The sequence below is a fragment of the Chaetodon auriga genome, chromosome 21, assembly GCF_051107435.1.
Source record: "Chaetodon auriga isolate fChaAug3 chromosome 21, fChaAug3.hap1, whole genome shotgun sequence".
NCBI lineage: Eukaryota > Metazoa > Chordata > Actinopteri > Chaetodontiformes > Chaetodontidae > Chaetodon > Chaetodon auriga.
Window position 1 is genome coordinate 2,550,687 of NC_135094.1, and position 144,179 is coordinate 2,694,865.

Below are 144,179 nucleotides of genomic sequence, written 5' to 3' on the forward strand. Positions count from 1 at the left end.
TTTGCTGCTGTATTTCCTTGTATCGCTGCAGTATTATGTGAGCTCTCCAGGATGTATCATGGATTGTTGGCATAAGCTTTGGAGACTGTCATCTGTGTAAGCCTGGCAGCAGACGAGGCTTCTCTCCTCGCGCTGGAAAAGAAAAAAGTTATGGTTCCTATTTGTCGGAGGCAGTGTTGGGTGACAGTGTGAAACGGAGTGAGTAAAAGCAATATCAATTTTTCAGAGAACACTCCCAAAGTATGTCAGACAGCTGAAAAGTTAAATATTTGAAAGGATTAGAGGACAAAGTTCTGCGTTGCAAGTTTCACATAGATGGAGGTGTAGAGCGCGTTGTAAGAGGAGACGGCGGCTGAAATGCTGCAGTCTTTACCCACGGTGTGCTCTCAAAGCTGGGGTGAACAACACGAGCGCTCCCCGGCTGACTCCTGCAGGAGGACGAGTCCACGACTGAGCGCTGGGGAGATCAGGAGGAGAAACAGCTGCACACGATCAAAACAGCCATCAGGAATGAGCCGTTCAGTCTGAATCGGCTACCTGGCCTGGCCGCCGCTGCTCGCTGCTGTCAGCGTGAGCACCTGAACGAGGGTCTGCCATCAGGGGGTCTGTGCTGGAGCGTGTCATTGCCAACGCTAACCCAGCTGGCACAAAACGCTCCAATAACATTCCTAGAACTTTCTAGGAGCGTAACAATAATGTTGGTTTTGCAACAGAAAAAAAGAAAGAAAAAATGATGTTTCCAGAGGCAGATTTTGCTAGCTGGGAACCGTATCCAGCTACGTCATGTTTCATTCACATAAAGCAAAGCTAACAGCAAAGCTAAAGCAATGCTAACTCCAAAAGAGAAATAGAAGATCTGAACATATTATGAATTGGCAAATCACAGTTTACACCTGTTCAATCTAGTCGTCTCAGAGGATCCAAAGAAAAACAAAATATTTAGAGCTCAGTTGCTCCGATGTGATTCAGTTTCTCTGTCGGACTCAAAAACAAATCCAAAATCGAAGAGTATTTTGGAGAAAAGCTTGTTTCAGCAGTGTCCTCCCCTGTCAGGCATCACTGAGAGAACATCGACTAAATGGAAGCTTTAAATATTTAATTCTCCTTCTTTTGGGGCCAAAACTTCAAATGTAAATTATAGATTTGGTGCCTGTGTTACAGTGTTTTCATCTATGTTAGGAAGGACAGAAGCAGCCGACGGTGGTTTGACACCAGGACGATCAAACGAACTGAAAAATGACAGCCGCGGAAAATGACCTCCACTTAGCATCAAATCATCCAAACAGCCGAGGAGCAAAATCAATTCTGTTGCTCCAGCGATGGTTGGTTTGAAGCGCAGGTGTGGGTAATGACAGGTTAATTAGTGTGCGTGTGCGCGACCCTCGTTCCCGGTTTTCAGGGTACGAAGGTCCTCATTTGCATTTTGACAGCGTCCGCCGTGTGGTGGAACGTTCCCAATCAATCCCCGCTCATGAAATTCAGACGCTGATCTGATTCTGGAGGCTTGATGGAGAGCGCTCCGTGGGACACTTCAGATTTCTGAACCCTGCGACTGGAAAAGTGGCTCGACGGCGCGACGTGAAGACAACATGCAGCCTTTAAAGCAGTCTGTGAGGAATTAGACCTCAAGGTCACTGCAGCCTGTTGATTTCAACTCCCACCCATCCACCACAGATTAATGATATGGTAATTTAAATGTTCAGGGCAGAATTAATGAGCGAGTTTCTTTCCAAATTGACTTAAAAAAACGACCCCCACTTATACAAAATGAGTGCTGGCATGAAAGTAAAAACACTTTGGGTTGCTTTTTAAAGTAATGAGTCATCTCAAGACCTTTGCTTGAATCACTTCCTAATGATCTTAATGTGAGGAAAAGCGTTTTGACCTGGATATGAAACCAATCACTTGATTATTCATTAACAGCTACTTGACACTCGATCCCTGACAACATGAGGAAGCTCTCAAGAGCAATGTGGCCAAAAGTATGTGGACGCACACACACAACACCCCTATGTGCTTGTTGAACCTGTGATTCTAAAGCCACGATGAGACGTTCAAGGAGCTCAGGAGGCACAGGTGTGCCGGCATTTTTACTCGGTAAGCCAACAGGTAAATATTGCTTGAGGTGATTTGCTGTGACTCTGGTGCTTGTTCTGGTGTTTTTCTGGTGGTTATCTACTGATGGCGAACATCCTGCCGATTGGTGCGCCAACACCACTGCACCTTCGACTTATAACTTCTTTTATAGAGCTGAAGTTAGTGACCATGATTGTAATAAACCTGCCTGTTTTTGCACTTTGCCCCACACTGATTGTTGGCTTTGTTATTGAAGCTCACCTGTATTCATATCAAAGCTTAGTCAGGTGTCACACATATACTGTGTGTGTGTGTTTTATCATTACCCGTGTTTACATGCAGGGAGTTGCCCGGCTCTCTCATGTTACAGCCTGGCCTCAGGCTGGACAAAGAGGGGAGATTACAGATTATGAATAGGTTTATTTTGCTTCATTAAAACAGGAGATAAGATACAATACTACAATAGACAGAAAGGGTGGAAGTCAGGGCAGACTGGCAGTCACACCAGGTGAACCAGGAAGTCAGTCCTCCGAGTTCTGCTCACAGTAGCCGTGTTTCCGTCAAGGTGTTTTTATGCACATTCTGAAATATCGCATTTGAAAAGCTTGATGGAAATGGAAAATTCAAGGAAACTTCAATTTCTCAATTTCCTTAATTTCAAAATTTTCTTCTTCTACTCTTTTTATTATGGCCATAGTTTAGAAAACCTTGAAATTTGCTTGAGAATAGATGAAACTCTGCTAAAGAGTCATTAAAGTTAACTCTGTGATGTGTTTTCCCATCCATGGATCAAAGAGGAGTAACTTCCACATGCTACAATCTGCACATTTATCTGCATTTGTCACTCAAGATGCCACTCAAGGGTTTTGTAGTCCCACCACCTGTGTGGAATACAAAGATGGTGAACAGCCGTGTATGACGAATGGGATAACACATTCAAAACAAGTCCTCCGTGTTCCCAGTGTTCTCCCCGGCCAATCAGCTCCCTTCCCGCCTCATTCACCTCATCGGCCTCGCCTGAATCTCTCCACCCATCTCTGCACCTGCAGCTCATCCCCTCATTAGCTTAGTTCCAGTTTTGAGTCCAGTCTTTGTTGAGTCGTCTGCTCAGTCTGGCTGTTCCTTTGTCTCACTCTTTATTTGCAGTTAAGAGTTCTGGGTCCACCCGCTCTGTTATCTGTGACTTTAACTTTGGGAAACTGAAAACATACATAAAAAATGGTCAAAATCAAAGCAACACAGGCCGAGATCCTAACTTTTAGTGCCTTCTTTCAAACCCCACGTCAGACCTGAGCTGAGATGATCCTGATCAGGGTTATTTTCTCCAACTTGACAAATCCAAATTTACAACTTTAGAAGCACAGACCGATTTTCTGTATCACGATCAGAACAACGAGCTTCTGCTGAAGGTGAAAACCAACAGAGAAAGGAGAAAAATGTCTCCATGCCAGAGAAATATTCTAACCAGCCAGGTTACTCTTAAGTATTTATGATGTTTTGATGCACTGAACTGAAACTGGGTTACTCAGTGACGGCTATAAAACCAAATCTCTGTGCAGTTAGTTTATATCTGCATGAATAGATAAAAGTGCTCTCATGCATTTGAGACACTCATGCGTCAGAGCACCCTGATATCCATCTGGTTTACTTGGTTTTCCCGCTCAGGAAAGGACAATCATCACGTCGCTCCTGCTTCCGAATTTCCTCTTCATGCACGTCCGTCATGTAAAACACGCGGCCTGAATCGAGGCATGACGGCGTCCAATCGGCTGCAGACCTTTAGCTCAGACATGCTCTCACTGTGGCCTTTGCTGTGAGCCGGGCAGATGGCCAATCGGGTCCTGAGCCTCTTCCAGTTTTATCCCAGAGACAGCTTACTCTCGACATCTGGCGTGAAAACAAGCGCGGGAGGTTGAGATGTCTGCGCACAATAGAATTCACAAGCATGCATGAAAGTTCGAAAGGTAACCAAGAGCTCATCGGGGGAGTGTAAAAGAAGAAAAACAGGGCCTGTAATTTGAATGGATGCGCCGACTCCCATGTGTTTGTCTCATTTTCTTCACAGAGGATGCCCACGAGGTAACGATGGGGTATAAACAACAGATGGTCCGCTTTATCAACGGCGAGCACTCGGCTCCTCCGCTCAGCCCTCGTGCTGTTCTTTGAACTTCATATTGTTTGCTTTAAGTGGAGCCCAAACCGGCTTCCTTCCTCCCCGAGCTCCAGGACCTGAAGTGTGTAGATGCAGTCATTTCCCTTCCCCTCCCTCCCGCTTCGCTCGTGGAAATCCCTCTCTGACGCCGACAATACCCCGATTCCCTCGTGCAATTACACTTCAAGGACTTAATCACACCGGTTGACACTCGCCGCCTTTTTTTGCCCCAGGATTCTCCTGGTTTTTACCTCTCCGATTGACTCGGCGGCTCTGACTTAATTACTGATTTAATAGACACGGTTTTCGTTTTCCCTCCTCGTCTGTCTTTCTGTGCTCATCAGTGTCTTCTTATCTTGCAGAAGGGGTGTCGAGGATCAGAGGGATGCCCGTTAAGAGAAGGCTTAATTAGGAGTTTAGACAGCCGAGAGCGTTGCTTGTGTAAGAAGTGGCCCTTTTGTTGGAGAGCTCTGTCAATCTTTGCAGGGATTGTCGGTGTGATGGGGATGGAGATGGCGGAGGGAAAGGACAAGATGGGTGTCAGTGTGTGTTTTCTCTTCAGGCTTCTGTTTAACCCGTCACTTTAGCTTTTCCGCTGATGGGCCTTCTTATGTAACATTTAACACCCCCTTTTCACCACAAGATGTTCTCTGTTTAAAAGTACAGCCATGCAGAAAATTATTCAGCAACTTTAATAATTGATTAGTCCTTTGGAAGTTCTTTATCAAATAAAAATGCAAAACATTTTGTAGGTTCTGGTTTCTCTGAGGATTTGCAGCTTCCCTCCTTGGCGTATCATCAGAGACTAAATCCTTGAAGATCTTTAAACGCAGCACAGACAAAACAAGCGATTGAAACACGATACCTTGGGCTCTGAGGACAGTCGGCACATTTTTAGACGAACAAACACTTGACCTTCATGGCAAAGTTCAGCCTCCTCAGGTGAAAACTGTGGCCGCCAAAGAGGGGAAAACTTTTTGTGGACTGACTGATTTGCTAATTAGCACCGAACACAAAGCACAATGAAGCTGATGGGATTGTCAGTTTTGCGGAACCAAAGTATTCAGCAAAGTAAAAGTTTGACCTGCTGCATTACATGAAAAGTCAGAGGATCACCAAAGTCAGTAGGATTGATCCTCTAGAGTCTCTGAATATTCGTACAAAAATAATGACAATCCATCCAACAGTTGTTGAGATATTTGAGTCTGGACCAAAGTGATGGACTGACTGACTGACTGATGGACCTTCAGACAGCATCTCTATCCGCAGAGCTACACCGCTAGCTCGGCTTAAAACAAGCCAAATCGTGTGTTAATGTGTGAACAAACCACACACTCGCACACACTCTCCCTTCCTGGAGTCTGTCCACGAGGCTGTTTTGATCTGCAAACCCCAGAAGAGCTGAGTGGCTTGTTTCAGTCTGACCTTTGTGGTTTTGGAGAGCAAACCATCAACTGGCGTCAGTCTTTGTGGCAGAGCGCTCATCCTTCATGGCTTCAATACTTCGTCTCCGCAGATGACAGCGAGGGTAGTAAACAAACTGTAAGCAGTTCGTAGAGAGCAGACTCATGCACTCCAGCACCAAGCCCTCATTATTCCCACCCTGACACTTTTCTTCATGAAGCGGTTTGGAGAATTCATCCAGTGATGTTTATTTATAGATTGCGTTTGACAATCCCGTCAAAAGAGACAAAACAGATTAAAAGTAGGATGATAGAAAGTGGATACAGAAGAAAACCGAAGCCTAGAAAATTGAAACTTGCTCAAGATGCATAATCCATCACAGCTGTTATATCAATATGTTATTCAACCCTCAGCAAGGACCATTTTATAGAACGCCAAAACTGAGCTGCCAGAAGCTGTTCTACTCCTGAGCTCTGCTGTTGGAATATGAAACTCAGCGGATAAACAATAAATAAACACAGACGTTGAAGGATATCGTGAATTTAGTCTTTTGCTACATTTAAAAGGTTACTGTTTGACATTTGACTCCGAAATGTCAGATGTCAGAGCGTCCTTGAACACACCAGCAAAGAGTCTGCGATGCAGTTCTTGCTCGCAGCTTCGAGACGTTGATGTACGTGACAACAAAAGTAAAGGCGACATAATTTTCCCCGACTGATTTTCATAGCACGCTGAGGAGAGGGGCAACATGTGGCTCCCTCGAAGGGATCCGAAAACCTCTCAGTCCTCATGAAAAACTGCTTCATTTCCCAGTGTTTGTCAGGTTATGTGACCCTATGAGCTCACTGTAGTTTTCACGTCTGGATTAAGAGTAGAGGAGAAGTATCTAGACATTCATGGTGCCCAGAGGATGAACCTCAATGCTAATATTAGCATGCTAACATCCTAAACTGGTGAACATGGTAAACATTGCACCTGTTAGCACCTCCAACCCATGTTCACACTGTTATTGTGTGCATTGTTAGCATTTAGCTTAAAGCGCTGCTGTTCCTAATTACAACCTCGCAGAGCTGCCGCCGTGGTTGGAGATGCTCGGTCTTGTCGCTCGCACCACACAAGTGTCGGTAATTTGGAAAAAGGTCAGCAGTAAATGTAAAATACATGAGTTGCAGTTGATCGGCTATAAATTGCACAGCCACCAGCAGAGTCCTTTAAAAACCAGCACTTGAAGGGGTCGTTCAGATCTGTTGAAGTGGGGCTGCGTGAGGTGCTTATGCATTGTCAGTGTATCATCTACAGTAGATGGCGATCGGCACGCCCCCGGTTTGGAGGAGCGCGCACCACAGGCTCAGCAGCAAAATGTAATTTAGCCCTATCACTAAACATTTTCACCTCCTTCAGCCTCCTCTGACACACCGTTTTTTGGCTGAATCTTGATCTTGACTATGCGGCTGCCTCAGTTGTCCAGGCTGGAGGGCCCTCTTATTTCTTCCTGCCTGCTGTCTCTCCTCCATCAAATGGCAGGTATCCTCCCCTGACACAAGACATCCCAGCCAGTTTTTCATTCCTGGCAGTCCACTCATAATGGCAAACTCTTCTCCCATTGCTCCTGTAATCGCTCAAATCGCCGCTCCTCCACACTGACCTGAATGGCCTTCAGATGAGTCCCATTGTCCTCTTAAGTCTCTTCAACCAGACGTCCCGCTGGACGCCTGATTCCAGCCATTTTCCGACCCTCTTCTGAGCGTGTGTTGATTGTCTGATGATGGAGAGACACAGACATCTGGCAAATGTGGCTCTTGACAAGCACTATAGCTTTTGTCCTCATGCATCTCATCCATTCATCTTGGTTTTCCTGCATTATTTATAGCCTCAAAAAGGTGCCACATCAGATTTGTTCCTCCCTTCTCCCGAATTCAGCAAAAGCTTGCAAACCCAGGGAAGACAACATTGATCCTCACTGGTCCCAGGAGGGCGTTTAAATGTATTTTTCTCCCGGCAAAACACTTCGTCCTCAATTAGATTGTTTCTTAATTAGATTTGTGGCACAGATTATTTGCTGTCAGTGGCGACAGGGCTGTAAAACGAGCCGATAGCACGTGGCAGGATCAATGCCGCTGGGAGACGACCTTTGCTGTAGGTGGTAGAAATGTACATTTGCATATTTTTGCATCAGGAATGTGGTTCTGGATTTAGTTTGCTCTCTCCTCCACCCACACGCTCTCACCAGCCTCGTGTGTTTTGATAGTTCAAAGAGGCATAAACTGAAATTAATTCTGCCTGTGCCAGCGGAGGAGCAAAGCGCTTGCTCTCTCCATTTCACTGACGTTTTTGCCATTTGGCGGTATATTTCCTGGACTGTCCCATCGCCAGTTTAATTTATTTACCCACTTATTGATTCAGATAGTTCCCAGCGATGCATGGCCCTGTGCAAATTATTGGACTATACTGGAGTATTGACTGTGGAAACCTTTATTGTGCCATCATCACACAGGCCTGCAAGCCAATTCCTGCAAGCTGTGCATTTTTTATGCTCACAATCATAAAGGCAGACAAGCAAAATTATGCACACACACACACACACACACACACACACAGCAAACACACACACACACCGAGGCGAACACCTGCACTTGCTCAGAGCGTGAAGGCGGCTTTTCTTTCCCGCCCTGCTCCAGCTTGTCTAATCCATCAGTTGCGGGGAAAGCGCTAGGCCAGCCGTTTTCACTAAATCCTCCACAGTCAAAGTCATCCGCCGACCTGCCCGCCCCCTCCTCACACCCCTGCCAGGAAACACCACACACACATTGTTTTGACTTGTTCCTCACCTTAAAGGGTCAGTTTGTCCAAATCTCTAAAAATCTCACGTCCTCCCAGCGATGTCTAACCATGCAGGCAGCACGGTGGATATGTTTTATCTGCTGGTTTCTGATTCGTCTTAGATTTCCGCTGCTAACCTGTTGAACAGCTGATACATACAGACAAACATCAGCTTTCACTGCCGCAGGAAACTGTTCAAGCCAGCAGTTCATCACCTATCTTTGGACGGCAGGAGGAAGTTTGAGAGCAGAATATCTCTTTGCACTTCAAACCAAAACCCTGTTTATGGGCTGATTGTATGTAAGTAAGTTTAATTCACTGAGATTTCCCAAAGCAAAGTCATTAAGTGCATCACAATTATAAAAACAAAGATGGAAAGCACAATTAAATATTTATATTAAAGTAAATACAAACAGATAGGTGAGATGGCGCTACAGATGACATCATGGCAGCTGCTGAACACACGTGTCAACAGATACACCTCCATGAAGACGGAGACCACCCCGTCCACTGATGAAGGCTGTGTGATTGAGTAAAATAATAGTTAAAATGTGTTTTTTAAAGCTCTCGATAAAGTTAGGTTTGCTTTAAAATGCTGTGAGTTAAGTGTGCAAAGTCCCTGCTCCTGTTTCTCTTTCCACTGGAATGCAGGAAACGTGCATTTACGAGTTTCCTCCTTTTAAAAGACACATGAGAACATGAGCACGGTTTCAAGTCCACCAAACGAGGCTGTAATTATCCTTTGATCTGATGGCTGAACACCAGAGAACACAGATACGGCTACCAGCCGGCACGCATGCCTTTCAAGATAAGAAGCAGAGAGAAAATCACATAAAAACATGAACTAGAGCTCATCACACAACATGCAGGAAGAGATCTTTTGTACTTTGTGTTTGTTGCCTTTGTCACCCATCATCTAATTTACCAAAGACTCTACTGCTCCAGGTGTCTTTTGCTGTTGAAGAATACTGCCCTCTGCCTGTTTTAGGCTGAAAACCAATCTGGCAAATTTCCTGAATGATCTCAAAAAAAAGAAAAAAAAAGAAAGACACGCTGGTGAAGGGATCCGATTCATCCTGAAAAGCAGTTTTTATCAGACGATTTGCTGCACAGACAAGCTTGAATCTCATGTTGTTGTATTTAAATTAATGCCTCTGACTGCAGCAAATGCAAAGACATAAAATAGTGTCCAGGTCCTAACATCTGTCACGCCAATGTGTGCAATAGACCCGCCGATCCACCAGAGGGCAGCGCGTCATGTTTCGCCTCGTCGAGTTGAGACCTTCACGTATGAACGTGGAGCTAAACAGCTAAAATCTGTAACTTTGATATGAGTTTTATTACTTCAACTAAGCCAGTAGAGTACAGTAGTTTTGGTGCTCTCTTGTTTTTCATCACTTCAACTCATTCGAAATCTCTGTGACGACTTTATAAATGTGAAGAGTAAAAGACGGAGCTACAGGTGCCAGTTAATCATAAAAATCAATCCAGAACAAAAACTCTTCAGCATGAAAAGAAGACACATCCTGTGTTTTCACCGTGTTTCCCTTCAGGCGACGACACCGTTTTACTGCTCATCTTAAAAATGTGTCTCTTCAGTCCCAGAGATGATGTTTCAGTCTGATTCTCACATTAGTTTGGGTTTATTTTTAGTGTTTTTACATGTGAGCAGTGACTGCATTTGACCCTGTTTGAGGCTCCATTTCTACCTGTTCTGATGCCATCGATCTGTTTACGCCTCTCCACCTTAATGAATGCACCGGGGAGGCTGGAGAGGCGGCGTGACGGATTAAAGGAGGTCATACTCAACTCAAAACAAATGTGTCTAATCCTGGGAATATGCATCATGCCGCTCTGTGTACGCTGTGACCTGACAAGATGCTTTCTCACGATGCACCGACGTCTGTCCGCCCAAATCCACTCGCATCCTGGCATCAGCCTGACACATACCGGATAGAGACATGCATGGGGCTGGACTTTCAAGGTTATTCAACCATATAAACTGCTCCCGCGCCCTTGAGCGAGATCCCTGATGGCCGCAGACTTGCATAGAAGGAAATAAGCTCAGTTTGTGTAACTATAACTCCTCCTGTTCACGAAATAGAGGTCACAAATTCTTTAATGCTCCTTTAAATTGGAAATATCACAACACAACCACATCCAGTCCTTGCAGAGGAGTGTATACCGGCTCTTTTGTCCTCCCATTTGTCACTGGAGCCGGGTCAGGGAGGCCAGGACCCAGCATGGCTGCTCTCTCCCTGCTGCTGTAGGTTGGCGGGATGTGGAGTCAGAGGTGAAGAGAGATGCTTCGCTTCACTTCTCTCACTGGGAGAAGGCAGTCTCAGACGGTCAGCGTGAGGTTATGAGTCTTTCTGCAGGACTGTAGTTAGAGTGAGAGGGCGAGATGGAGGGCGCAGAGAGTGTGTGAGCAAACTGAAAGGATGCCAACAGGAGCCACGAAGAATGATGGCAAAGATTTATTCTTCTGTAAAGATATAAAATGTGCGTATGCAGAACAGGTTGTGATGGTTAAAAGAGGCTTCAAACATGCACAGCCTCCCAGAGGTGCGTCAAATCGTCCTAAAAGGGTTGTTAGATGAGAAGATTTATGTTATGATTAGGATGTAACTGGTGCAAAGACAGAGGAAACATCTCTTTTACGTGTTGTAATCTGTTAGCTAGCATGCTAGCCAGTCCAGTACAGCTTACTGCTACATATTCAGAGATGTAAATACCTGGAGCAAATACCTGGAGGTACTGAGCTTCCTGCTGCTTTCAACACGTAGAAAATATTGACCTTAACCAAGATCATTTTCCAGGCAAGTTTACATTGTGCTTTTCATCCATAAAGGCACTTCAAGTGCTTTGAATAAGGTATGAAACACATTAAGGCTCAAAAACATCACATCCCTCGAGTTGTCTCATTTCTTTTTCTGATTTTCTGGACTTGTGTTTCATTGTGAAGATGAACAAACTCTCAGGCAGCGTTCAGCAGATTCAGCTGCAGGCAGGTGGAATCAGACCGAGCAGCTGCTCTTCACTCACATGGCTGGATCTCTGTGAAGTGTGTCGATGCTGGCAGCTCCTGCGATGCATCGAGCGTCTCTCAGAAGTAATCCTGGCCTGATTATGACAGCCCTCGCTCGACATCCACGTCGACGTAGCCTGAGGCGTGCCCTTCGCTGCTCGCCCTTCAAAGCCCCGCCGCCTCCTCCACCTGAGGATGTGGATGTCAGAGCTTGTCGGGACTGACCTCTGATGCTCTGCGTCAAGGGGAAATAACCTCTCAACTTCCTGCCCTTAAGGCCTGTTGGAAACATCCTCTGGGAAAGTTTGTAAAATCTTCTTTCCGATATTCAGATTGGCTGTCACAGTCGGTTAATAATGTCATTAAGTGGCCACCTAATGAAATACATTAACAGATAAAGCGAAATGAGTCTGCAGACGTGTGAGACAGATGCTCGGCTTCCTGACGAGACTCAAATATCGATTTGTACAAATGCCAAACACACGTGGGAATCTTGGAAAAGTGTCACACAGTTGTTTTCTGTCTCAGGATCCTGCTGAGCGCTAATTGGACAGACAGCAGTAAAGAAATGTCAAGTGTAAGGACTGATCATTATGTGAATGTTGAACATGTGAAGAGTTTCTGACTGTCACCCCCCACCAGGAAGCACCACGTGACAGAAATTTCTTCCAGTTTCTCCCCTTTGTCTCTTGGTTCTGGGCCACATTTTGACATATTTTGTGGTGTAAATGACAAATCTGGGACACAAAGTTACGATGTTAGTGTCGTGAAACAGGCTGCAAAATCCTGAAAATGTGTCCGATAACACAACATAGAACATAAAGACATTCGCCATCCCAAACTGACACCATGAACATTTCCAGCACCATGTGTTTCTACATTGATCAACACTGACCTCATCATTCACTGCCAATTCATTTTAACACCAGTGAAGGAAACCTGCTGCTCCATCCACTTCGCCGCTCTGCATACATGTGAGTCCCCCCCCGTCACGAAATGCCCACGTTGTGCTTTTACTGCAGCCTGCGTCTGCACAGCTGGAGTTAGACGTGTGCGTGACCGGATGCACAGAAGCTGCATGTCTTCTGTCTGTCTTCAGCCATGTGTCAGGTGGCTTCAGCCTCCGGGGATGGACAATCATGTGCCATGGCGTGCTGAGAGTCTGCAGCGCGCCAACACACCTACAAGTGGAAATCGCCTTCGGTGACATCACCTGCTGAGGTGACAGGCTGAGAACAAGCTTGAAGGTTAAAATGAGCTTTTTACCTTTATTTATATTAGTGCTAATTGTTGCGACACAGGCTTTAAAGCAGACTTTAAAACACTTAAGAAGATTTCCCAGGAGACAAAAACATAAATCTGCTGCATAAACTTTGTTTATTTTTTGCATTTTCATGGGGAAATATAAATGTTTTCCCTTCAGGAGAATAAAAGTAGCACAGCAATATATAACCTTTGACAAGGACTCATCCACGAGCCAAAAAGGTCGCTTTGAAGAACACGCTATGTTTTATTCAACCCAGACCATTAATAAATGTTGGCTCTGGACTAATAATGGTGAATTATGCAACCTGACTCCATGCAAATTTGACTCCATGACAATTTTGTCGAGCTATTGTAAATTTGAATGTTTTAATTATAGAATTTGGTTGAAGGAGCAAATGAATCGGCTAAAACTTAATTAATCCCATATTTGGTGAATAAAGGGTAAGTTGTTGGAGGATATGATTAGAAGTAAATTCACGTGTTTGTCTATTTACAGTGTTTTCACAAGCCGTTAATCATTACCTCGTTTTAATAAGGCAAAGGTTGAAAAACACAAAATGGTTTAAGGCTGAAACCTGTAGAGGAAAACAGAAATTTTTCTGAGATGTCAAAGACTCTCCGACAGACGGGTTTGTTTAACCCCCACAGATGAAATGTTTCCTTCAGGAAGGAGTCACATCCACAGCCACTCCATCGCTGTGGTCTGACAAAATAAAGCTGGCTGGTAAACAAACAGTCCTGCTGGGATTTACTGGATTGGCAGCTCAATAAGAACACTATCACAAGGACAACAACCGGCGCTGCAGCGTATCCCAATCCAGCTCTGATTTGACAAACACTTCATATCAACCGGCTCTCAGCTCCTCCGTCGCCTTCCTTCCAGTCCTCTTGCTGTTTTTCTATTTGTAGAAAAGTGACATTCGCCATAAGGGTCCTGGATACCTAATACGCTGTGTGCCAAGTCCAATTTGTCAGATCCACTTTGTGTTATCATGCTTCACTCTTTCTTTTTTTTTGTCAAAGTGGAAAGAAGCGTCGGGGTTCCTCTCTCGGGATGCAGGAAACAACCGAACAAATTGGTCACTGCGAAGAGGATGAGAGAGGAAGAAGCAGGAATGGAAGGCCAGCGGGGGGGTGTTTTTTTTTTTTTTTTACCCTCCTTTTTCTAATCTATTGCCTTTGGAACTGTAGTTAACACCTCCTGGATCACTTCCCGCCTCAGTCGGCCCCCCACCTGCTTCATTTTAGTTCACGTGGGTAGGCTCCACGACGAAGGTGTCTGTCAATGCCATTAATAATAAAATGTGCAAAGCAGGCAGGAGTGAGACAAATCGTACAGGATCAGAAGACACTCTGAAGTGTAGAATAAAAATGTCTTCGCCGCCTTGAATAATTTTAGCTTGCTATAAGACAGAAAGCAGAACATGTTCTTGTGTTCCTGTCATGTCGCTGTCATCTTTACCTGGAGAGTACTTGCCATCCTTGGAGCGTCTCCTATATATTTCTTGTGTTTGAGGATGCTTCAGCACCGTCTCTCTCTCCTCTTTCACTCTGGAAGTAGGAGGCATGAGTGACGCTTTGATGCTGCTTTTAATTTTTGGCTCCAGCTTTTCTTACGTGACTCCAGGAAATAGCTGCTACCGAAATGGTACCAATTGAAAGAGATCCATAAGACGGTATTTCATTAAATGAAGTGTCAGATTTGCTACCCATCACTCGTTATTGTAACAATCTCAAGTATCAAAGCAGGTCTGGTGGGTCCTTTTAGGAAATGATGTGCTTTTACTTTTTGTTTGGAAGGAAAAAAAGAAGATGTAATTGCGAGCATTAGCAGCGCTGCTGTCAGGTGCCAAGAAACACATAATTGTCTCTTCATCCATTATCTGTAACTGCTTATCCTTTGGAGGGTCTGGAGCCGATCCCAGCCGACATCGGGCGAGAGGCAGGGTGCACCCTGGAGAGGCTGCCAGTACATCACAGGGACAAGCACACTTCCACCAATTAAGCTAACGTGCATGGCTATGGACTGTGGGAGGAAGTGGAACACCTGCAGAAGACGAATGCAGGAAGAAGATGCAAACTCCACGCAGAGGGGCCCCAGCCAGACACCGGGCTTGAACTGAGACAGATCTTGTTGCTGTGATCCAGATTCTGTGCCGAAGGTTTGTGCCTCAGCTCACCAGGTTTCCTGCAACAGGCTTCAAATACAGGATGCCTCCAAGCATGGAAGCAGATGTGTTACAGGTATAGCATTTTTGTCCCATTTACCAAACTAAACTTGAGGATAAACGCACAAAAGTTGTTGAGTTTTCCCTGAAAGACAAAATTAATGTACGATGAATAATCAGGTTCCATATTAGCTCGAGGGACAGAGGCAGAGGCAGGGGGTCATGGGACAAAACAACAACTCGTTGACGTTTTGATGGAGAGACGAAGAATCAAGCGTTTTAGACGCATTAGACTCTCAGCTGTTGTTAATCCATCTGCAGCAATATTAGAGGCTGAGATGATGCAGTATCCCGTCTCCATTTCAAAGCAAATGTCATTTATTTAAACTTGTGTATAAAAGTGAACTTAAGTAATGCACTGAACATATTATTTTAACCCAAACCACGATCTTTTCCTCAACCTAAAGAGAAATTTTTGGTGCTGTTACTGTAAACCCCTGAGAGACTCGCAGCAGAGACCTTGACGGCAAAAGCTCGTGTTCTGCTGCAGCTTAATGAGATAAAGCAGAAATAACCCATCGCTGAGAGGACGACGACGAGGGGAAGACGAAGACGGAGGAGAGAAGGAAGCAAGTGAGGGAGAGAGGAAACGAAAGGCGTGGAGGAGGAGGGACTGGGAGTTGAACTGGATGATGGAGGTGGAGAGACGGGGGGAGATAAGAGGAGGATCAGAGTGAGGAAGCCTGGCAGCGATTTGGGTCTGTATATATGTTTCGCTCTCTGACTCCACATGTCAAATGGGTTGGACCTGCTCCGCTCTCCCAGGGCCTCCAGTTTGCCTTTCTTTCCGCCCCTCGATTTCCAGCGGAGCAGAGTGTGTTTTTCCACTTCGCATTAGGGGATGATTCACTGGGTCTGCCGCGGTTTACCCTCAGCAGGATTAGAGCTGGAAGGCTTCTTATTATCTTCTGCCGTTTGAGCTCCTTCGTCTGTTAGAAAGAGCAGTGGAGCTTAAGACAAATTACCCCCTCAGTGCCTTTCGCATGGCGCTGCTCCGGCCTGGAAACGGCCCTGGGGGGAGGCTGGCAAGGGGGCAAATGGGAGGGAGGAGGAGAAAGAGGTTGCGATGGAGCCTCTGTGCGAGTGTGACGGGTTGGAGGGGTTGTTTAATTTAGGCAGCGGGAGGGGGCGAAGTGTAGGGAAGGGCACCGAGGAGGAACCAGGCTGGAGGACATGAGCTCTATATGCTGACAAATGCTCTTGACAAGAGTTTTATGGTGAGGAGTGATGGGAATAAGGTCACAGCGAGCGCAGATCCTCCTCGTCTGTGAGGAGGAGTAGACCGAAGGAGCGCTTGAAGAGTTCGGTAAACATTCACAGAATAATAAACAGAAACTGAGACGAGAAGTTTCATTCGAGAATCCTTTAGTGGATCGACAGCGATTTGGAACTGTTTTCTCTGTAAGATAAGATAAGATAAGATAAGATAAGATAAGATAAGATAAAACTTTACTGATCCCACACTGGGGTTATTAAGATGTTTCTGATTGCAATAATAGTAAGAATGAAAAGAACAAATAGACAATAAAAATGGATGCAAACTAAAAATTAACTATATACATAACTTGTGCTTTATGAACCTTTGAAGCTTTTAGAGTTTATGTTCAGAAGAAATAAGACACTGGGCTCAGAGTAAACTGTTATGAGCTTTTGTAAATGTTTAAACTTCTTTCACACTGGACCAAAAACCCACCAGCATCCACCAACATCATCAGGAAACACCAGCAGGAAAGAGTACAACCTGCGTTCGTTCCTGGATCAAGTAGCTCTGCAGTGGTCACAGAGATACTGATGGAAGCAGGATATCCGGGTGGAAACACTCATTTTTGACGATGCTTTGGCTCGATGGTGATGTTCCTGATGTTGTTCCTGATCAACCAAAGAAGTGTAAGTCCAGGGAAAGATGCGACACACTCAGCACTACCTCATAAGTCAAATCTTCAGTGTCCTGCCTGTTGCATTCAGGGACCACTTGGTGTCTATTGTTTTATGTTACTTTCTTTCACAGCAGCTTAAAGTAATTGCTGTCTAAAGAATTTTGTTGTTGCTGTTTCGGATTTGTGAATTGCCTCCTGGGCCGGATCAAACGGTCCCGCGGGCCACGCGGGGCCCAGCAGCCAGACGTTCCCCACCCCTGCTGCAGCGCAACGAAGCTGTCGACTGACGGTCGGAGGTTAGAAAGTGTTTCTCTAAAGCACTGATGAGGAAACTGTGACATGATGCAAGATGGAGAAACATAAAGATCCGAAAAGCCTTCGTGGACTGTTGAACGTTAAAACAAAGGAAGACAAATTAGAGAAAAATCCCTGCTGTGTAATTGAAGTGTTCTGCTCAGCATGTAGAGGATAAGAATGCATTTATGTGAAAATCTAAATCCTGGGAATTTTATAGGCTCATCTTCTGTGCAATTTCACTGCTGAATGCCACCCAGCAGGTAAGAAAGAGTTCTTCCTTCGTTACTTGTTTTGACGATGGAAATGGAAATTCATAGCAGTGGAAACTGTCGTACTCATCACTTTGATGCTCTTTGCGTTTGCCGTCCACTTCTTGACTTCCTTTTCTTTTGACTCTCCCGTCCTTCATTGGAATCACTTTGATTGACGTAAGCGTTTAAGGAGGGACTCTTGTTTGTAATTGATTGATTCCCATTGGCAACGCTCCCTTCGCCCATGTAACTGTTACAGAGGAAGCAATCAGACGGAACGATGCGTTTGCGAGGCGCCGCCGAGGCTCCAGGCTCAGGTACAGCAGGCGGCGCGAGGGATGAGCTTTTAATCAGCGCTAAGCATTATCGCTGCAAAACAAAATAAGTCAAGCAAATTAATACTTTGAGGGAAACTGTAATGAAAAGTGAATCAGCTGCAATAACACTTTCGAGGACAATTCAGCATATGATTACAAATTTAAAGAGCTACTTAATCTTTTGAAGGACTTATATTTTTGTCATGCTTGGGGGGGTTTCATAATGCTTCACAGGCCAAAAAAAGCTGTTTATTATTCCAAGATGTTCATGAAGTTTAATTTCTTTTCTTGCATCAGTTTTCTCAGCTTGAGGTGGTTTAAGGACAGAAGAGGAGCGGCGGTATTTTTTTCCTTTTTATTACCAAGAATACAAAAAGTATCTACATTCACATACCACTTACTGTAGCATGAGTGACCACATAGATTTCAAGTAAACTTCCCCAAATTATCAAAATGTACCTTCACTTCTCTCCCAGTTTGTAAAATCCTTTTCAATCTTTTGGTGTTTGTGTTTTGCAGATTTTTCTTTTTTTTTCATCCAAAATGTCTTTTTTGTCCTTTTTACATTTGGCACTTAATGCAGATTATCGATGTCTCTGAAAGTCCACAGGATTGGAGGATTAAGTCACATTTGTGTGGCGGCAGAAAAGCAACACAGCGTCTCTAAGGGGACAGATCGAGCCTCGTTGTGGTCGGACTCCGGTCGGCACAGCGGTGGATCCCAAACTGAAAGGCGGCTCGGTCGTGTGCTCGTCCAGGAACGGGGACGATGTGCAGGACTTCCACTGTGCTGCACATCTTCAAAAATGGCTTCCCTCAAATCCTCATGAATATATAACTGCTTCATGTTTGGGGGGAAAACAGAGTTACAATTCAAACAGCTCAGAAATGGTACAAAAACAATAACACAACAAAACATATCAACCTGGAAAACCCACATGGGATTACACACCGCCATCTCCTGCTCATGTCACGTGACACGTCGAGATGCGTGGAACACTTTTCATCACATACACTGAAAACAAGGGCGACTACATATCATGTATGTTACAACATATTCGTGATCTTTTAAAGATTTCCTCACACAGCGGCAGTTTAAGTACGGTGTTGGTTTGACGTACCCAAATAAGTTAGCAAAAAATATAAATACAGCACATGAAACAAACAAAGAAATAAATTAAGACCTGCCACGGACGAACAGAAACGAACACATCTCCCATCGCAGCAGTGACTTCTCACTTGCGTTTTCGTGGCTGCGGTCGTATGAAAGCACAAACTCAGAGCAGTGGATCAGCATTTCAGAGTTGGTCCCCCGTGTTGCTGTGGGTAAGGTAGCGCCTCTTGCTCGTTTTCATCTCTGGCATAAATCGCTCAGTGCTTTGAACCAAAGGGGCTCTGCCTGTGGCTGGGTCAGGCGGGGGAGTTAACATGTGCTTTGAAGCCGTTCCTTTGCGGGCCCTGCGAGGCTGCCAATCCGCCCCGTCTCTGAAGCCCGTCTCTGGGGGAGATTTAAAACCAGCTCACACTGCTACTGCGGGCGTCTCAGGCCTTCACGGCTGTGGAGAATCGAGGCTTCGGCGGGGATTCAAGTGCTAACGGTCATGGACGTGAACGTGAGCACATCCCGGCTTTCCCGTGTCTTCTTTGCACCCTTTTTTTGTCTTTTTGTGTCACTTGTCGGATGTTTTTGTCTCTCTTTTTGTTTTTGTTGGTGGAATTGATCTCAGATTAAAAAGGCAAAGGTTCTGGTGTTCTACCACATCGGGGGACTGTTTGTCTCCAGCACGCCGTACATCTCTGCGAGTTTTTTAAAGCGAGGCCCCCAGTCGTTGAGATAGTCGTACTCGTGGTCCGTATTGGACGTCCCCGACTGGAGCGAGCTGAGCGACTCAGCAACTGAACCTTCCCCCTCGTAGGCGTAGGTCTGAAGGGAGTCGTAAGGTGGGGCGCACGGGTCCATGTCAGCCTCCAGGAGCTTCGCCAGCACGTATCCGTGAACGTTACTGTCCCCGCCGCCGCCCATGACACACGCCTGGGGGACGTAACGTGATAAGCTCTCGATCTCCGGCAGCATGTCCTGTCTCATCTTGCCCAGGTGGTGGTGCGCCTCACGCGGGTTCCACATGGCGGCGATGTCGAAGGCCTCGGTGTCCTCCTCGCCGCCGCCTTCGTCGTCGTAGCGCACGATGTTCTCGTGCACGTTCTCCTCCTCGTCACACAGGTAGGGCTTCTTGCGGTGGGTGCGCAGGGACAGCATGAGCAGAATCATCACTGGGCAAAGGAAGAGATACCAAACAGTCAGTTTATGGACGTCAGTCGGTGATTTTTGACCAAAACCAGCAATAAGAAATCAATTACAGATTCAAGATTCTAGTTTTTCCAGACTTAAGAAAACAAACTGTTCCATGAAAAAGTTAAAGACTTTTGGTTCAGATTTTGCATCAAATCACATCCCTGAAAAAGCACAATGGCCAAGCTTTAAGGCGTTTTCCCCATCAGAGAGCCTTGTTGGTTCAAATGACGTTTAATCCCTTCTCTCACTTGGGGCAAATGCCTCGTTACATGCCAAAAGCGAAGGCACATGAATTCAGAAAAGAGAATTTGTAGCTAGAACACACACCGTCCTGGACAGACTGCTTTTCAAAGCTTTGTAGCAGAATGTAAAAGTCCTGACCGAGGGCGAGCCTCAGGGCAGCAGCAGCAGCCCTTGATTAAAATCACTGCAGCACTTTATTTACACCGTGACCTTTCGGCTAGTGCGTGTGTTCCCCTCTGGTGTAAAATAATCAACCTTGAAGCAGAATATAAACATAAAACGTGGCGCTTGGGCCGAATTAATGAATATGAATGTTATCAAGATATTATTTAAAACACGTTATGAGCTCAGAAGTAGGCTTACCTTCTGCTCTGCACATTGCACTTGTTTACCACATTAGAACAGGATGGAAAAGGAGTGTGTAGCACTAGAGGGAGTATCGCATGGTGGTTTGTCTTGAAGCAAAAATCTGTTTTAAACTCCTGTGCTGAAGCTCTCACTGAAGAGCAGAAATTCTCAGTCTGACAAAGGAAATACTGCAGGAGCATAAGAGGCAGGCAGCTAAGGCATCTCCCAGCGTGATATCATTGGAGCAGGATTAAATATGGGTTTCTTTTTGCATCCAAAAAAGTCTAGCATTCATTAGCACCAGCTGCCCTGTAGCATCACACTTTCTTTTCCCCTGGAGGCTGATATGGACCCACTTTATCTCTCCCTGCAGACCTGTAAATGTGAGCAGCAGGGCTCAGCTGGTTGACTCACTCTGCTCCGCCGAGAGGCAGCAATAAATTTTGTTAAAACATCTTTGCTCGCTTCCAGTGTGAGCTCGTTGTTTTGAATAGACCTAAATTTGATTTCGAAGGGGGGATTTTGCTCCAAAATGCCATTTATCTGTTTTAACTGAGGGATTATTCACTGACCTTTGTTAAATATACCAACTATGCAATTAAACACAGTAATTAAGTGATAATTATGTATGCTTTTGACTGTTTAATTAGCTGATAACATCAATTAGAGAAAACTTTTTGAAATGTGTCACTTTTTCCAAATTTTATTATTGTATTAGATATTACTATTATTCATAAATAATAACTGAGTTACCCATTGATTAGCATGATGACATAATTGTTTTTGCATTTAATACCTTGCATTTGCAATGTTGCACAAGTGACTGAAAATTAATCTCAAGTTATGGTTACCTCTGTCAAAAGTAATTGAACTACTTCACCAAAAGCGTAACAAATGGATTAAACAGTGTGCTAAAGCACTATAGTGAGCTGCGGTCATTAGCATTTCCAGCTAACTAGCTTATACCTACAGTATTTATGTTAGCATCTCTGTCTTTGTTGGGTTTGGGGAATCTTACAATCCAGCAATCGCAGCCAGAATTAGTGTTACACATCCATTAGTCCACATCCTAAAGACTTTTATATTGTAGTGGTAGAAGTGAAAGCATACTATTTAAAAATACTAACCAGTGTTTAAGCTAAGCAGACAATCAGGCTACTGTTAGTAGAAAATAACAGCCTGGTCTTACATGTTTCACACTTTTAATAAAGGACTAGATAGCTCTACACTGAAATACAAGAACGATAATGTTTCTTTCTGTCTGTGTTTTCTCCACGAATCATCAACCGATGAGGACTTCCTGCCTGTTAGCTTTAACCTTAGCACACTATCAGGTATGTAGCCGTAAACTACATCTTCAGGGAGTCTTGTCAAAGGGGTTTTGAAATGAGTCAACTTGAACATTGATCACTAGAGACAGCTGAAAACATTAAAACATCAGCCACAGACAGTGTTTTTAACCGTGGAGCTAACGTTAGCTCATGAAAGTAAATGTTAGTTATCTAGTTAAAGATGAGAAAGCTGTGAGCGACAGCTAATCCAAGAGGGGTTTAACTAGTTTATTCAACTTAAGAAGTTGGGAAGTTTTCTCAACCCATAAAGGAGCGCTTCATCTTTATCCGAAAAGCTCAAATATGAAAAGACCAAAGTTGGAAGTACATTGTTTTAACTGGACATAAAAAGTACAAAGAATTGTAATCTGAAAAGTAACTAGTTACTAAAGCTGTTTGACAGGTGTAGTGGAGTAAAAAGTACATTACCTCTGAGATTTAGTGGAGAATTAAGAGGCATAAAATGGAAATACTGGAGTACAAGTACCACACATTTATGTTTAAGTGCAGTATTTGCTTACATTCCACCACTCGTTTCAAAATGAGAGAGAATGTCGTGCTGTAAATCTGCCGTCACTGTAAACTGAATATGTGCTGCAAGAGAAAGGATGACAGTAACAGAGCTCAAGTCTAAATCAAGGCCATGACATGAATTTTTGGCTGACATTGTTTCAGATTAAATATCATTACAGGACAACAGGCCTCTGGCTCCTCTCTGCACACCCTCACAGCAGCAGGTCATAACTCACCCAGCAGGACAAAGATGCAGGCCAGGATGGCGATGAGCGCTCCTCTGCTGAGGCTGGCGGGCAGACTGTAGGCCTCGGCGTTGCACGACATGACGTTGCCCTCCTGGTCGCAGCTGCACACCCGGATGGTCAGCGTGCTGGTGCTGGTCTGGACTGGCTGCTCGCCGTCAGACACGAAGATGGGCAAGTAGAAGACGGTCTGGTCCTGCTGTGACCAGCCTCCGCGACGAGTCAGGATCCACGCCGTGTTGTCTGGAAAGAGACAAAAAGGTCAGGGAACGGATGAGATGCTTGGAGTCTCTCGGGCTCGGATCACTTATTCTGCAAGGGCTGACTTTTACAGATAACAGTTGTTCAGGGCATGTAATTATTACTGATCATTACTGTCAGCATGTGAGACTGTGTCTGGACTGTATTGTGCTATGCAGGGTTGTGCAAGCGTGTGAATAACACTGAAATAAATGTAGGGAGGTCCAGGGTCCATGTCCCCCAGTGCAACATTTCTGACTCATTCTCTTATATTTCCTTTCATATTAGTCTAAATGCTGTTTCAAAGCCAACAAGAGAAATACAGAATCCTTCATAATATTTTAATTTATGCGAGATCAGCTTACAAAACCCACAACGTGTAATTACGGACAAGAATACGAGAGGTCTGACCTTTTTTGATGACTGATATACAGAAATTAAACGACTGTTCCCACACTGGGAATTGAACCTGGGCCACCTGGGTGAAAACAAGGAATCCTAACCACTAGACCATATGGGACAAGTCCACTTGGATCACTGCACTTCGCATTGTGACCCATCAGTTAAGATAAGGAGTTAATTTGCTTTGGCCATTTTCTTCCATAAAGAAAATCTTTTAACGACAACTCTGCTGGTCTTTGCAGTGCAGCCGGACAGGACACGTTTACACCACCTTGGTTGTCTCTCAGGGTGAAGTTGGGGTTATTGGCGGCCTCTGGAGCCAAGCTGTAGTAGAAGCGTTGTCCACCCAAAGGCTCATCTGGATCAATGGCCGTCACCGTCTGGATCAGCTGGATAACATCAGCAGACACAGAATTAGATGTGAATGGTCACAGTATGATTTGGCATAAATGCAGTTCACAAACACAGAAGTATTTGCAGAATATATGACTTTGTGTTTCAGGGTGGATTATTACAGTTCTTCCTGATTCATTCATGCATGAGCAGCATTTGTACATATACATGCATTTTTAAGAAGGTAATATATTTGGTATCTCCAAAGCATGTCAAACAAATGTAGCGGAGTAAAATGTTGATATTTTCCTCTGGAGTTTGGCGGAGTAGAATTCTAAAGCAGCATAAAATGCACCTCAAACTTTGTATTTAAGTACAGTACTTGAGTACAAGTACTTCTGCCACTTGTGATTCTTCATCCCTGATGTTTGATGCTGTCATGTCACATGTTTGGTGTCTCTGTACCTGCCCTGCTTTGGCGTTTTCACACACATAAGCCTCCAAGTAGTGCGTCAGCGAGGGAGGATTATCGTTCACATCCAGGATCTTCACAGCCACCGACACACTGGTGATCTGCGTGGGGTTATCTGCAGGGATGCACACATGCAGTAGATGCACAAACTGGTCAGAAGCTGTAAGAAGCATTGATGGACTCAGATAAATGACTCTTTGAGAATCCTGCTGAGCTCAGTTTCTGCCTTTCTTAATCTTGTCCCCATTTACAGCGAGCCTGCGGCGCATTAGAGCTCCTCATGCTTAGATTACAATTCTATTATTCTCCATTACCAGCCAGCAATTTGCATATCTTAACCAGCTGTGTAATAGGCAATAGAAACACAATTAGTGGGTAGTAAGTAATTTCTCAGGATTCATCACATGATCGATCAATCAGCAGTGACTTTGCCTCTGGAGGTCGGAGCTCCATGTGGACTGGTGTTACTCTGCATGTGTGTGTTTGAGGGTCAGCAGAAAGTGCTTCAACATAAAGCTCAAGAGAACACGCTGTAACTTTGCTGACGTTTCACATAAGTGAAGGGAAATCAGTGGCGTGAAAATATAGTCGAGTTGAAGTACAATAGGAGGCAGCTCAATTAAAATGTGAATATTGATTGAATGGCTTGAAAACAAATGAGGGTTTTGTTCCAAGTGAAAAGGAGGAGAGATGAGAGTTTTACAGAAGACATCTGGAAAGGTGTAGATAATAAAATTAATGATGGCTGAATTCCATTTAGCTGCTTCGGTTTCAGGGTCCTGTTCAAGCTGGCTCACTGACATGGTTTAGTGGGACATATTAATGGGACAGAGCCACCGTAATGTTATTAGTAACACCTGTGATTTCCCTGCTGTTACAAGTCAAAATGTCTGCTGTGAAAAAGGCTCGTTGGCCTGTTTTAAATGCAATGAGAGTTATGAGAATATTGTCATAAAATTTGATCTTAATCCTCATAATACCTCATAAGTAGGACTGTATAATTTCTCATAAATTGAAATAATTCTCACAATATTATGAAATACGTTAAAATGTCAAACTTTATGTGACACTAAAACGACATTTTCAGACTTAATACTGTGATTTTTGTTAAAAACTACAGCTTGTTTTCAGAATCTCAGACTTGACGTTTTCCTCCCACGGCGGCGCTGACTCACAGCACAGTCACAGTATCACTTGGCATAAACGCAGTTCAAAGTAGTTTATAGTGGATTTGAAAAGTAAAAGTAAAACAAAGTTTGTTCTGCAAATCAATCAGTTTTATTCTGTTCCAGCTGATTTCCTCCTCTTCCTCTGTTTCCGTCTGTCCTCTCTCCATCGTCTCCTCCCTCTGCCCTCTCTCACTCTCACCGTCTCATCTTTAATTAGCCACCATGAGAAAAAGTTATTTAATTAGTCATTAATTCAATTACCATATCTTTTTATGTGTGTCTACCAAACAAAGAGACAAACAGACAAACAAAGCAAAGTCAGGGGATGAAGGTGACTTTCGGTGCCACCAGCTGTGCGCACATCTGCGGGGCATCTCCTGCTCTACATTACGCAACTCTGCAGGAGTTGTTTTCTAAAATCACTGCTCCTGTATTTTTGCAAAAATATATAAAACCATGTGTTTTCTAGGCTGTTTTTCTCCATGACTCTCCTTCTTATCAAGTCACTTTTGTCTCTAACTTTAGTCTGTTGAGGCAAGCTGAAATAATGTTTGCAATTTGAGGGCAGCTATATCTATATCTTGGGTATCTATAATCATATTTAGGCTATATATCTTCATATTGAGCCCATTTACTGTATTTATCATTTCAAACCTTGTGTAAATTCCCGAATTTGCACCGAATTCCTTGTTTTGGCTGTGAAGTTATTCACTGAAACGGCATATGGTCGTTTTCTGAATTTGATTGGCTAAAAGAAGCGTCAATCATCCGCATCTTCTGATGCAACTGGCTCAGTCTTCACACGAAAGAAGGGAACAAGACAAGACACGTCCAACGTGGACTCTCATTGGCTCTCCCTCTGTAAAGTTTTGGCGCTCTTATTGGAAGATATTAATTGGTCAAGTCAGGTGTCAATCAAAGGACCTGACCTATTGCAGCGGCCAGCATAGAGTTGTAACAGAGAAAATGCGGAAGTTTATGGCGTCAGCCGCCTTATTTGAAATGATAAACAGCCTTCAATGGATTATTACTGCGTTTGCACTAAATATTTGACTGGATTTCATCGTCTGGACCTTTGCCAACGTGACAAGACCGGAGTATTACCGATTATTGGATTACTGTGAGACTTATTGGTGAGTTGCCTCAATTTTCTAATTGTTTGTTTGTTTGTTGTGGGCGTTGGTTGCACCTGCTGCTGAAATTGTGTCTGTAAATCAGTGGATTTACGAGCGTCTGAGCTTTCGAACGATGTTCGGCATGAATAGAAACTTAAACGCAGCGTTTGTGTTATCAGACGAGCGCACCATCTAACAGTCTACGGACCGTCTACGGGTTCATAAGTCCAGCCCAGTGGGATTTAACAACTGAAAGCTAACTGCGGAAGCTAGTTTGCTAGCTTGCTAGTTGCTAAATTGACATTAATGTAATTTGAACCGCGCATAAGCAGGTCTCCACCAGTTTGTTGGTGCAGACTGTTTCCTTCAATATGCTCAGAAACACTGTTTTATCCTTTTAAAAATGGAAAATTAGCTCATGTATCATTTCAGTTAACTGTATGTTCTTACACAACAAGTAGGAAGAAATTAGCTTTACTTTAAAGCATTTTTCTTTCTCAAAATAAGATAAAAAAAAAAAAAAACCTGCCAGTGTGGAAATGTGTGTCTAAAATCAAGCTTATTTTTCTTGCTGCTGTTGGAGCTTCGTGTCATCTTATCCCTTATTTCAATACAGATACAGACTCTCATTTCTCACTATGATAAATGGAAACAGACAGAAATAGTTTCATTGCAGTGGCAGGAAAAATGTTTTTTGAGACTCAATCATCAGACTTGATAAGGTGGAGATTTAGCATGAGAAAGCCTGTGTGTGTGTGTGTGTGTGTGTGTGTGTGTGTGTGTGTGAGTGAGACACATACTCATCTCCATGGCGAGGACAGTGATGTTGTGCCAGCTGATCTCCTCTCGGTCCAGTGAACGCACCGTCATCAGCGACCCGGAAGTGATTTCGATGTAGAAGTACTTCTCGGGGTCACTGGACCTCTCGATGGAATACCTGGTGACGTGAAATGAGACGTGCTGAATAACAGGGCACCTCTGTGTGTTTTTTGGGGAGCTTGTAATCCTCTCGGGGGTCGGTGGGCGAATTGCACATATACGGTTCGGCGTGTGCGGCGTGTGTGTATCTGTGATGAAGTGTCAGGCTGCAGCTTCTGAAGGCACAATAAGAAGAAGAGGCTCCAGATAAGGCTTAATCAGAGTATCTGCCTCCTCTGCCAAACTGACGTCGAGGATACACAGACCTGCAGCGTGCCGCCTCGGCTCATCTCCTGCCACCGCCGGCTGCTTTCCAAAACACTCTTCTGAGAGTGACATGCAGCAGCCAGACACACACACACAGAGATGAGGAGGAGAAGCAGGAGGATGTAGAGCACATCCTCTTCCAGGCTGTGGAGCAGAAACCTGCTTATTTAACTGTGAGGTGTCCTGTGTTCACACATGGCCTGAATGCAGCTTCTCTCCTCTCACCTGGAAGAGGTGACTGTGTTTGCATGCCTGTCTGCATCAGAGCAAATCACCTCCAAGAGAAGGAAAGGATGCACTGATTAGAGAATAATCAAATCTGGATTGTGTTTCAAGTATAAATGCCAATCACGATCTGGATCCTGCTTCTAAAACATGAATATTCGTCTTTTTTGCATTTCATTTGCATGTATTTGTAAATTTGGCGTTTCTTCAGTGTTGTTTGGACAAAGTTAGTGAACCAGAGACACCGCTTTTGTATTCTGGGCCTCAGTGTAATTTGTCCTTCTTCTTGTTTGCCTAAAATTTATACAGATTAAAATTTAGTGTATTAGTGAAAAAATTAAACTTCCCAGCAAAACTAATGGTAATAATGATCATAATAATGATGAAAAAAACTGAAGATGTAAACTGCAGTGGGCATATTAACAGCAGATGAAAGGCAGTAAGTGTAGACCTTTAATGTGTTTATAGCATCCATGGAGTTCAGTCTCTGTCCTGCTCGGTGTCCCTTGATAGGATCCGTTCATTCATTTGTTCTTGTCAAACTTTGGAAAGTGTTAAAATCCTGTAGCTTCAGTCATTAACAAAAGTTATGAGGACCCAGCGAGTTAAAGTCGAGTTTGAGTCCAGGATAAGAGACGAGCAGAATGTTTTTCTCAGGGAGTCTTGCATTTTAAGTGTTTTTTGTTGTTTTTGTTGTTACAGTCAGTATTTCACTGACTTCCTGTGTCTGTCCTGAGAACAAATGCGAGAGGTTCTCATTAGGCAGATCACTCGTTCTCATCACATATTTTGGTCTGGCACCTATAATTTTATGATTTATAATTTTTATGCGCAAATAGCTAATTCAGTGTTTTGTGCTAAAGGTGTCATGAAATGCTAAAACTCACCATGCAAAACGACAGCGACAGTGTTTTAGAGTCAGAGGACGGATCCTTCTGGCAAGATTTTACTTAAAGGGAACGACTGTAACAAACTGAGCTGCCTTTAAATGACTAATTGAGATGTCAAAATAACCATTAATCATTTCAAAAAAGATTGGCATTGGCAAACTGATGTATTACTCTATCACTTTAGCGGTTATGTAGTGTGTGTGCGGTGCGTGTGTGTGTTCACGTCTGTAGGGCTGTTTGCAGTGTGTGTTTCAGACTGTGTGCCGACAGGGAACAGTCGTGACTGGCACATCCATGCCTGGCAAGGATCTCCCTGAAGGATCTCTATTAATATCACTCCTCCACAGTCATGAGGAGGGGCTGCTGCTGTGTGTGTGTGTGTGTGTGTGTGTGTGTGTGTGTGTGTGTGTGTGTGTGTGTGTGTGTGTGTGTGTGTGTGTGTAAGAGAACGTGTCAAATAGCAGGTGAAAAAGCGTGTGTGTGTGTGCGGTCCACGTGCTTGTGTGGGCTCAGATCTATCTGCCGGTCACGCCGCTGTCGGTAAAGGACAGAAAGATGTGAAATGGAAATGAGACAGACAGATAGACTGAAGGTCACCTGCTGCTTGTTATCTGTCATCTGATGTTGTTGCTGCTGCAGAATCGGCCTCAGCTCTTCACCGTCACCCTCAGCTGATTCCTCAGCTATCTGCAGCTCGCGCCATAACTCTCCTCGTGCTCCAAACCGGCTTTTTGAAAATCTCTGGCTGATTCACCGCCAGAATCCGGCGCCAGCTCCGGGGATTCAGATTGGAGCTTTAGCTGCATCAGTGGCTGACTAATCTGATTCGCACTCTCTTCAGGAATGAGAGAGCTGTCGGTTAATTGTCATCATCAGAGCTCCTCAAGCATCAAAGAGTTCAGAGCAGCCATTCCCGACATGGAGGTCGGGACTATCAAAGAGCTAGATCACAGTATGGCATTTCAGTTTAGACTGATAAACCAGCTGCACGGGTGTGTCTGAATTTGGCTAAACTAAAACTAAATGCTTGACAGTTTTTATGGCTTTAATCTTTTTGCTTTTGTCTCGCTGTGTATTTGATTCGATATCAAACCTACAGGTGAAAAGAGACTCAGACTGCAGGCAAATATGATTCGCCAAACTCGCTTTGACATCATTGTTGTTTCGTTTTGAATCTGTAAAGATCCGATCACATTTCAAACCCGAGTGTGGCTTCGATCTGAGTTGAAAATTAAATTTCATGTGGGTTTTTTTTGCTGTCCAGACTTTGTAAACTTCATTTCTGAATCCACGGCCATGCTAGCAGCTTTGTGTCGCTGCACTTTGAGCTACATGCTAACACCAGCGTGCTAACGTACTCACAACATACTGATGTTCAGTTGAGTAAAGTAGCTAAGTGCATTTACTGTAGTACTACATGTTTCCTGTTGTACTGTACTGAAGTACACCTTTGTGGTACTTGTAGTTTCTTTGAGTATCTCCCCCCTCGTGTTTCTTCTTGTCATTAAGTGAAAGATCAGAGTCCGTCTTCCACCACTGCTTATGTTTAGCAGCTATAATGTGGCAAAAAAATGGCTGAATTAATACATTTTATTTACTTTCTACCATTTTATTGAAAGGTGCCCCGTGAGGTTTTCTTCTAAACAACCAAATTGGAATTTTCTGAGGTCTAACAAACGTGCAACGCGATTTTAAATGAGTGTTTTAAATCTGGCTTTGTTTACATCCGTGTTTGCTTCTTGCATCCTCTCCTTCTTCGCCATAGCAGCACACTGCAGCACTTCATGGCGTGTTACTGCAACCTGGTGAGCAGTGGACCAGCGTGACATGATTGGCTGAAATGTGAAGCTGTATGCATAAACAAATAAGGGTCCACACCGAAAACGAGGAACCTTTTAAGCGTCTGACTTCTGAGTGTTTTGCCTTCAAAATTCCCATGATGCAATGCTTTTTGATGGGCAAATTACAGTTATCTGACTGCCTGTCTGGGAAGGGAAAATGGAAAAATGTCTGCTCATACTGACGGTCGTTTGTGTAGGGGATGGTGAGTGAGGAAGAAATTTCAGATGCAGTGCATGAGAGAAACTGCTGAGTGTCCATCCAGTTTAGCAGCAAACACACACACACACACACACACACACACACACACACACACACACATATATATATATATATATATATATATATATATATATAAGCAGCCACCGAGTCATCTCCATCCATTTCCTGTGCACTACTTTTAGCCCTAATCGAGGTTGTAAAACGGACAGCTGGGACGGGGTGCAGCCTGTGCCATGTGAAACACTCATTTTCTGCCGCAGTCATTGATTCCTTCAGATGATTAATAGCCTAATTAAAGGCTTTATGTCTAATTAGTTTATGAGAGGTGCAGTCTGGACAGTAAGCCCCCCACACAACATCTGTTCTGTTAGAGCACCAAACATACTCTCCAGTAATTGAGAGTCCTCAGCTTCTCATGCCTGTGTGCTGACTAATTGCTGGATGTTGAAACGTGTCAGGCTTGTTATTAACATTATTATGTTTGTCCTCCTCATCCTCGTCTCTCTCAGTATCAGCTGTCCCACGTTGGAGCTCTAAAGCACACACTGAGAAGTGGAGCCTGCGGTCGAAGCCTGCTGTGAGGAGTCATGTTGTGCAGCTGCCCCCTGCTGGCGATCAGGTAACATTACATCTACAGTGCTTGAGATTGATCCCACAGTCTGCCAACTCTGGGAATAAATTCAGCTAAATTAAAGGTTCTAATGATCATTAATTGGCCTCTCCCAGCGTGCACTGGGAGAAATTTAGGACTCACTCTCATGCACCCACCTGACTTTTGTGTTTTCACATGTGAATTACGTGATCGCTGCTCATTTTATTTGTATATTGATGAGACATATTCTGCAGTTAGCTGTTGTTATAATGAAATTCAATGACTGCAGCTAAACCGCCACCAATTTGTTTTTCTGTCCCTGGTCAGGGGTTGTCAGATTCATATGAATCTTTTAATGAGGTCTATATTTACTTTGTCACCTTGTTTTTAATTTTCTGACAACTTAAAAGCGCAGAAGCTCATGAATGCAACACTGCCAGGCAGCCAACTCGTATATGTGACATTTCAGAGCCTCTCAGCTGCACCTGAATCCGCTATAATTAGTTTGTTTCCACTGCATTTCAACAAGATAACATATATTGACTGTGAAGATTTAACCTAGATGAAGTAGGTGTCCATTATGCCGAGTTTACTCTTGTAATACTGAACACAACATTATAATTTACGATACTTTGCTGATTTCATTTCCCCTCGAGGATTATCTGAATAATGCTTTAAGACCTTGGACTGTCCACACAGCTGACTTTTGAGGTTAGTTTCTTTAATAGAATGCAGTAGAAATGTTTCTAGTGAAGCCAAATGTGAAATATTATTCTGATTTACCATCGGTTGCTTCTACGGGAAGCCACAGGACAGCAGGTTGAAGCTTGAAAAACCACACGATTCCACGACCGTGTTGTTTTGTTGTTTTCCTCACCTCACAGTGTTGTTGGCAGCATCAGGATCCCTCGCCGAGACCATCTTCACCACCGTCCCGATCTCGGCGTCCTCCGGCAGCTCGATGTAGTACGCCGGCAGGTCAAACAGCGGGGGCTCGTCCACGTCCTCCACGCTCACGTGCACGATGGTGACGTCCTTGAAGGGGCCGCGGTGGCGTAAGGCAGGATCCAGGTGGGTGTTGGCACCTTCCACTTTCAGAGTGTAACTGGGCTTTTTCTCAAAGTCCAGTGGCTGTGTGGTGAACACACATACAGGCGTTACAAAGATGAAACCTTTCATGGTTTCTGAACTTATGCTCTTTGCTGTCAGAACTCTCTATTAATAGAAGTTTCAGTCATAATTCCTTCAAGAAACATTTGAATTTGTGCCAGTTTGACGTCAAAGAATGAATCTCCTGCTGAGCTCAATATACAGTAGAAGTCGATATCTCGTCTTTCTGGGTGGATGAGGGCAAAAATACCCTTTCAGAAATCACCAGTGGAGCTAACGTGCCCGGACCAAGCGATGAAAGATGCAGAAAGGTGAAGGGAAATATGTTTCTCCAAAAAAAGTGAAACTTAAAAGTATTGATTTTAGTGCTGAATTTACCAAAAAACACGAAGAATCAAGCCTGGGTTGTCAACAGTTATGTAATGCTCGTCCCTCTCAAGTCAAAATTAAACTGGCAGATTTTTGAAGGGGGTTTTGTGAACTTTCTTCCTGTATGACTGGAGCCTTTCAGGGTTTCGTATCAGGGCTCTAAACCAAAAAAAAAAAACGTACAAACTCAAACTGTTTCTCCTTCTTTCATGAGTCACACGTCACGTTAGATAAACATGCACCTCCAGCCTCAAAATAAGATTAATTCATGATTGAATAGTACAGAATCTGTAAATAAGGTCAGCTAAAATAAGACGTGCTGTCTGATTAATGTCGATTCGGGTAGGAGGAACGATGAATAGTTAAAATGATCTTTTTCTTGTAGCTTGTAACAAAGATAAAAATAGGTTTAGCCTCTCTGTCGCTTGGTGTACCTTTTTCACCATGATGATGCCGAAAAGGTTGGTGGGGTCGGTGGTGATGTCAAACGTGTCCCTGCCGTCTCCATCGATGATGCTGTACTTCATCTCAGCGTTGACCCCGATGTCCCTGTCCTTCGCCCAGATCCGACCCACCACCGAGCCCACAGGAGCCGACTCTGGGACGCTCATCTGATACAGCCCTGAGGAAACAATAAGAGTGATCATCCTGTCATACCTTCCCCATCTGTTTTACCTCCCCGTACCCTCTAGAGGGAGCCAAACCTCTTCCATCACCTCTTTGGCCGTCCTCTCAAAATCACATCTCAGACAGCTTAAAATAAATGGCTCCATAAACGCCTCACAATTGGGTTATATACTGTCTCACGGGCCGACTTCAATTTCATCTACCGTTTAACCTCAAAGAAGAGGTGACAGCTGCCCAATTTGTGGCGCTCCCTGCAGTCCAAAGTGAAATGCCTGCACATTGTGCTTGACAGAGGGGAATCCCTGAAGCTCTTCACAACCAATCAAAGTTCTATCGAAGTGATGGCGCTAATTGGCGGGGGGCTAGTGATAAAAGTGCAAGTGGGCGGCGGCCGGTGTTTTTCTTTGTCTAGGAGTGAAACTACCCGTCAGCCGGGAGGAGATGACCGCGGACAGTTAGACAACCCCTGACCTCGGGAAGGCGGTAATGAGAGGAGCAGAAATGGGGATAATCAAAGAGACAGCATGGGGCGACTGGTGGCTGAGGGAGTGAACGAGGGAGGAGGGGGAGGAGGAGGAGGAGGAGGCCAGGGGGTAAATGGCCGGGGAGTGGTGTCCAGAAGTGGACAGAGGGAGAAGGGCAGAGGGGCTAACAGCTTGCATGCTCCAGAGAAATGAGGTGGATGGACGCGGAGCCACCCGTTCAAAACAGCAGAGCTCTCGCGGTGTCACTTTGAATTGTTCACACGCGGCGTACAGATGCTGCAGCCCCGTGTTTCATCGCATGCACGCCACCACTACTGTCCCACACGCAGGCACCGGCAGCCACAACACACAACCACAAGTCAAGCATCAACCCCGAAACAAGACAGCGAGCTGTTTTTGAAATTCAGCTGAACTTCAGGGTCGTTTTAGGGCTTTGTGATGATGTTTGTGGTGGTTTCAGCAGCAGATGTCTGCGTGTAGGTTTGGAGATTTAACAATGCAGTGAGCTCACGGTTCAGCACAACATACAGTGCAGCTTTCACTGTTCTCTCATTATAATTCCAAGGGAAGATGTTTTTCTGCAAAGTTGAAATGAAAACAAGCTGTGACTGTACAAAATGTCTGACTTTTTCTTGTAGGTTTTGCTGTAAAATGCAAATAAAAAATCTCTTACATAAAGATAAAGCAGCTACTTTACAAGCAGAACTGCATCTGCATAATGATAAACTGAACAATCAAACCCTACAGGTGGCTTTTTTAAGACTTTAAACTTATCTAAATCATGAATTAATTGCATCCACTGGCTTTTAATTTATGCAAACTGGAACTGAAACAATTAGGAAATTCATCTGCAACTGTTAAGATGATCCTTGAAGTCAAAACTTCAGTGGTTTCAGCTTCTCTAACAGGAGGATTTGCTGCTTTTGTGTTTTTTAACTTTGCCAACTGAACATCTTTGGATTTTTGACTATTTGTTGGACAAAACAAGATGTTTCAAGACGTTAGCTTGGACACTAATTGACTGAAAATAATCCTTAGTTGCAGCACTCATGCAAATGACTGATCATGTTTAGTTCATATTGAGATCCATTTTCAGCTCCATGATGCGTTTACTCGTACGTTTGTATTGCAGTACATCATGTCACACTGTAGTCTTGCACCCCTGACTGCACTGTTTCTCTACTGTTCAGCAAAACTGTCCAAAACTTTTAAAATGTTGCTTCTTCTTGGGCTGTAAGAGCATCAGGAAGGATTAGAGGAAGGAGATGTGGGTTCAGGTAGAGCAGAGAGGAAAGTGAATCAGGAAATAAACCGTAGTAAGACGGAGCGCAGCGAGGAGGAAGCGTTATCCGCCCTTACTCTGGTCAAACATGGGCGGGTTGTCATTGATGTCAGTGAGCGTGATGTTGACCGTGGTGGTGCCGGCGAGCCCCCCCAGCTGGCCGCCCATGTCCTTGGCCTGGATGACCACCGTGTAGTTTTCTCTGGTCTCCCGGTCCATGTCTGCCAGAGACACACGGACGACGCCTGAGGAGGGAAGGCAAGAGGGAAGAGAGGGACACGAGGTGAATGAAAGGTCAGCAGCAGAGAACTGGTGACACAGATTAGGGTCATGTGTCCAAGCGATGGTGTCCTGGAATGTCAACACTCCCAGTGGACCGGACAAGAGGCTGCATGAGCGATTTCTAATTTAACCTGTCATTCATTTGAAGCTTCTGGATTAAACACAACTTCATTACTGGATTGCAACAGAGAAAACGTCTCGTCCAGCCTGCTTAGTGCACAGATTCTCAGACAAAAGGAGACTTAATGTTGTGTTTTACTCTACTCAGCTGCATCAGCTAATATTATGTTTGGCATCTCTGACCTCGTAATCTAAGACTTCAAAGGACATGTACATTTTCTGCCCGACATACAATCACATTAGGAGTTATCCTGCTCAAAGATGCGTCAACTTGTAGGCAAGAGGAGCTGGGAATCAAACCACCAACCTCTAAAATTAATGTTCAAATGTTTTTCAGAGGTCTTGGAGATTACCAAAGCAGCAGGATGTATTTATGTTTAATTCACTTTTCACTTTTCTGTCAGAAACACAAGATAGAGAACATGTCGCTGTGACGGCAGTGCAGCAGGATGAAGGGAAAAAACAGGACTCGATGTGCCAAGAAATGAACACAAACTTTGACTGACAATAAACTGAAGGACAGTAGCTTCTTGAAGACTCGATATGTTGGTTTTCATCGTTGGACAATAGAGCGACTCAGGCTCATGTTAACCATTGCAGCGCACATACATGCGTCAACCTGGTGAAGATGGTTCAAGGATCTCTGCTTTCAGTTCACTCTCTGTTGTCTGGATGCAATTTGTATGCTTTTATCAACAGTGCATTATTGTAGTACTAGAAACATTTATACTTTGTTTGGCCAGATGCAGCAGAATCCAACCAAGGTCAAGCGTTTTGTGCTGAAGAGTAAGAAAAGCAGTGTATGTAACAGTGCCGAGGGTTTGAGCTGTGTATGTTAAAGCTTTACGTCGTGTTCCACCAATGAAAGCCTTGGCGCTGAGCTTGTAGCGGAGTCAGGGAGGCTGATTGACAGCATGTAAAGCTGCTCATGTTGCAGTGATGGATGAACCTACAGCAGCAACAGCAGTCTCAGTGGCTGCTGATGGGCAGCACAGGCTGAGAGGTTTGGCAACAGATTTCTGTGCTGACAAACAAGGAAATGAGGCAGCTGTGGTAAACAATGCCCAGTGACTCTCTGCTTTTTGGAGACTGATGGATTTTTGGAAGTGCTAGCTTGAGTTATGGAAGCTGTTACCATGTGCTGCAGTCACACATTAAAGCTCAAAGAGTTGTTAGCTCCTTATCTTCTCGCTTAATTTAAAATATATTACACTATGTGGTCTGTATGACCAAAGGTATGTGGACACCTGAAAAAAGTATGGTATCATCTCCACATTAGACCCATATGTGACTGTTAAACATCTCACTGGAAAACAATAACAGCCTCCACTCTGCATCAGTCTTTCCACCACATGTTGGAATCAGTTTGCAGGGATTTGCTCCCATTGAGCCCCAGTGAGGCCCAGCACTGATGTTGGGTGGTAAGGCCCAGCTCGCCGCAGCGTCAACATTTCCTTTCGTTGAGGCGAAAGAGGTGAAACCCAAACCAGGAGAGACAGACTCAGTACCAAAAGAGTGTCCACATACTTTTTGTGATATCAACATGTTGTACTGTGAGTTGATTTTAAAAGTCTTCTCAGCAATTTGTCAAAGACTTTAAGTTATTTTGTGTTTCCCCTGAATGAATATTCTAGTTAAATTGTTGACTTGAGAATAAAGTTAGCGTCAAGACTGAATGCAGAGGGAAACGGCTAGCTAGTGAGAAAATAACATTAATTTTTGTACTCGGATTAAACAAGATGTGCCCTCTTAGTGATCACAAGAGCTGTTTGTAGACATACCTTTAACAAGCTAGCTGTTCCCACCTGCTTCCAGCCTTTGTGCTAAGCTAAGATAACTGCCTTGCAGTTCCAGCTCAGGAGGCTGCAGAGGCATGACAGTGAAGTATCAGTCTTGTCATCTAAGTCTCAGCAAAAAAAGCAAATAAGCTTAATGACGTGTATCACATTAGCATTTTTTGTGTTTAAGTATTTTTTTGAACCTTTCTCTTGCGAGTCTTGCACCGCTCGAACACTTCACCGCGAGAGGTCAGCTGCCTCTTTTATCCCGGCCTCATTTTCAACAGAGAAGTCACACTTGGAGCTTAGCACATCTTTTTGTTGAGTGCAAGGAGTTTGAGACGCTGCAAGTTGTAACAAAAGAGCGCCGTGTTTCAGACAAGTGTTCGGTAGTCTCATAGCAACAACAGGAGCCCTGCTGAGCTTCCCACATTCAGAGCTGGTTGGTATACACAAGGGCTTAAAGTGTGGACTGCTAAAATCAGACTGGTGCAATTACAGCGCGGTGCAGTGTTAGAAACAAGGTGGGCAATTAACAGTAGCTGTCAGCCAAGTGTTAGTAAATCCTGACTGTCAGTGGTAGTTTGTCGACTTTATCAGGTCATCTGACATCATTCATACTTATAAAACATTCACGTGGAGCTCATGAAATAGTGAAAGTGGCTGGTGAAGTTTGAAATCTGTCAGACTCAGTGTGTAACGGATTAAAAATGCTGTTTCCCTGGTTACAGATTGTGTTTTAGAGGGAGTTTTGCTGCATGTGTGAAGTCGCACCAGACTTGGCGTCCACTGAAAAGTAAGGCTGGCCCTCCAGGATGCTGTAGACCACACGAGCGCTGTTGCCATAGGTGGGGTCGTCAGCATCTGTGGCGGTCAGCTGGATCACAGATGTTCCTGCATAAACATAGAGGTAGAGATGAGGGTGAGTGGACAAAGTGAGACGAAGAGGAAGAGGTGGATGAGGAGGAGAAAGAAAGATCGGTTACACCCATGTGATCGTATGAATCAAAGATGTAGTTCTGGGTGGAGTTTTTCCATCTTTGGTTGGAGCAGCTCCAGGAATGAATGAATGCTTATTTTCTTCAAAGTAACCACAAAGTAGGTTTATGAATACTGAATGAAGCAGATGGTGACGAGTCTGTAAGAACAAACGACAGCGATGACTCTGCACGGCCATTATGTATTTAGCTTTTGTTCATTGTGGCTGCGAGTCTGCAGCCGCTCGCTTAAAAACAAACACCTCAAACATGCACAGGCAACAGTTTCATTTCTGTCTCCATCCATCTGTCTGCACACATCTCCCCGCGCTCACCTATTGAGGACATTTCGGGTACAGACGCCTGGTAGGGTCCATCTAGAAACCTTGGCTCGTTGTCGTTGATGTCCTGGATCTTTACGATGAACTCGGACTCCGGCTCCAGAGGCCTGTCCGTCAGGCGGTTACGGGCCTGAGCACGGAGGACGTACTGGGCCTTCACCTCCCGGTCCAGCCTCTGGATGGCGTGGATGTCCCCCGTGCTGTCGTCGATGGTGAAAGTGGTGCCCGCGCCCTCACCTGTCAGGATGTACTTGATGGAGCCATCGCCTTTATCCATGTCTGAGTGGAGCTGTGGAGTTTCACATAGATGTTTACAAGTCAGTCAAGAAAGGTTTTATTCCTCCAAAGAAAAGTTCCACGTTCTTAAATGACTTTGGAGACATCTCAGGGGGTTTGGAGGTAACATGGGACGACTAAAAGTGTTCAAATCTGTGCTTAAACTGCAAGTCTCAAAAATCATGACAACACATCCCAGAGAAAACTACATCAACAAAGTGTAACAGCGGTCACAAGTTTAACCAACGTAACAGACATATGGTGCAGTGACATGTTTTTGAGGACATTTAATGAGGCCACATCCACCATTTTTAGAACAATGCAGCAGCACGATGGTCCTAAACACGCAGACGAGACGACTAAAGGACTTTTTGGGGCCAAACAGTGGAAAGTTCTTGATCTGAGTCCAACTGAAAATGTGTCGGAGGATGGTTCAGGCCTGGTGGAGCATACTGCCAAGTGTCTGCTGATTTCTGGATGCGGTTAAGAGACATGAATTCACAAATTAATGATTTAAGTTGCATGTCAACAAAAAAACAAAAAGATCTTTGGTTGCAGCATCTTCAATAATGTGAACGTATTTCTCTGTATTATTATAAAATAAATGTCTTTGAACCTGTGCTAAATGAACTGTAGATGTCCATGGGGGGCGTGTGGTTGTATGCGTACCTTAATACTGTAGCTGTAAGTAGACATCTAATCACAGCTCAGAGCCCGATTGTTGCCACGGGCCCTGCAGTGCAATCAGAAGCCTTTTGTGGCCTGTAAGTGCAAATGCCAGCCTGTTGATGTGCAATCACTCCTTACTTTGTACTTAGAGGGTCTCTGCGAGTGTGATGGAAGCACTCATCATACGCAGAGTGGAATTAAATGCCCCCATTGATGTCTGTCTTGTGTATAATCAACACACAGTGAGCACATAGTGCTGGCAGAAATCACCCCACTCACTCTAAACATAGACTCCTTTCAAGATAGTCGCTTTGGCCTTTGGTCACTAAGTGAAATGACCACGCTGAGGCTGTCGAACTGCTAAAAGTTTGCAACTACAGCGCTCATTGTTGTTATTCTGGTGATAGTTCAGCAGCAATCTTCACAATACCTATCATTCCCCGAGCGGCAGACAATGCAGCTTTTCCTATCTCTTCGGACAGCGTGCCCACCTGCATTCGCTCCTGCAAAGCGCAGCTCGGCCCAGAATATATTTTTTAATCAACACCCCATTGTGGGCTTCAGCCCCGTGTCTCGTGGTGATATATCTCAGCCCGATGCCTTCCCTCTGCTTTATCCACCTTCTCCTGCTCTGATCCTTCCTTTCCACCCAAGCCCATGAAAAGAGGGAGTTTGACACTCAGGCTATCAATTACCCGCTCGGTTTCAGCCCCGGCCCAAAGCCCAAACCTCCGACATCCCCACCACTCTGAATACTAAGCTGAGGGAAAAAGAAAAACCCTCTTGGGGCAGGCTACAGTACATGTTTCTCCTGCTTTGTCATATCCTGCAATGCCTTTCTCTCTCGAGGGGCTCTCTGGGTAGTAGCCTGGCCTGTCAGAATCACTTATTTCATTCAGCTCGGAAAAATTAGGGTGGGCGGCTTGAAAGGAATCAGAGAGGAAACGCTAAATGGGGCAGAGGAGGAGGTAAGATGGAAGTGAATATGCCACAGAACTGTAAGGAATATTTCATACCACATAAGTAGATACAGTACTTTTTTCTAAAGCACTGGTAGCACTCTCTTAGGACTTGTTACTTCTCTGTCTGGTCCAACCATGTGACTTTTTGGAATTCAGTATTTTCCTCGGTTTTCCGGAGCAGCGGAGTGGAAATTAAGTGCTCATTAGGCAGGTTTGCATCATTTCCAAAGGGAAATTTCAGATGATGAGCGGTTTCTACTGCAGTGTTGTAAAAGTCGGCAGCGGCAAATTCAGTCGGAAGTTTGAAATCAGTCTTTTAAGATCGGGCTTTTTAACGTCACCACACATGAGTGCCGAGAGATCTGACATCCAAGTCTGACAGGAATCAGCTTCGACTGTCTCCGAGGTGTCAGATGGACCCATTCGTACTGCTTTAGGGAGTCATTGCTTATTCGAGGGAGGCAGTAAGCACTCAGGTAAGAACTTTGTTAGACATCTAATAAAATGTTGTTTTTTTGGTATGTAAATTAGTATATATGCATAAAAGGATGGGGGTATTAATGAAGTACACCTTTTTGTTTCACTCATGCTGAAATGTGGCCGAGACAATATTTTACCCGAGTTTCATTCAACTCAAAGTTCATCTAAAGCTCATAAAGCAGACCAATTGAGTGTAACAGCAATAGCACTTGAAAATAATTAATAATTTACAAAACAGTCATTATTGAAATTTAATGCTACTAGCGTGTGACAGTTAAAGCTGAAGACAGATCACATCTTAGCTCTCAGTTATAGTTTAATCGACCGATGCAACAAGCTGCTGCTCTGCTCTGAATGTCCAAATACGTTGATCAAGGCGATTAAAATACTGATTGTCTTACTGAAGGATTCTGGCAATTCATCGTCAGTTAGCTGTCAGTTAGCTGTCAGCTAAAGCGTACAGGAAAATGACAAACGCGATTGCTTATGTACAGTACAAACTCTACATTGCAAAGACATGAACTCTTTAAATGTCATTACAAACCAGAGCGGCGTTTCTTTCCATAATAAAACTGTCTGTGTACAGACTCTGAATTCTGATGTTTTGCAGAGAACAGTTTAATTTGTAGTTAAGCTAATTCATAAAGAGAAGCCTGCTAATAGATTTTATCATACCAGTATTTTTATGGAGGACAACTGGCCACAATGATGTCAAACTGATGGGATATTTCATTTTTCAAATGGGTCATTTTTGCAGTGGCTGCCTCAAAGGCTGTAGGCCTACGCATGACTCAAAAAGCTTCACCAAAGAAGAGCTTTTTGATGATGTAATAGCAATTTTCATTGCAGTTTGCAAGATTGTTGTGTCTCTGTGCTGATGATGACTGGCCTTACAACTATTGATCAGATGTTCAATTCACTTCAGCGACTGAGCGATCAAAGTGCTCCTTTGTGAGCATCCCTGGCCTGCTCTTTTCAGAGCATGTCTGTTGTGTTGCAGACGTGCTGTCCACTTCTGTGGAGGGGGGCCGACGGAGTGAAGCCTCCGTTCGAGTCAATTAACTCGATCACTGCTTCCTGGCTCTGATTCAAAGTGGACAGAAGAGAGGCTGCCTTAATGTGGACGCGGTGCATCCAGGGATTAAATTGGCGCTTTATTTATTTATTTTCAGGTGTTGAAGTTTGCTTCTGCCCACCAATGATCTCCTCTTTTGCATGCATGCATGCACTCCGCTCTGGCCAAGCAGCAGATGACCTGTGGGCTGCTGAGCTCCTCCATAGATCGGTTCGTTTGGAGGGTTTGAATGTTAGGGTTGACACCTACACTGATGCACCTTACACACAAGTTGCTTCTGTGTAGGTGTTGCAAACACTGAGGCACCTTACACATCAGGTACACCTTGTGGAAAGGTCATACAGGAAAGCTGCCCTACCAGGCCAGAAATCTGTGGACTTTGCATTTCTTCGGGTTATAGCTGTATGTGTGTACTCACACCATGTACCCAACACTGACCTTTCCAATATAAAGTGGTTCCAGTCCAGTGTACTCCTCCAGGACAAAGAACTGGTTCCACACCCAGCCTCTCTTCACCCTCTGGAGTAGTGCTGAGCTGCCTGCGTTCTCCTCCTCTGCAGGCTTACCCAGAAGGCTGTGGGGCAGAAGGGTCAACATGCCAAGGGCCACAGGAAGCAAAGTGCAGGCAACTGCTGGAAGATTCAGCCGGTCTCCCATTGTTAAGCACAGAGGAGTATCTGAAAGGACTCTTCCTCTCTCTTCACGTGTGCCGTTGTTTCCTGGTTCCCTTTTTCTGGCTGCTGGAAGAGAAAAAAGGAAGACAAATACATCTGAGATTCTTGTCCTTTTAGACAACATCATCCCTTTGTTGTGCCCCTGTCTGTGTTGCGCTGTGGGAGACCTGCAGATGACACATATTCACATATTCTTTTCTCCTGCTTCCAGTTTAGCTGTCTACTGCTGAGCTTTTGTTGAGTTGTTATGAGCTGCGTCACAGCTGAATGAGCTTACGTGGAGGAGGAGAGGAGGTAACATAACAGGAGAGGAAGACGGGGACAACAGGTTTAAAACAAAACATTCGTGCCATCCTGCCACTATTATACCACAAAAGACCAGAAGAGTGCGGACGTCAAGGGTATACGTAACCGTAACGTTCCTGATGAGACGATTAGCTTAGCTTCAAGATGTTTACTGTCACTACTCAGAAGGTAGTTTGTCGTGTTTGTGTGATTAAACAAACCAGGTACATTGCATTAATGGGTTTCGAGGTGTTGGTGTCAGGCTAGCTGTTTCCCCTGCGTTCAGCTTTTGTGCTAAGCTAGGCTAATTGCCTACTGCCTGTAGCTGGAGAAAAAAAAAAGAAATGACTGCGCACTGTGTCCACCAGCCTCAGCGTCTTTCCCTCCACCTTGGGACAATCAGGCATTTCACATTAGCACAAAAAAAGAAGGAGAATATGAAGCACATCCACTCTTTCCCCTCCTTCCCTCCTCTTCCTGTCACAAGGAGAGGTGAGCTCCTTCACACCTCCTGTACAAGGCCCGGGGGTGTGATGTTCTCAGACTGTAGCGTTTCTGTTAACACCCCTGTTCAGATTTACTCACACCATGTTCTACGTGTCTGTCAGCGCTGCACACCGCTCATTACAAGTGCGCTGTTTTCTTTTTTTTTTTTCCATATCTCAGGTTGTGAAGGTCCCGACGGTATTGCATAGATGTTAGATTTCATGCCTCTAAATACTATCTCCCTCTGCATTGCTCTTTTTGATACCAACATCATAGCAATCTTTAAGACCAGCAAGGTCAATTCCGTGAATTTCTTGCAGGAGATGCTTTTTAAGGTTACCTATCGATTTTAGCTAATCAATACTTTTTCACATGCAGCGCATGGCACCTACGCTGCCCGTTTCCATCTGCATCTTATTTTAATGTATTAGGAGGACAGCAGCATCTGCCCGCTTTTCCCGCATTAACGAGCTCGAGGGAAAATAGGCGGATTTACGGTCAAAAGGCAAAGAAAAAGCAGAGTGAGGGGGGAGAAAGGGAAAGAAAGGCGACGAGGCTGTTAGCAGGGGGAGATGGAAAGTTTGGGGCTGAAAAAAGCAGCGGAAGAAAGAGAGACTGTTTGACTCATGGGCTGACTCCATTATGTTTTGTAAGAGAGAGTGCATTGTGCTGTGGTGGACTCTCTGAATCGCCAAACTCAGTTAATCATTGTTGAAGAAGCACAAAAGGCAGGGAAGGGTGGGGGGCGTGGCTGCATTGTCAGCAGGAGGCTGGTCTGTGTGTGTGTGTGTGTGTGTGTGTGTGTGTGTGTGTGTGTGTGTGTGTGTGTGTGTGTGTTTCTGGGCATCCTCTGCACAGACAACCTCCTGCGAGAGCTGCTTGGCAGGATTGCTGACACTTGACCTCGCTGCTCCCCTCTTTTCGCTCCATTCAAGCCGCCTGGTTGCCATTATGAAGTAAAATTAGCTCCCTGTTCATCGCCCACAGACCCTCGGCCTCCCCTCTCAGCTCCTCCCCTGAAAGGTCACAGCTTGCACCCGAGCATTTTGCTCCATTTTGTCGTCCCTAATGAGGTGACATGCTTCTCAATTGTGCTGGCAAAACATTTCACACATCTTTCTTCTGCTAATCTTATGGCATTTCACTTGTTTAAAGAAAAGGCAGCTGGCGTTTGCCACACAAGCTGTGACCGGCGGATGGAAGGGATGGAAAGATGAAGGGATGAGGAGTGAGGTGGAGGGTGGAGGAGCAATCATATGAAAAAGCTTTGCCAGAATTAAGGCGACGAGGTATTTTCCCACCAGGCTAAAACATTCTGCCCTGAGTGAAAATCTGCCTTTTGTATTCAGAAGAAAACACCACAATTTGGAGTTGTTAGTGTGTAAGAGAAAACAGGTAAAGAAGCATCCGATTTTCAGCCTGTTTTGAAAAGAAACCCCTGGAAGAAAAGGTGTTTGTTGAGAAGGAGGAAGGAATTGAGTGACAGTGGGAGAGACGGTGATTGTCAGGGGGAGCAGCTGGTGTGACAAAATGATGGGCCATATTGTTGTATCATCTTACTCCAAGTCCACCTGCTGCTCCATTAACTGCAATCTGACAACTGACTATATCAAACTGCACGAGCGAGCGAGGTGAATGTTTCCTTCCAGTGGAGGAAAACAAACAGGAAACACCTGCTACTGTACGACTGACCGACCACCGCTGGGCTGAGGCAGCACAGAACCGCAATAACGCCGCCTGCTCAGATTAATGAGTCGCTAATGCCCAAATTAACAAGAAAAACATGTTCTATACCTGTTTGGTAACTAAAATTCTCTTGGACGAACCTCAATACTTATTGGGTTCAGGCTGAAGTGAGTTAAAAGTTAAACGATGGGCTAGAAGTTGACAAATGCTTTGTCAGATTCTTCAGACAGCAATCATTTTGTGCATTCAATTGCTAATTTTAGACTGATTGTGTTCACAGAAAATTAAACCCTGATGCATTTGAGAAGTTTGGCTTATTTATTTATGAAGTATTGATTTCGTACTGGCAGTGAAACGAGGCATTCAAGGTAAAAAATCGTTTTGTAAAAGTTTGAGGACACTGAGCTGAAAATAACAAAATAAAATATTGCAAAAAATGTCACATAAACCGGTATCTCGAAACGATCAATTAATAATTCAACTGTTTTTGATTTTTTTCAACCAGGAAAGTCAAACATTCCCCAGTTTCAGCTTCTCAAATATTAGGATTTCTGGCTTTTCTTTGCTTTACGGGATAGTAAAATTTTCATTTTTTATAGACCAAATGATTGACTGATCAGTCATCGCATCGTGGAAAACCTCAACCAGACCTTTTTTCCACCAGCCTCCCATTCACCAATGAGGTTACCAAGTGACAACACTGTGTGTGGTACATTGGTATGGGTTGGCCCTGTTTAAGTGCTATGTGGAGCATTATTAAGTATTAATTTCACAGTAGCCATGTCTGCGCTCCTCTCACCTCAGCTCTAAAAAGAGGCCTCCCAGACTGTGGAAAAGGTCCTTAAAAACTGGGTGGACCCATGAAAAGGGGTCCCACCCACCCCGGCAGGGCAAAACGTCACGGCCAATTTGTTAACCACAATTGATTTTGCACGGTGTAAAGTGACGCCACCGCGAAGGCTGTGCATATCTCCGACCCAGGCGGGGAGTCGATGCACTTTTCTCACATGCGGAAGCTCCGGCATGAGAAAGTGTCTTTCAATAAGCCGAGTACAATGAGCCGAGCGGGGGCTGATGCAAAATGTAGAAGGGTTTTCTTAAATACAGCTGCTGAATCTAATTTCACTTCCCGGGCCGAGTGCGGAGCGTGACAAGCCCCAGTTCCTCAACGAAGCGTAGTTTTTTAATTTCTGAATGCTAATATTTATTTACTTATTTACGCGTAATTAAATTCAGACTCTGGCGCTGCGCGAATTTTTAACAAGCAGGCCGTCCCTGCAGTATGGCCTCTGGTATGTTTTGCTCGTGTGTGCAAAGACGGAATAAAATGACCAGGTCTTGTGGTTTCAGAAGCAAAGGGTCTGTGCCGTCACCGCCTGCAGCACAGACCCGGTTTCCTCAGCCGGCTCACACGGAGAGATGGCAGCCTTCAAAGGCAGAGCCAGGCTAAGGGAGGTGTGTATTCTGGCCAAACTCTCTCAAGATCACACAGCTGTTTGTGTGTGGGTATGAATATGAGTTCTCTGTGGATGCACAGCATGCTTATGTGTGTGCGCGCTACCCTCTATTCGTCCTCATTCCTCTAACCCTGTCCCCCCTCAGGACAGAGACGCTGGCATGAGGCAGGCTTTGAACCTGCCTCTGCCGTGCTCTCTAATTGCAGGGAGCTCCCCGGGCCTCGGTCTGTGCAGCTGTGTGCGCCGCCACCGCTGTGCCGTGACGAGCGTCCCCCTCCCTGCGGCTCGTTTACTGTAAGGTGTTTTTAATTACTCGTCTCTCTCTATCTGCCTTTGTGTGCTGGGTGAGCCTCAGAAGTTAGTTCAGCCCTCTAATAACATGGACCAAAAACAAAGAACCTCTCTTCTGTTTCCGACTACATCTGTGTTTTTGAATCATTCAAACTCTGCACTTATTTTTAGTTGTCTCTCCGATTCCTTAATCCTTCCTCTCGTTTTGGACTCCCTCTCCTCCCCTTCCCTCCCCGATGCATATTTAGTTCATTCATCGCTCGGTGGAGGCCATAAAAGGAGCCTTGTCATTTATGGAGAAATTAAATCACACAAACTGGCATTCATCCCAGGCACTGGTGCATGGAAGTGATGTCACCGTGCATGAGCGTCATCCGGAGAAGTTTGCAATCAGTGTCACTCCGCCGCAAATTAAACGGCAGCGTCTTGGGGACGGATCCTTTCAAATTAATACCGGACTCGTAATCTCTTTTGAATTTTGGGGTTTTTGGGTGAACGAGGTCCATCCTCCACGTGGTGACAGCTGGAGAATCCTCTCGTTTATTAAGACCATCTCCTGTCCTGGAATGTCATGTGGAAAGACATCTCAACCACCATCGCAGAAACCTGAAAGGTGTTGCTAACATGGAAGCCTGTGCACAATGCTCATCTCAGAGGATCCTTCACAGCCTCTTGCTGACACTGATAATAGCAAGAAAAGTCTCTCTGCCCCGACGAGAGCACACATGCCAATCTAGTGTCTTATTTGTCAGCCTGAGCTTACAAGACGGCGATAGCTTAATGGGTTTTACGGGAAAAAATGAATCTGTCCTCATCTTGAGAAACTAGAACCTTGGCTCAGGCTGAGGAATGAGGTCTGAATGCCAAACAGAGGTCCGTAAAAAGCAGATAGGCATTCCTCTCCTTCAGCATGACTTGTTTGAAGTAGCGACAGTGCAGACGTGCTGAGAATTGGAGCCACGCTTTGAGCCCGAGCTCGTGTTCACAAAAGTTTTTTTAATGTGCCACCAAACCCCCGCCCCCCCCACCGGCTGAGGCAGGGCTCCGAGTAATCACCGTGACCTACTTTTGACAGCCAGACATGCGATATATTTGTTTCTGTAAACATTGCTTATCAATTAACGGATAAAAAGTAAGAAGTATTGATTCGGTGCAGTCATGAAATAGTGCTTCCACCTCGTGTCTTATTCATCTCGGCACTCTCCATCTCCACTCAGTGCTGGAACGCTCAGTTACAGCTGACAAATCCCCAGTCACCCTTAAATCATCCTCCACATTCCCTGTTTACAGCTTGAAAGTATTATTGGCGTTTCTCATTGGCACTGTTGTGTTTCAAAACATGACCGGTGAAAGTCAAGGATCATTTTTTTTTTTTAGCAAAAAAATTCCATGCCTTACCTTTTTCCTTTTCAACTTTATTCCTCTTTCTCAGTCCTTCTTCTTTGAAAAATGCTCGTTTTTCTTCTTCTCTTACCGCTTTGTTCTTCTTCTCCCTGCACGCTCGCTAAATTTCCCTTGTAAAAGTTGTGAAACTACTGCCTGCAGTGCATCAGTTTCCCTAAAGTCACCTTGAGTCCACGCTCCCTCTCACTGTCCTCTTTGTAAAGTTTCCCCTCTCTCCATCGATATATAAATATATATATGTTCTCTTGCTGCCTCTACTCTGTCAGCCCTGCCGTCTGCCTCTCATAGCTGTCTGCACACTCTCATCCCCGGTGTTGACTATCTGGGCACCCAATCAGACTAAAGGACCAATTGTCCCCCTCTTTACAATCAGTGGGACGGCCTCCTCCGGCTCCAGTGTGATCCAGCTATCTACAACCTCGGGCATGGGAAGGAGCGGTAGACGGGGAAGAGGTGGAGAAAGCATAAGAAGAGGAGGGCAGAGAAAGAGTCGAAGGGGGGTAGATTGACACCAGGATAGGGGTGAAATTACAGCGAGGGGGGGGATGGAAATCAAAGAGGTGGCAAGCAAGGGATGCAGGAATGAGAAGAGAGAGGCATGAGGGGGTAGCCTAGATAGCGAGCAGTGGAGGGAAATGCTCCTGCATGCACCACAAAAGCAACTCATTTCATTTCAGGGTATTTGCAAGTGAATAAAATGACCAACATGGTGGGGAAGAACTCGGGAGTGTGTGACGGCTGGGAGTGTGTGTGTGTGTGTGTGTGTGTGTGTGTGTGTGTGTGTGTGTGTGTGTGTGGAGATTGCCGGGAGTGCAGGGTCCTTGGATCGCCGACCAGCCAAGTAGAAAAACGCAAAGGATGAAAAAATCACCTCCCCTCGCACTCCGGCGAACCTGCCCTAATGCATTTTAATGAGCCAGTGTTGTACACGGCTGGATCTGTAGAGGGATTTATGGGCATAAAAGATGAAGCTTTAAACTGCATTATATTCCTCTGCTTGCCCAGTCAGAGTCAAAGCAATTAGTTTTCCAAATTGGCAAAAAGATCCTGAAAAATTAGGTGCACGCCAATACGCACAAAAAGCGCAGCGGAAGATTAGTCATGGTCACGGAGATCTGATCCCTGTTTAGCACTGAGCGAGAAAATAGCAGTGTTTCATTTAAGCAATCACGGAATTAATGCAGCAAAAAGAGGTTTTCAGAGTTGAGTCTGTTGCATATATCTCCTCAGGAGGAGAAGGACTGGGAGAGTGAAATCATATTGGAGATGTACTCAACCATGTTTAAACAGAAATGAGAATATATTACACAGAAACAAGAAGTGTTCCAGGCTGCTGCTTGGCTTCTTATTTGGTGTTTTTTCATTACATAGCCTGAACTGTTTTCATATTATATTTATAGTCAAAATAAAGTGACGGCTCCACACATAAGACAGCAAAGTTCTGAGTTTCTCCACTATTCGTAGCCCAATGGGGCAACTTTGCTCTTTTTTTTTCCACTCGACAGCCCTTTGACTCTCCTTAATCTTCCTGACAGAGTAATTTGGTGTGTTGTACAGCTCTAAAAATACAGATGAAGGCTGTTGTCACCCTCCGAGCCAGATGGTCAAAAGGTTGTACTTCTCCATCGGTTCAATATGTTTTTTCTTTCTCCCACTCTGTCCCTTTCAATATGTCTTCTTTCTCATTTGGCAGGTCATTCTTCTTCACCGTTGGCCTCCCTCCCTTCCCCACTGCCCTCCCCATCGTCTTTGTCTCTTTGAAGACCTGACTGGTTAGCGCCCCAGTCAATCTGTCAGCGAATGCTTGACTGGACCCCCAGAAAAAGGCAGGGGGCTCCCTCTTTGTCAGGGCAGGCCATGGAGAGGGTGGCATTCAGGCCCATTGAACAACACCTTCCATCACTGTGGCAGAGCAGAGGGTCATAATTGGCAGAACAAATTGAAGCTATAGGGCTTATGGAAGGGCCTCTGTCTGCTTTCAAAGTCTGTTATGGTGGTGGACGTCTGGAAAACAAGTCCCTTCGGGTCCCTTCACAAAGGCCCAGATCCGCCGTAGAAATAGATTGGATACAGTCATGTTCTGCATGTTGCCGGACTTTGGTTTTGTGATAGTCTGCAGGATGTTACAGGGACACGGTGCTTTCACGCATCGGATGGAGAACGCCTTCTCTTAAGGTTCGGCTTATAAAAGCCGTGACTTGTTCTGTCACCTCAGAGCACCGTTCACCAAGACTTACAACAGATTGTTCAGGTCTTTCATCAGGAAAGCAGATTTCATGCTTGTTAGAGTTACATATCCTCTCTGGACAAGTATCCTCTCAATTACCATTTGTTAACACTTCATTAATCAGCCTAACATTATCATCTTGTTAGTGATTGTTTCCCTTAAGAATCTGTCTGCTCTGATACGAAGTATACAGACAATCACGATTCTGTTTATATGAAAAACTATCTATCATACTAAAATACTGTCTGGTATCCTGATATAGGAAAGTAATAAATAATGCATAATCAAGTTTTCCACAAAGCTCAAAACACCAACGCTTATTGTTTTCGTTGTAAACCCACACACTGGGGTCTGTGTCTTGTATAAAACATTTTTAGTGATAATTATTTCTTTGGCTTTTTTCATTTAGTTCAGAAAATGACAGAAAAGTGAAAAATGCCTGTAGAAACTACCCAGAGAACTACGTGACATCTTCAGTTGTCTTGTTTTGTTCGACCAACAGTCCAAAATCCCAAATCCTCACAGCTGACCGCTCAATAAAACCCCCTCTGAACAGTAACTGACCAATACTTTTTATACGTTCCTACAGTTTTCTTTGTGGGATCAAACATTTAGTATTAGCACTGACAGTGACTGAGTTGATCATACTGGTCTTCATTTGGCTGAATTAGTCTCTATTTCTACTCTTCATTGACAGATTCTGTCTTTCTGTCATGTTACACCCTTCCTCTCCCCGTCCCTTTCCTCCACGGTATCTTTTTATTTAATTATCCCTTGCAGGCCAAACCTTTCCTGATGGTTTCAAGAGCACATCACCTCCTACTGAAACCATGCTCCCAGAGCTATGACCACCACTGCTTTTCAGATGGCTTCTTTCTGCCTGAACCTGCACAATTTGATAACAGCACCAATTTTAGCTGCGACCACCAACAAAGTCTTAGATTTGGTCAGTTGTGTCACCAACTACGTGGGCATGGGTGACATTTTAGAGATCTGTATGTCATGAAATACACTCTCCTGACCCTCTCTCCTAAATAACTTAAATAAGCTCTTAACAGTGCTGTATATCCAATAGCAAATTAAACATGATGACAACAGTTAGGTGCATTGGATCGATGAAAAACACAGCTCAGGAAGATAATACCCTACTTGCCGTCTGCCCTTCTTTACCCTCACTTGCAAACAGCCGTCAGACGGAATAACCTAAACAGAATTCAGCCAGTCTCATTCAGTGTATCACTTCGCCACCACAACCACCACTAGGGGAAAGCATGAAAGAGGGTTAGGTTTCAGAAGAACACGATGACAGAGCGCCAGAAAGGGGGAGCAAAGCCTCCATGTCATCTAAGATAAGAGGAGTAGCTCTCTTCCCCTCTGCCTGAGATTAAAAATGGCATGGAGCAGAACAAGCCCGAGTACAAAGAGCTGTTCTGTGTCTTTGGGGTGCGCAGTCAAGCCTTTTCATGTCTGATTCTGGCTACAGGTCGAAACAAAGGGAAATTAGATGGGGAAGTCGCTGTGTCTTTGTTGAGGCACACGTGAAGGGAGGATTTGTATACACAAGCCCAGTTAACAAGTGAAGCAGTAACCTTTACAGTAATTGGTGGAAAATACAAAAGTAAGACGTTTGGCCTTAATTGTGAGACATCAGAATCGGCACAGGGTCGAAAGAGTGAACCGTGACATTAACTGTCCGCCGGGCATCATCTGGCTTCTTGCTTTGCGTGCTCTTGTCTGAGACGAGCTGCGTCGTTCAAGATCCCGTTTTCCTGGTGACCTTTTCACCGCTTCCCCCTCTCGCGTCGGAGCTACGCCACCTCGGCTGGGTATTGACTTTCACTCCGCCGTGTTAAACTTTGCCATCCGCGTGCAGCTTGTTGCAGAGCCTCCGCTGTGACAAGCGGCGGCATTCTGTTTGGGATAAAAGGCTCCCCGGGCTGTTTGATGCGGTATTCCAGTGTGGATAGGCAGGGACTTGGCCTTGATGAGCTGACAGGAGCTGAGGAGACGTGGGGCCTCGGAGCAGCAGGACCACAAAACCTCAGGAACTGTGTGCCTTGCTCTGATATTTACCCCTCCCTGTTCTGTCATAGCTCATAACCCCTACTCTTTGCTCTGTCCCTGTGACCCTGTCTGCTGAATCTTAAATGAAAGACTAGAGTAGCTTTTGAAGTATAAATTAAGAGGGACCACATGTGTTGTGACTGACGCAAGCAACAAACACAAAGAACATGACACGCGTGAATTATGGATGTGTTCATATGTATTCTGTCTGCAGTCTTATTCCAGCTTAATTATTTACACGTGGCAAACGAAAACGAATGCAGAAGGAAAAAATGAAAGGAAAACATGTTTCTCCAAATGAAAAATAACATCCCACTCCAGAGCATTTTAACTCAAGCGGTGGCAGCATTTGGGATGTTTTTTTGGAAGCATAAAAGAGTTTTTTTTTTCCAGAGCTTAATTAACCTAAACCAAACTAATGGGTACAATACCTCAGGTTCAAAAGGGCTCATGTCCCGGTAGCGAGTGCACGCGTCTCATACCAGCAGGTTTGGCTGAGTCTAAGTCTCTACCCCCCCTTCTCAGAGTCAATAGAATAACAATTAGGGGGAGTGTGCGCGCTCCATTACATGTTTGGTATGCGGGGGGTGTATGCACAGGCAGCCACGTCTAACCAGACACAAACACACACAGGATAAATGTCTCCTTTGTTGGTTTCTGTGTGTTTGTAGTTCCACACTGATTCAGTGATCAGAGGAAGAAATAGTTCAGCGGGGGTTTAAACAACACCGTCCGCCACTCTCCTTCCACCTCGAAACAAACCTGGCTTATCACAGCGGAAGAAAACTGCGCTTCCTGTCAAAGCTACGCGCCTGAAAAGTTTCCGTTTTCTTTTCCAGCCACATAAACATGATAAATCTAAAGAGAGGAAAAGAGCAGGAGTTACAGCGGGAGGAGAGGAGGATGTGTGTTTGTTCATCTCCTGGAAAAGTCCAACTTGTGCAACAATGCAGATGAAGCTGTTGGCCAATCTTGGCTAACTACTGGTGCATGAAAAAATCAATTAGGAAAGTTATGAAGTCCTCCCTCCACCTGGAGTCTGACTGACTGTAACAGCATGCTCGCTCGAACTGTGGAGGAAAGTACTTTTTTCTCTGTCACCTGGCAACTAAAAGCTTCAAAGGACCCGTTCATCTCAGAAGGTCTTAGATCCACAAAACCTTTGCTTTGCCACTGGCTTTATTCTTATAATCACGCTATCTGGGGGTCAAAGAAACTTGGACTGTAGACGGTGAACCCTTTTACCAAAGAACATGACTTTCTCCTCTGTGCTCTTACAGCGATTATGTTGAAGACTCCCATGTTGGTGACTTCACAAGATGCCGCTGGCTAAAAGCTGCATGTGTGTGTGTGTGTGTGTGTGTGTGTGTCTGTAAGCAGCAGCCAGCAGTCCGTGCACCCTGGTGTGAGCGTACGCCGGGATAAAGACTAGAGCATTAGCACTAAACATCCTGTATGAACACAAGATGATGGAGGAGGGATAATAAGGTAGTCTATTATTAAAAAATAAAAAAAAAGCAACGCTGCAATGCATTATGGAGGTGAACACTAGAATACAACATTACCTAGAACAGATCTGAAACTGCATTAAATTCCAGAGCGTTCACTTTTGGTCTTTGGTTTTAAAATTGTCCTTGCAGAAAATTGTCATTTTACATCTGCACTCTTATGCAGACATTTTTCTGCTTCAGTTTGCCTCAATGCAGACAAAGATCTACGAGGAAAAAGCTGCTTTATTCTTTCATTGGAGAGATTATTTGCATTTTGTTCTTAAACAAGACTAAGAGTCTACAGCTGTGCTTTGGCTTGGCATGCTAACATACAACGACAGTGCTAACATTCTGAAGTTTAGCGCATATGTTTGCTTTGCTCGCCATCTCAGTTGAGAATGTTAGCAGGTATTTCACGTCATGAATACATGTACCAACCTGAGAAGGAATTTTAAAAGGTTTTGCATGCAGCCTTGGTTTGTTTTCATCCCCACTTTGTTCAGCATATCACAATAGTATTGAACCATGAACTTTTTATCCTGTGTCTCATCGAATCATGAGCTGATTTAGTTACTCTGCCAGTGGAGAGACATGTCAAAAGAAAAAGGGATGTAGAGAGACAGCGTAAAAAAGCAGGAGAGCTGGATGAAACAATGCTTTAAGTAGCTGCTTGATTCAGAGTAAAATCTGGCACCTGTTTTTCTAACCGATTTGATAATGTTCCCATTAACGCTACGCTGGGGCTGCAACCCGGGGGTCGCTGACAGGCTGATCTGAAATCATCTCTCTCTGACTGCAATAATGACTCCACTGCTGTGCTCAGCCCCACGGTGAAGCAGCATTCTGGGCTGCTGAATCCGGAGGCGTCTGAGAAACGTTGCCATCAGTTATTTCTAAGAGAGAGTCATTTGTGTGCTGGATAGACAGCCGCAGAAAGAAAGGGAGAATTTTAATACCTCATTTATGGAGCTGACAAAAACTATCCCAAGAATATGGAAACATTTGGTATTGACGAAAGCAGAAGAAAGCAGGCCAGGGCTTATAAAGTAGGAATTAATTGCTATTGCTGCTGCCGCTGCCATGAATGACTTTTTTAAAATGTGACACTTTTGGGACTGATCTGGGCATTATCTGTGGGAAAATTAAGTCAAAATTCCTTCCCGATGCACAAAATTGGATAATGTGACACCTCCACATTCACCAAATTGACATGTGCAGATTTAGTGCAAAAGCTGTAGCCAAAAAGTCAAAGTGACATGAAGTATTAGGAGCAGAATATCAGTGAATGTCAGACTATTTTAAAGTTTGTAGCTGGAGTAGAGACCCAGTGTAGCAAACAATCCCTTATTCCTACCATAGTGTTGGAAAATGTGATGACAGAAGAAACAAATGGAGCAGCTGTGGTGCACTGATGGAAGAAACATGACAGATACCAGATTGAAGTTTCATGCAATGGTGTATTTTTCCTAAAAAAGCAACTTAAGGGCAACTAAAAAACTTGTTTTCGCCGACTTCTCACCCTTCTGCATTGATGTAGACGTGCACTCCAGGGCCTGGTCAGCACACTTTGACATCACCGTTAAAGTCCTCTTACAGTTTATCAAAATTTCCGTCTTATTTTCCTCATTTTGCATTATGAAAACATTTTGTCCACCTGACAAAATCATGTGATCTGGAATCAAGGTGCCATCTTTGGGACCCACCGTAATGTTGAGCACCATTCACGTCCATTATTTTTATTGTTGTGGTTTAATAGGCTGTTCATTCCTAATCTGATATATGATCATTTTTGCGATAGCAGCTGTAATATTTTAGTTGCTTAATTTATGGTGACAATGATAAAACTCACACAGGCATTTGAGGCATCTTAGGGTCTTCTGGGTGAGCATCCTGCAGTAGACCTGTCAGGCCGTATGTCCCCTCGTTACGCTGATGTGTTTCTCTTTCTGTATTTCCACAACAGAACTAAATGAATTATTTTAAATTTATGCACACCTGGAAGTCCCTTTGTGTCCAGGTGTGAAACGCATCGCTATGAAATCCTAATCACGTCCTAACAAACACGTTCAAACGATCAGATAGATTATCTGAACCACTTTGCCTGGAGGTAAAACATAAAGTGAGATCACAGGCATGTCAGTAATCCATGACTTCACAGGAAAACTGCTGCACGCAGAAGGTTAAAGTTCAACCAAGTCGTTTGTAAATAGTGTAACTTCACCATTCGCCTCTTGTTTTGTCCAAATAATTCTGACTAACCTGGATGTTTGTCTCAAATCATCTAACTCCTCGTGTTTTTTGCCCTGTTGGACCTCTTTTTAGAAATGCCCCCTTTGTGGCATTAATGTCAGTAGATAACTGATAGGAGAAATCCCAAATGTTCATATTCCCCATGTTGACACCTTAGAAAGGTAAGAGAAGATGGAAAGACGGCAAAAAATGCAAGTTATCTACAAAAAATGTGACCTTAACATGTTCTGAAACGCTGAAATTCTTTGGCTCTGCCCACTGAGGTTTAGCTTAATCAATGTGATTATTTCCACGTCCAGAGCAGCTCTGTCTCAGAGAAATGTTTGTAGCAAAACCTCAAATCTGCTCACAGGTTCAATTCCCTCTACAGCCAGCATACGTCCATCAACAGCCACGTGCACTGTCAAAGTGTCCTTGAGCGAGACCCCAAATCCCAACCTGCTCAGTCATGCATTATGAATCGCTCCGAGGTTTGAAGGATTTCATTATCTCCATCGGCGATATTATGAAGCTTTAAACAAAAGAACCACACCGAAGCCGTAGTGCGGTTTTCCCTCTCGGAGGGGCGAAGGAGTTTTTAGCTGAGTGGATATGAGGACAGCTGAATCTTAGCTTGTGGCCTTGTGTACGGAGCACGCCAGACTAAGCTTTGTACCATAATGCAAGGCGACACGCCGGCGGAGATGAGAGGAGAAACAATTGACAGAGCTTTTGTTACATCTTTAATTACATGCCTTGTGTTTGTCTTGTTCAAATGTGGGGCCTTGGGGAGAGGCAGCTCACTAAGTCTGATCTCCTCTTGTTTCTGTGAAATGAATGGCCTGACCTCCCATCTTCCTGGGATTTATCCTCCTCGAACAAAATGCATGGATACGGAGAGAGTGCTGAATACGAGAGTGAGTGTAGCCAGTGTGTACACCTGCTTTCGTGTGTTTTGCAAGAAACAAACTGCCATCCTTCACATGCAGAGAGTGAGGATATCTTCGAAGGCAGAGTCCACGAGGCGTGAAGTGTACCTGGGAAGCAAGGAGGGAAACAGCGCTCTGTTCGCTGCCTGCTGCTTAAACATACCCACCCACCTCCCCCTCTCTCTGCAGTGAGCACAGATATGCCTGGCAGGTACAGGTATGGGCTCTGCACTGCTGCCGCCAGTGAGATCAACGGCTGTGTCAAAGGAGATGATCCACAGCTAATATGCAGCTGTCTGACCCTATTACCTTTAGTGGCAGGGCCAGGCTGCTGCATCCCAGGAGAGCTCCTCCAGTTCTTCAGAAGAAATTTAGTCAGGCTTTAAAGTGCTCTGCATCTCTGCAGACACATGCTACACTCTGCATGTTTTTGTGCAATACATGTGGGCTTGACAGCGAGAAATTCAGGGTATGAATTTGATCTGTGAGTTGAGTCGGGTTACGTTAATAAGATGATGTGTCAGGCCCCCCGGCTTCGATGAGGAGAGTAAGCTCTTTCAGCCGTCGAATGTTCTGACTGCTATGTTCATTAGCTTGCAAGCGATGAGAGCAAAATGCCCCTACCACTTAGCATGGAGAGCAGGATGGGTGAATGGTGGAGGAGGTGCAGGTGGACTACAACGAGAGGTAACATAATTTAGAAAAATCTGCTGCCCACACATATTCTTTACAGGGTTGGTTCACCAAATTTACCAAAATAAACTTTTCTGATGCTGGCCAAATTTGTTTGTGGTTACAGAATTTAAAAATGATCTTTTAACAAACAGCATCTCTTTCCAGAAACCATTCCTGGATTAATGTTAGGCAGACAAGAATCTGCTGCTGCTAAGTCCATCAAAACCACCACAATAAGAGCAATGAATACGTCAGTGCGTTACTTTAAAATACTGTGCATTGGTATGCTGTGCTTCACATTAAGGTTAGATACCTTTCTCAAAAGGAAAATGTTGGAGATTATCACAAGCAAGTATGATACTTATGGAAGTATCACAAGCATGTTTTTTTACAAACTGTACTCGTCACACTTCAGCAGGCTTTGCTTCTTCTGTGGTTTTGGGAGTTTCCCCTGGAAACGTATGCATTTACTCTGCTCTCTGCCTTTTTGCTGTTTTTGGTTGGAAATATGATGCTAGCGCTACAAATGCATCACTTGGGGGCAGCATCGCAGGCTGTAAAAGCAACACTGAAGTTATCATTGCGGGCCATAAAACCAAACAACGAAATGATGCTAAAACACTTGTAGATCTGCAGAGTCTGCAATAAAAATGAGGGTTTGTAACTACTAGTGACTCATTTCACATTGCACAGTCATTTCATCTGTTAATATAAGCAACTTCAAATGTGTTTACTACCAAGCTAACTTTAAATAAAATTAGTGCCCTGCTGCTGTTGCCTACATTTCCCGGTTGCTAATTCAGTCTTGCCAGAAACAAACAAGCTGTCAGCAGTTGAACTGGGTATCTCTGCAGCAGAACGTAGTTCCTGATCATTTTTCAGCGCCGTGAGCAACATATGAAACTCCATTCAACTTTGCTGTAGTGCTATGGTGACATAAATCTCAGAGCTGAGTATCTAAAAACCTTGGCAAACAAAAACAAATAAATCTACTTTATCTGTATGACTGGGTACCGCTAGAAGTAAGTGAGAAAATAATTATTTTGTTATGACAGCATCCGTCAGCAGCCTAACTGGGGGCCGATTGCTGCGTTTGTTAGCCTCACTAGCTCACAGGGGATTAAAACAAAATGTCCAAACAATGCGTCAAGATGCCGGTAGGATACAAACAGAGGTGATATCACGAAACATTCGCTTGTGTAGTCTTGGAGGTATGTTTGTCTGTTGCCACAGTGATCCCTTTCTTTCTTTATTTCTTTTTCTGTGGGTCTTTGTCTCCCCTATTCATCTCCCGTCTGCTGGATCTCGTTACGTTGCCTTTTTACGGAGCCACATTGACAATGGGCTCCCCACAAAGAGGCATTGTCAGAAGTCCTGCCCTTGGTCCTTGTCAAAGTCTCATCTAGCCTGATGGAACACGAGGTGTCTGTGTTGAGATCTTGTTACAGGAGTTATGATCTATTCATAACAGCCTGCACTCTGATGTACTTCTTACGTAGATTTTCTGCTGGTGGTGACAGATAAGTGGGTTTCTGCCTTTGAGCAGAGGTAACAAGATATTGAGCCCCAAGTCAGAGAGATACTTTAATGAAACCACGCAACAGAAGTGTGAAGTATTAGGATGCATCTTTTAAGACAGACGAAGGTTGTCATGGATAACTACTAATGTACTGACTCTACCCAAGACATTCCTGGGTAGTCCTTGGTTGAACTCTGATGTTGTCTGTTACTTACAGTACACAAGGTCTACGTCAAACCCACTTTAACTTTGGTTTGACAGACATCTACAGTTATCTGTGCCAACCCAGTGACTGTTCACGCTTCATGTGTGTAACCGTAACCTGAGGCGTATCTTTAGCCTTCAGCTCCACTTCCTTGCACATATGTGCGTAACAACATGACTGTATGTAAGAGCCGTGAGCGCTGTCAGAAGGCTTCTGAGTGCAGCGGATGCGTCTTGGACCAAATTTTACCATACGTGCATGTTACTCGCCAAGATGTGCCCCGATGACGATACGGTACTCATAGATTTTAAATATCAGTATATCATCATACGGCAAATATATGCAAACTCACATAAAACACAGACTGTTTTGGCCTAAAACACTTATCTCAGGCATACCCAAAGTAACCTGAGAGCTGTTCTTGAACCATTCGGAGAACATGCATGGTTTTGGTCTCTTTTGAAAGGTAAGACTCTGAACTTTTATCCCCAGCATTCACATCACTGTGTGTGCTGCTGGCATTCAGTCATAAAAGGTTGAACACACTGAAGTAGAAGGTTTTTCTTCCTGCCTGAATTTTTTTTATTTTTTTTTTTCAAACACACACTTACAGATGAATAAATCTGGACTTTATTAGCTGGAACACTATGGAACCGCAGCATGAAGCCTTACCCTTGTCCAGGTTCAATAAAAACTGGTAACAATACCACAGAAAATGAATATTGTACATGTGATTTTTCACGGTATGTCAAGGTGTTCTCCAAAGAAAAGCTCAGCTGTTACATTTGTCTGGATAGATCTCTATTCAGACATCCCTTGCTTTAGCTGTAAATTACCCACTGAAGCAGCATATCCTCATGTTTGGAATTTCATTGTCTATACGAACCACTAATCATTTGCACAGTTGGTTATACATACTCAATAGGTTTCTTTGACGAATTCAGTCTTATCTTCTCACTTATGCTCAGCCATTGTTCTATTACCTCTTTGATTTGTTGCAACTGTGCACTTTTCTAATGCCGAACTGGGCTGTTTAGCAGAGAGTGAAATCTCTGTGTTTATATCCTAAATAACCTCACCTCTTAAAGGTGCAGTGTGTTGGATTTAGGGGGCTCCATTGGTAGATATGTAATATAATAGTCACAGTTTTGTTTTCATTTGCATATAATCACCTGAAAATAAGAATAGTTGTGTTCTCAGCTATGTGTAGAACAATTCCAGGTGTGTGCAAGTCTTTAAACAAGATTATTGGTGGATTGTATTGATGATATTCCTGCTTCATAGCAAGTCTTTTTTGACTCACTCATTATTCTGCTCATTCTGTAATGAGAAAGATGTTGACAAGGTTTTAGAGAGCATTAATAGGTATGATGGGAAACGGCAATCTGAGCTCGTAATATCCCATAGAGTTATTTATGAAGAATATGTTGATTTTCAGATTAAAACTGTCTCAGAAATCAACTTCACACACCAGTTAATTATTGGATAGATGTGGAGGAGCGAGCGTTGTGCCCAGAGGTTTGCCGGTTCGAGTCCAGCTGACAGCTACTCAGTCAGAAGAACGATTGAGCTCCCCATGAGAGAGGCACTTCATCCCCAGCCTGTTGCTGCTCAGTCAGCAGGAGGAGACTGTGTTTGCAGTGGCCAGCTCGCGGGTATGAATGTAACTCAGTAAACTGAAAAAAGGGCAACAACGCTCTGATAACCAAAAGTAGTCCAGGAGAAAAAAAAGACTGAAGGACTCGAGGTGAGTTTGATGACATGGAAGATGCTCTCTGCTCTGAGAATGAACAAGACATTGAACATTGACTTCGTTGCGATGAGTGTATCCACAGTGTCCAACACACAATCAAAGACATATTGGACAAACGAAAACAAGTGACAACAATAACAGCAGGTTTTGAATTTTAGCTAAAGGTGATTGGATATTTTGTAATTTGCTGGCTTTAGTATAATCTAATGTGGGCTCTGAGAGTAATAAGCAATTACCGTGTGTTTATCCCCACAACTCAGAGAGAACTAATCTGCACTCAACAGCCAGGGCCAAAAATAATGAAATTAATTACGAGCATTAAGGCAATGCAACTGCCAGAGAAAGGTAGAAATGTAATTATCCACATTGAGACAGAAACCTCCCTGTGTTTCCCTTCGCTCTCCCTCTCATTGTGTGTCTAACTATTATGCTCCCTTTTCTTTCTCGCTCCCTCTTTGTTGATGGGCGACATCACCCACTGCTGCACAAAAACAGGAACAAGAACTGTATTTTGGCTTTGGAAAACATCCATCTTGTAATTTTAATTGTTTCTAAAACACTTTTCTAGGTGATTTTTTTTGTCCATTTATTACAGTTTAGAAATTCTCGTAACAGGCAAAACAGCTTTCGAAACAAATAAAACTATCATTATATTCATTATGATACCGCCCCACTGGCAGATATTTTTGACCCGGTTTTGGAAAAACAAGATTATAAGACTCAATTCAAACTAAATGACTTGTTTATAATGGGATTATAATGTGCTGTCCTGCATGCGGGCTATGCTACATTGCACTGTGATGTGACTATCTGTCATCAGGTGGAGAGTAAAGCCATTGGAAATTAGTCTACATATTATTTTAGTGGCACAAACTAAAGACCGTAAACTTTTCAGGTCAAAAACAGTATCAAGTGAGTTTAGAATGACATGAGTTTGCTGCTATTAAGTTTTAATCATTTGTGACATAAAATCAATTTATGCAATTACATTTTTGCTTTCTTTACATGTTTTCCTTTTCTTCTAATTGCTCAGTAATGTTTTTTTTGCTAATAAGTTCTTACAGCAACGCAGTATACAACAGCGCGCCCTGCTATTGAACCAACAGGGTGAGTCATCAGCTTTAAAGAGCAGCAAACCATAAGTACAAGTTAACTGCATTAAAGGTTTAATGTATCTTCATGGTTAAGATAATATTTCAGAAGCTGGAGACATTGAACTGCATGTAGTTATAATTGCTTAAAGCTGCCTTTGTGGTTCTCAGCCATTGGAGGTAAGAACCAGCTGGTAGTCTCACATCCCTGACAAGTCTTGTTTTGGCTAACGTGCTAGCAAAACATTGTCTAATTAAAAATTCAGCAAGCCCAGAGCACCATTATCATACCTTTAGAGTCACGTGATGAATAGAAGTCCAGTATTCAGTGTCCTCTTTGCTCTGGTTTGGTCTCCATCAGTTTCTAAGAAAAATACGAGAAATACGTGGTTTGTTAGCTGCTAGATGTTCCGCCTTTCTTCAGCCGCTTATGCTAACAATACACAACAATTAAGGTTTCCTAAAACCCCAAAACTTGCTAAAAGAGGCCAAAAGCTACGCAGAACTACAGAGTCGGTGATTATTCTCAGTTTGTCAGCTGCGAGCGACCTCTACCACATGATGTGTAGTCATTTGATTCTTGGTTCCTATAAAGTGTACTATTAATTACATTGAAATTGATTAGCGGATAGGTAAAAATAAAAAAAGATCTCCTGAAGCCCTGTGAAAACGTCAGACCTTTAAAAACCCACTGCCAGTATTTAATTGTGAGTCAGACTAATGAAAGCTGTGTGATCTCACTCCTTTAAGGGAAAATAGCTTAAAATGATGCCTATTCTAAAAGCCACTGGCTCGTATTGATTTGCTGCAGCCGTTTGTCTTGTTAACAGAAGGCTGTTGTTTTCCTCCGTGAGTCTGTTTACCACGTCATCGGTAGAGGCGACTATCCACAGTGGTCAGGTTAACACCGGGGAGGACAAACCTTCTCCTGTGTTAGCGACCGGTCCCTGGAGCGTAGGGCTTGGTTGTCATGGGAGACAGGATGTTGCAGCCTTGTATTACAGTGGGCAGCAATTGTGCTGAAACATGACTCTGCCTTCAACAGCTATTGTTCTCATTCCTCACACCTTGCTCTAGTGGGAAACGAGTGCCTCGGGGGAAGTGGGTTCTGCTTTCACCGGTGCACCAGTTCTCAGGGATGTGCACCGCCTGTATGGCCTGAAATGAACATCTCAGGTTCGCTCATGCACTTTACCTGCTCGCTCATTATGGCTCCAAAAGGTGTACGCGCTCACTAACAAAGCACACACTTCTCTGATCTCTCCACATCTACCTTCAGGCCGTCGAGATCTTCACAGACAACTAATTTTCCCGGCGTATATTTCACACCAGTCTGACAAGAAATCTGATGCTAGCTCAACCCCCTCCCTCGCAGCGTGTTTCTCCAGCTCACACTCTGTTTTTCCTTGCGAGGGGATTTGGAGCGTGGCGCGGTGGAGTAATCGCAGCCTACTTGACCCTGACGGACGAAGGCTGGGCTGGCTGGGGTGTTAATGCTCTCTCAGGCAGCGTGGGGGCACTGAGCATCGTGGGCTTACTTTGCATCGCGCCCACCAAACACACAAGTCCAGACGTATATACGCTCGCTCTACTCGACAGTCTTTTATCTCTCACTCGGCCGTCATTGATCATTTTCCAGGTCTTGGTTAGTGAGTGAAGGGTGAAGTGCAAAGAGGGTCTTAACATGTCGTGTTTGAATACAGAAGTCTGTTTTTGTCCACGTGCACAGGTAATGATGGGTGAGTGTGTGTTTAATAGCACGGGCTGCATTAGCTTGTGAAAGTGCACAGAATCCGACTCAAGCTCGTTATTGAGCTCTGGACAAACAGAAAGAGGTGGCTCCTCTGAAAGAAACTGAATGCAGTTTCTCATTAACTTGCTTGTGTGAATGCATCCCTTCATGAACAAAAAAAAAAAAAAAGGCTCACTGCTGGTTTTGTTTTTTTTGCCTGTCTCTCAGAGGACAGGGAGAAGGAGGGAGAGAGAGGGAGAGCCAGAGTGAGTGGGTGATTGAATTAATTATGTTTTATCACCTTTTAGCTGATTGAAGTCTACCTTACTCCCTTTAGACAGCTTGTGTTTGTGTCTTCGCCGGCGCCAAATGGATCGGGCCTGTCACCCGGTGCAGGCGCTGCCATCTCTGTTGTCAGAGACTTGGACTTTCAGATCCGAGCGCTGAGGCTGTGTTGTCAGTTGGTGTCTCGGCTGCTTTTGTGTTGTTGTTTTTTTGTCTTCCATTCTTTCTTTCTCAGTAATTCATCTCCATCAAAAAATGAGTCTTGGGCCCTGCTGTTCATTACTCACACAATGATTTGTGGCAACGCTTTCAGCTTTTCTAAAGCTCCGTATGTCCATCAAGAAAGGTGTGCTGCACCTGGTGTTGTTTACAGAATTACACTTAATCATAAGAGAAAAAAAAACAAAAAAACAGCACAGCTTTCGACTAGGGCTCCAACCGCTTCTTATTTTCATCATTGATGAACCTATGAATGTTTTTTTTGATTAATCGATAAATTGTTAAAATGTCAGGAAAAAAGCCTGAAAGTTCTCAGAAATGTTTGATTTTGGCCAACCAGCAGTACCAAACCCAAATATTCTCAATTAACAATGATATGAAACAGAGAAAAGCGGCAAATCATCACAATTGAGGAGCCAGAACAAGCAAATAGTTTTTCTTTATAAACGAGAATCAGCATAAATAGATAGATAAATGCTGTGGAGTTTGCACTTGTCATTTATTGTGAAATTTCCCTCTTAATCGTAGAAAAAATGCCAGATTTCTGCCTTTTAAATAGCAAAGTCATATTAGTCACAAACAAAAGAAGATAAGGATACTCAAGGTAACAAGCAAAATGTTAAAGTTAATAATCTAAAATAAACCTTGAAATAATACTCCAGAGGGAATAGCTCATAATCATATTGCTTTCGCCCCACTTCAATGCGTTGTTCCATATTCAACGTGACAAACATCCATCAGTCCCTCTCTGCGGCACTGTGATGAACACATGTCGAGACGTGGAGACTTCTGCCCGTCAATACGATCGATCGGCTGATGGATCGCGCCCAGGGATGAATTACACACCGCTTGCAATCGCCGACAATTAGCTAAACAGGCAGGGGTCTGATCAATGAGCAGCTAAGCAGAGAGACGGCGTGGACGCTCTGTCCAGAGACGCGAAAGAAAACTTGGCTGCGTAGATTGGAAGACAGAAGAGGGAAAAACGTGAGTCGGAAAGGAGATACAGAGAAGTATCGGCTGCGGCGGAGGGTGATGGGGGAGCAGGAAGCCGCCCTCGTAGCTGACATATCCTTAACTCAGGATGACGCATCCCAGGCCCCCAACAACAGAATTCCTCTGTGCGCTACTCGGCTGCTGTGCATGCAACATTCTACTAATGTTGTTTACAAAAAGCTGCTGGGAGCTGGTTTCTGCGTTCTGCAGAATTCAAGCCGAGGATATTTCTGCTTTTGCATAGAGCTGGTGTGATTTGCCTGTTTCTTGGGTTGCAGTGCACTTAAGCAAATATCAGCTTTCAGTAATTACCTACACACCTACTGTAAGGGCATGGCTTTGAACTACGTACTAATACTGAGCAGGTTATGAGTGTGTGGTGTATTTTTGAGCAGAATACTGTAAAATGTCAGGTTACAGAGTAAATCAGCTCACTAACACTTTCACCTCCGCAAAATTATGTCTATATACCACTAATTTGCCACAGTAGAAGTGTTGGAAAGAAATGTAATGCCTCCTGGATCATGATTTTTTTTTTTTATCTGCATAATGAGAAAAATCCCACCATCAGTCACACCGGATTCATCTCCGGAAGGAGCCTCTTCACAGACAGTATGAGCAGGGGGAACATTGAGACCTCAAGCACTTACGAGTTGTTGCGTTCTGCAGTGTGTCACCTGAAAACTCAATGCAAAGCGAGTGCGAGCTTCAATCTGAGTGTTGTGGCGAGTGGCTCTATGGCGTGAAACAAGAGAAGGCTGTTGTTTGGCATCACTTTGGCCCCAAACAACCATATCTGACCAGTCTGACTTGGCACCGCTCTATTCCTTAACCCTTGTTTTTCTTTGTTGTCTAAACCTAAACCTACTTTCCTCTGTATGGCCACCGTCCATTGCGAACCAACCAGAACACAGCAGTTCGTCGAGTGGAAAAGAAAAGGTTGCCAGTGAACATCATCCGCTCAGTATTCACATAATCTTTAGGAAACAGGGTTGTTCCACATTGCAGTGCACCGAGGAGGCAGAGGAGCTTGTCTCAGCTCCACAAATTCAAAACATGGTGCTGAAACAGCTGCAGGAAAATCTCAGAAATATTAAATATTTGAAATCCATTTTACTTTCTCGTTTTCAGGTTTGCAGAAACAAGACTGATTTAGCATTTATGTAAAAGTCGTGCACTCAGCTTTAATATTCATGACTAAAGAAGCAACGATCAACAAGCAAAACTCACATAATTTTTGGTTAAACACTCACAACTGTGCTAATCATAATCACGAGGCATCAAATTTGATTGACAAGCAAACGACCCCACCACTGTCATCACAGTTTGATTTGAATGTTGCTAAATTCTGATTGGTGCTAAAGCAATATGACATCACTTATTCTCAGCCTCGCTGCTTCAGACCCGTGAGAAAAGCACAAAGTCCACTGCGAAATGATCAAAACTGTTGACAGAAAACAGACTTCATGGCCGGCCGATAAAATACGTTTTCAGGCTTTGATGAATACAACTGTTGATATTCGCCCTGTTTGTGCTCAACTTTCCACCCAGAACTTTCCACACAGATCACATGATCTGGTAACTGCCGTGTAAAAGTCATCCTCCCCCTGAGGATGTTCCTCACTCAGATTATTTGGTGCTGCCCATCGAGTGGCATCAGCGTGGCACTCATAATCACACTAAAGCGAACCCTCCCAGGTATTATTATGACAATGACATTTGCCAATAGAAGGGCAGGCAATCACAATAGATGTTTCCATTGCAGTAAAAGTGATTTATAGCAGCTCTCATAGAAATGATAATCCAGAGGGGGCATGTTAGCGAAGGAGGATAATGGTACCTCTGTGCACAGCTCTCCTCCATCCAGCGTGGAGGGTGGTGCAACACAGCCTTGACTGCCTCACAAACTCTGCTCCCTCGGATGACTGAGCCTCCTGGCCTTCACAAAGTCTATTCTGCCTCAGATAAACGCTGCTATAAATAAAAGAGTACAAAGCCAGTCACCTCTCTGTTTAAAGAGACGTGCCACCTTCCCACACACGGGATCGTTTGTTTGATCTAATCTCCCTAGTTTGGTCTGGGGCCGCCGGTCTGCTGTTGGGCCGGCCTGCCTGACTGATTGTTGGAGCCCGCCGCTGCTGTGTTTGCAGGGACACAGAGCCCAGGCTGTGGGTGGTATTTGCCATTTGAGGATTTTCAGAGCTGTAGACCAGATGGCCGTCAACCTCGTGTTGATCTTGGAGCACGATCTTGCCAAAACTGCTTCCCCCACGGTGGAATAAGAAGAATCGAGATGTTAAACATGCTCCCTGCCCCGAGCTGCTGGCTTCACTAAACCACAGAGGGATTATGTTTGTATCTGGCCGGGCAGCAGGAGTCAGTGTAGGCTGTAATAGAGCCCAAAGGGAATGAGGACTGGCACAGAGAAGAACAAAATGACACAACCAGAGGCCCAAGGGTGCCATCTACTTTCTTCTTTCCGTTTCTACTAGTTCTCTCACATTCTCACACAGCAGTAAATCCTGCCGTGTCAAATAATCTGAACCTGGAAGGTCATGAGTTCCAAACTAATTTGAGAGTTACGGTTCGACATGTGTCCACCAGCAGATGGTTTCGAACTGAATGCCAAGCAGCTCCCCATCAAAGTGTCTGGATAAGCCAAACCATGGATGACACAAGGACATCAGAGCTGTACACATATTTTGTACATTTGCTTTCTTGCTGAGTTAGAAGATCGATACCACTCTCACATCTGCCCTTTAAATATTAAGCTGCAGCCAGAAAGCTGCTTAGCATAAGGCTGAAAACAGCTCCCACAAAACCACAACCACAACTGTTTTTACACTTTTTTGTTTGGTTTAAACAAACAGGAAGCTTTAGAGAAACTGTTCCGTCCCCCTTGGACAGGGACACACTGTTTCCCTCTATTTCCTATGTTCCCTGTGTTTTTATGCTGAGCTAAGCTAACTGCCGCCTGGAAGTAGCTTCATATTTACTGTCTAGATTCCACGGTCCTATTGATCTTGTCATCTGCTCCTTAAAATGTCAGTGTAGAAAACCAAAGAACATCATTTTGTGCAAGTATCTACAGGTAAAGAAATACTTTTTGTGTAAATAAATTACATAATCTTGGAAGGTCAGCAAGGCAAGCTAGTTTATCCTCCAGCCTTCGGGCTAAATTATCTTTAAATTCCACCCAGTGTGGGTCTTTACCATCCTCCCTGAGGCTTGGCCTTGGAAAACTGACACCACATGCACAGCTTCACCAGCATCGCCAATTAGCTTCAATGGAAAGAAGCTACAGCCTGTTCGAAAGGTCACCGTTACTCCTGTCACATGATAATTTGCATAATGATGCCATATCATAATTATTTACATAAGATTAAAAAAAAAAAAAACGTAACTTTATCTAAATTATGCTAAACATGACGAAGGTGAAATTACTTAGTCCAGTCAAGTGATTTAAAAACAAAAACAGAGATGGAGTCCAGTGGACAAAAAGAGGGATCAGCGATTGGCTGCCGCATTTCTTTCACGCTGCTGATTGGTCGACTGAGTTCAGGTCTGCCCAGAATGTTGCTGGATTAACTGCTAGACTATTTTTTGAAGTCTATGAATCCGTTGTTAGATTCATCGAAACTGAAAGTAACTGATTCTCATGGAGAATGAATGTCAGCTAGAGACTAGCGCCCCCTTATGGCCATCAGAGCCGTTTGCTGATAGATGAACAGCTGTTTATGTACAGTAGATGGTATGTGATCGATTATAATTCCAGAACTAAAACCAGAATCATAAATTTTAACTGGACTTGATCCGATAGAGGATTATGAAGAAAAACGTGAAGTGCTGCCACCTAGTGTTAGAGGCGCAGAGTTTAGTGGCCAATGTAATGTTCAGAGCTCCATCAGGAACAGGTCTGTGCAGCACCGCATCAACAAAGAGTCAGGAGAGGCATCTTCACATGCGAGAAAACGTTTCACACAATCACTTGCAAAAAAATACCCCCCAAAAATATGTAAAGCTGTCAAACTAGCCAAACACCTGAACACAAGTGAACCTGAAGTACGGAAACAGTGCAGCTGTAGTGTTATCGGCCTCTTCACATCCTCCACTGCGGTCCAGCCATGATTACATCTCCCCTCCTCCCCCAGCCCTCCGTCCACATCCCTCTCCACTCACCCATATAATAACTGCATTCTGCATGTTGAAAGGAACAGACACGATCTCCCATCCAGAAACTTGCCTCTGTGTTTCACTGAGCTCTGAATTAGACATGAGCACGCTGCTTCTCTCTCCGGTCGCGATCCTTCACCCGAACCCCAGAGCCTGTCTCCCAGCCGGCGTCGAGTACTTCTCATCCCTCATTACGTGTAATTCCACATGCCGTGTGCTGCCGGCGACGGGGCCCATATGCAGCTGTGGCTCTAGGATGCACTCTAATGTTGACCTGCACCCCTTCTCGTCAGGTGTTTCAGATCCCTGAGAGGCCTGTTGTGCCCCTCTGATGCTGGTTCTAATCTACCTGGTAATTTGAGGCTTAGTCTGGTGCAGAGGAGCTGAATCTTCCATCTCCTGCCTCCTGTCGTGTCTCATGTTAGCCTCTGTAAGTTGAGAGGGGAGGCTGGTGGGAAGGTGGGGCGAGAGAATATTGGGTCTCAATCCCTTCTCAGCACGTCTGAAATGGAGTAAAGCTGAAGGGGGAGCAGGTGGATCAAAGAAAGCTCAGGACCAGAATGCCGCCATAAGTTCTCCGATCCTTCTCCGCGTTGTTTTACAACCAGCAGACGTGACTTGTCTGTGATTTAAGATGGACATTGCTCGATTGATGATGCCACCTGTGTCATGCTGCTCAGAAAATAATGATGACAAGGTCCCATCCCACTTCACCGACCTGCTTCACCCGAGGCCACAGAGCCCCCTCCGTTCAATAATAATATTAAAAGAATAATACAAATACTTGTATTTATATAATTGAAATAAAATAAATCTTATTCAGTGGTACTGCATTTTGAATATTTAACTAAATTATTATAGAATAAGCAAAATACAAATGAATAAAACAAAACTAGATAGAAACAACATAAACATTTCTGCTTTTTGACTGCTGTATACTCTCCGTATGGACGACCTCCCCCTGGAAAACCTCCCTCAGCCTTCAGTGTTTGAGTGGATCCTTCCATCCTTGGTCCATCCTTGTATTCCCTCATCCCTCACAGTCGATCTGCAGACTTTCCACCCCAGACTTTGTCTCACCACTGCTGGTGTGAGGCCCAGGATTTGAGTGAAATTAGCATAATTTAGAGTGAGTGTTCCCCAGTCTGCAGCCTTACCCACAGACTTCCCCGATATTTTGCTTCCCTGTGCACTCGAGCTAACCCGCCCTCTCGCCCCGACACGCTCCGAACCAACATTTGCATGCACACACACAAAGCACGTTTCCAAGGCTTGTTTTTCTTGTTGTGCTCCGCAGAGGAAAGAGATGAAGAGGAGGCAGAGCAGATGTCAGGATTGATAGCGAGCTTATCTAAACATCATTGATTTTCACACGTTCTTACCGCGGCCAGAACGGCCTGGTTTCCTCCTCCGATGCCAAAGCGCTTTACAGGATGGCCAGGAAACATGTCAGAGTGGGTAAAACTGATCAGAAGACACAAAAAGCTGTCCACCCACACCATTCCCGCTCCCTTCAACACGTTTTTGAAGGCCGCTAACAAGAGATGGGTACCTTTAACACGGACGTGGGACTCATTCCTGTATTTGTACATGTGAAAAAGAAAAAGTAAAGATGTGGACGCAGAGCAGAGGAAAAATAATTGGCCACACTGTCCGTCTAAGCCCTGCATCGACTACGCTCCTGCTTCTGTTAGTGTTTGACCTATCTGCCCATTTAAGAAGCTCTATCTAGGTGCATGTACACCTACTGAAGCATGAAAGCCCTCTGAGGCAGCGTGTTGGACAGACGGAATAGAGAGAGGTGCGAAGGGGGCATACGAGTCGGACAACAGGAGGAGACCTGGACAAAAAAAATAGCCATCTCAACAAACAGTTCAATGGAGCAGCGAGTGAAATATTCAGCTGGTAGGATGAGATAATATCATTGTTTTCTTGTTTGAGGAGAATCAAATGATGCTGTCTTGACACCGCAGTGAAGATAATGTCACCTGTTTCAACAAAACAACTGTCACTGCCTTTTAAACCACCGACAGATTGTTTTACTCATTTTAAAGTAATTCGGTCGTTGCTGACGGATTTCACCAAATCACCCTCAAACTGAGCAACAGGTACTCTTCCAGGTGCTGAGATTTGTGACTCCCCGCCAGACGACTCGTATTCTCAGGTGTTCGGCAGTGGAAGCAGGCGCAACGTGCTGCAACAGATGTCACAAAGATTTTATTTGTCAGCCAAAAAACTAATAAGGCTGATGCTTGCTCTCAGTCGTCTGCAGCATCACAGGTAATTAATCTAAATCTGTTGCATCTCTGCTCTAATTATAGATTAACTCTGTTAATCTGTGGAGTTGTTGAAATTTCTTTAGTCACTGATTGAGGGGAAAAAAGTTATGAGGCTCATCGTCTCCTGTTTTTATAGGAATTTACCCAAATGTTTCAATGAAATATTGGTTGAAACCATAAGTTGTGTTTCTTGCAGCAAGAACACACTGACCACCATAAATCAGAGTAATCAAATCCTGTTTCTACAAAGACATCTTAGAAAAGCTTCCTTTGATAGAAGGTGAAGAGAAAAAGGGGGACCTTTTTAAAGCCAGACGAGAACGTGAATGATTCCAAATAAACCCAGATTATGTTTGAAGACAACGTTGGACCGTACCTACAGTATGATTTAGGTTAGGGGAAGTTAAGATCGTGGCTTGAATGCGGTGTGGTTTTGGTTTGGTGACTGAATCTTGTGCTGTCCTGGATGTTCCCTGACTTTCACTCTGGCTGGTTTTGTGTTGACGTCAGCAAACAAAGGCAATATAAAGCTTTTTGAGTCAGAAAAGATGTTCTGATCTGCATTTGTGTCCAGTTACACAACATCACAGGTTGAGGTCAGGCAAAGATCATACCTATGATTAATAATGAAAAGACATTAATTGAACGCCTTCTCTGTGCTGCGTCCACCTCTGTGACCTCCACACCTTTGCTTTCTGCCTCTACATGCAGTGAAGTGCAGAAACTACCTCTTGTGGTAGCACTGAATGTAAATGTTGAGGTGCGGAGTCAGAAATATACCTACAGAACAAAACAACAGCATTAGTCATTCTTTCAAATGCTGAACATTTAAAAGGGTGCTGGAATTTTTCAAACAGGCTTTAGTAAAGGTGAAAACAGTGTGACTAATGCTGCAGCTAATCATTATTTTCATTATTGATTAATCTGCTGATTATTTTTGCAATTAATTGGTTAACGGTTTATCACAGTTTCCCAAAGCACAAAGTGATGACTTCACATTGCCTCTTTTCTCTAACCAACAGTCCAAAACCCAAAGACTTTTCATTGACTGACATAAATGACACAGAACTTTTTTTTCAGAAAAAGGTCCAAACTGAGCGTTAATGTTACTGATGTTACCTGTAGGGAGGAGGTTACTGTGAACGGAAGCTTCAAAGCCTCCAGCAGTCGATGGTGTTTTCTTTCAACCATGACAAACTTCTTAAACTTATTTATTTGTTTGTTTTAACCCAAACCACGATCTTGTCCTGATTTGGATGGTGGACTAGGATATGACGCTGACAGAAAAGTTTTTGACTAGTTCTTATCAGATTGGTTTTACTTAAATAAAACCCAAACATAATGAGGCCTCAGATCATTTAAAGCCCCCTGAAGAAGGTTCTCCATGCTCAGATGGGTGTTTTTATGAAGCGAGGAGTTTTCTGGACTAACGGCCCCGAGCACTAAGCCATCATCTGATTTGGCTTTGTTTGGACGGAAGTCTAATGGACTCCCCGTGTGTCAGGCTCCTCGCTGCAAACCCAATAACTCCCCTTCTGGAGGTCTGGCTACAGCTCTGCCTCCTCACCCGTCAGGATATTTATCATTCCTCTGCTCCGAGGACGAATGCAGCAGCCGTTAAGACGAGTGCTCATAGCGAAATGTCAAGGATTGTCGCTGCCGCCTGTTGTGTTTACTTCCTCCTCCCTTCCTTCTGTTTCAGACTGTTCGGCCGTGTTGCCTCCAGGCGAGTTGGCTTCTCACATGCCCCCCGTGACACGTCCCATCTTTAAAGTGCAGCTTTGACGGCACATTTGTTCAACATGACAATAAGGATTGCCCACCCCCGGGCATGCTAAAAGATGCCTGTACGCACATCCTGCTGTGCAGGCGCAGCAGTGTTTGTACACATTTGTTTGTGTTTGTGCCTGCGTATATGATTTTATGACTGTATAGCTTAAGGTTTCTCTTTGCTGAGCTGTTGTTTATCCTGCTCATTCAAGGGTTTTCTTCAGAAGGAAGAGCATGTTACCTTATTTGATTTCCTCCAAGATCTTGAATGGGATGAGAAAAACCTTTTATAGCTTATTCTCTGAGGTGCAGTAGGTAAACTCAGTGCTCACCTGCCAACGCGAGAGCCAGGGCCCTATTCTTTAAAGAAATCTTACGTTCCTGATACAGGCCTTGCAGCACTGGGTTGACATGCTTCCCAGTATTTCCTGCTTATTATGGACTTGAAGCAAGATTCACCAACATTTGTCCTTCCTAAATGCACCCTGGGCTCCATCCATTAGTGGTTATCACCCCAATCACACCAGGAAAAGGGAGGCAATCTTCTGAGCAGCACGGAGGGTAGGGGGGTTGGGAGGGTACGTTAAGGAAGAGTGCAGGGGTTGGCTTGGGGGGATGAGTTCCCCCCTCGCAGGGTTAAGAAAGGCAAGACATGCTCCACAGAGAAAATCACTTGGCCTCATTGTGCAGACTAAATCAGAAACCACCGCTGCCTCATCCATCTCTCTCAGCTGGCACTATATGTGGTGATACTCCAGAGCGCGATTGTGCATGCCTTCGTGTCTGTTTTTAGTGCGATTACTTTTCTTCCAGTTCTCCACAGCTTGTTTAATTCCTGCGGTTTACGCTGGTGGTCAGAGGAAAATTAACAAGTAACTCCAAATTGACAGTCAGCATCTTGTTGTTTCAATTTGACAATATTTGCTGGTGGATAGAACTCTTATTAACGCCGGAGTCGGGGACAGTGGAATTACTTCTCATTCCCACCAATCACGTCGTTCTCAATAATTCTGTTTGCAGCCTCACTCCGGCACTGTTTCTGCTCTGGCAGATCAATGATGTCTCTTTTGAAATATGCTCCTGGCAGGAAAGTGAATATTTAGCTTGTTGGTCAGTTTTATCTTTTTAATGCAAGCTTGTTTAAATTGAACTTTTTATTACCAAAACTAAAAAATGAGTCACATTGTGACTAAGCTGGCAACAGAGCTGAGGTTACATGTAACATACACAACATCATGCATCTAACTAACCAAGCTGCTGATACAGGTCTGCATTGACACCCCTTACTGTTCATGATCTTGTGATTTGACAACCGAAACCCAAATTCTTAAACTTCTGTCCACCACTTTGGTCCATACTGAGCCATCTCAACAACTTTTAGATGGATTTGAACAGACATTTTATACCGATGGTACACATGGTGCCAACAGGATGAATCCTAAAGATTTTCCTGATCCCCTGACAGCTCTCCCTGGGTAACACTTTAAGAATGCTTCAAGTTGCTGATGAGGTTCTGCATCATAACCTTTTAGCTGTGCTGACATTTGAAGTATTTTGATTTTCATTGTTGACACCTTCACATTCTGTAGATGGACACACCGGTCGCTGCGTGTGTGACACCTGCTGCCTTTTCAGTGTTCTCCAACCTTTCAGCCACCTTGCCACCAGCAGTTAATTTCCCTTAATCTGCAGGCAGGTCAGGGCAGAGCAGGGCAACAAAGTTCCAGGATACAGATATGGCTGATTGCTCGACGGACCCTCATTTCCTTTTAGTGGTGGTGGAGAGGAGTCAATTATAAACTTAAATAGCCAAACTTTAAAAAGTTACCACCACTTACGTTGATTGCATGAGCTTTCCTTTGTTTTTAGAAGAGTTTCCTGGGGTATTATAATTGGCTCTGTAATATGCGGAGCCTTTTATCCTGCTCATAAAAGCCAGTCACATTAATCAAGTTGTATTGGTGTTGGTGAGCTATATGAGATGATTGGTACAATAAGTGGTGCGTGTCTTTCAGAGATGCAAGACTCAGAACGTGTCATCCGAACCAAGTTCCCAACCATTAAATGTTATGACACTGTGCCTCCATTAAAAACCTGGATATTACTCATTCCTCGCCTTGGAGGAAGGAAAAAAAGACATGTGCCAAACTGTTCTGTGAAGTTCATTCCTCGGTGTCAGTCTCACATCTCTGGTAATTGTTAAGCAGGTCATACATGGAGGAAGGAGAAAAAATAGCTTCCTCCAAAACATGGCAGATTTAATTTGTTAGCGTGGATGAAAATTGGCCAGTGAAGAAAACAAACGACGGTTACATTGGCCGATGGTACCAATTCGTCAGGGGAAGATTGAGGAGCCAGTCTAGAGATAGCTCACGTCTCCATAAATCATGTTGACAATTGACTTGAACTGCAAGAGGAGGAGGTCTCTCATAAAGCGAGCCTGAACAGACACTGATATAGGACGTGTCTCTCCCTCTGCCCAGAAATAGAACGACAGCTTGATGCATTGAGGATGGCCCCGTGATGGCTGACTGAATCACTGCCTGCTCGCTCATTCAAAGTGGTAATCTGTGAGTTGTTTTTATTTCACTTTGCCGCCATCTACGGTGGTACGTTGCCATCGCTTTTGTGTTTCTGCAGCGCTCTCTCCAACAATCACTTATCAAACTCTTACTAACTATCTTTACGATTACATCCAGGGATGAGTTACAGTATACCAACGGTCCTGCTGCTTGATAGATGCAGAGATGGTAGAAAGACGAGGCAACAATCAATGCTTCCTGATCGAGGTCAGCCCCACCGTCTGCCTCAAACTGGATGGACTTTTGAGAATCTTATTTAATGGGTTGAAATTCAGTCTCTGTCCTCTCTGCATCAAGATCAATTTGTGCAAACACACTCAAACACAACACATCTTCATCGCTGGCACTTAAGTCCCGATGTGAGCCTTTACAGCCTAAAATCAGATTTTTTTAAAGAGCTAACATAGTCTGGAGGACTGCACTGGAGTTTGACTATGTCACTTTGGACAAAAGCAGTAATTTGATAAAATGATCCAATTTGTCTGAATTCAGCAACAAAGACATTGGACAGACTGTGTGCAGTCACAGTGCGGTACATACTGGAAGTAAATGCATGTGTGCTAATCCTTAATCCATAACCCAACATTGTCTTCTGTTAGTATTGTTGTCACTTTGATAAAGGAAGCATTATGTGTATGTACCAAGGATTAGTACAACAGTTAACATGACAGCCGAGCAGAGGGGTTAACACTTCAGCACTGGGTGAAAAAACCTCAAATTTCAATGAGACTGATGTAATGATGCAGCGGCGGTGCCAACAAGGGTAGGATCAGATTACTTTTAGTACTGAATACTAACTACATGGCAATTTTTCTAATCAGGAATCAAGAGCAGTCATTTCAAATATTACCACAAATTTGAGTTCCACAAATATTCTTTTTACCCTTTCAGCTCAATCTCAAAACATTTATCCTATCAAAAATGTAATCAAGTAATGGTTGACCGTGTAACTGTAATCTAATTCAATGTTTTCAGATGTAATCTGGCTTGATTATAGTTATTTTATGTAATCTGAGTACAGAATCCCACAGACATGTAATCTGTTACCCAACCCTGGGACCAACACAGGCTTTAGGTGCTAGTTGAGCCTGGTTGTAACAGCCAATCAAATACATGCAAACCCACATTTCAGGTTGGTAACTTCGTAACACAAATGTTGTAATCGTGAAGACGTAGGATAAAATGGTTGTTGCCATGATAACTTGAGTTTTAAAGTCCTTCCTCGTGTATTATAAACCACTGTTCAGTGTTTTGGTCTTTAAGAAGCCTTCAGACTCGTGGAGGTATTATTCAAACCGACCTTCCTTGATATTATTTCATCTTCTAACCAGCACCAGCACCAACCCCAGCATTTTTCAAAACGCAGCCTTGTTTGTTATAAGGACGGGCCGACCTTTAAACTGGACTTCAGACTCAAATAAAGGAGCTCAAAGTGAAACCAGTCTAAAGTTTTGCTCTAAGGCTTCGCCTGCAAAGTAATGAAGATCCACTCAGCACACCCCGAAGCCCTGGAAATGCTTAATATGCCTGCTGAGCTTTGCCAGATGACAATAAGTAAAGCTAAATCTGTTGTTCTGGCTATCAGCAGCGTCTTCCTCCTCTATCAGGGCCGATCTCTTCCTCATCTCGCTGCCTCTTGTCTTGTATGCAGCCTCTGTGCTCTCCTTGTTGTAATGCAGCAACAGGAGCAAACTACACAAATAAGATTTAAATGGGTATAATATATCAGAATTATTTATATTACCGTATATGTAATGTGAGTCTCGGCCTGTTGATGAGATCAGTAAATGTGGTGTGATGACTGGAATTAGAACCTGAGTATCCAGCGTTACTCTATTACAGGATACAGTAATGTAATTACAGTAGAGAACTTGCTTTCTCATGCATTACTTGCTTCATAATTGACTATGGATGTGCTGAAAATGCCGTATCACTGCTGCTGCTCACTCTGTTTTCCTCTAAAGGTGTATTACGACGGTGACACCCAGTCGAGTGTGTTATTTTCTCGCTCACTCTCTGTCAGTGGCTCGGAGCGCTGTGTTTATGCGGGTTTCACCAGATGTTGATTCAACCATTGAACAGATGACAGACTTAGCCAGCAGCTGAGGAGACAAATCCACAGTCCAACACGCAGCAGTCTTCCACCTTGCCTTTTCTCTGCCTGCTTTGTTTACATACATCTGTCTTTCTCTTCCTTACTCACACCATATCAATGTCCTGCCATTTTTTTCTGCTTGGCACCACGTCTGCAAGCACACACTCTCTTCCTTTTGTGTCTGAACACTAACCGTGATTTTCTTCCAAGACAACACGGAGCTGTAAAGTTCAAAATTATGATTTCAAAACCGTCGTACACAAAAGAGTACAGTGAATGCTGTTAAGCGTTGCACTTTCTGCAGCTGTGTAATCGCAGGAGCAGGGAATAAACTGAGCTGTAGTCTTTTCCTCAAGAGAAGTCGTTTACTTCAGTCGCTCTAATAAACATTCAGCCATAAAAACAAACCCGCCAACGCCAAATGTGTAAAGCTGTCGGTGTTGAAATGACAGATTAGAGTGTCCACCAAGCAAATAAAACATGACTGAAGGTTTGAACGGCTTTTGCAAATCAGGGTTCTCTCCTGATTATGTGCGCTTCAAATTCCCATTACAAAACAAACAAACCAAAGAAGAGGGAAATTATTGTTATTATTTTTGCAGGTTTTGGTTGTTTTGCTCACCAGAGGACGAACGGGAGGGAATTCGTGTTCTGGTGAAGTGAGTTTCAGAATCTTAAACCGCTAACCCGCCCAGTCAGGTCCTCGCCTGCAGCCGTTTCACCGACTATATCTAAACTTTGAAACAATGCGTTGTCAAATACAGACAAAGTCCATCCTAACACACACGCACATCTCTTGTTTGCTGGTGTGTTTCTTTTATTCATGCATGTGTCTGTCTCGATGATGGTTCACAACCGTAGAAGCGTCTAGCAAGACAACATTTTCAGCCTTCTGAAGCATCATACAGAGAAAAATCCATTGTACGACAGACCAATTTCTCTAACAACAGCGGGTTCAGCAGACCATAATGCCACACAGCTACAGGACATGGCCGCACTACATGACTCCCATTTTTCTTGGCTGCTGCTCACATGTAACCCACAGCTGCATACAGCATGTTGTCTGGCACTTTTCAAAAACAGATTCTGGGAAATGTCAGAAATGACAAACTGAAGTTGACATACACAAAGCCAAGAAGAGAGGAAGCGAGTTTCCCTCGAAAAACCTCAACGTCACACCTCGAACTTCTCAAATCCATATCTGACAGAGAAAATGTGTAATTTCCCTTTAAGTGGTCATCGGATGCAAGTCAAAATGATTGACATTCCCATCACATGTTCAGTGTGTGAAACAAGTTAATTTCGCTCTTGTTCACTTTGCTCATTCGCCTTGAAATAAATCAAGAGAGGGAACTGAGGCGCATTCATTATGAATGCATTCCTATTCTTGCATGTGCTCTGTGCAGCCTCGCGTCTCCTTGTTCTTAATTCGTGTCTGGCTCTTCAAATATTTAAAGGTAGGACTTAAGAATTGAAGTGACTGCAAACATGGATCCCAGGGCCCACTTGACAAGGCTGGGTAGGTTGTTGTACAAGACAGGCACTTACTCAAACATATGGCCACAAGAGCTCTCCACCGAAGTTAAGAAAGGAAGGCAAACTATTGTGCTCTGTCCCTGACTGACTCTGTTACCCAGCGATCATATATTCATGCGTTCGTTGGGAGCCCTACTGTTGAATATGAAATTTGAATCAGTAAACACTGATTTGGTAACTTGTGAGTAAAAAGAAAAAAAAAAAAAGTCCAGAGGTCACTCACCAAACAAATAGCTCGGTTTCTTGTTATCATGTAAAAAGTTTCAAATTTTAACAAGATATTTTGCTTATTGTTTCTCATTTAACACAAAAAACTTTGTCTTGTTACAGGCAAACACACAAAAAAGCTCAGGTTAACCTGCTCAGCAGCAAACAGCAGGCAGACACAGGTGGAGGCCAGCTGGTGGAGCACTGAGCAGCTAAAGAGTCAGATGTTTGCCTCAGGAAGTGGTGGAGACCGAACCAGAGCTAACATGAGCTAAAAAGAAGATGAATATGGGCACTTAAATTCATCAGGTGGGCAGAAAGATGATGCTAAATGACTAATAATTATCCCTCTGGATGGGTATATAATAGGGAACTGCTTGCTAACACATCTGCCATATCAGCTATTCACGCTTCCTCCAAGTGGCCAAAAAAAGCTTAATAGTGCGTAAAACGCCATGACGAGATAAAAGGCTGAAGGTTCATCGTGGGGCCGCAAACAACAGTCCAAGTGAATGCAAATGTTGCTCCGTGTCTGGTCCAGTGTGAATGCGTGACTGTTAGCTAGCATGTGAATGAATTCAGTCCAGTTTTAAAATGAGCGTCTAGACATCCTTCATCCTGTGAACGATCAAACCATGCTGAGAGGTTCTGCTTCACTTTTGCCATGGGTTTGATTTCATGGCCTCCACGCGAGACACTTAAATGTCCTCGGGAGACGTGCGAAACGCTGAATACGGTACGAAGAGCAGCTGATCCTCCCATCTAATCGGGAATTCCTGTAGACAGCCGATACTGACCGCCTGCTGTGGTTATTTCCTCACGTCTCTCCTCCTCCTTTACATCTTTCATTCTGTCTCATCTACTGCTGTACTCTCCTCGGCTGAAAGAGAGGACACAGGTAATGTGATTTCAAAGGGAAGGGAGGGTGCTGAAGTGTGTTTTCAGGGGGGTTATGACTGCAGTTGAGGGGTAGATCTCTTTTGAACTGAGGCAGAGTGAGATCAAACGGCTCATGTGTGTTTGTGTGTTGGGGAGTGGGGGGGGGGTGGGGGGGGGGGTGGCAGGTGCCCCGCCCCACCACTCCCACCCATCACTGCAACAAGGCATCAGTGATGTCGGTATCATCAAACAGCGCACATGAACACAAGGGACTTTGGCTTAGCGGAAGCAAATACAGTAAATAGGTTCTGACTGGAGCTCTTTCACCGGGGCTCAGCATCATGCATCATTCAGCTGCAACAAAATAAAAGTCATTTCATCTTGAATCCTGTTTCAAATTTTATTTTTCTCAAATTCAAGTGGAAAATCCAGCTTGGGCAGCAGAAATATGAGTATTTGAAGAAAATTAGGATTGAATTCGTCGTGCATTAATGGGTTAAGCTTAGTATTTATCTTCCTGATAACAAATCTGGTGTAGTTTATGTTGTTAATCACCTCTAAGAACATGCAGATGAACACAGACTTCAGTGATAGTCTAACAAGGACCTAATTACATTTCAATTACACTTGAAAAGGCTACAGTATGCACAGGGCTAACTAATCAGCAAGATATTATATTCATCATCTGGTTTACCTTTTTAAAGCACTAAAACATTGTCATTTGTCCCATTTCTTATTCAAATATGAATGAAATGAGTTTAATTAACTCAAAACACTGTGAATGAGCCTATCGTGTGCCTGACTGTGGTTTCATTTAACTTTTACCCTCGTGTGTTGGCACTAAAAAGAAAAAAAAAAACCCTTCAGAAAACCACACTGATCATCAGACCATCAGTCACGCTAAGTTTTAAACGTTCATCGATGCAAACTGCTTTCAGTAAGAATCACAACGTCCAGTGCTGCATAATTAAATGACCAAAGAAAGGACAGCCAGACATCTTTGTCTTCTCCTTAAGCCTGCATGAACTGCTTTTTGTGGCCAGTAGGGGGCAGTGCAGCAAGCCGTAAACACAACAATGCACAAACAGTTGCACATTTATTTGAGAGCAGCTATAAAGCTCTTAGGATTGCAGAGTCTGATGATAATAGCCTGTGGGTTCATCACATCACGCATAGTCATTTTATTCATTATTAATAAAGAAATATTGATTATAGCCGCTGTAAAAGATCAAAGGCCATTAATCATATGGATGAATTCAGAAATATTTTCCCTGAAGGAGGTTGTGATCAGGTGCTATTTGCAACACATCTTCATATCCAATAACAACGACTGAATAGGTTAATTGCCAGTGACTCCCTAACAACATACATGACCATGCTCAAACTGTGACCATTGGAGAGAAACCGGACCTTCATCATCACGTGGTTAACGCTATGACACGGCTGCACTTTGCTTATGTTTGGGCACTAAAAATCCTTGGTCGGGTTAAGGAAGAGATCACAGTTTGAGTCAAAGTAAGTATGTTACTGTTACGTATGTGACGTAACTTAAGTACGCTTGGAACTTTACACTAAAAACCATAAATATAGGTGGTAATAACCTGCTTCTACGGCCGTCTTCTTGTGAGGATGGGCTGATTATTTGATAGTGGTGCAGTAGAGTTTGGCAGGAGTGCATGAGTCAAAACTATTTTATTTCTAGTACTGAAATACAAAAAGTGTAGCCAAAGATTTATTTTTTCCACCTCAAACAACTAACGATTCTTGCCTGTCTCAGCAAACAGCAGGGAGGAAACAGATGTGAGACTTTTCTTATCTGACTTTGTCTTCTTTGTCTACATGACTCTCGCTCTATCGATCGGATGCTTCAGGATATGGAAGAAAAATGATGTTTGAGGGAAGCTCAGATAAAAGCTTTCCAGCCAATCAGAGAGCAAACTGTATCTTACAATGCAATATGTCTTCAAAACTTGAGTCACATCTCCTCCAAGACAGGGGGGGGAAAAAAAAAGGAGGAAACTTCACTAAACTTCTATCAGATGACTGTCATGGCGTGACGCTCTCACTTCCCTCACAGCTGCAGAGGATGCGGGTGATAACTGCAGTATGGGGCCCCTGTGAAATGTGTACGGTATGCAGGTATATGTGTGTTTGTGTGTATAAGCAGAGCCGGCGCTCGGCACTTGATCTCGTGCTTCTCTTTCATCCCAGCATCAGTGGCAGGCTGCCACAGGCCCGTTTCATTTAACACACTACACCTGTTGGGCTGAATGTGATACCTGAAGATAATGGATTGCAGTTCAAGGAGGGGAACGCGGACAGGAAACTTTTTCCAGAGGTCATATTTCACGAGCAATCTGTGCTGACGCGAAAACACCCCCACCTTCATCCCCACACAAAGAGAGACACACACACACGAACGCATGTGCTGAAACACGGAGCTCTGTTAGCAGGTTTCACATCAAGCCTGAATGTGAAAAGTGAGAAGAAACCGGCTGCTGTTAATGAACAATGCAGAAAATACATATTACACCTTTTTTTTTTTTTTTTTTTTTCAAATGGAAAGTCCGGCAGCGAGCCAACGAAGAACTGATTGCTTTTTTGTTAAGAGCGCCACAAAGAGGCCATTTTTTTTTTTTTTGCAAACTACATTTTCACACATCACTGATGATTGCCTGCAGCAAAATTCTTTTTATCCTGAATTCCTTGGATCAATAGAAGCACAGGCCATGGCCATTTCCACATTTACCACCAAAACCTTTTTACCACTTCTGCCACTCTTTACCAAATTTGATGCTTTTAACGTCTTTAAATTCCTCCTATGTACAGTAAAATATTTAGAGCTGCCACAGCTTTTGATTAAACCAACTTCTGTGTGAGCCACCCTGTGAAATATTCATGGAAAATCTCTTACAAGTGACTACATTGTGCTCATAAGGGAGTCGTTGTGTGTCGGTTTTGGTAGGTTTCCCACAGGTCTGTTTCGGATCAGGTTCAAAACTTTGGACCCATGAAGACCTCTAGTGTGGGCTTGACAGTGATTTCTCGTAATTCAGTTTTTCTTTGCAACAACTCAAGTATTTGACTGGAATACCTTCGATAAACACACAACATAGAGGAGTACATGCTACAGAGGCAGATGCTGTCCTGAATAACATTATTTAACATTACAGATTATGTTACTGCCAGGCTTGGTCCAGAGAGAGGAGAGAGTAGCCTGATGCTGTGTGCTGCACAGTTCAGAAACCTAATGGATCTCTGGGTCAGATTTATGGCAGCTCATCCCCTCCATTGCTATCGGAGAAAAAAAAGTTGACTGGAGCTCACGGACTCCAAAGACTATAACTCATTCCCCACTGTGCTCCTTTTTACTCAGCCAGGGTACATTGGTGAGTATTGGGCTCCTTTTTTTGGACCAATAAAACGTAATCACTGTCTGCCAGGACCAAGGTCAAAGTCTATTCCTTAGGCAGCGTGATGATTATTTTGGCCTTCGCTGAAGGTCGATTAGCTGTTTATTTTTCACCTATCCCTGCGAGATGGATTGTTAAAAATTAAATAGGGGATGTTTGGTTTACAGCTCGTAGCTTGCGCTTATATTTGAGGTGTTTTTCCTGATGCTCTAATCCAGAGTGATAACTGAGTAGGTAGCATGTTTGAACAGGTTGGCGTGAGCACATTTGCTGCTGGTGACATTTCAGCGGGGGGACGTCCTCCTCAGCTGCTCGGTCTTCTCTATTGGCAGAGGCAAGACAGTTTGACATCATCCTGTTTACTTTCTGTCCTCCAATCCCATCGCAGTGCACTGGAAAGACACAGTCTCTGAGGTCCAGCACTGGTCTGTGCTGTGATTTTGCAGTTCTGGTCACCTCGAAAACCTGGAAATAACTAACCATACCCCCATGAAATGAAAGTCAACCAGCTGAGCCTTTTCGTAAAGAATGGGTCACCATCTCACAGCCCAATATGCAGTCCACTTTCTACTTCTGCTGTTCATCTTGGCCAGTTGAGATTTGATCGCATTCATGCTTACCCATATGCAAACTAGGCCACCTCCTAATGATCAGCTAAAAATGCCAAAAATGCTAACCAAAGGCAGTTAAACACATTGTGGAAGTGGGCAGTCCATGTGCGTTCCACCCCGAACAAGCTAATGTTCGTAGACTAGAACCTTCTGTTTGTCTGAGTCAAGTTGGGGAGATCAGTAGGGCTCTTGTATGTGGATCCCTGATGCAGAAAAGACGGATGGACTTGAGGAATTTTAGGAAAATTAAAATAGATTTCATTTTATATTAGGCTACAATATTCAAGACAGTCATTAGCTAATGCAAGCTTGCTAGCTTACTTGTACCTGATTGCAAAACCTTTCTTTGTTCAGGCTTTTGACTGCTGCAGCCGCTGGTGTTTGTCAGTTATTTGTGCTGTCATGTACGTAGTGTGAACCTGTATCTGTGTGTCGTGTCAAGAAGCACAGCTGCAGTGACACCATTGTTTTTCACTGGACGATGACGTGTCCGGTGATTACGCGTCTAAAGACTCACAGCAAACCAGATGGCATCAAACCGCTTGTGATTTGTCATCTCGATCATTACAACGAGCTGAATGTGTACAAACAGATGATGACGATCATCGTTTGTGAACTTTGGATATGCCTCCCAAATGCTCAAGTGAATAAACACAGGCTGTCTTTTTCGTAGGAAATCACCAATTGTTCAGTGAAAATAAAGCTCTGAAGAGCGACACCGTGCAACAGTTAAGGCAGGTTTGGGATGCGCTCAGGCTGCTGAGGGAGACGGCTCATCTTCTGGATCAGCTTCATTTAGAAATTGATTTTTACATGTGGCCTTGAACGTTTGAAATTTCCCTCCCAAAACCTTGTCAGAGCAGGGGGAAAAGGACTGGGGAGAATCAATTCAAATTAATTTCAGAGATGAGGTGTTTCTGTCTATTACTTAAAGCAACTCTCATTTCCAATAGATCCATTGCCTGAGAGTCAGTCCTGGAAAAAAAGTGAAATGAAAACATGATTGCTTTCTTCTACCCAAGAGGGGCTGGAATAATTCACTGTCTGAGCTTAGAGGGAGTTGCAGGAGCCTCTTAATGAAATGAAAACCTGCATCTTCTGGTCTACGATCAAGCACAGGCATTGAGGAATTTGTTCCGACCAACACACAAATAATAGCCCATGCACATGCATGAATTACACACAGATGAATATTATTGTACTGTATACACTGAGGAGAGAGGGGATGTATTGCCTGTGTTTAAAAACGCAGAATGCCGGGGGAATGAACTTATTACTTGCTGTAGGTGTTCTTTAAGGTTGCGGAGTTGCGTTAGCTGTGCTGGTACTGACAGATTAAATTACAGTTGTATTTTTAGCTGCCTCAGTCCATTTGTCTACCATGTTCCTCTGCTTAAACGTGTCGTGCTGAACAGATGCCTTCAGAAAAGTGCTTGTTGTGACTCTTTCTGTTAAGAGATGCCAAGTGCAGACATCTTTTGTTAATATTTCTAATCCTTGCCGCAGTCTTTTCACGTCAACTTTGGACGTGACTTTAACATTTAGAAAAGATGGCGGGTTGGTTGTCAAAGTAAGCGTGCTTCCATCCGTCTATTTTTGAGCTCAATTTCCAATTTTGCATGAAGAAATCCTGAGTGGAAACACCTGACATTTGAGTTGAAATATTACTGAAAAGTTTTTGCGCTTGACTGAGATGGAAAGGTGAGCGAGTGCAAGAAAGAGCGATGGCAAAAGACTTGAAGTGACTTATGAGACACAAACTTGACATCTGTGGGGAGCAATGACAAGACTGATGTCCCTCACATTAATAAATGAAACAAACAGAAAGGCCATTTTCATCATGTTTTCCACATTCTCTTTCATTGTTTGAGGTTTGACTGGCGCTCGCTTAATTATGTCAATGACCCACCTTCTAATATTTGCCCAAACGGTGATAGAAACTGAACATTCGCATTTTCCTTTTCCAATTTTCTGGGAATTCTGTTGAAAATTGTGCAAAAATTGAGTGGAAACTTGACTAGTGAGCAGAAAAGCAGACGTAATCCTTGGTGCAGATCAAACAGGCTGCAGAAGATGAAATATTGCGTCTCAAGGTAGCACACAGAAAGATTAATGTTCCTGGCATGTGTTCAGCACCAGTTGTTTCACTTAGTTTAGAGATATACAGAAGAGTTGTAGGAAAAGTTTGTCTAATGCTGCAGATCCCAGCTGCTGGTCGGAACCTGGTCCAAATTTTGCTGCCTCGGAGGTAGAGCCGTAAACATAGAAAGCAGCCGAAGTAGGAATGTGGAAAACCTGAATTGCAGAGCAGTTAGATCTCACCTCTGTAGCAGCTGGCCAGTCGCTGCAGAAAACAGGTGTGGATGTTGGATTTGTGGCTTTTGAAAAGACCACTTTCAGACTACCCCACCAGCTTTTCTGAGAACGCATGTGCTGGAATTATCGTATGCACCCTCCACTATTTCCCATGAAGTAGAAGAAAACCAGCAAGAATTTTATGAGTAAAACAAAATACGCAGCTTTCATTGGTTTAGTTATACAACTAGATATAATTCTACTATAAAGCATCTACACACTTTCCATTGTGGACAAACTGTTTAACAAAGTGATGGGTGAGATTCTGCAGCATGAAACAAGCATGACATTCAGTAAATTGAACATAAGTATGCATTGTAGTCTTTTTTCTTCTGTGGAAATGACAGCAAGAGCCCCAAGGTCAGTCAATCCATCAACAGCGCAGACAGAGAAGCTGCAGCTGCAACAAAAGGATTCGTTCTGCTATAAAACACTATGAGGCTGTTTTGTGTACAAAAACATACATCTCATTTTTACACCCAGTGTCTGTTTCCCGACAGCTTTGCTTCTACCCTTAAACCCTGAGAGTGTTTTTCAGTCTTCAATCACCATGAAGACTACGATATTGCTCCTGGTGTCAAGTAACACTGGTTAAACAGGCTGCATAATCCCTGAATGAGCCAAAAAAAAAAAAGTGTTTGAAAGCAGCGAAAGCTAATTGGAGGTAATATGACACCAGCCTCGGCTCGTGAGTAACATGGCAGGTGTACAAGCACTACCACCCTCCAGCCGGCGCTGTCACCCTGCCAGCCCTGGCTGATTGACATGACGTTGTTTCCCAGACCACTACAATGGCGGCAGGGTCCTTGTTATTCCACGTGCTCTCAAAAGCTCCTTCTGGTAGCCCATAAAGCACCATCAGGCTCCAGGCCCTGCAGTCATTCAATTAAGAATTTACTGGGCTATTGATTTCACCACAAGCGAAGTGTCTCCCATCTTGGAAACAATGAGGAGCCTTTTACCAGCCTTTTACCTAAAGGGACGACTTGTGAAAGGACTAATGCATGATATATACAGACAGCACGTACAAATCCATGTGAACACAGCTTTTTCAGTCATTCCCTTCTCTAATGGTGCCTTTCTATTCACTGTGACCTCTTATGTTCTATACGTTAAAATGTAAGCCTGCAATGGATGTTGGAAGTCATTTTGTTCATGTTTCAAAAGAAAATATATTCTCTTTTTTAACAAAACAAAGAGATTCAAACCTCCTAAGTTTTTATTTTGTACTTTTTGCCATTTGCCACAGTGTCTTTTCTCATGCTACCACTTGGGGGCACCAAAGTTATACGTCAGCGTTTAATGATTTGGCGTTACGTTTTTTTGTCATTAGTTGCTACATTAATGATTATTTGTGATCACAGAACGCATTCAGGCTCCATTTTCTCCATATTTGTCACATGATAAAGTAAAATTTAGCCATGCTAAGCAACATTGGTTAGTTAGTGTTAGATTTAGCTAAGTAGCCTGAGTGGACAAAACAAAGATGTTAGCAAACGGCTGCTTAATCACACAGAAACAGACCAACATTGTAATTCATCTGGAGTCGTTTTCTGCCTACGTGGAGAATCCAGTGTCTCCATCTAGCTCTGATTTCATCTCCACTAGGTGTCGAGGGAAATATCTCGATCTCTAGCGAATTAATGCTCCACAGCGTTCACCAGCTAGTCGGCTGTTTAGCGCTGAGCAGGCAGCTTACTGTCGGTTTGTCAGAGCTTCTCAAACACAAACTGCTGGAAAAGAAGTTAATGGTCAAAACAGCAAAACTGCAGGCCTTAAAAAAACAAACAAGCTGAAAGATGCGAAAGCTGCAGGCTGTGGTGGTAATTCTTGGTGGGTTTGTCACTATGAGTGCCCTCTTTCAGTACAAGCGGTCATGTGATCCAGTGGTATTCTCAGAGTATTTACTATCACTTTATTGCATCTTTCTGGAGGTAGTTTTCAAAAAGAAATCTTTTTCTTCTCCATTTACAGCATTTCAGCGTGACATTAAAACTGCAAAAAGTCAACCGGATTTCATGACCCGAATCCCCACAAGGCCAGCGAAGTTGCCATCTATTAAATCTCCCGAGACCCCCAGCTGCGTACAGAGCGACCCCATGCGGCACCCCGAAACCAAGGTTTCGAAACTTTGAGTTCGCGGCCAGCCTCCAAAAGTAGCTCCCTTTGATAAGAGCATCGAGAGCGTATGTGTTCATCATTCGCTGCAGAGCGTCACAAAATACAACTGTTGATGCAGCACGAGTTGAGCTGATTACGGGGCCAACGGGGACCGTAATGAAAGCGAGAGGGGAGGAGCGGACGGGGAGCGTGAGTGGAGAAGGAGTTGAGGGAGAAAAGAGATAGAGAGCGTCAGAGAGTAAGTGCGGCCAGGGGAGAGTACATGTTGATGCTTAATGAATTCGGTCACAGCGCCGCACAATGAAATCTTTATCCATGGGGGATGAGGCAGGGGGCTTGGCAGAGCCCCGGCGTATCTCAGCAAGGGTGAAAAATAGAAATCCCACTGTCCCCTGTTGGCTCTCCCTCATGTCAGCTGCCTTGGTTACTGAGTTGGCTGCCAGCGAGCCCCCGCCACTCCAGTCCTCCATCCCTCCTCCTCCTCCTCCTCTTCCTCTTTTACTCTCAGTCTTTCTCAGTCCAACTCTCCTTCAGTGGCTCGTTCTAACTCCCCGTTTCTCCTCCCGCTCGCTCACGTTTTCCTCTTTATTCCCTGCTCTGTTGCAGATTCCCTTTTTTGCCACAAACTCTGTTCTCCCTCCTTTCAGCGCTCTGTTCTACTTTACATTGTTGTTTCATTTTCATGTGGCTCGGTTAAATAAAACAAGAGAAAACTGCTGTCAATAAATGATATTCAGGGTTTCTTAGAGATAAATACAACATGCAAAGAGGCCGCATTTAACGACTTACCTTGTAACAGGTTGTTCTGATCGTTGTGTGCGACAAATCTTTGCATGATGGGGATTTTACATTAATCCAGATGCATGTAGTCACATTCAGGAGGAGATGCAGTTTTATCAGATGCATATGAGCACAAACACATGAAATAAATCCAAGTCCTACCTTTAAAAGCTCTCAGCAGCAGATTTTCAGTGAAACTTCTCCTCCTTTGCAGCCGCTGCCATTCACTGCAGTTTTTCCTCACTTTTTTAGCCTCTCCTTGACGTTCTGCTCCTCTGTCTTTCCAGTGGAGGCTGCTCACCGGGGCTTTTTGCAGAGAAGTCCAGCTGACCCCCGTGCAGAAGACAGAGAGATGAGGGGGGAAAAAAAGAACAGAGAGCACCTCCTGATCAACTCGGCTCCTTCCTCGCCGCTCCTCCCGGCGCTCAGGGTGAGAGAAGTGTGAGACAAAGTAATCTTCAGGTGAAAAGACAGACTTCCTCCCTCCCTCCTGCTCTCCCTCCTGCTCTCCCTCCTGCTCTCTCTCTCTCTCTCTCTCTCTCTCTCTCTCTCTCTCTCTCTCTCTCTCTCTCCCTCCCTCCCTGTGTTGCCTGTGCTCGCTCTACCTGCTCAGAGCGTCGTGGACGAGCTCACGCAGTAGCTGCCTCTCCGTCTCTCCCTCTTGTGTCTGAGCGCTGTGCTGTTGCTCCATCCATACCCCTCGTTTCCCTGCCTCTCCCTCCATCCCTCCCTCCCTCCCTCCCTCCATCCCTCCACGGCTCATGAATGTTTAGACATGGCAATTGTAGCTGAAAGCCACCGAATTAACCCTCAGGACTCAAAATACACTCTTTCGCTTCACTCACTTTCCCCCAGTTTTTCTTTTGTTCTCGCTTTTGCAGTAACCCCTCTCACTGTGTATGTGACCCTTCTGAATAGTACAATCAGTTCTTTTTAGGGGGAGTGATAGTCTATTAACTCGCTGGTCCCTGCTCTCCACTGGATTTTATCAACAGACTGTCTGAAGGAGGGATAAAAGATTATGGTCTAACATCCATGATGAATGTGCAATCAGGGACGCCAGCCCGTTAGATGGCAAAGCTGCACACATGAACGCACATTATAGGAACACTGGCTCCTTAAAAAATCACGAGCAAAACAAGAAATATGTATGATGAATAAGTAAATATTTGCCACCCGACTCCCTTGGTTAATGAATGATTAATTGTCCTTAAACAAGTCTAATTGGAGTTAATTGAAGATATTGAGTCACTGGAAAACAGATAAAACTCATCCAGCGACAGTGGGCTGGTTGTGTCTCGGCGGGCTGAGGACAGTTTTCCGATGAGCTCAGCGACTGGTGTCACATGTTCGTACATCACCGCATCAAAGTCTGAGTCGAGGCCAGAGTCTACGAGTTAAAGTGAAGTATTACCTCAAGTTAACTCTGGAAAAAAAAGAGATCAGTTTGAAGTCTTTAGCAACATGTCGACGCTCTGTGATTTGGGCTTGATTACTACATGATTACTGCCAATTACTTCTTCCCTTCTGTAGACATGTAATCAACTTTATTGGCCAATTTGGGCTCTCAGTGTGCCCACACGTAATTCACAAAGGAAGAACTTCATGAACAACGCTGTTATTTGCATTGTTCTCCACAGGCTTTAGGGAAAAGAGGAGCTGTTCTCAGGAGGTAATACTAATGCTGCGTTCATGTCATATCAAAATTCTGACTTATAAACAGCATCGTCATCGACATACAAGTCCTAATGACAACCTGGAAACCAGGAGGCCAGGCGCCTGAAAACCAAACAGGGGTCCCTCACATTGATCAGAGTCAGCCGTTTAAGGTCATTAAACCCAAATTTAACAGAAGATACTTTATATTGTTAATGCACAGTATTATTTACCCACACACAGCCAATCTGCACTCTGCATACCTGTCCAATGATGTGTTCCCTTGCAGTTTGTAAATATGGTACTTTCACAGGCTGCTGCCAGCATTCTCAGCCATGATTGGTCAAGCCAATCACGCCAAGCGTTCTCACGACAAGCACAAAGCAATAACCACCATTTTCAACATCATGTTGGACAATCAGTGATGTTAACTCAGAAAACATCAGGTAAAAATCTGTGGAAAACTGCATGACAAGAATGTTCTGGGACAAGATTTAAGCAGCTACTATGAGGCTGTGGAACAAACTGCAATTCACTCATTTTAGCTCTGTTTTGGTCCCCACCAACTCTTGATAAACTCATCAGCCAGTCGCTAACCTTGTCCGTATGTCTGGGGCTGGCTGTGCAGCATATTTTTGATTTTCAGAGCTTTTATTCTGAGAACAGCTGCTGCCAAAAATGACACTATGGCCACGGTGAGAGTGAACCAAAGCAAGAGAAAACCAAAACAATGAGCCGAAAGTAGCTGCAAAGCTCTCTAAAACTGAGGGGAGCTACATTTTGTTTAGCTCCTGTAGTGGAAATGTGATACATATAAAACAATAGCTTGTCAAGCTAGTGTATGATGACTTTAAAGCACAAAGCTCTATTTCAAATTAAAGCCAAAAAATGCTCAAAAACCCAATCGAATCTGCTTAACGATGCTTCAGGTTAGTGCTAAAGGAAGCTAAAATCTGGATTTTCCTCCTGGAGATGATTTAGAGTCTTTTACATGTGTTACACGTCACACTTCTTCTGTTTAGGCCAAAGGCTGATTCTGAATGCTAAACTCTCTGGTATTGATCCCATGGCAGTCACGCTGTGACTAACACAGCTTGCCGTATGTTGATTTGACGTCACGCACCTGTCTGGCAGGTGCACAGTGTGATCCATCATCAGAGATAAGGGAGCGGTTTTAAAACATTAGAGTAAATTTAATCCAATACAGTCTTTGAAATGCTCTTATTGTCCGTGATTCTTTATCAGCCAGCCTGAGTCATGTAGAAGATCAATAAGAAACAAGCTGCAAGTCTCCAGTCAATCTAGGTCTGAATCTGACTGCCATTAAAAACTCAACTTTAAAAAAAAAAGACAGCAATTACCAATCAGATCTCGGTGGGAATTATCTCCACATATATGATTTCCTGCTGTCCTCATGAGCGCCAACGTGATTATGTTAACAAGGCGGCCATGTGCGTCACGGCAAATTACCGCTTAGTGTAACGGCATAAACACATTAATCAGCGTTACTGTAGTGAAAGACAACATGATGAGTGAAAAAGGTGTTTCCAGGTGTTTCAGCTGAGGATATTTTTAGCAAAAGCACAAAGCATTTTGCAGGTATAAAGATTAAATTGAGTATTTGGGAGAAAAAAGAACAACTTAGACTCAGAAGCTCAGTTTGAAGAGTGCTGCTGCTTCCATGATGGTCTTTAGAGAAAGTAGTTTTCGGGTCTGGATTGGCCCACACACACACAGTGAGTGTGCGTGATTGATTTCTTCGGTTTAACCCCAGGAGATGAGAAAGTTTGCATGTCTCGCTCCCTAAACCTATAAATCACATCGATCAGCCGGGATAATAAGGCCATGCCTACACATCCCCGGAGAGCGAGATGAGAAAACAATTAGAGGAGCAGGGTAAACCTTCGCAGACGCAGAGACAGAGACGAAACAAAAGGAAGACCTAGATAGACAGATAGACAATAAGGCAAAGAGAAAAAAAGGCAAAATGAGGATGATGCTGGTATGAACCGTCAACCGTGCAGAAACAGACAGCGTCAGGGAAAGAAATCATTAAATATAGGGCAGAGCGACTCCTGTTTCTCACATGTATCCCTCCCACACCGCCGCTGACATTCTTTGGTAACCCTGACCCACTTACATTGACCTGTGGAGGCTGTCGGAGTCGTCTGTTATTATCATTGTTGTTGCTGTTCAGGTGTCAGTCTGTAAAAAACTTGTTTTATCAGGTAAATTCTAACTTTCAGATAACAGTTTTATCCCTTTCTGACAAATAATTTAGCCACCCATCAGGACTTGTTTACTCACTGGGCTCTAGGGATGCTTTGACACAGCACAGGTAGCGCTGATGGCTAAAGTTTAAAGTTTTAGGTTAAGACTTTACTTATTCATCATGTCGCTAAAACCAACAATGAATGCATCTGTTAACAGTTATTATAACAGTTATTCTTTGTATATTATAAAACCTGATATGTCTTCTTCCTCTGTGCCACAGAGCTCCTTGAACTTGCTGATGTTTTCCTTCATTACACACACTGCAGTTCATTCTCCATCCTGCTGCTACAAATACTCACCAGAGCACCAAATGTGGATTAATCCACCGCTGAAAATAGTCCCCAACAAGTGTGCTATTTACTCCTGTTTGTGTAACTTGTCATAAAAACTAAAATGCCCAGCTTTTTTAAGACATAGCAGAGCAATTGTAGACCAAGTGAGACTTTATTTGTGGCTCATCTTCACTGGGAACCAGCAGGCTCGGAGTTAAGTACCGCAGATATGGCAGGAAATTTGGAAAGTATTGAAAGTCATGAGTCATGCTTTTGTTGCTCATCGTTTTGACTTCAATTTAAAGGAGAATCTGTTTTTATCAGGGAGTTGATAGAAATTTGGCCCAGTTTTAACATAGACGCCAAAACCTCTTTTGACCTTTAAACAGATGGGTGTTAAACAAGCGTCCAGTTATCTAACGCACTTAGTAAAATGAAGGAAAACATACAAATTATCAACCAAACGAACAATGCAAGGTACAATTACAATACTGTGCTTCAATAAGTGTTGGGTTAAATTCACCTCTGGTGACCTCTTTCCAGCTGTCTGGTCTTATCCTGGTTCCAGACCTCTGAATCACATCAGATATGTCAGCGGTTTAAAGTGTCTCGTCCTCTCTGATTAGCGTTTCCTCAACTGGGAGAAACACAAGCCAATCAGAGCTTTATTAGTGTTAAGAATGAGGATGTCATCGACCTGTGCGAGAGCCAGACTCCTTTCTAAAGGAAAATGGAAATAAGCACGGCTGAGACTGACAGATTGCTGCAGGTCGACTTACAGAAATAACAACTGTTAATTCGATATGTTTCTTTGATTGACATGACATTGAAGTTAGCTGCTCCAAGCAATCGCTGCCGCAGCGCCTGTATTGACTGATAATGTCTGAGAACAGACACGAGAACATGAACGCACTGAATTATGAAGTGAAAGTCAGCCGGACTGTCAGGCTGTTGTTAATGAGCCCCAGTGTTAAGTAGTGTCTCTGGTGTTCCCCGGACCTCAGCTATGACACCGACAAGTTTAACTGTATCATACGTGATAAATGTAAAGCCGAGGACCAAACACAGAACCCCCTTTAAGGCATCACTTCAATCCAGACTTGCATTAGTAGTTTTGATCTCATTCATGTTTGAAGGCAGCTGATTAAGACGCACGACCGAGATCAGACAGCAGTTCAGATCAGAGCTGCTCGTTCACTGATTTCTTCTTCCTTTGAGTTAATGCAAATGTGGAAGAAGCAGGAGGTTATTAGATGACATCCCAGCATGCGCTCTGGGTTTTTCTACAGTCTCGTTTTCGTTTTCGTCCACTGTGCGTGGACACGGCGGCCACAGGCAGAACTTTGGACAGGCCAGATTTCCCTCTGCGTGTTGTGGTTGACGGCCAAGTCGCTGCTGTGAATTGACAGGTGGGTAAAGTCTCTGTGAAGCATCGACTGGAGATAATGAGAAAAAAGACTGAAGCAAAGAAAAAAAAGGGAAGAAGAATACTGGATGAAGTCTATCCTCCCATTCTGGACCACTGGACAATTTCCTATGTGAATGATTGGGAGTGAATGACAAGGACAGCTTCCTAATTGTCAGATTCATCCCTTCCTTGTGACAGTTGCCTGTTTTGTGACTCGCTGGCAGTTTGACAGCAGCTTTTGGACTGCAATCATGCAAACTGCCATGTGCGTTGTGATGGACATGTGCAGCGGCTGTCGGTCCTGGTTGTCTGATTCATGATTCAGCTCCTTGTTACTGTAAGACGCATCTATGCAGTGAAAAAAGGGACTGGACCTGTCAAACCGAGCTGTGCACTGACTGACTGAGGAGGCTTTTGCTTTGAGTGTGGCACTGCACTCTGACTAAAACATGCACGGTGAGAAGTTTTAAAATGCATATCAATGAAAAGTAATCACATTTAAATTACACCAGGAGCATTTATGCCCCAGAACAGCTTATATTAAGAGCAACGGTGGCGCAGGTTTTGTTGAAGGGTCAGTGCGACAATAACAATATTCCTCTGACTGAAGACTCTCTTACTCATTTATAAAGTACATGTTCTCCGGTTTGGACAATTTTGCACGAATGTGAGGGGACTTTGAAGTGAAAAGTGAGTCATGTAGTCAGAAAATAAATCAAAATAGTTGTGCAGCACATGAAACAACAGAGCCACCAGGGTGCTATATGTGGCAAATTAGATTTGGGAGCCTCGCACTTCTCTATATTGAATCAGCGTTACACTGCAAACACAACTGTCACATAAAGTTTGTCATAGTTTGAAAGACCAAACAAGACGCGGCGGCGAGAGACTGCACAGCTGCTGTAAATTGTTGATTTGGTCCGGCTGCGAAACAACAATGGCACAAATTATTCAAATGATGAACCGAAGTTTGCAGAAAAGGTGTCCGGAATCTGTCAACAACGTGCAAGATTGATGTGTTTTTGGTTTCTCGCCATCTTTAACCAGCAGACGAGAGAAGAAAAGGGCTCGACCAATTTCTTTCTTGACAGTTAGTCAGCATTCGCTCGGTTCCCGGGTTCCAGCGGATTGTCTAGTCTTGGCCTGATGAATAATTTGGAAGGAGAGCCGCTCGCTCGCATGCTGAGAAAACAGAGGAGGACGTCGCTGCAGAGGAGTTCGGCGCGGTCCCGGAGGTGACGATTCAGACGACTCCGAGGAGGATCAGAGAAAATCCGACTGGATGTGGTACGAGCTGAATTTTTCTGATCCTGACCTGATTCTACACTTCGTCAGCTGACGCTCGGCGTTCTGTCTCGCAAACCTGATATGCAACAACCTGCCAGTCAACAAGCAAATAAACTGGATTGCCTCCTTTTTTTTTCCCTCAGCCAAATTCTGTCATTCTGCTCCAAGTATCCCAGCATGACTGAGCGAATGTGTGTTTGTGCTTCAGTGTGTTTGTGTATTTATTTATACGACGGACCCCTGGCAGAAGCTGCTCTGTCTCGCCGCGGGGACCGTCTCTTACCTCTGCAGCGATGAGATGTGTGAAATGTGCGATGCCATGCAGAGTGATCCATACATGCTGTGCACATGAGGACGCAAATCAAATCCAATATCTAAAATTTCGCTGGAATAAATGTCGCATGGTGGATCAGATATCCTGAACAGCCAAGCGCAGCAGATGGGAAAAAAGTCTTAGAAAAAGAGATTTCCATGGAAGAACAAACATTTTTCCCTTTCGTCTCATACAGAAGACAGGCCTACAAATCTTCCTCCCTCTTTTCCGTGTAGATTCCTTTAATATAAGGCGTCACAGACTGGCCAGGCTGGCTGCTTTACTGACATCTGGGCACTGAAGTGCCTGAACCACAGGAAACAATCACCGCTTTCTGTTATTCGGGGCCATGAATATGCAAATGTGTCCACTGCAGCTTAAATTATGCCATCTTTCTGCATGGAGTGATCATCTCCCTCATATTAACCTTCTCAACCCTGCACTGCAAGCCCGTGTTGTGTAGCCAATTATTATTTAAGCCATCAGTGTCTCAGTGGTTGCTGTAGAAACTTTCGGTTTGCTCCTTCACAGAGAACAGCTTGGATTTCTTCAATAGATGGAAAGAATTTCAAAGTTTTCACAGTAAAGATCATTGAAACTTTTCAAATCACTGTTGGAGCTCCGTTCTCCGTCTCTGTGCTCAGTTGGTCCAAACTTGCATGTTTTTGCCCAAATGTGGCTGAATAATTCTCATGCATTACCCTGTTGAGCTCGTCTGTACCCACCTCCTGTTCCTCTATTGGTCAGGAAGGCTGGATGTACTCTGGTTGTACTGCTTGTCATGACTCTGGTGTTTTGTTTGTAAGGAAAGTAACAGTAACAGTTGGCAGTAAACTAGAACTGGAAATATGAGGGGAATTTAGACCATGTCTGCCAGTCATTGAGTGAACTGGTGGAACTTTGAATTCAGCAGCCTTTGCGTCTGATGCACCTGTTTCTACAGTGTTGAGACGGGACAATCGAGGTTCCTGCATGTACTGCAACCATAGGATTACGTTATGACCGCCAGTTTTAGTCATTTAATCTTGTAAAAGCATGTTTTTTCCAGTTTGGTGTAGCCAGAAATGAAATGCCCACAAGCTATTTTTGATGCCCCTCGTTGGAGATGTTAAAGTCCAATTCATTTTCCCAATAGACAATCTTGCATGATTCACAATTGGAGCTCTTCTCCAGCATGAATTGGCATGAAATTATTCAGGTTAACTCATCGATCCAAAATATTACCAACTGCGTTAGAAGATATTTGGCTGTTTGAAAAAGTACAAGATACGAGCTTGTGTGCGTGAGGGTCAAGGGTTTAATGGATTAATCTTTATGAATTTTAATTGCCGTGTCTGTTTAACACACTGACTTAGCCTCCATTTTAGCTTGAAAAATGTGCCCTTCACACATTCAAATCATGCATTCTGAACCTCGGCAGAGCCGTTTGAACAGCTACCTTAATGTTAGCTGAGTGATCTTCAGGAGGGATTGAAGAGGCAGTGATGAGTGACAGAATTGAGAGTATGAACGAGTCGAAGCGAACATGTAAATTTGCCACAAGCACTTTAATACTGTTCAACACACCAGCTTTCAAGTAGTAAAGGTGGTATTTCTACTACCATTGTATTTCTGCTACTGCTAATCTCAGCTGCATACTCGTAATCTTTCCATATTCCTCACTCCACATAGCCTTTTAGCTACCATTCTTGTACAATTAGCCCAGAATGCTTATCCAAGGTGTACCCAAAGTAAATTAGAAGCTCTTCTTGAACCATTTGGAGTACTTCTATCCCCAACAGTACTGCAAATAGATGCCTGCAGATGACTTTATCTGGGCCTTATTAACTGGAAAAGATATTGGGACCACAACATGTGGCCTTACCCTCGTCCAAGTCCAGGAAAAAAATCTTATAATATATTGCAATTTCTTCTAATGGTATGTCGAGGCATTCTCCAAAAAAGACCTTTACTATATTTATCTTGATGTACATCTATCTAGATTTCATATCACCAGTCATCTCTGAAGTCAGCTGCAATGGGCTCAGTCGTTTCACGAAAGAAGCAGGACAGACATGTCTTTAAACTCGGACTCTTACTGAGTGCGGCGGCTGTTTTGACACCACAGGACATGTACACTGGAGTTATAACTGAGACAGTGGGGAAGATGAGCACATCTGCCGGCTAATTTGAAAAGACGCAACAGCTTTCTGTGGGTTTTTATGGTGTTTGGTGATAGATAGTGTCATCAAGGCCTCGTGTTTACCAACTCAAATAAGTGACTTTAGTGTTGAGTTACTCTTTAAGCTCAGTTATTTTTTATGAATGAGACACCAGATGTTTTGTAACACTTCACCAGGTCCATCTTTTGTCAATGACACAAATAGCTAACAAAGATTCCTTCCACTTTGCTGCTCTATGCCTCTCTGTAGCTTAAAGGTTGGTCTCAGTTATGGCCCTTCACCTGCCTGTTACTGCTTTAATTGAGCTTCTACCTTCCTTGTCAGTTATTGTGTTCCTAACAGGGCACTGCTAAAGAACCACGTTGAATAACATAAAATAAAATACTCGTCATCGATACAGACGATTGACGAATGGATTTGACTGCAGCTCCTGAACTCGTCTGAGTGAATCTGTGGATGTTTCCACCTCGAAAATTCGTCACTATCGGAACAAATGTTGGTTTTTCTTTTTGCTGAAGTGTGACTTCAAAGCAGAAACATGAAGAGATAAGGGAAAAGTGACACATATCAGGATTTGGTGCAGTGATTTCATCCTACAGCGTAGCATAGCTGCCTTGTCATTCGCCCCGGTGCAGAGCGACGCTGTAAGTGCATCAATTTGCAGACGTGTCAGCACCTGTTGCACACACTGACTGCTCGTACATCCCTGCGTCATTATAACCCAGTCAACCCTCCGTACAGAGCAAATAAAGTGATTGAGATTCGGATTCTGATTGCCGATTAATGACAGCATCGCCCCCTCCCAGTCACCCTCTGCCTCCCAGTGTTTTCCAAACTGGTGAGAGCAGATGTTGACCTTTGGTTGCTTTGCACAGGGGATGGGGAATGAGGCATTATTAGGCCACTCCATCAGTTCACAGACTGTATTTGGATATTAGGTGTAAATATTTCATGACTGTAAATCAGATCTGCACAGTCTGTTGTAATGAATTCGCAGAGTTGATTGATTCATGCATATTTTGATTCTGGGAGGTAATTTGCACTGTATGAAGGGTTTTACTTGTCAGGTAAATTTTAATCACCAGTGGTGCATATTTTTTTTTTCTAGGGGAATTGATTGTGAGCAAATGAAGCACATCCATGGGTCCACTGTTTGTACTGAACGGAGGGATGCCACTTAAAAGCACAATATCTAACATTTCTAAAAACAATGGCTCGACATCTTAGATATTTTGTTGAGGTGTGTACCGACATTATCCCGAATATTTACAGCAATGTTCAAACCTAAAGAAAGTCGTAATGAATTCTTAATGAGTGAATGAAATGTGAGTAAAACATTAACACATGACCTCGTCTGTGCCTGAGTCACAGATCGGCAGTGGTGCTTGTTTAACGGTGAAGTCAGCAACTCCCATGACATCATCATCATCATCATCAAACCATCTCTTTTGTATTCACTGTTTTGATTGAGAGAACCCTAGAAGTGACGTGTTGTGCATTTAAAATGTCACAATATACATCAATGACTAACACCCACCACACACGCTTCCTGTCAGTCTTCCTCTGTCTGTCTTCCTCACAGTGCTCGCTGATTTCCCTTGTAGCACCCTTGACGACTTCTTACACCGTCTATCCATGTTGTCTTTACCGTTATCCATGTTAGACAGCCTCTTCTTTGGCACTTCTTGGTGTGTTTTTCCTGATTTGCCGCACCAGGCACCCGGCATGACGCCGCCTGGATTCAAGGCTAACCTCGCAGCCTCGCTCCTGATGACCGCTGAGTTTTGTCGGATTAGTCTGAAACTGATTGTTGTGCTTCCAGAATGCTTCCAGTGATGAAAGAAAATGTCTGCTGATTTTGTTTCCACCTCTCTTAAGTCACATAATCATGGCTGATGAATCTGAACTGTTGTGGTGTGCTGCCGAACCCCAGGAGAGTGTATGTACACTGTATACGTGCGTGTTCACAGCTGGCCGATCTCAGCTGGGGCCTCACAAAATCACAAAACGCCCCTGTGTCCGAGTCGCCGTCCTCACTTTCTCCACTGGGAGAGGAGTACCATATAGGACTGAGCAAAACAAGCTCCCCCATCCTCCTTCCAGTGGTGGAGCAGTTGCTCTCTGGATTTTCTGACCCAATAGGATTTGAGGGGAGAGCCGGTGGTAGAGTTGAGCTCCCTTGGGGATTACCCCAGCTTGGGTTTTTGGCTCGGCTTGAGACAGAACCCTGGAGAGCTTTCGGTTTTAGTGTGTGTGTGTGTGTGTGTGTGTGTGTGTGTGTGTGTGTGTGTGTGTTGTATATTTGCTAGGGAGGGCAAGTATGGTTCTGTACATCTGCCACTTCCTCCCAAGGGAAACAGCCCGGACGGTTAGCCTAGTTTTCACCTCCATCAGGACAGTCAGGAGGGTGAGTTTATTCTGCAGAGGACGTACAGTAAAGAGCCCCATTCAGATGTGATTTATTTCTCTGGGGGTTAATTTAATACAGCCTGTGCTGATCAAACAGTCCATAAGTGTGTGTTTGGTCCCCAGCCTCCTCCATCTATAATAAACTTATTTCCTGCATTTATATACATTTAAATGAACTTCGCAAATAATATGAAAAATAAGGTGGTGGTAGTACAACAAAAATGGAAATGCGATGCAAACCTCTATTTTACTTCAAAGCTTTTCAGTTTATTTTGTAGATACCTGATGGATGATCTCTCCATGTTACGTACTGTGAAGTGAACCGCTCTGCAGAAGTGCTCTGAGACGTTTCTGTGAACGCTTTCACCGTTCTTTCTTCAACGTGAGTCACCGTCCATTGTAACCCACACGCATTCAGACTGACCACAGCTGCTGTCATTCTGTGAAGGACAAAACTGCCAACTGCCTTTTAGCCTGCACGGCTGAATGTAATTCAGCGGTGTATTCTTTTAGAAACAAGCTCAGGATATTGCCTGGTTAACTTGCAATCAAACACTAAAACAAGAGGAACCTGATGCAAGAGGCTTTGCTTTAGTGTATCGGCAACAGAACGTAAGCTTGAATGGAGGCAGGATGAGAGATGTATGTGCATCAGGTGTGAGTGCAGCACATTTCCTGCAATCAGCGCAAACTGTACAATTGTACAGCGTCAGTATTGACTGTAATTATTCCCTGAGAGGAATCAGTGTGTATTTTTTCTGAGGTCAAAGAGAAAAAAATGTTTTTCTTCCAGTAATTATTTGTAAACTCCCCTCTCACTTCTCCTTCCCATTGTGGAAGATTGACAGGGAAAATAAAGAGGCTGTTATTGTGATGCCCCGCAACATTTCCAAGCAAAGCCTGAATCTTTAGCAATTAGAACGAATGTGAACCAGAGAGGAAGAAAGGGGGGAAAAAAGCGGCTAATTGAAAACATAAAAAGATTCCTCAATTATTTCTGGAAGGAAACGCATGAAACAGGTTGCGGAGGGAAATCATTTTAATAATTTGCATCATTAGGCAAGAGGACGGGCGTGCTGCGCTGCATTCACTGTCAGAGTTCCAATGGAAATTTGTGCCATCCTCAGCAGGGAGTCACATGAAACTCCACCATTGTATATGTTGTTCTCATTCAACCAGTCTGGTCCAGGACTGTGCTTCATATTACCTACAGAGTAACAGTACATCACCAAGACGTACAGCACGATATTACCTCAGTCGTGCAATTTTCCTGCAAAGATAGATGCATCTGCGGCTTGAAATTGCGTGGAGAACCTTTTCAGGAGGTAGTGCACCGATGCACAATGCAAAGCGCCTCCATCACCCACTGTGTCTTTCTACAGACCAGCCCAGCCAGCCAGAGAAAAGCATCACTCCCAGCTGGTAAGAATGCAATCCATAAAAAGCAATCTTCTTACATCTTCTGTTGCCTGTATGAGTGAACAAAGCGGTCACCTGTGGAAGAAAAGAAAATGACTGCACGCGCACAATCAGCCTGATGGAGACGTCAGATTTCGTGGCGCGAACACACGCCGAAGTCAGCTGCTGCGAACTGTGCACGCTCGCTGTGAAGGAGGAACGCAAGTGTGATGATGAGGTGCAGTCGCTGTTGGAGTTTATCAGAAAGCCAAAGATTTTATAAACAAAAGATGGACTCGGTGGCTTAAGTTGAGCGTGTCTTCAGCCAATTGCTTCTTTTTTAGGCTGAGCGGAGACAGGAGCATGTGACCGGCCTCCGTACGGCTGCTACACCTAATGTTGTACAAATTTATCTTACATTTTCGAGATACTGTGTCACAGGTGACCTTTCACGGAAAGGAATAATCAGGTTGTTTTTTACTTTTGGATCCGGCTGACATTTCCTCCTATCAGTCAGATAGCTTTTGACATAAAAGCCAAGGGAACATCTGCAGGGACCTTTTTCACCGTTGTAGAGAGAAAAAAAATGAATAATAATAAGGAGGAAACGGTGAAGCTTTTTAATGTGCAAATACAAAGAGCTGTGACCTGTCTGTGGCAGACTTCACCGTGGAGACATCATAATCACAACAAAAGAAGATTCAGAGGCAGTTTGTGTTACCCAGGCTGTTGTCTTACTTATTAACACATACTTCAAGTCTCCCCAGAAAGTGTAAAATGAGGAAAAATAAGAAACTCGTATTTGTGTTAGCTGTTTACAGAGCGAGATAAAACACTTCCTGTAGGAGCTTTGTCTCCTTACGGGTTGTGAAACACAGTGTGAGAAAACACTGAAGGAAACATGAGCAGGAGAAAGTAAAGGTGTTGTACAGGTGTGGTCGGGGTACTTTCATCTTCATTTTCTGCTCAAACTTAATCAAAAAAAAAAAAGTTTAAACTTCATAAACTTTGCTTTTAGTTTCACAAATACATCCAGGCCTTTTCTACCTTTTAGCCGTCGTTAAAAACAGAGTTTGTCTCATTTATGAGACCGCTGTTCAAAATTTAGGAACTCCCAAAAAGTTAACTCTGATCTGCACCCCCCCATAGCCCTTGACGAAGTTAGGGCTGAAAAATCGGACCTCACAAGGATGGAAGCAGCAGAGCATATACACACTCTGACACGGTGCTGGAAGTTACCCTGTACGTCGTTTCTGCTTCCTTTTGAAGTTAAGAAGCATCATGGAAACCATAGATTCAGAAGAAAAACAACCTCTGACTTGAGTAGAGGGAAATGCATTTCAAAGAGACTTCTTGAAGAGGAAACTTTTGTCTGGGAAACATACGTCTTCTTCAGGGATTCAAAAAAAAAAAACTACAGAACAGATGAAAATAAAGAGAAGAGAAACAAACTATTACAGAACAAACATGTTTTACTTAAAACACGTGAAGACGTTTGCTTTGAATTCCCAATTTTAACAAGATTGCATAGAAATTTAAAGAATAAAGAGTTTTACTTCTAATGTTATATCTTCTTTTCATACTGTATGTATGGATATGAATATCAGTGTGCTGTCAGTATACAAACTGTATTTCTGTTGAGCTGTAGTCCGAATGCTTTTCTGGAGCTTGGAGCTGGTGGATAGAGGGGCAGTGGATTTGTTCTCTGAGGATCGTAGCTTGTTTTTACTTCGCTCTGCTGTTCTCTTATACCAGTCTGTTGGCATGGCTACACATGAATGTCGACTTAAAACGATGTTAAATTCAGCCGGATGTGTTTGTCTCTAGTGATTGGTTGGGGTAAATCGATTCCCTCTCCACTACGGAAATTGGTTGGAGCGGAGGCAATGTCGGACTGAAGGTGGAAACAGAGTGTAACGAGTTGACGGTGTTTGATATCAGGCAAATTATCTCCAGCATAGCTCCACGCGGCTTCCATGTGACGAGAGGTCTGGTGTGTGCTGGGTCACTTCCACCATCCTGGAAGGCTGGTTTGAGTCATCCATCCATGAGTTTGATCAAATTATCAAATACCAAAACACCACAGAGGAGTGTCAGACACTATGAGGAGGGAATTTTGTTCAGTACTCATTCAAGTTACAAAGTAATTATCAGGAATATGTGCTTCCAGGAATTTCAGTGTATATCTGAATGGCACTACATAGATGAACCAGGTCCTATCTTTTTGCTGGACCCTCTGTATTGTGTGTTTTGCCAGCGTCTGTAGACTCCAATGGAACGATACCAACTGCAAGGCAAAGGCCATGTGATGGAGGTAGAAAGCAATAGGTATTTACTTGTAAGTGAAGAATATGACCCTGGGAAATCAGTAGAAATGTCCATAGCAAAGATAGAAACGCTTCATCAATGTGACTTGAGTCTAAAAAGGAAGAAAGGATTATTATGAGAAAAAGGAATAATGCATTGAAAAGTAAATTCTGCTCAGAATGTCAGGCTCAGATAATGAAGAGGGCAAAGCTCAATGCCACTGCTCACATGCATCCATTTGAACATTTCTTCACACAAACACTCTTAACGTCGTCAAACCCACAGCTGGCACGCTACATCAAATAACATTGTGGCAATAGGCAGTAAAAATTCTATCAAATTAGCTCGCTGGCGATAGCGCTAGCTTGGTGACCACTGTTGGTCAAGTGGCGGCTGGCCTTGCAGGGTGTAGAGGACCTTTGCTTTACAAAAAAACATCTCCACACACACACAGAAAGGCAAAAATGATTCAAAATGCTCAAATAAGCATGCAGGGCCAGTAGGTGGCGCTGATGTCTCCATCAACGATAACATCAAATATCATAGAAGAACATTATGAGCGTGTGTAGTGAGCTGATTTTCCTTCTGTAGCAGTAACTTAAAAAACATAAATAATAGCTAATTATTTATTGATTTGTAGTTATTTAACACCTTAAAGTCGTCAATGATTCTTTTTTTAACGACTGAAATGGTTCTTCCTCGGTTAAATTCGTGAGTGCTGTGAACATCAGAAACATATACCAGTATCTTTAATCACTGTGGAAATTCAGAATGTAATGTCTAATCATTTGCCGGCAGATAGCCATGCCAGTCGGACCGGCCATCGCTCTGTTGGCTGCTCCTCCCTCCTCAACCCCCGCACGACAACAGATGAATAAGGGGAGGACTGGCACTTATTTTTGTACTTCAAGCACTGCTTCTACTGGTGCTGTTACAACAACCTGATCTGCCCATGAAGATCAATAAACCTTCACTGTAAAGCTTTCTTCAGGAAGGAAAAAGGCTTATTGCTTCTTATTGTTAAATGCTTCAATCAAAATGTAAATTAGACTCAAACTCAAGCACATTTACGGGTTAATAATCCTCAAATTTATGGTAAAAAAATGCCACGTTGGGCCTATAGATTCTGTTTATTTCAAATAGAAAATGCAGTGATAAGATGAAAGTCTTCTTAGCAGATCCCAGGAGTGACATTACCTGTTTTGAAGCAGTTCGAGTGTCTAACAAAGTAATTCAGAGGAGATACAGTACTTGCCTTGGGGGATGAAGAGCTGCAACGTGATGATCATGCCAATGAAATGTCTCCTCAGAGGAAGCTAGATTCCAGATGACTCCAGGTTGGTGGGATGCACGCATGTCTTTCGCCATGCGGGGGGAGGTTAATGTGACATGACGAGGTGCCCGGATGGGAGAGGGAGGTTCTCGGGGTATATATGGCCTTTTAGCGATGATTGGTTCTGTCAGCCAATCTTCCAGGGTTACCTTGTACTGAACATCCAGGAAGGAGCTGAGTAATGCTGATTGTCTTAGACGTTTCAGCCTGTTATCTTTCTCCCTCTCCAGCCATCAGAAGAAAATACACTGTGAGGAGGCGAGATGAGAAATTGGAGAGGATGATGTTTATTGTACAATAAGTGGAAGAAAGTGCTGTGAAAAGCTGTGGTTAATGGAAAAGAAGAAGGCGCTCCACCTCCATAAGGACATGAAAATGCACACTGAGTGCAATCTGTAATGTGCAGGTACGGATTGTCGTGTGTTTGAGTACTTTGGTCTTAATGAGCAATTTGAAAAGCGGAATAAAAATAGATAAATGATAATTTTCTCTCTAGATGTTGAAATGCCCTCGGATGCAGTTCCTCTGTTGGCCACCAGGTGCTTGCTCAGTAATATTCCAGACTGTGCTAATGTGAGCTGGAATATTCCAAACTTGTCTCCAGGGGTCTTCTGGAGATATTTGTTTTCCACAAGCAGCGGGGAGGGTATCAACAGCTGTTCTCACTTCTTCAGATGTGCGTCTTGGTGCCACTTCTGAATGTTATTGCTCTTTTGAGGAGATATTAAAGCAACATAAACTGATTTTTGACCACAGGGGGGCAGCAGAACAAGCTGTAAACACTGACACATTATTACATTTGTTATGAAGAACAACTTAAACAGTTTCCTGTTTACACGTCCAGCAGACGCAGAGCAACATTCATTTGGAGTCGTTTCCAACTGCCAGATGAATGTGAGTCTAAAATTCACTTTACTAGGTTTGGTTTGGTCTCCAGTGACTCCTGAAAAAAACGTTTTGTCATTTTGTGCCTGGCGGGTAATGTGGAGTGGTTTTGCTTCCTGCTGAGCCAAAACCATAAAGTTGCTGGATGTAAAACCAAAAGAATAAGCTGAACGATGCTAAAATGCTCCAGAGAGCGGAGGGAAACCGCAGAGTCAGATCCTACACAACGGCCTTTCCTTAAAGTTCCATCGTACGCAAGTGTGAGCTTCATGATAAGCAGTGTTTGAGTCTCACATCCATCAAATTCCATCATTCAGAGTAATTAAAAACCAAACATTATGGATGTGTGCCATGTTGTCAGTGCAGAGTACGAACGGTGTCCGGTTGTCTTAACTTTCACTTAACCAGGAGTAAGTCACTTTTCAAGCGTCCTGGCCAAGACAGATAGAAGAACAATCGAGCAGTCGCAGACATAAAACAAGCAACTGAAGATGAAAACAACAGATAAAATAATCCTAAAAAAGAAAAAAGACCCAATTTTAACTTTTTCACCACTTGCTGAATGTGAGACTTTGGTGAGGAAGAATCGATGAATCGATGACGATTCCTCGACACTTGTGCCGAGATACAGACTCAACCTCAGAGCCCTGAAACGTGGCGAGAGATGAGATGTTGTAAACATGGAAAATCTCTCCCATCGCAGCCTTCCATCTCACATCAAGGATTACAGCAGCACTGTGTGTGTGTGTGTTTTTGACATTAGATCTGGGTTAAGGCCAGGTTCAGGGGGAACATTCTGCCCAAATCTCAGTTCCCTGCTGAACTCTGGAGGTGGATATTTTTCCTGCAGTCTATATTTAAAAGCATTAGTCAAAATAACCAGCGTTTTACTGTAATTTGGCTCAGTTTGGGAATCCCGAGGCTTCCTGTGGAAAAAAAAAAGCCCCATGCTAAACGGTCGGTTGGTAAATTACAAATCACAACTAATAGAAATGGGAAAATAAATGCCAACAGAGAGCAGCTCACAGGAGCTGCACAGCGCTCTGTCAATATTTGACGATTTCTCCCCACTCTATAGGAATTATAATGACAAACTCATGTCAAACTACTCAGTGTACCTCCAGGAGCTCGCAGACCAGCACTGATATTGCCCCTTTCCACTGTGATTCTTTTGTTTGATTGAAAATAAATTATGAGAAGAGGAGAAAACCTAATTGGAGCTCCTTCCTCTCGCTGCTTTCGACTTACGCTCAGGCGACGGGGACCTTGAAGCTGTGATCGCGGTGCCAGAGGCGGCATTGCTGCGAAGACAAAAGAAATCAGGGAGGAGGGAGGAGAGTGGCGGCGGTGTGGGGGATCTGTCAGGCCTGCGTGTTCATTTAAAAACAAAAAAATTTAAGCAATGAAGAAAAAAACACCTCTGCGAGCCTTAGAGAGAAACAATGAAGAAAGCAAGGTGTGGAGTTAAACATGACACAACTATGGCAGGTAACAGGCAGCAGGATGCAGCTTGACTTCCAGTGAAAGAGGTTCTCCTGATAGTTTGGGCTGCTATTATTTAGCCTTCAGGCTAATAATACAAAAAGCTGCATCTTCTCCACTTAGGAAACATGGTGAGGATCTTCACAGCCAAGGTGAAGGATTTGGCTCAGCACTAGAATAATTACCAACCTCCAGAGAGTCAGGAAGGCCGTCTTTTTCTGAGTTTTTCTTACTGTCAAGAAAACCCATCAAAACTGAAGGCAAAACACCTTCAAAAACGACTCACAGTTTCATTTGAACTGTCATTGAAATACAGCTGGCCCCACGACAGCACATTACAGTCACTGTAGGTAAAAAATAAAAAAAAAGAAAGAAAGAAAACCAGGAAAAAGTCATAAATTTACCAGAAGAGATTAACGTCATACTTATACGAGAAAATCACCAATTTACGAGAAAAGCACTGAATATTCTCTGAGATTAGTCACAAATGTACAAGATAAAAAAGTAGTAAAAATATGGATATTTTTCACTTCATTATAGCCGCAGTGGATCACCAAATCAAATGATACTTTGCAGTCAGATTTAACAATAAAGAAATATTTATGATTGTAGTCCAGACTCACCATGTTATCACAAACTGGATGAGGTGATCAGGAACTGCAGCGCAAAGGACAGATGCAAGGATGTGTCTGCTTACATCTGCGGATGCTCATGTCAATATGGTGATTCTGGCCTAAAATCACGAATAATGGCGGCATCTGTGGTGCGCTGAGGTCGACCCGACCCTGTAAAGTGAAGCGATTTTCCAATCTCAGAGAATATTCACTGCAGTTTTAAGCAAACATGACTACAGCAGGAGTATACAGTGCACTGCATTTAGCGCTGCAGGGAGTACTTCAGCAGCAGGACGGCGTACGTGGGATTGAGAGAGATGGGGGACGACATGCAGCGAAGATGTCCGGCTGGAGATGGAACAGGGGCACAGCACTTCATGGTCAGTGCTTTAAACCTGCAGGCCGGCAGATACTTAACCTACACTTAAGATTGCAGCATGACTGGCTACAGTTTTGCTCTGCAACAAGTACGCTGACATACATTTTGGGGGTAGGTATATGGTAATTCCACCCACCGGTTTGTACGCACCGCTGCCCCTCAGGTCGAGAACCTCTGGCATTAAAATATACAGGCAGGCTGGTAAATATGTGTTGTCTGACTGCACACAGCACAATCATGACTTGTGTTTTTATTTGCCAAAGTACAGTGTTGCCTACGCTCAAACTTTAAATTGAGTGCTGGCTGGATTATCATTACATTGGACAGATGGTTACTGGCTACACTGTTGATACAGCTTAACAATTCATTAAATCAGGCTTATGTTTTACACTACATTTTATTAATTTCCCCTTTTGCCAAAACAAACCAAGCTGTTTTGATATGTTCGTAACACCCCCCATCCGATAATTACCTAAAAGTGATATCTCAAGGTAGAATTTGTACTTTTGTCAGTCCACATTGAAGCGTGTGTTCATCCTGAAGGAGACGACGATCAGAACATCTGTCACATCCATCAAACTGTGTTTTGCCAAAGTTCTGGAGTGAATGTTGAATAAAGCCACGGTCCATTTGTGCCACATGATTAAAAGTCACTTTAATGTCACCTTAACTGAAGGGAAAGCCTCAATTTAAAACATTAGGTGGTCCGAGGAGTCGTTCTGACACATCTTTCAGCGGCAGAGCTATTTACTATCCTTCTTGCAGTCAGTCTGACCGCAGCCGAGGCAAATTTTCATCAGCCCGTTACCCTGCCAAAACTGTGAAGGATAATTTCCCTTAATTACACACAAAGGAAGCTTTGAATCTGACCGTTCATTTCTCTCCTCAGACTAATGACACCCTTTGGTGAGGCTCCTCCATCCCCGCTGGGATGTTCAGGGGACTGTCATAAGTTCAGAGGAGCTGTCAGATAAAGCATCGGTTTGAAAAATGCTCATGTTGGACCCTCAGCTTTGGATAGTGCACTCTAAAACTTGGTGACTGATTCTGTTTCGATGCCATCCTGCTGTCAGTATGCAGGGCCTGCAACTCCTCAACTGACAACAAACACAAGACTGGAAGGAAGGGAAAACTGGATTACAGTGAAATTTAGCAGACATAATCAATTTATGATGTGACAACTTTCATTTCCTTAAATCCCTATTAGTGTTTGTCTGTGTCATATAAAAATGCTTCCATTTCCTCTGCCTGGAAACTGTGATGAGCAGGAAAAAAATAATAATTCAGAAAATAAACATATTTCCATTCAATACAAAAATAGAGCATGTCCAGGAAAGAGCAATGGTTGAGTGTACTTGTGATTGCCTTGAAAACATGGTGAAAATTTGCATATTGAGTGGAATTCTGTTATAGCATCTGGTATTTCAGGGCCTGTTTCTAATGCTTTGTACTCACAGTGCTTCCCTCACGTATGCATAATTCAAACATACATTTTACTTTATTGCCTTGTTGTGCGACATTCTCAGAGGGGAAAAAAAAAAGAAGCTGTATTGATTATTCTGAACGGCCCAATTAAGCCGAAACAACAAAAAGCAATTAAAAAAAAGTTTTCATATTCAAACCTGGATCCAAAACGAAGGCGAGTCGGTGAATCGTGTACGTCGCTGCTAGCAGCTCTGTGAGCTGAATGCTAATGTCTACTCACAATGAAAAGGCTGTTCACTATCTTGGTTTAGCCTGTTAGCATGCTAAGATTTGCTAATTAGCGTTAAAGTGTAGCTGAGGCTGATGGGAATCATTCGTTTTGAAGGTCATAAATAAAGAATTGGAGATATTGAAATTGTCACCCGGTGTTAACGCAGTTCATCGACTGGAGAGCATGAATGTCTGTCACAGATTTCATAGCAATCCAGCTAACTGTTGTTGAAATAAGTAGTGAATTTCACTTTAATCACTCTGGTTCTCAAGCTGTTTCACCCTGAATCATACTTGTCAGCCTCGTGGTGGAAGAGTCATTGGGGGGTCAGTGGGGTTCGTCCTCTGGGAATCATGGATATCTGCACCAAAAGCAACGGCAATCCATCCAGTAGTTGGCGAGCTGTAGCACCAGCATGGCGACAACCACATGCAGGAACTGTGACCTCAGTATCCCTAAAATTCCTTCACCATTGACCAGCCTGGCCAACGGTGAATGAATAACACACTGATGTCTGGAGTCACTTCTCGTGTTAGGCGCAAATGTCATAGAGAAAAAATGGTGGCGTAGTATTAAGAACAAGAAGGTCCGCATATTGAGGAGGTGGGGCGGATTTAGGAGACCAGTGTTCAACTTCGTCCAAAACTCACTAAATGCTGACAGTGTGAAAGGACACTTGAAAAGCCTACAACCTATAGACATACATTATGAAACGCCCCATGAGATCAAATTATGTTGAAGAGTAAAATGAATCTTTACAGCCCCCATGACATTAAAACAATTAATTCCTGAGTTAGCCCGTATTTGTAAGCCAATATTCTCCTGCACCCTAATGACTGCTGTAAGAACAATGTGCTATCAGGCCTCAGAGCTCATTTAAGTTGGGGATAAACGCTGGTTTAACAGACTCGGAATCAGATTTTCGTCTCTGGAGGATGAGCCTGTGTGAGCGTGATTTTACTCTCATGAGTCATTACTAAGTTATGGTGTTTACAGAAGTGTGTGTGCGCTCAGGCAGATGCCGCCGTTACTGCATACCATGTGTCCTGGTGAGGGGACGTAAAAACCAGAAGCCTCTCCAGGAGTAAATGAACCTGAGGACTGTAATTAGGTTTAGGCTGCCTTCATCAAGTCATGTAGCAGAAGGAGAGACCCCGTGGTTGAAGTAATAATCCACATTTTGCCACCGTCTAACACTACAGGTGTCAATTATCATCTACAATTCCACTTTTACAGGTGTGCTTCATTGAAATGATTTTTTTCACTTATCACTCGTGATATATAATCATGCAAATAGTTTGATTTGTCTAGAATTTGATTAATGTGTCTGATACATACTGTATGCACCGGATTTACCATGTGCTCAGTCTGAGGGGTGTGAGCCCACCTGATTTTTTACATCTGGATGTTTTAAACTTGTTTTTTTATTCCGTTTTATGACGTTTATTTTTTCCAAATATGCAGCGAGGATCAATTTGTACAATGAGTCAAACACACTTCTAATGACGTCTCAAAAGTCACACCCCCCTTTCTCGATGCATTGGTTTCTTCCAGCAGTTGCAGGATGGGTTCAGGTCCCAGCAGCAGGTTCGTCATTCGCTGTGTTTCTGAACTGGTTTGAAGGTTAAATGCCTTTTTCAAACATGCGAAAATGAAATGTACTTCCTCACACTTCATCGCGTTTGAAAAATACTTTCATGGTTTGCTTTCCGAGGCTCGTGCCAGCTGAAGTTAGTCGGCCTGCGATCGATGGTCATTGCAGTGGAGGCAGAGAGGAGCCAGGAAGTGGACCTGGAGAGACTTAGAGATTCCTTTTGGAGTTTAAGGTCGGCGTGAGAATCCCACACTTGGCTATTGATGCGGCCTCTCTGTAGTTCTGTCAGTGCTACAGGTTACATGTTAGGCTCGTGGTGATGCTCTTCTTTTCCAGGAGGCTGAGCTGGTTGTAAAATAGGTTACTGGTGCTCAGCCTGAGCTGTTTTTGGCAGCGGAGCCGACACTGCCGCGTGATGTCTGCTCAGCCTCGTCTGCGCTCATGCTGCTTCCTATGCATTGTGGTTGAAAATCAGCTGTTAGCATGTTAGCAGGTTCCTTTCGTCTGTGGCTTTATGTGGCTCCATGCTCTCTAAATTAATTTGCATTGTGCACACTGTGCTTTTATGTGGAAAAGCAGACAAGCTTCAGCTCTTTTTCAAGAAAAGTTTTTATTATTCATCATTAAGAACTTATTAATACCCTTTTCGGGGGGTTTCTGTTATTAAGATTGTAATTCCTTTATAACAACATCCTTATTTACCATCAACAAGCAGTAATCAGAAGGTTATTGAGGGAAAACCCAAATCGCTTACACTGAACTTGACTTTGGACTGCTCTGCTGGTGTTACCTCTTTTGACCAGTCTTGTATCTTTTGGATGCCAGTCAGCTGAATATTTAATACGTTTCGGCGTTTCTTTTTTTGCTGTATTGAAATAAAAAGATGAAGAGTGGCAGTGGTTAAAATCTTTGACAGGAGAGATATTTTTTCTGAACATATTTGATGAACTGTTGCTTAAGTGTTGGTCTCATATTGATGCAGAGAAAATCGTCTTTGTGATGATAAATGCACTTTGAGTCACTGTGGAATAAGACTAAATAACTTCTGGACTGCAGTATTTTAAATACTGGAGTAGTTCTGGTAGCAAACTTTTAATCAAAGTGCTTTTGGTGCCTCTGTCTTGCTGTAGAACAACAGACTCCAGATGTCAGTGAACATGCATATGCAGCGATATCACCCTCCTCATATCTGTTTTCACCCCCTTTGAGTCGTGGAAATCGGTGAAAAGCCTCTGATTAATTAACTGATTAGTTCACCTTTTAGCAGCTGTATTCAGGGTGTTCTGCTGCACACTGCACGCGACGCGGTGCAGACATACCCTAATTGTCTGGAGACTAATGGGTTTCAGTCATAAACTGCTCTTTTCTTTCCTGCTTGTTTTATTCTGATGGCTGGTCGTATCTAGCGAGCACAGATGGAACATTTTTAAATAATGAAGTGCAAATCTGAATGTATCCCACTCATTTGAGTGTGTGAAGGGCTGCAGGGCATCTTATTATTCCTGTTGTCTGTTTGTTTGCACTCACCTCACAGAGGTTGTCGTTGTTAATGAGGCAAACATGATATTCTCCAGGTCTTTGCTCCGCTGTAGCTGCATCTCCTCTTGAACATCTGTGGGGCATGCAGCAAAGAAGCTTAACAAAAATATACTCAATACCGCCGCCGCCGCAGGACTTGTCTCTCTTTGTCCACCCTCCCTCTTGTGCATTTTTAAATCTCTGTTTTTGTGCATCTGAGGCCATTACTCTCACAGTAGCCGTGCTCTGAACTGGAACAGCGGGAAGAGGGTGATGAAGATGAAGAAGGGCTGATGTAAAGAAGAGGAAGAAGAAGAAGAAGAAGAAGAAGCGGGAGAGGTAGAAGGTGCATCTGCAAGGAAAAGGCCAGTGAAAAGACTTCAGGGTTCAAGCGCTGCCGATGAGATGCAGCTGTGCCTCAAAACCAGCGTTTTTCTTTTCTTCACAAATCCTCTGTGACTCACTTTGTCTCCCTCCTCTCATGAGCATTTTATCCAGTTATTTATTTTTGTTGTTGTGGCTCTCAGTCGAAGAGATCTTCACTCCAGCATACTGTGTGTTCGGCCCAGAATACACACCAGCGAGAGAGAATCAACATTTTCATGCCTCTCTAAGAGATGTGTTGCAATGCTATTTTATCTTTTTGAAGGGAAATCTGATTGAAATGATCTCACAAGACTAATCTTTGTTTTGTTTTTTTTTTCTGTTTTTGGAGCTGGATAAGCAGCTGCACCATTTTCATCTTCAGCTGAGAAACAGAGTTCTGTGCTATTGCCTCAAATTAATGAGAGCCTCTTTCTACCAAATTCCCTTTAATCAGTGCCTTTACTTGCTTGTTTTCTTGTACGCAGCGTACTTCATGATACGCAGCAGATGGTTGAGACACAACTGCAAAAGAAGATGTTGACACTGTAATCTTGCGATTAATGGCACCAGTTATCTAATTAAAACACTGAGGTTTTTAACTTCTTTTTGCAAATATCCATTCTTTTCTCCAGTTAGCAATAAAGAGATGCTGTAATGCTGAGAATTAATTCAAGGGTGGAAAAAGTCAGACGAAAGGATGGTGTGAACAAGGGGAAATGGGCATTCAGAGGGGCCTCTTGGGCACATTTACTTGTACTTTTATTTATTCGTTCTCGCACAAGGGACAGACAACAATAAATGATCTGCACCAGATATTTCCATCTGCAGTTCCTGAGCTGCAGCTACAGTAGATGTCATCAGAAGAAATAAAAAAAGCATCATAACAACATTGTTATTGACCTCAAACCATTAAGATTACTTTCATCCATGAACCAAGGAACCAAGGAATGCGCCCACAGTCAAACCATTCGCTAAGCTCTGCCCTTTCATCACTGTAAACCTGTCAAGTTTCCCATTCTTGTATAGCACATACGCAGATTACAGTAACAATGGCAGCGTCTGAAATCCTCAGTAATTTTTTAAACAATGGGTTTTTGATTTCCCAGAGAAAAAAGCAGAAAACAAAACACACAAGAATACAAAAGCAGGCCTCTCACTCTTATCTGCAACCTTCAGCTTTTCTGGTTGAAATGACAACAGTCACTGGCAGATTTGATCACATGTTGCTAGCTAGCTAGCTAATAAAGCCAATTTCAGTTATATGAGTGGTTGAAAACTCTCTCGCTGACTTCTTATTTTTAATTCCTAACAGACACATTTTACAGTCCGAATCTTGTAAACAAATGACTTCAATATGCATGCGATAACACACTAAAAGACTGAGCCTAAAGCTAACAAGTTCAGGGCAAAAAGTCCATTAGAAGACAAGGAAATGAAGGAACAACATCATTGTATTGCAGTAAAGCGTTACTGTAGTCTTTGTAAGTATGACAAGTAACATAAGATCAGTTATTTCACTCTAGTTTGGCGGCTAGCTTAGCTTAGCTTAGCTAGCAAACTGGTTTCACTTTTAATATTTTAGCAGAGAAAAGGGTTTTAGGATAAGGACTGACTGATGTGTTTTTGCAAACGTGATGCTATCTAGTGCCGTAATTATGTTGCTCCAGGACCGTCACTGCAACTAACCAATCTCGCTATTTTGATGTCAGAACTTTTCGACTTGGCAAAAAGTCCAGAAAAATACGCACATGGGAGAATTTAGCCTTTCTAATGTGGTTAATGTTTTTCTAACATAACCTGTAAACCCACAAACGGTGGTAAACTCGTTAGCTGGACATGCTAACCCCTGTAGCTTGCATGACAGCAGATAAACACCCTGTTTATAATCCAATCTTCACAATTGCTCTTGTGTTTTGGGAATCCCATAAAAAACAGCCACCACCCACCAAACTCTTCAAACACCAAACGTTGCTCTTACTGCAGCCTCACGCGCACCCATTCGGTTCAGAGTTGCTGGAGTTTGGCAAGAAGGAGCATCTCTGGCAGACTGCTGCACTGAGCTGAGACATGGAGGTCTGGGCTCTGATAATCTCAGTCCAAATGTCTCCCTTTTGTGCAAACAAATCCCACCGATAGGGCCAATTCAGAACTCGATGAAGAACCACAGGCGGCAGATTTCTTTGAGTAAACCCTTATGTGAGAGGAAGGACTGGAAAGACATGAAAGCACTGGCTTGTATCCTCACTCGCCTCTCCCCCTCCTCGATTTTTCCTATCTGCCCCCTCCTCCCCTCTCTCTTTTCTCACTCGAGTGTTTGCCCAGCATCCTTTAATTTGAGGTATTTTGTGACTGTCTCAGCCGAGGTGAGGACAGCTCTGCGCCGTTCAGAAAGCTCTCCGAAATCCTATGAATACCCATGTTTATGCTCTTTAAAAGGATCCACAAGGAGCACCTTCAGCACATCGTCTGTACAGAAAGCCGTTCTCTCGGCGGTGGCCAAAGTGCCTCAGAGAGCAAACTGTACCACATCAAACATCATCACGGCGCGCTAACAGGCCGGGTTTTTGGCGTTTTCCTGCTGACATATTTTCATAATTCATCAGTGATGATTGGTAATTGGATTCAAAATGATTTTTTTATTGTTCGATTTAGAAACAAATCAATGCTGTTTGATTTCACAACCATCCATTTTAAATCTGATTTGCATTCAGCAATTGATGACACTCCGCGATAATGGAACACAAAAGAATGTTGATTAAAAACAAGTTTCTAACGCAGAAGGAAAATCATTAAATGTGTCCTTGTTAACCTTTATTTATCTGAAACACAGAAGACTGAGAAGCTGCTGATTCGCGAAGTATTTTCCCTCCGCTGTAAATTAGTGTGATTGTTTTAGTTTAATGATCAGTGTTCGTCAGCATGGAAACACTCCTCCCACTGTGCGAACCATCTTTTCAGCTTCCTTTCCTCCTTTTTTTTACACCGAGAAGCATCAGAAACAGGACGGCCAGGTTCTGCAGCCTATCCATAGGCTGCTGGTGCCCTTAACTGTGCAGTCATTAACGTGCTGCTTTTATTCCTGCCTGTGACACACTGTTGGTAAATGTATACAATGGTATACACACCGTAGCTGGTTGTGGTACTGATAGCCTCCCCCCCACGGGATTGTTGTTTTAATTAGGGTTCAAGCCCTGAAGGAGCAGAACACTATTGTGTTTGTGCCGCTTTATCATTATTATTTTTTTCTGCCGCAATGGCTCCAATTGCCATGAGATGGAATGACCTAGAAACACGAAACTCGGCCCAGTGGCTGCAAACGACGTGCATGTGCTTCCTTAGAAATATGAGCCCACTCGGTCAGATGGTGGCGCTGTAATTAAGGCCCAAGAATTACATTTATAAAATGCCACGGCCTTCATACTGTAGGTCCGACTGACTCGAAATTTGACACCCAGGTCCAGCTCAATGTGCTCAATGTGAACAATACAAGTGTGTTGTGATACATTTTACGCCATTTTGAGCTTTTTGAAAAACAGTAATATGAAGAGAATTTGGGATATTTTTACTGTATCAATATCAAAATTGTGTACAGCTTTGCAGGACCGAGGTATAAATGCCCTTCATAAACAATGAAGATCGGTTTATCTGGAAAATAGCCATAACTCTTTCATGATTTGTCCAACCATCATAACCATCATTAGCATCATGAGCCTGACTTGTAGGGGGCGCCATAAATACCAAAAAATATATACCTCAAAACCAAGTGGACAGAATTTCGGTAGTTTCTGCTCTGGGTTGTAAGTGTTAACCAAAATCTGAAGCGCCCCATTGATTGGTGCAAGTGGGCGTGGACGTATGTGCTCATGACTCAAGATACCTTTGAGCAATCCTAATGAGACTGGAGACATCCTGTGCGACCTCCTGAACATAGACACTGGGTTTTATTCAAATTCGATGAAGGAGGGACGAACGGGGAACTTTGAGTACACAATTATTGAAACGCTGCAGGCTTTGTGGTAATAAGTGAGAGATTGGTTTCCTTGTTTAAACAGAATTAAACTAACCGAAGTGACTTTGCCGCCCAGCGTTACTTGCATCTTTAATTTAGGCCGATTGAGCTGCTTCCTTCTGTTGAGCAACAATGCAGGGCTTCAACCTGGATCACTTAAATTGCTTTTGTGTCCTAAGGTGCTCATCACCTGTGAGCGGGTCAACCAAACCAAACTCCTAGCAACAATCTCTGTTGAAATCCTCAATGTGATTTGAAGCAAGTTGAGTAGTTTGTAACAAAATGTTCATTGGGGGTCGTCGGTAAATTTTCTTCTTACTTTACCACGTTCACGCATACTTTTGATGATTTATCATAGAACCAGATAATGCAAGTGCTCTTTTCTTGTGCTGTTGAATCATTTGGGAGTTTTCTCCATCGTCCATCCAAGCCTTGCTTTGCTCTGACCATCAGTAAACAAACATTGTACCCAGTATGAATGAGGCTTGTACTTCAAAAGCCCTGGACACCTAAAATAGATTCCTCTTTCTATGCAACACAATTGAAGAGACAACAACTCACAGCAACCTGTGCTGTATACAGTTAGTTTGTACTATCTGAGTTGGGCATAGCACTAGCTTGCACATCCATTTTTCATTGCTTTTGGTGAGACCGTACTACCGTAAGAGTGTGTTTTGTGCCTTGCTCAAGAGTCCACTGAATGTAGGTGTCAAGGCAAGGAGAGAACATTTCATATTAACTTTCCTCGCTCACATTTTGACATTTTGAACCGGCAACCTTGTGTTCACACCTCTCAGCAGATATTAGTCTGCAGCCTCCCCTTGCCGGGCATCAGTTCACTCGAAGGCTCGGCAGTCAGAGAGGTTTATTGCCTTTCTTTCAGTACACTGAGTTCCTAGGTGAAGCTGCAAAACAAAGTCCTCCTGATAATTACAGTCACTGTCATTTGTTTGTTGTGCCTCTTGTGATTTATCTCCTCTGAATGCTTTTGATTCATCATTGCTCCAAAACATTAGATTAATTCCCTGCTTTGGCAAGCAGCCTGCCAATTACTTTTAGGGTCAACCGTAATCAGCACAACACTCTTGTGCTATTGTGTAGATTAGATGAGAAGCGTATCATTAAACAGGACAATAGAGAGGATGGCCGAATGACCATATGAGGACGACTCTCTGGGAGGACTGGCTTTAATGAAGTAAAGTCGAGGTCACACAGAAAGTTTTTGTAAGCCCCCCAGGACAATCAAGTCTGGTCTGGAGGTTTTCCTGTGGCACTAACTGCTTCATAACTGGAGGCTGGGTTATTTTAAGTCCAGAGCAGCTGAAATTCGACAATAATCTTGTTTGATTTTGACAAGCCCAGTCTGTCCGGGCTCATGCGGAGTGAAGCGGTCCAAGGCTCACCAAGTTCTTAGAGCGATGCTGGCAGGGAAATTTGGAGAAAAACAGAAAATATGAACTGGAAGAAAAGTCACTTTTACCATTAACTTCAATTCATGGAGACGGTTTAGCTTGTCAGAGATTCTTCAGTTCATTCTGTAAAACCATGTCATTCAACCCAAACACTAAGGAAATTATTGGTCAAATAAGGGATTAGTCGATTAACATAAATGTTTCATTTGTCAACCAAAAATCACATCAATCAAAAACATTTGCTGATTCCAACTTCTCAAAAGTAAAGTTTTGCTGAGTTTTCTCTGTTTTAAATCATAGTAAATCAAATATCTTTGAGTTTTAGACACTTGGTCAGACAAGACAAGCAGCTTAAAGACGTTCTGCAAAATCGTAATGAGCATTTTTCTATTTTTTCTGAGTTTGATAGACTAAGCAATTATTGTGCAATGAAAACTAAGATCTCCTACAAAACATTTACTCAGTGTTGTAGGTTTTCACAGTGAAGTTGTCATACAAACTATATTTTTGAGATTCTTTGCCTTCATGTGTTCGACCGCCATCGCTGTCCTATCACGTACCGTAAACAGCTTAGTTCCCAGTCTGCACTGGCCTTTACCGGCAAGATTTGAGAACTCCGGTTGTTTGATCCCAGGTTTAGTCTGCAGCTCAGAGTTTTTCCTGCTGTTGCAGAGCAGAATGAGGCACTCTGCTCATAAACAAGCCCAAAAGATTTTATTTTCTACTGCCTTCAATGGAACATTTTACTGTTACATGATCCAGACTCTCACCTGGACGTTATGACTGATCAAACCAAACTGGCCTTAGTCCAAACGTCCTAGTGTGTTAAAGATTCTGATCGTCTGCTTCCATCTATTCTCTGCAGTCTGAAAGCAGAGAGCAAACACAAAAATGTTGCATTGTTCCAAAGTAAGAGGATATTATTTCATAATCCGATTCATCTAGGCTTCAGTGCGGAGCTGCAGTTAATCTCAGGTTTACAAATTCTACTCACCTCCAACTCTCTCTGCAGAGTTTGCACTTCTTCTTGCCCAAGTCTCCATCTGCTGTTCCATCCAAATTTGGCTTTGTCTCTATGTCTTGCCTTTTATCATATAAACTGCAGTGCAGAACATCATAGACTTTTTATTGATGGATGTTCATTTCCAATGTGGTACAAATGCGTCTCCATCACCAGAAAACAACATTGATTTTTTTTTTTTAATGACCCCTAATGCCAACATTTTCAAAATTACACTGTTCAGCAGTATCTCCTGATCAGAAGTACAGTACAGGTAAGGTTAGGGAAAGATGGCGGTCTGGGCAGGTGAGCATGAATTGCATGTCTGTGGCAGGATGCATTACACGGCCATCCACCACCTCAACCTCTGCACCTTTACTGTCCACACAAAGGGCACTCTACAGTGCAGTGCTACACTGAGGATTGGCATTATGAAATATGAACAGAATTTGTAGGATACCGAGCTGATAAGAGTTTATGTTCTTCCGGGATTTGGGGGGTTGCATATCACAGAACTCTGTTCATTTCCTATTACAAAGTGTTAAGCTTCTTGTCTTTGCTTGGTTTATTGAGTACTTAGTCAACACTCGTCCACCAACTGGTCCAGTTGGTAAAATGCCTGAATTTGTTAAGCTCCAAATATATTCGAACTTAACAAATCTCAGGATGCCCATGCTTTGGGTTTTGTTTCTGAAATATACAGTAGGCTATAGGGTTTATTATTGATTTAAATGAACAATAAATAGATTGATGAGGGTTTCAAAATGATTCTGATTTAGGAAAATAAATTCAAGGCTGGATTCATTCATCAATTCCTTTCAGTCCATCCAGTCACAGGGTGAGTGACCAAAGTTAGAGGGATTTATAGACTTCTTTAGAAAGCGTCTCTTAAATGGAGCAAATTTGCCTGGAACACAGAAACCATGAGGTCCTGGTGTCACACTGATGAGACTAGATGGGTCTGCTGCCATGCGGGTCCACCATCTGCAGGGATAGGCACAGAGTCTGATGCAATGTCAGTTGTGTGTGGGCCTTGGGGTGCTATCTGGATTCACATTAGATTATTAGCCCCAACCCTGGACATTGCATTAGTCTTTATGTCTGTTCCCAGCTTTAGTAAACAGTTATTTCTATATAAAAAACACCATCAAGACAGAACTTGATGTGAAATGTAAATGAAATGTCTGAACGTCTCATATATTCTGTTTCCCGGACAAAAACTTCCTCAGCCCAGCTCTTTATCTCATATATTTCTCACTCCACAACCTCATCAGACTCAAACAAATTTATTATTTTTTCTATCAGACTTGTCAGCTGGTGGAGCCTTTTTTCATCCAGCCGGGTAAAAAAAAGTGAAACAGAAACAAATCAATGCAGGACTCAGCAGTGAAACCCTGTTAGGATTGGCTGGGCATCACCTCTCATCAGTATTCCATAATCATTCACTCGTCTAGAACCGAGCATGGGCTTCTTTAATTGTCCCTCTGCAGGCAAGAGAGTTTAAAAAGAAGAAGAAAAACACCACATTCACAGAACTGTCAAGAAGAGCAGAGAGTAAATACAGCTAGCCATCACTTCAGCTCCTTACACACCCCATTATTTATTGGCCTTGCAGATGTCCTTGCCTGGGATTGCTTCTTTTGCAGCCCTCTCTCGCCTACTCTCCATCACGCATTGAGTAAAGTCATGATCCAGCTGGGGTTTTTACTGGAGCCGTTGGCCTCAAAACATGCTAACCCAGGGCATAGTATTTCAAGCTGACATGTCGCCCCCGGTGCCGTAATCACGGGCTCCATAGTGCCAGGCAGCTGGTGCCAGAGCTGGTCCTTCATCTTGACACACTCAGCATTTGAATACATGCTTTAAGCAAACATCTATCCAGCAGGATTTTGAAATTCAAATGCAGGAAAACACCTGGTCTTTGGCAGTTGTCAATTACAATTCAGCCAGAGGCTCATTAGTAAAATTACTTGTCTTAACAGAGATAAAAGGACATTTTCATAATGAAACCATCATGTTTCAGACACAGGAGCTCATTGAGCACATCCAACCTGTGATGAGCTCAGACTGGGTGAAATGTTTTGTGCAAAAGATACTAATTTGCACACATGCACAGAAGCAGATTCAGCTCAAAGGAACAGTTTGAGAACCTGGCAACCTTTTATGGACAAAAACACCTTTTGTGTGGACATGCAAAAAAAAAAAAAGAAAAGAAAAAAAGCTTAGAATCATCTTTTCATCTTAAAACTAAAATGGGAAATTAGATGTTCAAGGTAACATCTCAGATCGTATGTTTTTACAACTTTTTTTGGTTAAATTTCAAGCAATGAATTCTTCAAAAGCACCCAGAAATCGCAGGCAGCTGATGATACACAATCCTGCAAGTTGTTAAAGGTCTGCAGGACCATATTTTTACCTTTCTGCCTTTAGACAGAGCCTAAGTACAAGTTTTTGGTAATTTCTCTGTATGAAATTCTTTCAATCCTCAGATTAATCACAATCTTTTCTGTGTTTTCAGTTGACATTTGCCTCGTATGACAACTGCTGAGCTCTCTAAGGATGTATTCACTTGTTAGGTGTTGGGTAATTTTGGAAGTCTCAGTTTGTGGTTTATAAAAGGAAAATACACTAGAAAGGTCAACCAGTTCACAATGTGGTAAAAATACATGGATAGTGCTAGAATCAGTAGTAGGTGATGATGCCTGATGTGATAAGTTGGAGAACTGCAGAGAGTTTCAACCTTTACTTGTTTTTCTATGTAAGAATACCATTTTATGAATTCGGTAATCAATCAAATGATTAACTATGAAGCGTTTCAAATCCCCTGACAAATCTAATTATCAGCAGATGAACAACAGCTATAAATAACGCACGCTTCATTGTCATGACCACCTAAAAGCTTTATAGAACATTTTTTGTTAATGAAAGATAATGTAGGACATTACAGATTGATGACAGACTCGTTTGAAAGAGAGTTTAACTAATCGGGATACTTGGTTTTGCTTGCTAGCAGCTGAAATTATGAAATAATTTAATCCAGAGTTGAGTTTTAATGTGTTTTAGAGGATTAGTTTGACATTTCATTTACTTTCTGGCAGAGAGTTCGATGACAAGATTGATACCATTTGCTACAGCTAGGAGCTTGTTAGCCTAGCATAAAAATTGGAAGCAGTGAAACAGCAGGCCTGCTTCTGTCCAAAGGTAATAAAATCTGCCTACCAGCAGCTCTAAAGCTCAATTACATAACATTTTATGTTAAGTTTGTTTAATTCTTACAAAAACGCAGTGTAACACCGACTAAAATAAGCTAACGGGCTGCTGGCTCTAGCTAAATATGCAGACATGAGAGTACTGATCGTTTCATCTTACTTATGTCAAGGAAGCAAACACATGAAGTTCCCAAAATGTCAAACTTTAGATCCCGAAGTAAAAAGTTCACCTCTTTCCCATCTCAAAGGAAATGCTTATGCTCAAGGGACGTTAGCATAGCAAAACTTAATGTATTACATGCTGGAGGCGCAGTCAGCTTTTCTTATTGCTATCCTGATGCCCACTTCAAAAGGCAGACTGGTACTAATCATTCTATTTAAACTACTGAAAGATGCAGTTAACTTCATACAATAGTTAACATTCTGACAAATGATGTCAAAACAAACGGCCCGAATTGAAAGCAGAGGCCAAAATGGTGACCCTGCATAGTTTTATTGAAGGAAAATGAAAAACAGCCTTTGAACATAAGAGATGATGCCAGCAAAGCATCCTGTAACTGTGGCTGAGTGCTATGAGTCAGGACTTGTGAGTGTGGTTATGCTCGCCTTTACGTATAGAATTGCAATGAAATACCTTCTTTTGTCAAGTGTGATTTGTCACAATGTGCAGTAATATGGAAACTGTGATAAATCTCTGTCATCCTGCTGTTTGTTCACCTTGGGTGCTGATTGCCTCTGAGAGTCACACTTGTTTGTTTGTGATGAACCAAATGTGAAGCAATTCATCCTATTTCCAGAGTTTTGGAGTAAGGACAGTGGTCACATGGGATGTAGAAGGTCATTCATTCATTCATTCATTCATTCATTCATTCACAGATGATGAATCCTAATGACTGATGGTGATCCGCTCACTTTTCCTCTGTGCTACCCAGAGGTTGACATACGTGGTATTGGATGAGCTGCCATGAAACAAGGTACAAACATGAATGTTCCCCTCAGGATGGATTAGAATAATGTTGGTGATCCTACCACATTTCATCTCGCACCATCATGAGGGCAACATCTTTATGACAAAATAGCTTCAAAACTAATGATGTTTCCATTAGCCTCAGCTGCTAATTAGCAAATGTTAGCATGCTAGCACGCTAAACTAAGATGGTGAACATGGTAAACATACCTGCTAAACATCAACATGTTACCATTATATATTTGAGCATGCTAGCATGTAATTGTAGCATTTAGCACAGCCTCACAGAACTGTTAGCATGGCTGTAGACTCTTAAAGTTACATGCAGCTATGTGTCAGACTTTAATATCTTGCAAACTTTTAAGCAAATTTATCTCACTGGACATCCTGCAAACCATTAAATCAGTGTTTGTGCTGGCTTGACGTCTATTTTGCTGCCATGAAGAGGCATTTCGCTCTCGCCCATCACTTAGTGTTCACGAGTCTTCACTGAGTGCAAAACCAATACAGTGAAAAGAAGCCACTCCACTGCAACAGTTTAAGTTTACTTTTTCTCTTCCTGAGTTGACTGCAGTCGAAACCTGAACAATGTGAGGAATAATTGCCCACTTCAAGGTGTGCACTTTTCCCTCCTCATCTCGACTTGAGGAGATGGGAGCCATCTCGAATGTAGAAGGAAGACAAGGGGTAATTAACAAAGATGGTGGAGGCTGATGGGGACAAACAGCTTGTGCATAACCAATGAACATCAAGCCTAGCATCTTAGGTGAGCTGCTGTGATTCTCAGAAAGGCTGTGCATGTAATTGGAGTTGAGAGGGTCACATGGTGCCACTTCAGTGTTGGAAAGTACTTATGAAGATCTGCACAGTTTCACTTTCTGCTTCCTGCTGTGGCAAAATGTTAGAGCTCTCAAAGATTTCACAGTGTTTTCATTCGTGTCTCCTTCATTTCTGATTGCGCTGATAATTCCCTAAATGCAGATACACGTTTATCAAACAAGGCAGCCTGCATTTCATAATCCAAAGTGTTTAGTAAAGGAGTGCGTCTCTGAACACGTCTTTCAGTGCAGAACACATGAATGACTTTGTTTCATCCATATCTTTAAAATTCACCAAAGCGGTCATATATAGTTGTAGTTTTTCTTGGAACACAGGCATATTTAAGGAAAAAGACATTTTCTTTAGTGTTGGAGGGGCTGCTCGCTCCATGCCCCCCCACCCCCCACCCCCCCCCACCTCATGGGCCCCAGCAGAGCTTCACCCCCTGCAGTGTCCATATTTACACCCCTGAATGTGTCTTCAAAGCTATTAGAGATGAAATAAAAGTGCAGTATTTGAGTAAATGTACTTTCTCTGGAAATGAGCTGTACTGTAGGATACAGATATGATTCCCACCGAAAAAAAAAAAAATACTGCATGATGTCATCCAGCCTGAAGCTACTGCAGCCACTTTCTGAACTTCCACACAGAACTCAATTGAGCAACGACTGTCCGACTAACTGAGTTAAGAACTCATGCTACTGTATCCTGTCTGTTAAAAACATGTCATCTTAAAAGCATATTCGGACATGTTTTAGTGTGATGTAAACTTGCAATCGATACCAAATTGGTTCTTATAAGCGAGAAGGACACTGCATCTTGCCATCATGCTCTCTGTAAAGATGCACTTTGTGATGTAAAGATTGAGATTTATTTTCTTGTAGGATGAACTGTGCTCGATATCAGGAGGATTGTGATCTTTGGGGCAATTAAATGGTATTTCGTACGAAGTAGAGAGAGTTGACTTAATCTTTTGCTTGAAGGCTGCAGGATTTGCACTTATGTATTTACATCTATACATTGGACATCCAGACATAATGTCCTTTGGTACATTTGGTCTTCTAGTCACCGTCCTGAATTCGTTGCCGTGTCTAGACAAATTAATTCATCTTGACATTTGTCAGAAAATGACAACTGTCTTTCAGTAATGGTTTTTCACCCACTAATTCCCCAGTGTTCCCTGGCTGTTTTCCAGCAGGGTGAAATTGGGTGACAAAGTCATTTCGCTAAGTGAGAGTAATTTCAGCAGGCTTAAAAAAATGATCTGTGAACTTCATTTTGTCTCGCATCCTTCTTGTCAGAATGGCTGGAGATGTGACAACAGACTAAATGAGTATCTTAAGTGCTTGGTGATCACGGGGAAAGAAATAAGTGTTACGCTCTAATAATAAGTAATGCAGAACTATCTGGATGAATTTGAGTAAGTCTTTGAAAGATTCATTTGCCGTGGCTCTATTTCTGTCTTCAGGAGTTTGTTATTCAATGCACAGGTTACAGAGACACTTGGATCTGTCTCATAGGAATATTAATAACGCTCCTAAAACAGCAGACTCCTTGTAAGATTATAAAAATAACTCTATGCCCTTCAAGTTGAGTCTGGCCAGAAAGTTACACCTAAAAAGTATATTAACTGTACCTGAGACTTGGATTATGCTGCTGAAGTATTTTTGTTAATCTAACTGTTTCTTCATGATCTGATACCAGTTTGGCGACTGTTCTCTGTGATGTTGTCACAGAATTTGTTTTTATCCAGCGTTCAAAGCTACAGGGACTCCGTAAATCATGCAATTTTCAAGCCTTTCTTTAAGTTGTTGATTTATTTCACGACTTTATTATCAAAAAGGGGAAACTGATTTGCACTGCAGGCACAAAGAAAACATACACATTAAAAAACAACTTAACCGTCACAAGCACATCAAAGATGTCGCCTACAGAGAATAAAGAGCTGTACTGGTGGCACAGGACTTAAAGTCAAAGGCACCCATTTAAGATAATAAACAATATGGCCCAAACCTGCTGTGTTTATACCAGCACTGACAGTTTGATATGCAAAATGTGATGTTAGCAAAGTGTATGTGAGCGTCTGTGTACTCAAGGCTCAATTTAGCCTATTAAAGGTAAACACAGGTGAATAGTCAAACAGTAAATATCATTATTCTGTCATAGCTGCAAGTTTGTGAGACTTCAAAGAGCTTAATTTCACTCAACATGTATTCTCTATATAAACTGTGAAAAGTTCTGTTTTAGTTAACTTTGTAGAGCTTGTTATTGGATGCGGATCTGTGACATGGGGCCGTGTGATCTGAGGGAAGCGTCCATGTTCTGTGCACAGAAGTGGGATGCTGACCTCTAAAGGGGACCAGAGCAGAAGAAATGAGGGACAGATGCATGAGTGGTGCGTGCAGCCAGTTTCATCCTGACTGCTGCTCTGCAAGGCTGTGCAGATAACAGCTACAGCCACCAAGTAGGAGCTGAAAGTCATGTTGATGGATGATTTGAAGTCTCAGATGCAGTAATGTTACAGCAAAACTGCAAGCTCATAACGACACAGAGATAAAGCTCCAGCTCAGGTTTGCAAGCTAGACCTTTTCCCTGCTTTTTGCATTTAGCCTGAAGGTGAATCTCGCCTTTTCTTGTGAGTACTTTTCATCTCAAAACTCTGCTGCGAGGTTAGATTGACTCACCAGCAGGCCTGAGGGCTCTGTACGGTGCACTGCTCAATTGTTTATGTCTTATTTTGCACTAGTGTACAAATATTAACTTGGTTGGAAAACAACTTCAGCTTCTGCAAGGGTTTGCATCTCCGCTGTGGGTAAGCTAACTTTAACCACCTGTGCATACATCACACACACACACACACACACACACACACACACTGCACTGTATGTTAAGTAAGCTCCCCTGCAGAATCCCTGCAGCCAGGTGGATGTGCTGTTAAAGCTTGTTTTGGAGGGAGTTAAATAAACACAAATGAGTGGGATGTTTTCAGGACCCAGATCACACAGGCTTGCATCATTTGCTTTCCATCGGTGGTAATATCTTCATGCAGGATTGAAGGTTTCACTGCGGCAGCTGTGTCTTTGTGGGTCGTCCAGGTTAAAAGAGGAGGTCACTTCAGATTTGTACCGTACAGCTGCCTGACTCTGTGGATGGCGGTCAGCTGGTCTTTGGTCCAGAGTGAAATACACCGAGGTGTTTGGTGACTAAATACCTGTGAAACGAATGACACTGCTGGTGGGAATGCCAAATGTTAGCATGCTAGCAACTAAGAAGGTGATAACGGTAAATATTATCAGCATTCTGATGTTAGCGTTTAGCTCAGTGCCTCAGGACACCTCGCAGAGCACCGAGCTCACTTCTCTAATCTTTTGCCTCCAGATGAAGAACAGCATGGCACTGAAATGTGTCAGTGTTGAATTTCAACTTGACAATGCCTGAACCAAGTGAGGTAAAAGCAAGAGGAAGTACTCACAAGCTAACAGAAGCGGAGCAGAACTGAATTTTCACTGATGCCATCTTTAGCCGGTGTTAACTGCATTGGAGACGTCAGTGGGAGAAAACTGGTCGTAATCTGCTGAGCTGTTTTCCGTCTCGCTGTTCATCACAACACTGATCAGATTTTGAAGACACAGCAGGGAATAATGGAGCTCAACAGTACATTCTACCAGTCCTTAAAAAATTACAGCGATTAGCCTGCAGGCAGTTACAGTAAGCATTAAAACAAAGTGTATGATTCATCCTCAGACCTCATATGAGAACTGGAAGCTGAAATATTTACTGCAGCTCTGTTGTCATTATCACAGTCAACAGTAATCTACAGTATGAAAGAAGTAACCTACACAACATTTGTGTAACAGCCACGTTTGTTTTTTATTGGTCTCATGTTGCAATAAAACGGAGAAAGTAGAAATCAAAGCCCAGCCGTTAAACTTCACATCACCCCACGACAGACTCAGGTGACGTCATGAAGCATGTTTAACATTCATATTTCAGAATTCCCAGAAGCTCTCATTATAAGTGTTGTTACATTTAATCATGTTTGTAATCAATATACTAATCCTCTCATCTGGCCACAAATAAATTCATGTGACTCCATGCTGGAGGGCTGCTGTAAAGGAATTAAAATAATGAAACTTCTACCCTGCTTGGCCCATATTCTTATTATCAATTGATCACAGTGTCTGAGCAACCTCTGTGCACACGTGGGGTGAAATTGAATTGGGCTTCTCTCTGGAAGGAGAAAAGAACAAAAAAAAAAAAAAAAAAAGACAGAGAAACAACTGAAACTGGCTGGCTAATTTCGTAGTTGGCTTGAATCAAGATTGCCCATTTGATCCATGGCAAGGTTTCAAAACAGTTTATCTCCCGCGCCATTGTAATTTACAGAGCCTTGATTACTGGAATTGGGAGGACACAGGCTGCCACTAAAGGCTGATTTCTGCCTCAAACTCACTCGAGTTAGACTTTCACCTGCACTGAATGCTCATTTGATTCTCGGTTCCTCACAGTGCAGCCTGATCCGAAGGTGACTGGCTCATCAGAGAGTCTGCAGGGTTCATGGGGGAACTTTATTAGCTTTAATTTAGCCTTTTTATTCAGTCACGCTAGTTAAACTGTAGCTGCTTGAGTGTATTTTCCAAGATTGTGTGAATGTCAGAAGTTAAAATACGCTCAAAATATGGTGGGGGTGTTGACTTGCTTCAGCTGTTTTAACATGTGTTTAATGTAAATACAAACGTCGAGATGAATTCAGGATAAACACCTTTGTCTTCATAACATGTCATATCAACGCTGTTCTAAACCACCGATTAATTGCACTGTAATTTGCCACTTTTTGTTCACCGATAAGCTATTTTCAATGACTTCCCACACATGCGATTCACATTAAAGTCTTCCCTGGTTCTCGGGAATAATGCAAAACCCCTCAAACTGAATTTAAACTTGTGCGTCAGGATTAAAAATAGAGTTTATCCGTTTGGCCTCCATAGCTGCTATAGGCTACACAGAGGCTAATGTGGTCTCTTTATAAACACAACCGCACGTCGAAGCTAAGGCAGCTTTGGAGATACTTCATGGAGGCCTCTTGAGTTTTTTGTGCTTTAGATGCCGGAGGAGGTTATTGAAAGTCAGGACAACGAGTAGAAGACAGGCCGAGTAATACCCCCCTTGTCAGTAACACTAGAAATATGCAAAAGAAAAATTAGACCAGATGCAGTGAGTCATGCCGCTTTATATTCTTCAGACCATAAAGACAATATGAGCATGTGAACCCGTGACACACTGCCTGCCCATGTTAACGGGTTAGCGTAGCCACGCAGCCCGCGGGAGCGGCTGATTCGGCCTATCACGGACGTAAAACACACAGTGGAAATGATTCAATGTAGAAAGATAGTGCTGGCAATAGCATCGCCGCAACTGCTACACATCAGTTCAGCGTCACGCACAGGTAGACATGGCAGTTTATCTGATACCGCCGTGTTGGTTCTACGTCATATGATTGAATCTGCTAATTTAAAAGCAGATAAACGTAGTACGTAGTTCAGGTCATTCACCTCCCACCTCCAACACTGAGGGCCTTTTTGAGAATTGAACATACTAAACTTGTGAGATTTTTTTTTCAGCTGTGAGATTTTCCCTCTCACTCATGAAGCCACATTATCTTGTAAGAGTGTCCTGATTCCCAGCGGGCCATGAGGGCAGACTAATCTGTTTAGAGCTCACCAGTCCTTATTGTCACCTCGCTGCAGTCGCCTGCCTCAGGCTCACCGCCGCTTATCCACCGTTACTTGTCATCTTCACGCTCCACTGGTCCTTCTGTTTCATTACATTGCACAGCCTTGGCGAGAATTCACGCCCAAACACCACTGACATCTACCAACCAAAGGTCATTATTTTTCTGTTTTTGCATATTCTGTTGCATTTGTGTACCTTTACCAACTCTTCTTATGCTCTGAGAAGGTGTTTTGTGTGATCTCTGACACTTAAAGGCAGGGAAATATCACACTGCTGGAGATAACATTCACCCTGCTAACTGAATCTAACGCTCCTAATTGCACACATAGAATAATGTAGCTTAATGGGCACTGCCATGCTACAAAGGCTTTAATGCTAGACCTGCCGGCTGGTGACAGTAGGCTGGGGTGATTTATGCTCTTGGTGCTGTTGGTGAGAAGGATTCTTTCAAGTTCTTTTTTTTTTTTCTTAGTTCAGTGATTACAGTGTACTGTATCTTGCACATGAAAAGGGGAAATCACAATTGAACAATAGCAGCTTCCAGTATGCTCCGTTAATGGACATCTCTTCTCAGCCCCAGCGACTGATGAGCTTTGAGGAAGATAGCTAATAGGTTTGGTTATAGTTGCTATTGGAGAAAATAATCCCAGAGATAATTCAGAAGCATGCAGAAAAGATTATGTAGCTGCATTTAAAATCTCATCTAGCCTTAAATTAGCCCCACTTTTGTATTAGTTACAATCAATAAAATATAGCAACGTTTTTAACCTGTTTCTCAGGTGGCAACCAGAAGTGACATATCAACAAGCTAAACAAGCATGTCATTTTGTGTGAGAAAGAAAATATTACTGTGCAGCAGACTGAATATTTTTTCATCCAGCTGGTGAGAAAAGTCTTTGAGGATTCCAGAAATGGATTCTGGAGAGTTTTGTTGAACGACCCTCTGGATTTTGAAGGATCGCTGGTGTTCATTTTTGGCTCGTTGACTCAGGTGTAATTGCAATACTTGAGAGGCACAAACTTCAAAGCAGACACTTTTGTGTATATTTTTTGGCTCTGTCAAACAGTCAATCGCCAATAACTCCCAAAACAACCACTGAAAAGTACCAGCGACACGCGTACCGTTGACCATCATCGTACCGGACCTTCGTCGTCATGTGCTGAATGTTGTGAGTTTGCTTCGGTTAAGGCAACAAAACTACTTGGGTTAGGTTTAGGAAAAGGTGATGTTTGGGTTGAAAACGTAACTGTTGGTCGAAGTTGACTCCTTGGTGGAAGTCCTGTTGGCTTGACCGTCCAGCCACCCCACCTCCGACACATGTGGACCGTCTTGCTCTTTATATTTCATCACCTAACTTCGTCCTTTGCTCCTAACAATATACTTAAATATGCAATAACCTGCTTGCACAGACGAGCTGTTTTGGTCTTTGTTGTGTTGAGGACGGGCTGATGATGAACGCAGCATTGTTCTCTGAGATTTGTCACCATTATAAGCTCCTGACTTTTCCCCCTCTGAAGCTGTACACCTGCAGCAGCGGGATTTGTCTGCTGGTGCCTGTTGAAACACAGGCCATGTAATGATTGGTTACACAGCACAGTGGGACCAGAGCTGCTTGAGATGCAGGCTTTATTCCACACAGCAACATGCAGCATGGTTGGGGAATTGTTGTGGGAGGCTATTGTCCTTTCTCTAATTTGGAGATCGTGATGAGCTTTGTTCATTCCCACAGCATATGAGGCAACTGATTTTAGCAGTGAATATTTACAGTAGGATTTTTTTTTTTTTCCAGACAGATTCCTTTGGTAAAAACCTGAATTACAGAATGATATTTTCATTATATGTTTTCCCTAAAAAGAGAAGATCATTATGGAAAGAAAGCTTTCATATTCTTTTGGAAGACAAACTTTATGTAGCACTGCAAAAAAAAAAAACAAAAAAACAATTTAACTAGAAGCCATAAGCAGGAGGAAGCAAGAAGTAGCAATCATAAACTCTTATGAACAAGAGATGAAGTCAGAATGCATAAATATGATGTGCAACCACTGAAAATTGCCCCTCAGCAGTGCAACAAGGGAAATTTTCTTTGTTGCATTGCTAAAAGGTAATTTAGGCAAAATAAACTGGGAACTGTTATTGTTGAAAGAGGCACCATTAGCTCCTTTCAATCATATCATCTTGCAATTCTGTCAACTATGTAGAGAATAATGGTTTTATAGGCTACATAAAATTGCTCCCTCCCCAGCAAGCTTTGAAATCTCCTCTCTTCTCTCACATGTAGGTTGAAAAAGGGTGAATTTTTAAAAAGTGCCGTGCCAGCTGCCTTTATCCAGGTAATTAATGCTTTCACTTTTCGCTGATGAGCTCCCTCGGTCACATGCGGGAGGCCATTTTGAGAGAAAGCTCTCGGTGCACAAAAACAAAACAAGCTGCCAGTTACATTAGTTTCTCTCCTGTTTCAGGTCCGTGTGTTTTTTTTCTCCTCTCTCTTCCTGCTGTCTGAATGCGGAGCGCTCAAATGCTTTTTTAAACCTTTTTCCCCGTCGGAGAATAAATAAATGTACGAATATTGATCATCAAATGAGCACCAGCTGAGCTCTATAAAGCCCACATAACACTGTCATTAGATCAGTTACAAGACCAAATGAGATGGTGCATCTGAGAAGCTGACCTGAAAGAAGGCAGCAGGAGAGCCTCAGATACACACCACAGTCACCGCTGTGAGGCTGCTGTTTAGGTAAAGAGTGCCAGTAATGAAAATACTTCAGCATTTGTTTGACATCTGTAGTGCTGACATGATACAGATAAGAGGATGCAGCGATACTATCCCTCAAAACACCATGAAGCTGATGAACGGTGGACCTGGGACCATCACTGCAGCTCCCATTAAGGCCTGAACGGTTTTACTATCATCTACCTGCATGCAAACCTTTTACTGTGGTTTGGCTTTTATTGTGTGATATATGTCTTTTATACTCTGTGTACTTTTCATGCCTGAGCTTGTACTTTGCATGTTTCAGGCTAACCCTGCCAATTGGCCAATTACGTGAACAAATAATAGGAATCTGAATTTAATACCAGTTCACCTTTCATCTAAAATACACTCACAGGCCACTTTATTAGGTACACCTTGCCAGTGCTGGGTTGGACCCCATCTTCTCAACTGCCTTCACTCTTCATAGCGTCGATTCAACAGAGTGTTTGAAACAGTCGGCAGAGATTTTGATCCATATTGACATGAAAGCATCATGCAGTTGCTGCAGATTTGTCGGCTGCACACCCACGATGTAAATCTCCCGTTCCACCACACCCCAAAGGTCATCTACTAGGTTGAGATCTGGTGACTGTGGAGGCCGTTTCAGTACAGTGAACTCATCGTCATGCTCAAGAAACCAGATGATTTGAGCTTTGTGACATGGTGTTCTATCCTGCTGGAAGCAGCCGTTGGAGGATGGGTACTCTGTGGCCATGAAGGGATGGACAAGGACTTCCCCATTCTGATGCTTGGTTTGAACTTCCTGATCTTCCTCTTCTGCCCGAATGCGTATCGACTGATTAAACATTTGTGTTAACAAGCGGTTGAACGCCTAACAAAGTGGCCGGGGAGTGTATGTCAAACTTAAGCCAGTATCACATTCTATTATCTCCTAGTTTTATTGAAGCAGCTGAAGGATCAAAGAAAAAACACCCTCCCTGCCCAAAGACTTGTGTTAGTGTTGGTAAATCAACTCGGACAGAGAAAAGCAAGAGAAGTTGCTGAGAATTAGACAGATTAAATGTGCATTTAAGAGCAGACGGAAGCTACTTCTCTTCTATTTAAGATTTTCCCCGAGTCGAGAAAGGCATAACGAGTTATGTCTGACCAAGCATGGTGCTCGGTAAAAAACAGTGATGGAAGAACAAGATTTGATCATGGCAGCGAAGGAGGTGCCTGATTTAAAACAATGTGCCCTGCAGGAGCCGTGCCATGATAAACTCTGAATCGATTGTGACACGATTACGCTGTTTATTTGCATTTAGATAGTTTTATCTGCTCTGCAAAGTTGATTCCGACACGTTCGGGTTGTCTTCCCACTAAGAACATTAAAGGACATTTCTACATCTCGTAAAAGAGTAAGATAAGGGCTTTATGCAGAATTATGCAAAGATACAGCAGGTGCTGTAGGATTACCATATGCGTGTGTGGCGCTCGATGCAAATTAAAACCCAACACTGAGGCATCAGCAGCCATTAGAGGTGAGCTTCCAACAAGATAGCTCGCTCTCTCAGATCAATGCTGCAGAGATACTCAAGGTGTCATTGCTTGCTGCTAATAACTTGCCTGGTCTCTTCAAAAACAGCTAAACAACAGCTCCCGCTGAGGCAGCCGCAGAGGGCTAAGTGATATGATCACGCAAAAACATCAGCTATATGATCTCCCTGCAAAACAAGCCCATTTATCTGCCTCGTTCTACTCCTCCTCACCTCGGGGTTTGTCCCTCTCTTCCGCCTCATTAATGATGTCAAAGTATGGATAACAGTGTGATTATTCCTGCCTGGCCAGACTGCTCTTTAGTGCCTGGATGTGTCATATCTTAAATGACTCTTGATTGCAGGGATTTAGCCTGAAGGGGACTAAAAGCACATCGCCTGTGTGGTTTTTTATTATCATGTCAGGGAAGAGGGAGAAGGAAGGACCCCGTGCTATTCATCAGGGGCATTCAGACAAAGCATATTTAACCACAAAAGAGGGGAGAGAGGAGCCAGGCAAATAAGGATGGGGTAAGAATTTCTCCTGCCTTGACAGACTTAAGTAGCCTATTACATGATGGCGAGGCTTTCATCTATTACTTCAAGGAGGTAGAGAAGATAATCACCACTGTTACTCCCCATCTGATGTGCCCCAAGCCTCCTATTACCCCGTGGCCTGCAGCTCTCTCTGCTGAATACAGAGAGAGGAGGCTCTCTGTTTGTGGCGGTGCAGAAATGTTCGCTCGGCGACGACGAGGGACTGCAGAGGTTTGAAATAAGCCTTAAAAAGAAAGACGCCATCCGGAGTGTCTTTGTAACGAAAGCCTCCTCTTGCGCAAAGTGGAATATTATAACTGACGACGGGAGCTACGCAGCTGTCACCTGAAATCTTGCAAACACCTTCGGACCGCCTCATCATCTTCAATCATCACTTACTCACCTGTACCGATGATAATTAGGTTAACGAGAGCGGGGCTGTGCTCGTCGTCGTCCAGCTACGCTGTTTGTCCCCTATCTCCCGCTCCAGCCTCGTTCCAAAGACATTGAGATATGAGAGAAGGATCATTTATTGGGTCATTAGTTCTACTAATCAGCTCTCTAATTACAGGCCATTACAGTTGGGTGTCTGATGTATCTCCTCTCCCCAGGAACTTGGACATGATGCACTCTGACACTTTGTCTCCCACAAACAAGCAGCTGCCCTGTGGCTGAACATCGGAGGCGTTAACCTCTGGATGAGGTCTGTTTTTAGACAAATGAATGTCAGCATGCATTCTCACCGACGTGTTTGGAGTACTTTTGTTATCTTTTTCATAGAAATGGTCCGCTGGAGTTAAACGTTGCACTAAATAACCACAGCAGACATCTGAAAACGCAAGTCGTCTTTCAGGTGAAGCGCGCTGCCCAGGCCCAGAGGGCATGATGTGTGCGCTCATGTGTGTGCGTCTGTCTGCAGCTGATCTCACACGCTACATGCACACTTCTGTTGAAGGACTTGTGGTTTTTATGGGGCATCATTACACACATGTTGTCCGAAACATAGACTTTAGGTGTAAATAGAGGCTTCCGGTTTGGGCCACTGCCTGGCAGAGATCTACACCTTTCTATTTGGAAATGAGACATAAGTGGTGAACAGGTGTTAAATTGCAGACCTGGTTTTAAATGACCGTACCTGTATTTTTTGCATGTTCTGGCCCATTTATGATACACAAATCACTTGCAGCTTCGTTCGAGGTCTTGGGTTCAGTATGTGTGGAGAAATAAGCTCAGCTCAAAGCTGACTGTATGAACGCCAATAAATGTAGGCTAAAGCTGACAAATCACATGCTCGACATCACAGCTAACGGTGTCGTAAGCCAGTTTTAGACTTTGGGATTTATTTCTTTCCATTCCAGCCACTGGTGTCCATTCATTTCTGAACACTGTGAAACATTTTCATTGTGCAGTTTAAGTGAGTATTGATTTGCTCTGCGTTTCCACAGAATGCACTTTGATGAAAACGAATGTAGACTCTATGTTTACTGTGTGGATTAAGGCTAAAGCATTTTTCTTTTCCATTTCAAAGTCGCCAGCTAGCAGGACTTTGATTGACCAATCAGGTTGCTTGACACTGGGGTCTGTTGAGTTGTTGAGATTTAGGAGGTGTGGACGTCAGCTTCTCCACGAACCTCTTTCAAAGCAGGACTTTTACTTGTAACCAGATTATTTTCCCTTTCAAAGATAAGATAAGATAAGTTAAGATAAGATGAGATACAACTTTATTAATCCCCTGCCAGGGAAATTACGATGTTACAGACAGCAATCAATAGTAGCAGGAATAAAAAGGAGACACAGAGAATAAAAATACAAAATTCAAAAATTACTAAAAGGGCAAACTGATGGCGCCCTTTGGTTTACCTGAACTCCCAAAATGCCCCTGCGATCAGCCCAGTGGCCTTTCAAGAACCCTTCATTTTCACCCCAACACCTCAGAAAGTCTGCATTGGCCCTGTAAGACAACCCTGAAGGCTGGGTATTATGGCTACGAGGAGGTGAGACTTGACATCCAAAGGTGAGCGCACATTTCCTGTCAGGTCTCTGAGGGCTTTGGAACAACTTTCCTGACAAACGTCTCTTAAAGCTCTTCTTAAAAGTGACTTTCATCCAAAAAATTTCACTTTTACCTTTCACTTTCAAACAATTTGGCCCATAGATTATGACCACGCCCACATTCACAAGGACTGCAGATGCTCAAGAGGAAGATCGACAAACTTAATAACTGGTGCGAATGCCAGAGTTTGGAAGTTATGCCAAAGAGCGCAGATAAGTCCATCATACTTAACAAAGTTACGAAGAGTTGGATTAATCGGATTCCTTTTGGCGACCCCCTGCTGACAAAATCTCTAACCGGGCGGGATGACAGGCGATCAAAACTCATGGAGAACAGGTTTCTCAGGAGTCCGTCAGGCTTTTGTTCGGAGGCTGTGGCTCACCTGTAACGGCAGCGTGATGAATGTTCTGTTTTCCACTGAGTCCTGGCGGTGCCTAAAAACAACCATGACAACACAATGATGGTGTCGTCGCGGCAAGCTGAACATTTTGGCAGGAAACTAATTAAATATATTGTCAATTAACATTTTACTGTTGCGTTCAGCATCACCGTTTGTGCGTTAATTAACAACATTTCCTCATTATGTTCGTAGAAAATGGCATCAGGGTGGAACTCTGCTTTCTTCAAAACATATTTGCTGTAGCAAATTATTTGGATCAAAGGTCATCTCTGGGTTGAAGTCACTTGTTTTCAAGAAAAAGATCCAACTTTGATTTTTTAATTATACAGACGGACCACAGAAGAGTCATTTGAGGGTTTCACCTCGACCGTTTCACCTGAGCGCACTTTCAGATGTCAGTACTAATTCGTTCATTTAGCTTTCTTCTGGATCATAAAACTCATTTATTTTCTCGTGAGAACAGCCTAAATTCTTAATTTTTCATCTTTCAATAGACTAAAACTGAGTATTAGATGGAAAACAGGCTTTGTGTGGACAGACAGTACCTGATGACCCTGGCAGAACAGCTGGAAGGTCATTTGCAGTCTGACTGTTCCTGATCATTGTCTTTTGTTCTCAGTGTGGGTTCCACAGCAGATGGTGCAGCCTTCTATAAGATCTGAATATAAGGGATGTAATTAATGGGATGTAGTTGTTTGTATACGCACTGCATGCAAAAACATGCACAAGCAGGCCATCAGATGCACATATTGTATACGTGCGTGCACAGCAGGAGTCTGACACCGCTGGACCGTCTGCAGCCTCCTGTGAGAGCAGAAAGAGTCGACGGGTTCTAGGTGAGCAGCTCTGACGCCGAGGCTGACAGACACTCTTATCTTCCCAGCCATCCTATTACAATTAGAGGAGGATACTCAACAATGTCAATATAATTAATTCTATTATTAAAAAGCCCGAGGCGCAGTCAAAAGGATATGAAAATGACAAAGACATGCAGGATGAGGGGCGTGCTGCACGCAGTGCTGCGGGAGCTCGAGGGTGTTTTCTTTTTAAATCCAGTGATATTTTGAAAGTTTCCCACTGGTTGATTGTTTTTTAAATGCCAAGAGAAGAGTCGTCTTAGTGGAGCAGACAGCCAAGGAAGAGTTTTCCCTTTGAATTCATAATTACACCGGTGTGAACTTGGGTTCTGATCAACATGGATTTTTGCAGGCCTACACAGAAACTTCAACTTCAGACTGAACATCATGGTTTGAGCTGATGTTCACCACTCTTAGTTTTGACTGTTTTTGTAGCAAAAACGCGGTTTATTTGTCGCCTTTCTTACATGACAGAAAGCATTTTCTGCAGACTTTCCTGTATATATTTAATCATTTCCTGTACTGCACAAAACATCGGTTTGAAATGTATCCTATGAGCATTCAGTTCATCCATTTTAGCTGTAATTAGTTGGACTAAGTGCCGTGACACGAGAGAGATTTGTCCTCTCTCAGTCCCCTCATTATACAAGCTCGTATTGTTGCATTGAGAGCAATACTGCAAACGAGTCAGCACGACTGCTTCATGGAAATATGTAGTATTTTCCCCTTTTTGCATCAGTGTAATGAACAACCTTGATTTGTCAGGTTTTCAATGGATGTTTGGAATTAATTATACGAAACGTCATGTGGTTACTTAGAAATAAATAGTTTTTTAGTCACCCTTGATAAAAAAAACTGTAGTTTCTCAGTTTATATAACGACTACTGTATCGTCTTGGATGAAAGGAGTCCAAATGGCATTTTGCTGTGTTTTGAGCGCCACGGTAGGAAATCTATTCACCTCCACTGAAATGGTTTGAGGGCAGAAATTTGAAAAATCTGGATAAACAAGAGCAAAAGTGTTTGCATGTGTAGAGGTGAGGGAGAGGTTTCTGAGTGAGTCTTACACTGAATACCCTGAAAATTAACTGCTGTATAGCATAATTTCACCACCACTGTCTCACCTCTTAAAGGTCTCACCTGGTTCACTACGATGGTGCAGAGTCTGAGGGCCCCTAACGGCCCCGTGTTGTCTGCAGCTGCCAATTTGTGCTAATTTGATCATTCATGAATTTGTTGGTTAATATGCAGAATTGGTGCACAGCTGAGCTTTTAGGCGGCTCCTGCATTTTCACCTGATTCTGCTGACATGATGCTGATTTGCTGCTTCAACAAAACTGTGTTTCATCACATACAGAGAAGGACAGGGAGGTATTTGAGCGTAGAAACTCTTGGTGAAATGGTCGGGGGAATGTGTGTTTGAGGGGGCTCAGTAGGGGCCCACATCTTATTTTTGCCCTGGGGCCCCCTGGCGGGTCAATCTGGCCTCTGGCTCTGGGCTTAAAGCTGAAATAGACTGTGCTTTTGAGGTTGTGGCTTGTGGACTTTTGGAGCTTTGAAACTGGCGTGGACACTTTTGAAACAGATCGCCCACCTCTTCAGACTCGCCTTTGTTTAGTCTTCCTTTCACTCGTCTGTCGTGTCAGCTTTGTGTCCAGTTTTTTAACTTTGCTCACTTTTCAAGTCGCGCTTGCTCCAATAAATGGCACTCAGACAGACCTTGATGAGTGTTTCATGAACACATGGAATGAATAAGAAGAAATATCCCTCTTGACTTACTCTGTGAAGTAATTTTTCACAAGAATCTCAATCAATATGAGATACTTCAGCGACTGTAGAGGATGTGGCAGTGATGTGGGTGTTCACATTTCAGCTTTTTTTGCTGCAGCGCACATATCTCAGTTCCAAATCGAGTCATTTACGAAGGATATAGGACTGGTGCCAGGGCACGGCTTCAAACATGTCATTCAACAAGGAAATAAAGAGGGAAATAGATGCTGCATGGAGGAACACGCTCATACATATTCAACATGTTTATTGTGAAAATGTGTGTATTGATCAGGCTGCCTGACCTCCTCAATTCCCCCAGGCTCTGTTTGCAGATTATGCTTTGCAATAAGGGCAATCAAAACAGGGCCTCGTTTTCTGTGCAGCGCTTCTTTTTTTCTTCCTTGCGGCAAATCAGACTCCCACCGGCTGAACAAAGAGACCCTCCAAAGCTCCAGCATCACCTCCTTTGTGTTCAGGGCCCTAATCGACAGGGGTGGCGCCAAATCAGGTCACAGAGGAGAGATGGTGCATTAACTGGGTACATTGGAAATGATTGCGCTGTCTACGCACACAGCAAGCACAGACAAAAGCCGCAAAGAAATATTCCACCCCCTCTGTATTCAGATAAGAAAGGCTAAAATGCTCCAGAAATCACTGTAAACCAAGATGTTTACCCGTGAGTTATTGTTTGCATTATCTGACGGTAAATATGCGCTTCAGCTAAGGAAAAATGACGAAGGATTCATGTATAATCTGTGCCTGTGTGCATCGCTTGCACCCTCATCTAAAGGAGAGCACGGAGAATATAATATTTCAGGGTCTTAGTACGAACGCATTTATGCTGCTTAAATCTTCCCTCAAAAACTGCATATTATAAACAGCCGCTGCCAGCTGGAAGGTAAACAGTCACGTTGGTGTCTTGTAATTTCAACATTTCTAACAGTTCTGGGATGTTTGGAGAGCTGTGAGCCGTCAAGCTGTGGCCTCTCGTGTCCTTTCAACAGACTCGTGGAATTCATTAGATTAGGTTCAATTTAAGATATATAAACAGTCGACAGAGAGTCCTGTAGCGCCTCCCAAAGGGGTGGAGGCCCAGCAGTCTGAGGCCGAGGTGAGAGGTGTCCTGACC

The 144,179-nt window shown here is 43.4% G+C and overlaps 1 protein-coding gene across 2 annotated transcripts; it reads right to left on the reverse strand.

Annotated features, from left to right (window-relative positions):
- Positions 1–18,073: 18,073 nt before the first annotated feature.
- On the reverse strand, positions 18,074–91,345 carry LOC143340158 (cadherin-20-like). Of its 2 annotated transcripts, XM_076761802.1 has the most exons (13): positions 90,867–91,345; positions 62,963–63,035; positions 42,645–42,946; positions 38,739–39,033; positions 38,201–38,320; positions 35,324–35,491; positions 33,287–33,474; positions 32,251–32,504; positions 27,221–27,357; positions 24,130–24,251; positions 23,603–23,720; positions 22,681–22,932; positions 18,074–19,987 (listed from the first exon to the last, which is right to left on the reverse strand). In XM_076761802.1, exons 3-13 carry the CDS (start codon positions 42,861–42,863, stop codon positions 19,470–19,472), a joined length of 2,391 nt encoding a protein of 796 aa, XP_076617917.1. In that variant the 5' UTR covers positions 42,864–42,946; positions 62,963–63,035; positions 90,867–91,345; the 3' UTR covers positions 18,074–19,469. The 2 variants fall into 2 exon arrangements, with proteins under 2 accessions (XP_076617917.1, XP_076617918.1); XM_076761803.1 differs by lacking the exon at positions 62,963–63,035.
- Between the last annotated feature and the right edge of the window lie 52,834 nt (positions 91,346–144,179).

Coding starts and splice junctions, on each gene's coding strand:
- LOC143340158 (XM_076761803.1), bottom strand. CDS start 42,863: ATGGGAGACCGGCTGAATCTTCCAGCAGTTGCCTGCACTTTGCTTCCT. Junction 35,492..38,200: donor TTCAGTGGACGCCAAGTCTG/GTGCGACTTCAC, acceptor TTCCCTCCTCAG/GCGTCGTCCGTGTGTCTCTG. Junction 27,358..32,250: donor GCTGCCAACAACACTGTGAG/GTGAGGAAAACA, acceptor TCACGTCACCAG/GTATTCCATCGAGAGGTCCA.